The sequence below is a fragment of the Xenopus tropicalis genome, chromosome 6 (genome assembly GCF_000004195.4).
Source record: "Xenopus tropicalis strain Nigerian chromosome 6, UCB_Xtro_10.0, whole genome shotgun sequence".
Taxonomy (NCBI): Eukaryota; Metazoa; Chordata; class Amphibia; order Anura; family Pipidae; genus Xenopus; species Xenopus tropicalis.
In genome coordinates, this window is record NC_030682.2 from 48,417,406 (window position 1) to 48,561,584 (window position 144,179).

The 144,179-nt window shown below is 38.3% G+C and overlaps 2 protein-coding genes across 3 annotated transcripts; one reads left to right on the forward strand and one right to left on the reverse strand.

The window, feature by feature from the left end:
* Window positions 1–45,071: 45,071 nt before the first annotated feature.
* Window positions 45,072–68,066, forward strand: cmc1 (C-x(9)-C motif containing 1). The gene is made up of 4 exons (NM_001114070.1): window positions 45,072–45,164; window positions 53,119–53,211; window positions 66,033–66,123; window positions 67,874–68,066. The coding sequence occupies exons 1-4, from the start codon at window positions 45,146–45,148 to the stop codon at window positions 67,992–67,994; spliced, it is 324 nt and encodes a 107-aa protein (NP_001107542.1). The 5' UTR covers window positions 45,072–45,145; the 3' UTR covers window positions 67,995–68,066.
* Window positions 68,067–70,256: 2,190 nt separating this feature from the next.
* On the reverse strand, window positions 70,257–102,450 carry azi2 (5-azacytidine induced 2). 2 transcript variants are annotated; one of them, XM_004915382.4, is made up of 8 exons: window positions 102,279–102,450; window positions 101,719–101,948; window positions 98,828–98,920; window positions 96,871–96,970; window positions 96,177–96,319; window positions 85,569–85,624; window positions 76,861–76,985; window positions 70,257–73,757 (listed from the first exon to the last, which is right to left on the reverse strand). In XM_004915382.4, exons 1-8 carry the CDS (start codon window positions 102,289–102,291, stop codon window positions 73,420–73,422), a joined length of 1,098 nt encoding a protein of 365 aa, XP_004915439.2. In that variant the 5' UTR covers window positions 102,292–102,450; the 3' UTR covers window positions 70,257–73,419. The 2 variants fall into 2 exon arrangements, with proteins under 2 accessions (XP_004915439.2, XP_002932446.3); XM_002932400.5 differs by having other exon boundaries at window positions 102,113–102,450.
* Between the last annotated feature and the right edge of the window lie 41,729 nt (window positions 102,451–144,179).

Sequence of the window (144,179 nt, forward strand, 5' to 3'; positions counted from 1 at the left end):
TCACCCATGTGAAAAACGAATGTCTCAAAGTGCTTGAAAAGAAGGGCACAAATCACACTGAACATTCTATTGGGAACTATATATTGGGTATATTATTACAAACCGGATTCCAAAAAAGTTGGGACACTAAACAAATTGTGAATAAAAACTGAACGCAATGATGTGGAGGTGCCAACTTCTAATATTTTATTCAGAAAAGAACATAAATCACGGAACAAAAGTTTAAACTGAGAAAATGTACCATTTTAAGGGAAAAATATGTTGATGTGGCATCTCCCCTTCTTCTTACAACACTCAACAGACGTCTGGGGACCGAGGAGACCAGTTTCTCAAGTTTAGGAATAGGAATGCTCTCCCATTCTTGTCTAATACAGGCCTCTAACTGTTCAATCGTCTTGGGCCTTCTTTGTCGCATCTTCCTCTTTATGATGCGCCAAATGTTCTCTGTAGGTGAAAGATCTGGACTGCAGACTGGCCATTTCAGTACCCGGATCCTTCTCCTACGCAGCCATGATGTTGTGATTGATGCAGAATGTGGTCTGGCATTATCTTGTTGAAAAATGCAGGGTCTTCCCTGAAAGAGATGACGTCTGGATGGGAGCATATGTTGTTCTAGAACCTGAATATATTTTTCTGCATTGATGCTGCCTTTCCAGACATGCAAGCTACCCATGCCACACGCACTCATGCAACCCCATACCATCAGAGATGCAGGCTTCTGAACTGAGCGTTGACAACTTGGGTTGTCCTTGTCCTTTTTGGTCCGGATGACATGGCGTCCCAGATTTCCAAAAAGAACTTCGAATCGTGACTCGTCTGACCACAGAACAGTCTTCCATTTTGCCACACTCCATTTTAAATGATCCCTGGCCCAGTGAAAACGCCTGAGCTTGTGGATCTTGCTTAGAAATGGCTTCTTCTTTGCACTGTAGAGTTTCAGCTGGCAACGGCGGATGGCACGGTGGATTGTGTTCACTGACAATGGTTTCTGGAAGTATTCCTGAGCCCATTCTGTGATTTCCTTCACAGTAGCATTCCTGTTTGTGGTGCAGTGTCGTTTAAGGGCCCGGAGATCACGGGAATCCAGGATGGTTTTACGGCCTTGACCCTTACGCACAGAGATTGTTCCAGATTCTCTGAATCTTCGGATGATGTTATGCACAGTTGATGATGATAGATGCAAAATCTTTGCAATTTTTTGCTGGGTAACACCTTTCTGATATTGCTCCACTATCTTTCTGCACAACATTGTGGGAATTGGTGATCCTCTACCCATCTTGGCTTCTGGGAGACACTGCCACTCTGAGAAGCTCTTTTTATACCCAATCATGTTGCCAATTGACCTAATTAGTGTTATTTGGTCTTCCAGCTCTTCGTTATGCTACTTGTCCCAACTTTTTTGGGATTTGTTGACACCATGAAATTCTGAATCAACATATTTTTCCCTTAAAATGGTACATTTTCTCAGTTTAAACTTTTGTTCCGTGATTTATGTTCTATTCTGAATAAAATATTAGAAGTTGGCACCTCCACATCATTGCATTCAGTTTTTATTCACAATTTGTTTAGTGTCCCAAATTTTTTGGAATCCGGTTTGTATATATATACTGTATATATTGGGTAATATATCTCTCTAACAAAAAAACAGTCGCAGTAGGAGAAAAATTTTGCTCTGTAACGAATTTTCTGTTTGCATTTCTTGCGTGAATAGGTTTTTAGAACATTACCCCCATATATCTATAAATACTAAAATGTTAAATCACCTTAATTCCTATTCAATTACTTTCATAGAGGAACACTTTTAGCTGAAGTCTATTCAAAATGGAGAGCTACACAGACAAGATAAAGTAGTCACAAAGGTCTAGAGTTGCTGAAGTTTTCACAGGAACAGGATGTGCTAATTGGGACACATAAAGTAAAGGAAATTCTAAGCTTAAAGTTAGAAATTCAGACATGACTTATTTAATTTAAAGTAAACTAAATCCTAACAAAGTGTGAGGATAGAAATGTTACGGTCTTTCTATAGGGCTTATTTTGCCAGCCCACGGCAGTAGCCCATAATCTGTAACTTGAAAAAAACCTGCCCCTGGAAACCATTAATATTTTGTTTCCAGAGACATTGCAAATGTCCTTTAGTTGTGTTCCAGTTTGATTGTACTGCCCAGTAAAAACCAATTCAAATGTTTGTCATTAATAAGTAAATAAATACATTTTCTGATAGACCGTGTCCTATGATAAAAGGTGGGGACTGTTATATCCTTTACAATTTAGCAGGTTCATAAAGAGGCAATGTCTGCATTTTGTGGATACTGGGGCAATATCCCCCACTTTCAACATGCAGTAGCTATAGTGGAGACTCTATGGTCTAATAGCCTACATTTAATCTGATGGGACTAACTTCTTGATTTTCAAAGGGCAACTGTATTTCTGTAAGCCTTATGCAACAGGTAAATGGCTTCTATCAAACTTATTTGCCAAGTTTCAGTTTCTCATTAACTGAACATCAAATGGAGAGAACTGAAAAAAAACATTTCTAAGAAAACATCTGCATCCCGTAGAATCAGAGATTTTTTTTTGAGTGTATTGAATGACTCATACAATTCAGTTATTCTCAGAATATGACTATAATCTACCTACTAACACTAACACATGGCTACAAAAGTGCAGGTAATAAAATGCATTCATATATCTGCAGTGTAAATAAGTTAAAGATATTTCTTTGTCTGGCCAGAGAAGTGGAACAGATACCTGATAGGATAAAATAACCAAAGAGTTGCACTGAATACCCTCAAAATAATTCAAGGTAGAGCATTAAGTGCAATTTTCTAACATACAGGTATAGGATCTGTTATCCAGAATGCTCATAAACCGGGGTTTTCTGGATAAGGGATCTTTCTGTAATTTGGATTGCAGATTTACTAAAACTCTAAGATCTCTAAGTTTTCCATCTGTGACTTCTATAAATTATTACTGCTTATTTTAAACAAGATAACAAGGTAACAGTGATCTAACTGACAATTAGATGTGCAAGTCAGTTTTACTGTGCCTGTGTCACTGCAGAGATGACTCACATCTAAGTTAAAGGATTGCCTAGTAGTCATACACTATATTTAGTAATATATATATATATCAAAACTTTGCAATACCTGTACTTAAAATATTCTGCACTTGCACCACTGAGAAGCATCTCATAAAATCAATTTCAGAGCTTTCACCATGTCACAATCGCTACTAAAAATAATAGAATCTAGTGTCAGTTCCAAGAATGACTCCTTTCATTTACAGAGTAAACAGCTAAAATTATATTTATAATAATAATAATAATTGTTTTTGTTTGTTTGCTTCACTTTAAAATGTGTCATTTTGGTGGAATACCTTGTAGGCCCAAACTCACCCACTGGGTTATAAAGCACAGCCAGGATAGGTAATGATCAGATCCCAGCTACAGAACAGGTTTGCCTTTATTAAAGTGCAGTGCAGGTATGGGATCTATTATACCCATTATACACAAAGCTACAAAATGAGGGAAGGCCATCTTCCATAGTGTCTATTCTAAGCGAACAGTGCTTTATTCATACCTCCCAACATTTGAAAAACAGGAGGAGGGACAAAAATATCTTTTTAGGCCATGCCCACTTTATGGCCATGCCCATATTGTGGCCCTAAGGATTTCATTATGCACTGTGGCACCTGTATATCATGACAGACTCATGACAGACATTGGCAGCCAGGGCCCCCTAAAACATTGGCAGCCAGGTGTTATGTTTTGCATTGGTGCCAGAGCAGGGACCCCCTAAAACATTGCTGGTCCTCCACCAGTGTCCCCATACTATGGGCCGCTCCCCACTGCAGCATCCTCCCCAACATCCTTCAGCTCCCCCCAGCATCCACCCAACATCCTCCAGCTCCCCCCAGGATCCACCCAACATCCTCCAGCTCCCCCTAGCATCCACCCAACATCCTCCAGCTCCCCCCAGCATCCACCCAACATCCTCCAGCTCCCCCCAGCATCCACCCAACATCCTCCAGCTCCCCCCAGCATCCACCCAACATCCTCCAGCTCCCCCCAGCGTCCTCCCCAACATCCTCCAGCTCCCCCCCAGCATCCTCCAGCTCCCACCCAACATCCTCCAGCTCCCCCCAGCATCCACCCAACATCCTCCAGCTCCCCCCAGCATCCTCCCCAACATCCTTCAGCTGCCCCATACCTTCCTCCAGCTCCTCCCCAACATCCTCCAGCTCCCCCCAGCATCCACCCAACATCCTCCAGCTCCCCCCAGTGTCCTCCCCAACATCCTTCAGCTGCCCCTAGCGTCCTCCTTAACATCCTTCAGCTGCCCCTTACCTTCCTAAAGCTCCTCCCAGCATCCTCCCTAACATCCTTCAGCGCCCCCCAGCATCCTCCCAACATCCTCTAGCTCCCCCAGCATCCTCCCCAACATCTTTCAGCTCCCCCTTACCTTCCTCCAGCTGCCTCCCAGCGTCCTCCAGCTGCCCCATACCTTCCTCCAGTGTCCTCCCTAGCGCCCCCCTGCTTCCTGTGGCTCCCCCTGCTCCTACCATCACCCGCCCGCTTCCTCCGGCTGCGCCCCCGGCTCTTCTTCTCCTCGTGACGTCACACGCACGTCTCTTGGGAGCACAGCAGCTTCTGCACTGTGAATGCCTAAATGTTAGAACTGAACTGAGAGGCGCAGAAGCTGCGGTGCTAACGAGAAACGTGAGTGTGACGTCACGGGAGCAGAGAACTTTAGACAGGGTGGCAAAATCAGGACTGTCCCGCATAAATGCTTTATTTTTTATATTTATTTATTTATTTTTCTCATTGATAATAAAAGAGTGCCCTTTTATTTAAGTGAAACCATTCATAAATCTATATTGGTAGCAAAACAATCATGTTGGGCTTATTTATTGTTTGAATAATTTCCAGCAGACTAAATTAAGAAAATATCTGGAAAACTTCAGGTCCCAATAGATCCTGTAGGTCCAATAAGGTTAAATTCTCTATTGGAAATCCCCTACTGGCGAAGGAATTCCCATTATCTGTTATTTATGACCCTGAGAGGAATGGTTTGCCAATTGGCCCACAGATGTTATGACCAGTCCCTGGCTATAATTAATATAGTGGGAGGGAGCACATGGCATGGGGGTTGTTAATTGTACTTTAACTACTTAAAGTAGGGTTCTTAGTGAGGTGCCACAGGGATCTGTGTTGGGTTCCCTTAAAATGAATTTGTTCATTAATGGCTTTAAGAAAAGCATAAAAGTAATCTATATTTGCAGATGACACAAAAGTCCATTAAGTCCATTCAGGATGGGGCATCCTTGCAGGGTGATCTGGACAAACTGCCAGTCTGGACAGGTATGTAGCAAATGAGATTCAGTGTTGATAAATCTAAAGTTATGCATTTGAGATTTAAAATATACAAAGAAGGTGCGGGCTGTAAGGGTGGCCTAAGCCAGAACTACAGCTTTAATGATTACTAAACAAGTCCAGTTGCTTTAAATTTATTTATACTAGATATACCATGACCTGGATGAATGAAAATCTTCATAGACATATAGCTTTAAGTGCTCGAATACACAAACACACTACAGTCAGTTTCTTCAACAATTAACATGTAAATGCAGAAAAGACAAAAACTACATGCAAATGGTCACAATTGGCTCCAAAGGGCTTCAAGACAGAAATCACCCCCACTCAAAAGCTAGTTAAAAAACATCCTTGTAAGTGTAGCAGTGTAACCTTATCCCCACCAAGGAAGATATAGTTATTCTATCTGAGATTTAAAGGATCATACTGTCCCACCAGAATGCCAGGTTAAATCCCAGTGGGCCATGACCCCCTGCTAGTGTAGTGTAATGCCTGTAGTGCCGCCAGAAATGGGACCACCAGCAGCAGTGGGGGGGTTGAGTTTATGCAAAGGATCTGTCACAGTCTGAAATACAAATTATAATATGCCAAAGCATAACATACATACAAGTGCTGCTGCATTTTCTAGACTACATATGAAAAAGGGAGGTTAAAATGTTTGAGAACTGTTCAATGCATTTTTGTTTGTGTCCCTAAAATAAACATACAGTAATCTCTTTTAATGATTAAAGAGCTCATAGCACCCATCCAGAAAATTTACATTGCATAATTTAACTAGCATGCCTGAGGAGAAGACCCAACTTGTGAAATTCAACCATCTTAGTGATCACGCACTTATCCATGATGGTAACATTTACTTTCACATTTACCAGATGCCCATCCAGAGGGTCCCTCCTACCATGGCACCAAAACAGTTATCTTAGTTTTAATTCTCATTTTTCATTTGCAAATTGAAATCAGACTTTGTTGAACTACACTAAACCCTATTTTTTTGTCAGTTTACTTTGTGCTTTCCAACACCTTCACAGGGGGAAGAATCGTGTTTTATCAAATGTTTTTCCCATGTTGCTATCACATAAATCAGATTTTTTTTTCTATATTTTGCATCATCAGATGCATATTTCTTGCTAGAAGTGCAAGCTGTGAGAACATTACGTTTTCAGCTTAGCTTTCTCTTTGTATGTTTACTGTAAAGTGTTGCCAAAAACTAGTGAGGCTGAAATAACTAGCAATAACTATAAACCATAGTTGGCATTTAATAGTCCAATTATTATACATTTAGAAGCCTAATCTATTGAAAGTAATTTTTTGTCTAAATGCGAGAGAACCAACAGCTAAGTACTTTACATCCAAATATCATAGCAATACCATTTGTGATTATTAGATGGAATAGGAATATCTAATGGAAACAAAGCACAGCTGTTCATATTAGTTGCGTTCTGCATCCTGCATCTGCTTGCATATTGCGAGGGATTTGGCAAAGAGAGCGCTCCCTGCAGGTTGCTTGAAGACCTGACCACCATTGTAACCTCTTATTCGCTGATGAACTTTAATACAATTTTAATTAAAAACCGCAGTGTCAAAGGGTTTAGCTGTTTGAGAAATGAGGACAGATTGTGGCACAGTGGCAATGGTCACATGTAAAACGGAAATGCAACCTGACAACACTGTGCATAGGGCATATAAATAAGGCTGCAGTTCATGCTTCATTCTGTTAATTTAACGGAAAAACTAAACCCAGGACTTCTGCTATCACAATGGCCAATTCCTTAAAAGGCAAGTTTTACTCTTATACAGCATTCTGATTCTAAAAAAAAACCCAAACAAAGCCTTCAATGTAAAATAAATATATATCCTTGACTAGGGTGTTATTAACAACAGAAAGCTTCAAATTACAGGGAGGCCTTCTCCCATAGAGTCCATTTTAGGCAAATGATCCTAATTTTTAAAATTAATTACCATTTGCTCTTTAATAATAAATCAGTACCATGTACTTGATGGTAATTAAGTGGCATGAATTAATATTGGTGGCAAAACAATCCTATTGGGTTTAGGATTGTTTTGCCACCAATATTAATTCATGCCACTTAATTACCATCAAGTACATAGTACTGATTTTTTGGCACCCCCAAGTGACTTTGACTTTCTATTTCCTTTAAGGTATGGTGATCCAAATAATGGAATTATGCTTTATCCAGAAACCCCAGGGCCTAAGGATTCCAGATAATAGAGCCTATATCTGTACAGATGAAACAGTGGCCTAGTTGATGGAAGAGGATAATGAGTATCCTCCCTGCTCTATTTTTTTGTAGCTTAAACTTTATTAAATGTTTTTATACACTGAAAGCATTAGCATGGAGAAAAACTTGGTAATTTCATTTCATTTCATTTCCTGCAGTTGTCTAACATATTTGCACTCCCAATAAAGGAAAACTAAAGCTTAACAAAGCGGTAGGGTAGAAATGCTGCAAATAATGTTTTGGGGTCCTGTACTAGCCGAAGGTGACCACAGCCCAGTGAAGATCTGTGCATCTGAAGAGGCTCCCAGCAGCTCCCCATCCCATTCTCTGCTCATTTACTGCACATGCTCTGTGCGGCTGTCAGATACTGAGCTTAGGGACACAATATACTGAATATGTGGAATATAAAGGTGGCAATAAAAGGCTAAAGACTAATTCGGATACTAATTAGAAAGCAGCTCAGAAACCAGTGCATTCTGCATCAGAATTGATTAAACTGCTCTGTAGCATCAACATATGACATATGAACCTAATTTCTGCTAGAACCGTAATTTTTGATTCACACATTCTACACAAATAATTAAAAAGGTATTCCAGTAACTGGGATTACCAAAGACCCCTCAAAACCGCACAACCTCCCACGAATGCCAAAAGCCACTTTAACCCCCTCCAGAAGGCCCAACTCAAGCCCAACTCATTAAATACCACCTCCAGACTCCATAAAAATATCCCTAACCGGTATATGCCTGTTGTGATGAGAAATAAGAAATAGCTTTATTTACTTTAATGTAAGCTGTACTAACAAACCCAAATCATTCTCCCCAAATGTCAAAATATCAGGGAAACTCAACCTATTCCCTAAATCCAAAACAATTTGAAAAAATAAAGCCAATGCATGCGTCTCAAACCAAACCAATGAACATCCACAGCATCTTTTGACTCAAATTATACACAAATAATAAACTGGAACCTAGAAAAACAAATTGTCAAGCAAGCCAAATACATACCATGGCTCATCAAAATTCAACCAAGTGAGGCCTAATATAAAGTCTAAACCTCTCTGATTCTTACCTGCTAGTGTTTTTGATTAATCTGTTCCCCAAACTCCATCTAGCTGCTTCTGTATGCTGCTTCCTGAATAAATGGGAACCATAATCTGCTGCCTCCAAAACCAATCCCTTAAAGCAGGGTTCCCCAACCTTTCTTACTCGTGAGCCACAGTCAAATGTAAAAAGACTTGGAGAGCAACACAAGCATCATAAAAGTTCATGGAGGTGCCAAATAAGGGCTAAGATTGGCTATTAGGCAGCCTCTATGCACACTATCAGCTTACAAGAGGCTTTATTTGGTAGTAAATCTTGTTTTTATTTAACCAAAACTTGCCACCGAGTCAGGAATTCAAAAATAACTATCTGGTTTTGGGGACCTGAGAGCAACATCCAAGGGGTTGGTCAGCAACATGTTGCCCCATAGCCACTGGTTGGAGATCACTACCTTAAGACACTGGCTACAAATTGAAATTGCATTAAGACCAGCCCATCCCTGTGACAAAACATGGAAGAATAGCCCTAAGGCCTTACACTAGTAAATCATGGAGAAAGGGCATTAGCTACCTTGTTCAGCACACCTGACACATGCACAACATAATAAATTAGCCAACAAGTTATTGATAGCATTAGCCATAGCTATATTATCCATATGAAAGGTAACTGCCTTATTAGCTCAAAGCCCCAGATCTCAACAGCTACCACAATAGGGGTGCAGCAGCCATGCCAGCCTGCTTCTATATCCTGGCATACATTTGTTGCCACTCTTTTTCTGTTCCTTCCTAGTACACCTGCTGCCGAAGATCTTTGATGCTGCTGACATTGTCCTTACTTCACTAACAGCTATAATCGATGGCCAAGCTTAATGGTGACTATACTCCACAACATGTCCAGATTAGCTGTGCCATTTTAGTCAACTTGTTTGTGTGTCCCTCAAATACTGTGCCAGTCATGTGACTCTTGCTCAAGTACTCATGGACGAGGAACTGACATTTGCTAGGAGATCTCCACAAGGTTGCAATAGCTACAATCCGAGAAAAGAAAAAAAAATAAGTGGAATGATAATTAATTACTAAATAACTCTCAATTATAAGGGAGAATCATAAAAAAAGAAAAGCCTCAGTCTTCCAGTAGGACAGCCATGGCCCAAAAATAAGTATAATTCATCTCTTTCTCTCCATTTGCATTGCTTTATTCCCTGATTTATTTCCATCAGGGTTTCGTGGGTAGTGCACTATGCAGCATGCTTTTACAGTAATCGTGGAATTATGTTTCCCCAAAGCAATTTATGTATTTTTGCATAAACCATAGCATTTATATTAAATGCACCCTCCTCAAAGTATTAACTAGGCCTTATGTGCACATCATGGTTGTAATGCAAGAGGAAAGTGCCTGAAGGCTATGTAGCACAAACCATAAATGAAATGATTGAGTCACTAGCAGCCATGTAAAACATCCATTTGAAGATCAGGATTCTAGCTTGCCTCTGGAAAATGCACTTGAACTATGAAACCAAGTTTTAGCATTCTAAAGTATACAGGCATTTCTTTACAGACAGAGATCAGAAGCGCTTGAAGTCTAAATAGATTAAACAAATAAATATAATTTAATATATATATATATATATACAGTATATATGTATATACTAGTAGTATATATTAGTAGTTCTTTTGACCGCAACTTGCAAATAAATATTTTGTAAGAACTGACTGACTTGTTGGGACATGTGTAGTATAAAAATAATACACCTCCTTCTTTAAGATTTGGGGATATTAAATCCTGTTAAATGGTACGTTTAAAAAAACCCCTAAACATCTTTACTTTATACATAGTTTTAAAGCACATACTGTTGCTAAACCATGCTTTACCCAAATGTTATTGCACCACAAATCTGAGAACACCTTAACACATTTACAATAGCTATATAATGTTCAGAGCTATAGTCCAGTTGTATTTTTAAAGCAACACTACTCAGTCAAGAATCATATGCAGTGTCATGCATTTTATAAAAATCCCTAATTGCAAAAGTATTTAAATATATTAGAAGGGAATTCTTTATCAAAAACGACCAGACTTGCAATTTTTACATGGGAAGATGCTAATTCTCTTTTTCTTTCCCCGTTCAGTTAGGATCTTTACAGATGATATTGTTATCTAGATTTTCAACCTTTTTAAGTCCTAACTCATTTCTTCCTACTTGTGGTTCAAAAGAAAATTTTTTATACAAAAAAAAGGAAAGATAGAACATCAGATCAACAATATGAAAATAAAAATGCTCTGTTCTGGTTTCTTTTGGCATTAGACCATAGCCTGGCATCTACATAGCGACAGTCTCACCATAGACTCTTCTGCAGTATTGGCAGAATTCCAAATCAAATTCCTTGGAGTGAATTTGCTTACGAACTTGCTTGAGGTGATGTGGGTTCCATATGTTCTTCCTTGCTAGTTGGGACTACTGTATTTTTAAACAATACATTAACATAAATGTGATGCTAGTGCTTTTTTATACTCATTATCTGGTATGTCCTCATATGCATGCCCAAGGCAAAGGCAAGTTTTCCCCCTGAAGCATTTAAAGCACTCATCATTTCTCTCATTCAGTTTTAAGCAATTTATTTGTAGGATCCCCATAATCTATTACTGTATGTGTGAAAGAAAGCTATGCACAAAAGGTGTGTGCTGAGAGCTGTCACGCATGCTAAATCCATGCCTCGAAACTGCCTGTATGAGCAAGCAGGTCCCCTGAAACATGTGGATGGGCAGAATAAACTTTAGTGCAGATTTCAGATTGCTGCCTTCACATATTATTTTTGCACACAGAAATAAAAAAAAAAAACAAAAAACAGAGAACATGACTTTTTATATACTGTCACTATCAAATTTAACTTGAGCATAAAATAATCAACCCAGTAAAGAGTAGCTAAAACCAAGTTTCCCAGTGTATTAGAAACTTTGGGAATATATACTTCAAAAGTCACTGCACAGTAATGCTACGATATTGTTAATTGTTGACTATTGTTATTGTTGATATTTACCATGGGAATTAAATGCAGTGTTTTTTTTTTTTTTTAGCAAAGTTTATGTAGAAACAGTTTAACACAAGAACATCCTGTTGGCGTCTGGCATTTGTACATTCTGTATGTGGTACTGGAAAGGCCAGTTCCCTATTGTCACTGCTTCTTACTTTACTTGAGGTCCACCTCTGGGTTTTTGTGGAACCAATAAAGTTCTGCTCAGAGACATTCACTACTCTCACAGTAGTACAATATTTTTGGAAGAAGGTGCGCAATGCTACCTGCAACTGCTCTTTCTCCGCACTCAGTCATAGCTTGCCTGATTATATTCTTCCCTGATGATCTCCATCAGTGGCCTGATTCTGGAATCTTCCCTGCAATTTATGTCTTAATTTCTATTATCCTTCTGTCCAGCTTGCATGTAGCACTCTTCTCTAAGTCACCTACCCTTGAAAAATGACTCCCAATCTAAGGATAACTTCTTTTTGAGTGTCTTGAGAAGAATTTATAAATCTTCTCTTATAATCTCTAAGATGTTACCAAGGGTTTTTCCCCCAATCAGCAAATGACCTATACAAAATAAAGGAGAAGGGGAACCCCATTTTATTCTCTAAAGTATCTTTTCACCAAAAGTACTGCAATTAACCTTGCTCATATTTGTTATATAAACCCTAGGGCTTCATGTTTAAACTTCTAAAATTAGTATTGTTCTATGCCTGGTTCTTTAAAACATGACCCGCTTTGATCTATTATCAAAATACAAATTGTAATCAGGCATCATTTAGTTGATATACTATTGTATTTCTGTAGTAGTATTGTTGGTGTTATCTTATTCTCTGCTTTGCTTCATTTTACTCAAAAAATTGTTCACCTGAAAAACCACTGTAGACATCACTCCATTAATTCTTTATGATTTAATTAAATCCATCAACCTACCCCTTTTCCCCCTTAGGCACAATCCTACACAACTCCAAATTCTCAAAGAGCATCAATTGACAAATTATGTACGTAGAGAAATTTTTATTTGAAACTTTTTAAAATTTCATTGAGTTTTTTTTAATCATTTTTGTTGCATAAGGTTCATAAAACTGAAGTACAAAAAAGACCACACATACTTGAAAACAACCTTAACTGGTAGAGGTAGATTTAGGTAGGTTTTTGAAACCACAACTCATTTCCACTTAATCCATTATTGTGTTTATGAAAAGAGACAAATTGAAAAAGCACAAACAAATTAAAATGCAGAATGAAAATGCAAAGAACACAAAAACCTTACATTTTTTCAAGGTTATTTACATTTTTAAACCAACAACCACCCCCGAAAACCTCTAAAACCAGAAATAACACTAATAAAAATTGTTCCAATTTGCCTGGGACAATTCACATTGACTTCTACATGACATCGACAGCATTTAGATTGATGTATTTTTACATTTGCGTTGTTCATTATGTATAATAAATGGCAAAAAGTTTGTGCTTTTTTTACACAAAAATATAAAGTTTTAGCACAAAAAAACCCACAAATTGCAGAAAAAAAATAAATACGAATGTTTGTAAATCAGCCCCTTAAAGTGCAGGGGTACAAAATACCTTCCAAATAAGTGATATTTATATAAAAATTCTGGTTATGCAGTAATGTGAGGAAAATTTAGTCTTTGGTGGACCTGCATGCTCAGCAGTGTAGATTACAAAATGGGCATATATAGTTATTAATTGATAATAGTTAATATTATTAAATGCTATACTGGTGTTATGAAAGTTTATAATTTTTAAAATTACATTTGTCTTTTATTTTTTCCTTGTTGAATTTGCCATTTTTTCCACATTATTTACTGTTACTATATTAAATATGTGTCCATTAAATTTCAAATGATTCAAAGTATTTTTTAGGAATTTATCACTGTGTATACTATAGGTTAAGATTTTTTGTTGAAACCTGCATTTAGGATGGAACACACTGGCCAAATAATTGGAAAGATTTAATTTGCTTAGCTATTTTTGCTAGCAGTTCCTTTTCCTTGGCAAATGTCCATTTCTAAATGTCTTGGCATATCTACAGTCTAGCTCTCTGGCTGCTAAAATATAATGAAGTGAAAGTAAATTGCTACGTTCCTCAAGAGCATTTGTATGAAAAGAACAACCATGTAGTCAGTATATAATAATAAAAAACAGAAATTTTTATGTCTGGGAGTATTAATATACAGGCATGGGATCCATTATCCTGAAACCCGTTATCCAGAAAACTCTGAATTACAGGAAGGCCATCTCCCACTGACACTATTTTAATAAATAAATTAATATTTTTTATAAAGTAATCCCTTTTTCTCAGTAATAATAATACAGTAACTTGTACTTGATCATAACTAAGATGTAATTAATTGCTATTGGAGGCAAAACAATCCTATTGGGTTTAATTAATGTTTAAATGATTTTTAGTAGACGTAAAGATGGCCATACATGGGCAGATTTGGGTCCTTCAGACTAATTCGGCAGCTTTTCTGCCCATGTATGGGGCCCCTGACAGGCATACCCAACTGATTTCTGGATGATTGGATTACTGCAAAACCGACCGCATTAGGTGGGCATATTGGTGGAAAGATCTGCTTGTTATGGCCACCGTTAAGGTATGGAGATCCAGAGTCACAAGCATTCTGGATAACAGTTCCCATACTTTTTTCACAAAGGAACAACAGTAACTTTAGCTACAGTTTCAAGCAACATTGTGTATATGCAGGCAAAACATACGAGCATGGAGCTTAAAGGACAATGAAAGGTTAATATAAATTAAAAGTAAATATAAAGGCATTATTTTCAAGTACTTACTGCATATCTAAATTCCCAGATCCCTGCTTGCTTCTCTGAGATATGGTGCTGGCAGCCTACAGCACTGTGAAGCCTACAGTGACATCACTGAAATCTCTCTCCCCCTCCTTGCCTTCTCCGCTTCTGATTGGCCCACCAGCCAATCAGAAGTGGATCTGACAGAGGGGAGGGGGGGGGGGGAATGAAACACATGTGCAGTATGAAGCAAGGAGGGAAAGGAAGGGAGAATACCTTTTTAGAGATGGCTGCCTGTGAAGTAAGTGTGACTGAGTAAATATTTGATTAGGTGAGCCAAAAGTGTGGCGTTTTTACTAAACAATAGGAGGACTATTGGGCAGTATGCTTTTAACATTTTGACTTGCATTCTCCTTTAAATATTTATATATATATATTACAGGTTTAACTATAAAAAAAATTCACTGGCCCCAAATGTATCGATGATCGTCCAATTTCCTGTTTTATTAAAAAGAATTGCATTGTGAATGTGTTCACTAGTGATGGGCAAAATGTTTCGCCAGGCATGGATTTGCGGCGTATTTCCGCGTTTCGTCATTGGTGGATTTTTTGGGGAAAGGATGAAAATATTCACCACACATCCAAAAATTGTTGCCCACGTCAAAAGAATTTTTTTTTGAAGCATAACATTTTCGCTGTTTCGTGAATCTGTTGAAAAATTAGAGAATTTTACAGCAAAGCGAAACGGGACAGATTCGCTCATCACTAGTGTTCACTTGACAGTTGCTTAGTCTCTGGGCGGTGGCAGCAGTGATAGTCAAGGCGCATACTACTTATGATGCTGTATACGGCTTCCAACTGATGTCAAGTGATATATACAGGTTTTTACAGGAATGTCAGCATTGCTATAAAAAGCCTCCTCACACAATTTTAAAACAATGACAATTAGCCAAATTTGCTAATATTTCCCCGTTTCGCTCATTACTACTCCCAATACCTCCTTGGGGTAAGAACAAACGTTTTGTTTTAACACCAGGGAGAATTCACCTCATGCCTAGGAGTCAAGATGTCTAAAAATATCCTCTGATTGCAGTCTATGGCATTCACCATGTTGAAAAGTTTCATCATATTTCAAAAGCTTCCAGGAGAGTCCAACCTATGTAAGTAACTGGTGAGAGGCAAGGTGTCAGACATAACAATTAGAATAGCGGCAGAGATTTTTTTAAAGTAACAGGGACACATTCCTGTAAATAAAGTACATGAAACATAGTAAAGAAAATGATTACCGGTACTTTAAATGGGAAATGCTTTAATATAAATATTGCAAAAAAATACAATTACCCGTAGCTCAGTTTCTGACTCTTTCATGTTAGAAGTTTAAATATATTTTTCCTCACTACTGGCTAGTACAAAAGTTTGGTGAAGGTTTTAAGGCAAATTTAAAAAAAAAAAACAATAAAAAGAAACACAGACCTGTCTCCCTTTTACATTAATTACAGACCATTGCATTGGAGACAATAAACGAGTACAAAACCGCATGCATTTTATTTCAGAAATGTGCCAGTAGCATTAACTCTAAAAAAGATATTCTGATAATGGCACTGAAGGACTCAATTAACACCTTTTAGGCATTTCATGTCACACACCTTATAATGTTCTTACTTAAATATGGTCACTTTCAGATTCACTAGTCTCAGCCATTCCCGTTACTCTCATTTTAAAGTAACACAGATTATATTACTGTTTAAGATGTCTATCAAAAAGACATCATAAAGAGGACCTGATTTTGTCTTAAAGCACCACTAACTCTCCAAAGTAGGAATCCAAAACTCTGGGGCCAATTTATCAAATTTGAGTTTGCTTTTCTTTCACAAATCGAGAAAAATAAAACAGCAAAAAAAGCATGAATACGAATATACACAAAAGCATTCTTATAAACCATGAATAGTCTGTGTTTATTAATGAAAAAACCTTTGAAAAGTCGCTAAAAAACCTCAGCAAAAAAAGCTGGCAAGGTTCAATAGAAGTCAATGAGAATTGCCTCTAACAACTTGATTTATTTATTTATTTGCCCACTTATTAAAACATTAGTTCTTCAGCCTCTTTAAAAATGAATGGAACAATATGTCTCACCAGAATGTGACTTTTTTTTCTGAGACAAATCGTGCTTGGGAATATTTTGTTGTTTTTTCTTAAATGTGCTAGCATTCAAGAAAAGTTGCACAAGTTTTTGTTGCATTTATTTTTTTAACATCTGCTTTTTCTTTTCTCCAAACTCAAATTTTGATAAATCTGCCCCTTAGTCAATTCTAATAGCAATAGATCAGTCATTTTGTTGGCTAACATATTGAAATTACAGTGCAGTACAATCAAGCTCTATCAATAGTTAGCAAATCTAACTAATCTAAGCAAATCTAAGGCAGTGTATTTATCATGTTGTGTAAAAAGTGGAGTGAAACATTACCAGTGATGTTGCTCCACTTTTTACACACCATGATAAATATACCCTTAAATCTCCACTTCAGTCTCCTCTTTATCCTTCTAAACCACAGTTGTTTGCCACATTTAACTGCCTACTGTGCCCCAAGGGTCAGACTGGGCCTCCTGGCAAAGGAAAAAAAACCTGGTGGGCCCTGGTGGCCTAGACCTGATTCCTGACGACGCTCCCCCAGCTGGCGGTGCCCCGCCCCTGATGTGTTGAAAGTAAGTTTCACTTATGCATGCTCAGGGGAGGAATCAGGCGGGTGGTGGGCACCCTCGCAGGGGGTTAGGGGGATGTGGCAGGGGCTCCTGTGGGGGGTGCCAGGGACATGACCAGAGAACCTTTGGAGGTGCGGGTCCCCTGGGGCGGGAGCCCCAGTGGGCCCTGCACCCCCCAGTCCGACCCTGTTTGCCCCGACCACATTAGGGCAAGATTTTGAGTGAGTGCATATATGTGCCCTGACTATACTTGTTTAGAGCAGCAGAACTTATTCTTTCTCTGCCAATTACAGCTTTGCAAGTGCCTAGATCTCTGGCTCAAGGTGTAAAGTTGAAGATGGTGAGTTCAAAGTTCTAATAGGCAGATAAAGCAAGCACTGCTGCTCTAAGGGGTAAGAAAAAGTAATAACAAAGACTAGTATTATGCACCCTGTGCATGGTCCAAGCCCAGGGCATTGGAGGGGGCAAATTAGATGGAGGCCATTCTGATATCAATCCCTTAAGCTGTAGATAGAATTATAGTTGAATTTTACTGTTAAAATAGAAAAAGAAACTGAGCAGTGTAATACATTTTCATCAAATTCCTTGTCTTTTCTATAACTGACTGAATATATGTCCTGCTGTAAATCTAGTATATGTATGTTTATGAAAGTAAATAATAATATTCACTTATCTTATTTTTAATATTTATGTTTAGATATATTTAAATGGCACAGTGCCCATGGCACTTTATAAATAAATGATTAAAACTGCAATATGTTAATTGTTTTTATAAATGCAAGATGTATGCATTATTGAACAGACTTTTATTGCATCATTGGACATGCAATATTTGTTAAAACAACATAAGCGAAAGTGAAGTTCAGTAATAAATATATAAAAGCAACGTCAATTGAATATGTCAAAATAATGGTAAATGTGGAGGCAGCTTCTGTGCTGAATAGTCAAACAAGCCACTGTACAACATTTCCTCTAAACTGACATTAAGCATATATAGCAGGAATACATATTAGTACATAATTATTTATAGACATAAAAATGTCATGTTATTGCATTCATTACAATTAGAAAGGAATTGATTACATTAACTATGTCTCCGATTACATCAGATTTGTGCACTGCCCTTAAATGGATATCCAATTTATAACCTCCTTGACACAGGCATGAATGTACTGTATATGGACAATAGGAGCTGATAAACACACCAAGAACCAACAAATCCCTTATCTATAGAATAAAGTACTATGTTCTTAAATATGCAGATGAGTGAAGGCAGTCAGCAGAAATGTTATATATAGGAAATGAAGTCCTACATAAATGTAATTTCAATTTGCTTGCATCAAGTTTTATTAGAAATCAAACTGGAAGGCTCTGTAGTGTGCTAAGCAGCCACTGTTATCCAGAATTCTCGGGTCCTGGGGCATTCCGGGTCTTTTCCATTATTTGGATCACCATACTTTAAGGGGCACATTTACTAATCCACGAATCCGAATGGGAAAAATTCGGATTGGAAACTAACATTTTGCGACTTTTTTGTATTTTTTGCGATTTTTTTCGTCGCCGTTACGACTTTTTCGTAGCCGATACGACTTGCGCAAGTTGTCGCAACTTTTTCGTAGCCGTTACGACTTGCTTGTATATTATCGCGACTTTTTCATATTTTTTGCAATTTTTTTCGTCGCCGTTACGACTTTTTCGTAAATTGTCGCGACTTTTTCGTAGCCGATACGACTTGCGCAAATTGTCGCAACTTTTTCGTAGCTGTTACGACTTGCTTGTATATTATCGTGACTTTTTCGTATTGAGCGCTCGTAAACGGCGGGCAAACCTTTCAGACTTTGCATGATTTTGGAAGCCTCCCATAGGACTCAATGGCACTCTGCAGCTCCAACCTGGCCCAAGGAAAGTCACGAAACTGAAGCTTGAATGAATTCGAAACTTTCGTACTCGGCGCAACAGCTACGAAAAAGTCGCGACAATTCGTAAAAGTCGTAATGGCTACGAAAAAGTCGCGACAATTTACAAACAAGTCGTAATGGCTACGAAAAAGTCGTGACAATTTACGAAAAAATCGCAAAATACCGATCATTACGAAAAAAACGCATTCGGACGCTTTCCGGACGTTCGTGGATTAGTAAATGTGCCCCTAAGTCTACTAAAGAATTACATCAAATAAACTAAAAGGGTTGTTTTTCCCCAATAAGGATTAATGATATCTTAGTTGGGATCAAGTACAAAGTACTGTTTTATTATTACAGAAACAAATGAAATATAGTTAACCATTGCTCCACAGCCTTTAATCATTTATATTTTTAGATACAGTTATAGGATCCTTTATCAGGAAACCCGTTACCAATAAAGCTCCAAATTACGGAAAGGCCTTTCCTTTTTCTCTGTAATAATAAAACAGTTCTTGAACTAGATCCTAACTCAGCTACATAAATCCACATTGGCAGTAAAACAATTCTGCTGGTTTTTTTTAATGTTTATTTATTTATTTTTTTAAGAGACTTGGTGATCCAAATTATGGAAAGATCCCTAATCTGGAAAACCCAGCATTATGGTCCTATACCTGTAATTGTTTTTAAAAAAATAATAATTATTTGATTAAAATGGAGTCTATGGGAGATGGCTTTTCCCTAATTCTGAACTTTTTGGTAAGGGGTTTCCGGATGACAGATCACATACAGATCCCAAAAATATATATGGTTAGAAGCTATAGTGCAAAGTTTAGCTGAAACACATTTATTAAAGGTATATTATATGTTTCAAGTTACAGATAATCTATTGTCAGGTATACCCTGTTGTCTGAAACACGTTGGTAATACATAAAGAATTATTGTATCACATGATCATAAATGTTCAAACTCTACTGTGTTGTCAGTAAGAGCAATTTAATTATGTGAAAATTTTTTAATATGGTTTTTTTTCTTAAGTTTTAATTTTTAATTTCTAAATTGTTAATTTCCAAGCCATACTTAATGTGGTTTAAACACTATCCCTTTCTTTCTTTTTTGCCTCTTAACTACCTTTAATTTTCAGTTGCCATTGTGCAGAGTCCTTTTTCTTTTTTGATGTATACAAAACGCATTCATTTGTTAATACCTACGTAGAAAAGGAGAAGCTTGGATTCATGCTGTGCACACAAATGTCGAGAATATCATTAGAGAGCATCCTGAATCTCAGATGTTTTTACAACAGCAAACAAAGGTTGTTGCTTGAGATGGCACTAAAAACCACATTACACGCTCGCTAATTTTAATTTTTGAATGTAACAAAATATTAGTACTTGTATTGCAGCCTATAAATTGATTTTCTATTATAGCATAAGGGTCCCAGAGGTAATGTTAAACACGATCAATAGTATGGAAATCTGTTTTAAAATATAAACAAAATTAATTTTCTAAAGGGTTTCCCATTCTGCCTTTTCCGTTTAAAATGTAAAAATTATTTTGAATGCAATTATTATTTAGAAAATGTAACCGATTCTCTTAAATTCTGGAATTCTATATTCCTGACTTTGACCATCCTTCTTCTTCTGTATATTGGCCAAACTCACAGAATAGTAGAGCAAACTGGGATGTGTGGAAAATGTAACACACCAAGTCATTTAAAATGCAGCACCTGCCCTGTCATTAATACTTAAATAAAAAAATCTACAATATTTTGAATTTAATCTAAAGTAACAATGTGCATGGACCACTGCATTTGCATAAACATTTCCACTGATATTGAAGACATTTAAATTAACATTTCCTCTGAATGCAGACTTATGCATGTACTATTATATAGGAGGGACAGCATGCTGCTACAGTTGGCATGGCCGGTCATGCATAGTGTAATAGGCTTTAACTTTGCTAAGCTTTTCTGCCAGGCCCCCAGCTCCCCTACTGCTCTATTATATTGAACTTGTAAGCTTCATACTCTGCCAGGCTCACCCAGATTATTTCTGCATTAAGGACCCTGCTGAGTGACTAGTGTCATGATAAGTGCTAAGGAGGATCTCACCATCTTGGCATACTGTTCTCATCTTATTAAATTCAGCTTTACAGAAGCAGGGAGCCTACCTCCCATCCCTCCAAGGTTGTGGCTCAGTCCAACTGCTACTGTCAGACAATATGAAAATGGGGGACTCCATAGCTAATGGCAGGTGTTGAATCACAGACAGAACAATATCAGAAATCTGTGCATATTATCTAATGACGTGTATATACAATCTATGTATTGGTAACATGGCTTGGGAATATGCGTTAAACTTTCATTTAGATATCACTGATGTTACATAATTTTGGATAAGAACTACCTCCTCATTGTAGGCCCCAATAATTTATGTGCTACATTAGTAAGAAATATCACTGCTTAAAGCTAAAATGTTTTTTATATGATTAAACAATGTGTATCCACAGCCATTCTTGTTCTCTACCTAACCTCACAACAAGTCAGTTTCCTACTTAAGTGTATTCTTTATCAGCACTACACAATCTCTCAGAGAAAAAGCCAAACACTAGCATTGTAATTAAATGTTGCTGAGCGCAAATGTTAGGGCACTAAATAGAGGCCTTCTTACACTGCCTCTTAGTGGCGTGGGTTGCAGATGCTGCCCAGGATGACAAAGAAGGATGTCATGGTAATGATTGGCTAAATAATAACAACGAATCGTATTACATGAAGATATTCAAATTAATGCAAGCGGCAGATTTCTTTGTCACTCAGCAGTGGGCAGGCTTAGAAGAAACAGCTGGACAGGGGGAATGTAAAAAGCTACAGTGGAGGTTATGTTGTAAATGTACTTTTATTTATATTATTTTTTTCTGACAAGGGTGTTCATAGTTTCCAAAGGTAAATATTCCCTTTAAAGGATAAGTAGCCCCTAAAAAGACTCTATACAGCCCTCAGAATAACATATCTTTCTCCCTGCGCTCAGTCTAATAAAGATTTGGTATTACAAGCAGCTCAACTTTAGCTCTCTCTGCTATCTCCTATTCTAGCATGAAGCTCCACCTCCGTTTCTTTGCTGAGCTCTCCCACTCTCTCTGACTGTGAAGATGGTTCAAGAGGTGCCTACTACACAGTAGGCACAAAAAAGGGTGGAGCTTCACGCTAGACTAGGAAGTTGTTAAGAGAGCTAAAGTTGAGCTGTTTGTGATGCAGGGAGAAATATAAGACTGAGTGCAGGGAGAAAGGTGTGTTATTCTGAGTCATTTTAGAGATAGGGAAAATTCTTTAATATTAGTACCTAGCCTTTCCTAATATAGGTAGGATATGAAGTAGCAAGATCTCCTCTCCACTGTGTGTCTCTCTACACTGCTAAAGATTTAGGTATAAGGTCTACTAAGTGCAACACACTTGAATGTAACAAGATGTACACTCTGGTATAAAAAAGACATCATTAATACTTCTTACCTTTGCAATATTACTCTCAACCTTGGTAATGGATTTCACTGCCCCTTGAACATATTTAGGAGCCAGTTTGACAACGTATTACCGAATGAAGTCTAGCAGTCATAGTTTCTTTTCTAAAAGGAAGGCCTTTGCGAGATGAAATGGTAACCTTATGTTAGAGGGTATTACAGACAAATAGTGGAAAATCTTTTTACTCATATAACTGAAGTACCATTGGCAAAAGCTCTGGTGGTGATTTCTATGGATGAATGATGCAGGGTGGTACAACAGGCTATTTGCATACATTCAGAAATACATCTTGGCTACCTATATAATATTTTACTGCATGCACAATTTGTATATGAATAAATGATGCTCTAGAAAGTGATTTAGTACTGTATTTATAAAACATAATTGTATATGCATAGCCCACCTTACCCTTAAGCTGTTCTTAAAATTTGAATGATGTGCAGATTTCTTGCCTTAGGCTACAATCCAAAAATATATACACATTTACTCACTGCCACCCTCAGTGAACTGGGCAGTGACACAATTTCAGGAATATATACATTGATATAATAACAGCTTTAAATAAAATTACTGTTAGGGCCAGGGTTTATCTGTGATAATGAATTGGATTGATTCCACCCAAGAACTTTTAATTCAAATCAAACACAAAAGACAGCGTGCATAATCAATATCAAATAAACAAAGTTTTTAAAAATGTATACTTTTTCCATTGCCTTCTATGGGATGCAGTAACCCAGACCACTCTTTTCGGCATCTAACACATCAAATCCTCTAAGGCTAGGGACAACATTTGAAAAATATTCTGATCTAACCAGACTGGCCTATTGGTTCCATACTATAACTATATGGGGCTGATTTACTAAGACACGATTTCGAATCCGAATTGGAAAAATTCTGATTGGAAACGAACATTTTGCGACTTTTTCGTATTTTTTGCGGTTTTTTCGGCGTCTTTACGATTTTTGCGTAAAAACGCGAGTTTTTCGGCGTCTTTACGTTTTTTCGCGTAAATAGGGAGACCAGCTTGCAGGTTTGTTAATATGCTAAATGACAAACTTTTCATTTTAGGTATTTCAGGAACTTGCTGGGAACATCCTGTTTGGAGCTGAACCAGTGATCTGCTTGTTACTGTACAGGTTATTATACCACTACTCTATATGTGCAATGGCAATGATACTGGCTACAACCTGCGGGAATTTTTTTTTTTTTTTTAAATGTTGACGTATCTGGCACAATTGTAGCGGATGCACCTTCACACATGGCTACAATTATGGTGGGATTCTGTGAAGAAAAAAACAAAGAAAATTCTGCATTGTGGGTAAAGGGGTTGTTACATTTGGATTAGATTAAACTGTATGATGTAGAAGGAGATAATTTGCAATTGGTTTTCACTTTTTATTATTTAGCTTTTTGTTTAGCAACTCTCCAGTTTGGAATTTCAGCAGCTATCTGCTTGCTGGTGTCCAAATTACCCTAGCAATAAGGCAGTGGTTTGAATGAGAGACTGGAATATGAATAGGAGGGGGCCTGAATAGAAAGATAAGGAATAAAAAGTAACAATATCAATAAACTTGTAACCTCACAGAGTAATAGTTATTTGGCAGCCGTGGGTCAGCGATACCCATTTGAAAGCTGGAAAGAAGCAGAAGAAGAAGGCAAATAATTTAAAAGAATATAAAAAAAAAAGTAATAAGGACCAAATGAAACATTGATAAGAATCGGCCATTTTATAACATACTAAAGGGCAGATTTATCAAAATGTGATTAATATGCTTAATACATAAAACCTCACCCATGTTCTATTCATTCCTATGGGATTTTTAGAAGTGTATTTATCAATGGTTGAAAGTTAAAACTTACTTTTTGATATATACACTTCTAAAAATCACATAGGAATGAATAGAATGTAGGTGAGTTCTTATGTATTAAAGGACAATGAAAGGTTAATATAAATTAAAAGTAAGTCTAAAGGCATTCTTTTTAAGTACTTACTGCATATCTAAATTCCCAGATCCCTGCTTGCTTCTCTGAGATATGGCGCTGGCAGCCTACAGCAGTGTGAAGACTACAGTGACATCACTGAAATCTCTCTCCCCTTCCTGTAGGTGCCAGCGGCAGCCTTCCTATTCTCTGAGCATGTGTGTAACTTGATCCTGTCTGCTGTTCTGAGCTACACATGCCCGCCAGCCAATCAGAAGGGGATCTGGCAGAGGGGAGGGGGGTGGGAATGAAACACATGTGCAGTATGAAGCAAGGAGGGAAAGGAAGAATACCTTTTTAGAGATGGCTGCCTGTTCTAGAAAATGTGAAGTAAGTGTGACTGAGTAAATATGTGATTAGGTGAGCCAAAAGTGTGGCGTTTTCACTAAACAATAGGAGGACTATTGGGCAGTATGCTTTTTAAATTTTGACTTGCATTCTCCTTTAAGCGCTAAACTCACATTTTGATAAATGTGCCCCTAAAAGTTAACGTAAAGGTGACCGTAGTTTTAAAAGCTATAAATCGTTGCTTATATTCTGAATAGAAATTTCTATATTCATATATGGATATATAATTTGGAATTGTACTAGAACAAATAACCTTTAAAAAACAAAGTTTAATCTCTTCTTTTCTCTTTTTTTTTTTTTTTTAAACAAATGCCATTGTAAGGTAGTTTAGAACAGAGAGACTCAACATATTCCCTACTACATAAGCCTCCAATGGAAAGGTCTATAAAAATGCATTATCGTGTCAATTCAGTCCAAAAGGGACACCGCTTGAATGAATAACAAAAAATGACACACCAAGGTCTGAAAATGTTTGGGAATTGAAATCTCCTATATGCTATCCCTGGAGAACCAGATACTGTACAAAGCAAAATGCTAAAACTTTACTGTATTATCAGAGGAAAGAGAATGAGAGACACTTATGCCAAATAAACACTTTTAGGCTAGTCATTCAGGTGTGACACAACATGGAAATAATACACACAGGAGCACCTGTTTTTTTTTTATCTTCCCATATTGTGCTCTAGCTACTTCTTATCTTGGGGCCTAGGACCACATCAAAGTTTTAAGTCTTTTCAACTTTCAACAAACTTTTATCACTGTATAGAATGTCTATAGAGGGCTCTTATCACATTTAATGCCCTGCAATTATTTGTTTCAAAATGATTTGTGTAATTGAATAGCAATAAATGTAATAGTAATTATAAAAATAAATTACATCTTTATCACAATTAAAATGAGGATATTAAAAGGCCCAAAGAAGTCCAATGACCTGTATAAAAGCATTCATACTCATGCTTTAATATGCTCATGGAACTTCTTGGTGAATTATATTATCCTTATATTTTACAATAGGGGGGTACTTTTTTCACTATATAATATTTTCATGTACAACCCGGATTCCAAAAAAGTTGGGACACTAAACAAATTGTGAATAAAAACTGAATGCAATGATGTGGAGGTGCCAACTTCTAATATTTTATTCAGAATAGAACATAAATCACGGAACAAAAGTTTAAACTGAGAAAATGTACCATTTTAAGGGAAAAATATGTTGATTCAGAATTTCATGGTGTCAACAAATCCCAAAAAAGTTGGTCCAATGGACCTTGAGGACATAAAAAAAAATGATTGTGTGGTGTTGCTTTAAAAATCCTTGTTTTTATTGGTTGTGAACTATGGCGGCTATTAATCTATCTATCTATAGCCTCTTTAAAATACAAAAGGTAACAAAAAAGCACATAGCACTATTACGTTGTATATTAGCAACTAATATCTACAGTTAGTATTAATGTTTGCATACATAGTTTATGTATGTGTTGGTATAGATTGATAAGTATAGGTTTTGTTTTCTGGGTTTACTTGGAAGGGTTGAACTTGATGGACTCTGGTCTTTTTTTTAACCTTATGTAACTAAGGCAAAATACAAATACATGATGACAATATTATTTTAAGATATTCCACCCATGTACAATTGGTCTTATAAAATCATTACGCTTTAGAACATTTAGAGGCATAAACATCCATACGGTTTATTACGTAGTAGATGCTGTATGTGCGGAATGTCTAGTTGTAAAATAAAGACAGTGGGACACAGAAGTCCCAGCAGTGCTTGGGAGAGAAGCCAAAGTTTATGCAAGTATCAAAGGGGATGATGAAATAAATGATGTCTGAAGGAGGCCTGCTCGAGCATTATAAGTCTCTCCTCTGTGTGATTCATTTCATTATTAACAATGGCAGCTGTACATAACAGATGCACAGAGCTGTTTCTTTTCCCGGTTGAAGCACACAGTACTTATATGAATGGCTTTGCATCTCTATTTTTTAATAAATTCTAAAAAGCATTATAGCAATAGTAATATATGTTATTTATGATATTCCTAATACACATGTGTATATATATATATATATGCCTATATTTATGCCGTCAGTGCTTTCTACAAACTTGCTATATATATATATATATATATATATATACAGAAACAAAAGGAGCACACACTTAAGGCAATCAAATGCCCTAGGTGCTGGTCAAAAAAATTTAATAAACAAACAGAGTACCGCACACATAGGGACTTTATGAAAAAAACAAAAAAGGTTTATTGAAAAAGATCCGACGTTTCGAGCACCAACTGTGCTCTTCCTCAGGGACAAACTGAAAGTCATATAAACTATCTGGAGAAGGGACTGAACCTGGGCCTTGGATTTATGGCAAATTATATAGATTAAGAACTGCCTGCACCCAGCCAGAAATACCAACATCTGTAGAGACACTGGGCCAGTTAATCACATGGAATTCCATTCACTTCACACTTCAGTAACTTACCCTAATTTATATCAAGTCACTTTGATCCACATTATCCTGTATCTTATCTGTTTGTATCTGTTTGTCGTCCCCCCCCCCCCCCGTTTATATTTCTTTTTTTCTGGGGTTTTTTTATCTATGAGCTGAATGTTGTATATATATCAGAGAGCAGCACAGCTTCATTGTAATGAGCTTGAAAAAGGAACTAAAATGTTCTGAAAGCTTGCTATGGTTATCTTAGTTAGCCAATAAAGGTATCACCTTTTTACCACTTTTGTTATTTTTTATTTCAAAAGGGTTACCCTGTAAACATTTTTGACTGGCTAACGGCACATCACCTTTTCCTGCATCTTGTATGTGTACAAAGAGGTTACACTGCATTCTACCTTGTTATGCACTGTATATGAATTAACAAGTTTCTTGGGATAATAAAATGCTGTCCACAATAGTAGTGAATAAAATAATTTGTAGATACCAGAAACATTTGGAAGTTAACCATTCATAGTCACAGCAACTTTCAGACATTGCATACAGTAAATCTGAAGAATATTGTATATCTTCTTGATAAATACTGGGTGCTGTGTAGCTCATAAGGAGGCTACTAACACCTCAGAGGTGTTGGTAATTTCCCTTGCTAATCACTGACTTTCATCCGCTTGCAGACAAAGCAGATGTCAATGAGATGCCACAAGGCTCTTTAACTGAAGGAAATATGCAGGAATTTTTTAAGGAAAAATTAGTCACTGGCAACCCCCCCAGTCATCTCTTTTGAATAGTTATGTGACCAAAAGATAGATATATAAACGCTCCCCCATAATATGAATCCATGTCTAATCTACGTATCAAGTTTGTTTTCATCCTCGATAAAGATCACTAATAAATTACTAATAAATTGCTGTTTCATTTTTAAAACCTGGTTGTAGTATCAATCTTGTTGCATGCATTGGTTCGTGTGCTAGTCTGAGCATGGGTGTGCATACATTGATACGTGCACATCGTTGTAGTCACGTGCATGTTCTGACGCATGCACACAGCATGTAAATAGATGCCGAGGCCTGCAGTTCACTGCAAACTTGTCCTTTCTGGCCCGACACTGAGCGTTGTTCCTGTTCTTATTACTGTTGTAACGTCGGCCTGTTTCCTGGTTCTCCTTGATTGCTGCCCGTCCAGATCTTTGTCTGTTCTACGGTTTCAACTCCTGCCTCACTACTCTCACTACTCTGCTACTAGATGCTACTGTTATGCAATTAAAATGTTAAGGTACTACAAGGCATACTCGTTTGCACAGAAGGGCACTGATGCTGCATATAACAAACATGTACAACATTATATTTAACTAGAACATTACATTTTAATGGCACATCCACAGACCTCCACCTACAATACCTTAGTTCAGTTGGTTTGCTTTATTTGGGACTTATAGGGCATATAAGTACAAAACATTATTGGATGTTTTATTGGAGCTCACAATCTCTGTTGTCTAATTGTAGATACGGGTAAGTGATAAATACTATCACACCTCACCCCCCAAAAAACACAGCTATAGGCAGCAGGGGTTATTATGTTTTGCAAGGCACTTCAGATGTTATTGCCCTTCCTATCAGTTGATGACTCTGAATCTGAACAACTATTTAGCCCCAACTGTCAGGCAAAGCAAGTCTGCACCTTTAATATATCCCACCAATTTTGAGGTAAATCCTTGTGGACAGTCAATTATCCAGTGAGGCCATGTTATGATTTATCAGTCAACATTTTCTTTTTTGCTTTAATGATTCAGATGCAGTCTGATTAGTAAAATATTGCAGAGTTAATGAAACACTTTCACACTTTCTTTGTTGTAGGTGTAGCAATGTTTCAGCACCTTTAGAGAGGCGTGAAGAGATAGGAATTCTGCATGCAGTCAGATATACAATGCTGTGGCAACTATCTCCACTTACTGAAGTACTCACCTCCCTCTCCCTCTGTCACAGCAAATCAAACCATAAATCTCCTGCAAAATATTGATGGAATGTATGACTGTAAATCATAAGGTATTCTGTCCCGTGGACCATATTATATTACTCCTCAAACTAAGTTAAGAATACAACTATAAGCATTATGATTATATTTGTAAGAATACCACTTTTATTCTTTTGTAATGCTGCTGAATCTTACAAAGGCGTAGACAGATATTTTTAGACATTGGGAAGCTCTACCTCATACTTCATATATGTTGCAGTCTGATTATGGTGCCCTAGGCAAGACGAGATAGATGCTATGCCCAAGGAATGCTATGTCAAGAAAAAAAGGTTTCTTTTCACTAATATGCTGGTGTACAAGCATCCTTATGCCGATGGCATGAAAGGCATTCTCAGTGTTTCTCCTCTTTCTCTACAAATATTCAGTGGGTGCTGCAGAACCAATTAAAGAACAGTCAGGCCAATAATCAAATTTGGCTAAACCCCTGGCCATCACTTGTTAACATAAGTGTTCACAGATCTTGAAATTACTGCAAAAAAGCTACTGTCAAAATACAAGCTTGATTTCTTTCTTAGCTTAAATAAAAAAAATAGACTTTAAACTATGACACACATTATGGATTGAATTGTGACTGCAACTTCTGGGTACTAGCAATGAAGACTGCCTCCTGAAAAGAAATTTCCACCTGAAAACACACCAGTATTTGGGTACCAGTTCCTGATAAAGGGCTGCACACAGAGCTTGCAAATGAGTCAGTAAATGTCACCCTATAACAGGTGGCAATGTCTGGTTATGGGTTACTAAAGGACCTGTAGTAATGTAAAGACTCTGACTCTTTGGCTGCCGACTTACAACTGTCAGGACAGGGCAAACAAAGTAGAGGTAAATAAAAAAACATGGCACATACTACAGCAATCAAACAGTGGAAGCAAAAAATCTGTTGTATTTTTGTTTACTAAGAGTAAAACAAGAGTTTTGTTGTCATGGGTATTTCCCTTCATATGCAGTTCCATTTAAAATCAACAGGTGGCTTTTGAAAGGAAATCAGAAGAAATGTCAAAATGAAAGATTACAGTAGAAAGAAGAATGTTATATAAAACAAAGAAGGCATTCAATTAGTAATATTTATTTGCTCTTTTCTTAATGTCAATAATATTTTCCTGTAGGAATTTTGACTACGATGTGAATGTCCATCATTCTTATCATTGTTACCAACATGTTTCTACCACCTAAGCAGCATTATGTCAGTAATTTCCCAGTGTTAGATAACAAAAAGATGACCGACACCCTTACGAGGAAGGATACTCATGGAAAGATTCTTTTGCATATACAGTATAGTTAAACTTGGAATGCTTAAAGAAGCAGGGTGGTGGAATTTGACCCTGGAGATCTGTGGAGAATCTTTTTACCTTGACTACTTGGCTTACCAGTTTTTTTGTTCTTTTTACACCTACTTCTAATCTGCATCCCTTAAAGGCGGGATAAGGAGTCTCTCCATCTATCAGGCCTTAACATTTGTTAAGCATTTGGACAGACATTTGTACTAAATTCCTATTTCAGAGTCTTAAATCGGTTGGCAAGAAACCAGAGGAAGTTAGTGTAAGGGCTTCTGAAGGCAAGAGTCAGTTCCTCCCTAAGTCTCATTGCCTACCCAGTCATCAAGGACAAGTTAATTTCAGTGGAGAGGACAGAATGACTTCTTTAAACAGTCCAGGTGAAAACTCCGAAATTCTGCCAGCCAAGAAGTCATGAATTGCTATTAGTCGGTGTTTTAATCTGGCTGGTTAAAATGGCCATTAGGCAGCTTTTTTGGCAATGGCGACCAATGGTCGCACAAAAGATCGTTATTGCTACGTATATGGCCGCCTTTTAAGGTAATTTAAACCACAGCAATAAGCTTATGGAGTAACTGCTACCAAAGGATCATTTACTATGGGGTAGATTTAACAAAATGTGAGAGTAGAGCACACCACAGAAAAATTCACCCAATCGCTATTTATTTCTATGAGATTTTTAGAAGTATATTTATCAAATGGTAGACTCTAACTTTTACCCATTAATAAATATACTTCTAAAAATCCCATAGGAATGAATAGAAAGTGGGTGGATTTTTCTGTGGTGTGCTCTACTCTCACATTTTGTTAAATCTGCCCCAATGTGTATATTTATGCAATAATTTTTTTTTTCATTAAACTTGTTTATTGTCATAATAATATCACAATAAAAAGATGTAGTTACAGCATTTCACATTTTTACAGGATATTTGTAGTAGAGTCTTGTATATTAGAATTTTTTTTTATTGTAATTCATTTGAATCATTATGCAGATACCTGTTTTCACTTTGACAATATTTTATATTAATCTGTGTAAAAAAAACAAAATAAATCCACCATGATTCAATGTTCTATGACAATAAAACATAAAACTTCCAAAGGGGTGAATGCTTTTTATAGGTACTATACAAATAACTTTGAAAATTTGCATAGAATTACATATTCTTTATTAGGTTTTATTTTTGGGTTCACATCTACTTTAAAGAACAGAAATACAGGCCAAAAAAGTCAAAGTGTTTAGATCATATCAAGTGCGACAGGAAGAGTTTCTTCCTCTAGTTTGATATCCTGTTTCTCAGGTTTCTATCTAGGTGTCAGATTTAAATATGGAACACAAATATCGCATTGCATCAACCAAAGTAAACCAGAATCTCTGATTAAAGCTTAGAAAAAAATGTGTTTTCATCAAAGTGCAAATCCCAGATTTCTACAGACACAGTTTGAAGCTGTTCTTTTTTCAACACCTTCTGAAGGTACATTAATGTAGGTTAAGGGGACATCCCCATTTATCTTTTAAAAACGCTTTAAATACTGATTAGCTTTATGGTGTTTTCACAGTTCCAATTACACTTTAAAAAAGCAATGATTTTGTTTCTTTCTAAAAAAAACAGGCTGGTTGCTTTTTCCCAAAATGTTTAATATTTGCATTACTGCTCTTCCACATCAAGGACATTCTACTAGCAAAGGGATAATATTGTTATGCAAATGGAAGTAGTGCTATGTTATTCTCTATCACATTAGGTTTGAATTGTATATGTTTATCTTTTTTATCAGCAGATTTAGCAAAATTTAAGTTTCGAGTTTTTTTAAATTCGTAAAAGCTTGACAATTTTGAATGCATGCTTAAAAACACGGAAAAACAACTCAAATGTGTAATCACATGATATCCTTCATTTTCAATAAGTTTTGCTATATTTTGAACGATTGAAAGATAGCTTGAATTTCAGAAGCAAAACTCCTATTGACTGCTTCATGAACTCACCAGAGTTAGATGGTTAGTTCTTAAGTGTTTTCTCTTAATAAATCATAAATACCCCCACCCCCAAAAAAATCAAATCAGATTTTGGCTGCAAAAAAATTTGAATTGGGGTGAAACATTGTAAAAAATTCAAATATTGATAAATCTTCTCCTTAATGTATTTTTACACTACCTCAGTTTAATTACCTTCACAGTTGAATCATATACAAGTATCTGAAGGCAACAGTGCCTTGAAAAATATATAGAGTCCATTGACCAGTTCTCCCATTTTACTAGAAATCCTACACTGAAATTTTGTTCTCTGTGATATTTTTATTCAGAGCACTTAATCTAAATTTAGTGGTCAATATATCCATTTTACTAATAGTTATCCACTCAGTAAAATATTACTAACACTGGTATAATTTAAAGGAATAGTTCAGTGTCAAAATTAAACTGGGTAAAACAGATGTGCAAAATAAAAAATGTTTTTATTATAGTTAGCCAAAAATGCAATCTGTAAAGGCTGGAGTGGGCAGATGTCTAACATAATGGCCAGAACACTACTTCCTCCTTTACAGCTCTGTAAACTGTTAACAGTTAGTGACCTGGGGTGGGATTACTGTTCAATTAGTTTTTTAATCTGACCTGCATGCTCACGAACTAACTTAACAGTTATGTCCCATGTGACCCCACCCCAACATCACTGACTAACTAAGAGGTTAGAGAGCTGAAAACAGGAAGGAGTGTTCTGGCTATTATGTTAGACATCTGCCCACTCCAGCCTTTATAGATTACATTTTTGTCTAACTAACTATATTACAAGTAAATGAAACTGGGTATCTGTTTTACCCAGTTTCATTTTACACTCAACTGTTTCTTTAACAATTCAGTACCTTCTGAATTCTTTCTCCCTACAACTAAATTCACCCCGCCAAGTTTATGCTTTTCCTGTATCAATAAGATTCTGCAAGTTGTTATCCTATAAAACCAGGAAGCAGGTTGGAATATGGTATAATCATCCAGCTCTCTGAATTAGAAATGGGTTGACCTTCAATATTCTGAAGGGAGACCAAATCTGGTGGTATTTCTGAATTTTTTTGAAAACTGAGTTGAAAAATATCTTATCCTACTTCTCTATCTGATTTACAGGTATCTTTAACAGTATGCCCCGTGACCAATCAAATGTGATCCTTTACTTACTCTGCTACTGTTTCTTATGCTGTAAAAGCTCCTAAACTTATCTTTTGACTTTTTTCCCTCAAGTAAATACAGTTCAAGGTCAAAATATTTCCACTCAAAGGGGAAGTTGAGAAGGCAATTTTTTGAGGCAACATCAAGCAAAATATACTATGGTAACTACTATTTTACCACCTAGGAAGCAAAGGCAGTTAACTTTACCAAAATGTTAAATGAGGTTAATGGTGCTTCAGTGAAAAAGTAGCCAAATGTGTATAGGCAGTTGAGACAGGTGATGTTTTGGACATCTTTGAATAATTATTTTTGCTAATGGTTGACCCATTCTTTAAGGGATCTGGCAAAAGAAGCAGCTGCAATTGCAATTGCAGCTGGCGAAACATAGGTCTTCTGGAGAGGTGCTTTCTTTAAGGGCTGACCTATTCTCAGTGAAGTTATTCTTTTGAGAGTCTAGACCATATGGGGTTCTAGCTTTATAGCTGTTTTGGTGCACTTCTTAGCATAAGGAAAACAGGGCATCCAACCTTCTGAAGAAGCATTTTTTTAATATTAGCCCATTATCTTCTGCAGGTAAGTAAAGTTTTTTTCTCACCAACCCCTCCAAATAGTTTTTTATATGTTTTATGTAGCTCTCCAGTATCCTTTGAGACCTACAGCATTCTTAAGGCTAAGGAAGGGTTTCGTTTCTTTCTTGGTCAGAGTAAGATTTAAATCTAAAAGGATCTTCCCCTTCTGATTCCTCTAGCGAGCTACACCCTATACTACCCCAATGTTGTTTCATAGAGACAAATGTTTGCTGCATAGCACTATTCATCGACTGTACAAGATTTTTGCATGGAGGGAGTAGCTGTAGGCCAGTTTTATTAGTACAGAGATAATTCAAGTTACTTCAACCTTTTTATAGATGACTTCAAGATAGTTACAAAGTAATATAGGCAAGTCAATGTTACACAGTAATTTCCCAGTGTTCAAGTATAGCAAGCTGTCTGACAGAGCCAAGTCCTACCCAATCAGAAGCCATGTTTCAATATCTTCCACTGATAAAACTGTCTGCAAGTTTGGGTATATGGCTCTAATTTTTATGCTGTATCTGTGCTATTAAACCAAAAATTCTGGATGCATAGTTGGCTGCAGCGACATGAAGATGTGATTTGCATGTCTTCACCCTATTAAGTATTTGGAAGAAATAAAGAGGACAAAGGATCCTACCTATAGTGTGAATGTTTATTTAGGATGGCTTAGTGAGAAAGTTAACAGTGGCTGTCAAGTTATGCAGTTCCTGCTAGGGTGTTGTAAAGATGTAAGCAAAGTATGGAAATCTATATGGAAATCTATAAACAGTCAGAGAAATCTAGAACAGTCAGTAGATGGATGGTTCCATGGTAAGTTGTTCAAAGATCAAAAAGTAATTACTGAGAGAAAGCAGATATCAGGGAAGCCTTTACTAATTAATACAATGTCATACCAGGAATGAGAAAATATAGCAATGCAATCTTTTCCCAGGATGCCTGGAGGAAGGATATATGCAGAACATAACACCTCCTTTCATTAGCAAATCTCACTAGAGTTAAAAAGGTGCAAAGTCCATTACAATCAAAGTAGAAAAAAAATAAGCATTCCTTCTTATTGTAGGTCCAAAATCTTCTTTTTGAGGCACAAGTTCTATGCATAGATGCATAACTGTAACAACTTAGAACAAAGATAGCTATTAGCAGTATTGACTACAAGCACATTTCTGGTCAAAAATATATTATCTTCAAGAAGGTGGGTAATGAGGTATAAAGCAAAACCACCCCATAGATCGCACATACTAATCTAAATATGTTAACTAGCATGCCCTGCTTATGTGGAAATCTTTCCTTATACATCTATTGTGAGATGTATATACATTGCTTCAAATTTGTCTTTACTTAAGACGTATATTATTCCTGTGTATTCTTTAAGATCATCCATTCTAATTTACAAAAATGTATGTTTATAGTGTAAAAAGGTAAGGCACACATCAATAGGAGGAGACGCTATTTCTATTTAGTCAGCTGCTTTTAAGGGCACATTTAATAAGATGCGTTTTTTTCTGGCCTTGAAACATGATATGGTATAAATTCAAAGTAACCACAATAATTTCTGTAGTTCTAAAATGTCTCTACAGTGCTTTTACTGTTTGTACGAAAATATCACAATTGCGTTCCAAAAGTCACAAAATTTTCGGGCCGAAAAGTTCATTAACACCAAGAAAATCTTTCTGGCTTTGAAGCCTGCCATAGGACTCAATGGCACTCGACAGATCAAACCTGGCAAAAAGATAGTCCCGATAAAAGTTTAACGAATGCATTAATAAATTCCGAAATGTTCGGATTCTTTGCGCAAAATATAATTTTATTTGTGGAAATTTACCGAAAACCACGAAACCATGAATTTTTAACAAACTTTTCGCATACATACCAAAATCTTCAATAATTTAGAAAAAATACTAATTTAGCTGAAATTAGCCCCTTAATGTAATGAGTTCTGACCAATTTTTTAAGATTGTTTAAGTAAATGCTATCATACTTGGCATTGGGAATTCTCTGGTGGTGAGTCTAATCTATGTTTAGATAATGTGCATAAAGGTTTACTCAAAATGAATGTGAACAAGGTACCAAGGCCAAAGGGAATACACTCTCAGATACTGAGAGAGCTAGGTTCAGTTTTACAATGGCCTCTGTTTCTGATATTCTCAGACTTGCTTTCATCTGGTATGGTACCTACAATCCCAGCCTGGAAATTATAGGCCAGTAAATTTTATGATGAAGTTATTAAGAAGCTGGACAGAGGGGTTGCAGTAGATGGGATCTATTTGGATTTTACCAAAGCATTTGATAGTGTCCCACAAACCACTGCTTTCTAAACTAAGGTCTGTTGGTCTTAGTGAAGTCGTTTTCACATGAATAGGAAACTGGCTACAGGATCGGTAATTAATGGTACATTGTCTACTTGGAGTAAGTTTCTTAGTGGGGTCCCTCAGGGTTCTGTACTGGGTCCACTTTTGTTTAACTTACTGATTATAAGCAATATATCAGTGTTTGCAGATGCACAAAACTCTGCAGCCCTGTCAATCCAATCCAGGATGTGCCATCCTTGCAGCATGATCTTGACAAACTAGCACTCTGGGTGGCTAAGTGGCAGATGATATTTAATGTGGATAAATGTAAGGTCATGCACCTGGGATGTAAAAATATGCAAGCCACTTATACCCTTAATGCAGGGGTGGGCAAACTACGGCCCGCGGGCCACATCCGGCCCGCCAAAGCCGCCAAAGTTGTTAGTTAAAAAAATACCTCCAGTGTCAAAAATGGCAGCTGGGCTGCTTCCTCCTACTATCACATGGGTGCCGGCGGTGTCTCTGATTGGTGGGCCCTGTTTGTCAGAGCGCAGCACCACCCAGGAGTGCACCCCCGCCCCTCTCTTTGGCGGCACGTACCTTATCGCGCTGTGAGGCATGCGCAGAAGGGGATAGCGTGTGTTCAGCGTCATTCAAACAGAAAACTGGCACGTTGCAAACCGTTGAAAGTTCTGAAGCTTGTTGCTGGCTGCTGGCACAGGTACAGATTGTGGGCTTGGGTTGGGGGCAATATGATTGCTGGCACAGGTACAGATTGTGGGCTTGGGTTGGGGGCAATATGGCATCTGGTGCTGGCCCGGCCCCTCGTCAAATTTTAAAAGTCAATGTGGCCCCCGAGCCAAAAAGTTTGCCCACCTCTGCCTTAATGGGACTGCACTAGGCAAATCCCTAATGGAGAAGGACCTTGGAGTCCTTGTAGATAATAAACTTGGCTGTAGCAAGCAATGCCAGTCAGCAGCTGCAAGGGCAAACAAGGTTTTGAGCTGTATTAAAAAGGGGCATAGATTCACGGTAGGAGAATGTTATTCTTCCCCTTTACAGAGCACTGATAAGGCCCCATCTAGAATAGGCTGTTTAGTTTTGGTCTCCAGTGCTCAAACGGGACATTATTGAATTAGAGAGGGTCCAAAAAAGGGCAACTAAGCTGGTAAAGGGTATGGAAAGTCTCAGTTATGAAGAAAGATTGGCTTACACTGTAGAAGAGGCGCTTAAGGGGTGATATGATAACTATGCATAAATATATAAGGGGATCATATAATAATCTCTCTAATGCTTTATGTACAAGTAGTTCCTTCCAACTGACAAGAGGCCACCCATTCTGATTAGAAGAAAGGAAATTCTGTTTAAATATTTGGAAAGGATCTTTTACTACGTTTTGTGAAGTTGTGGAATTCTCTCTCTGAATCAGTCGTACTGACTGATACATTAGATAGCTTCAACAAGGGGTTGGATGGCTTTTTAGCAAGTGAGTAAATACAGGGTTATGGGAGACAGCTCCTAGTACAATTTGATCCAGGGACTGGTCCGATTTCCATCTTGGAGCCAGGAAGGAATTTTTCCCCTCTGCGGCAAATTAAAGTGGCAACAGATGTTTTTTTTTACCTTCCTCTGGATCAACTAGCAGTTAGGCAGGTTATACTTGATGGACACATGTCTTTTTTCAACCTAACTTTAACTTACAATGTTTATTGAAAGGGTAAAAAAAAACCTGTAATACCACTACATACATAATCAATAGGACAAACCCAATGCTCAATGAGATTTTACATTCTTTATATGAGTACAGATCAAATATTTAATAAAAAAAATCAAAGGTGCAATGTCAAGTTTACATCTTTAAAAAGTGTCGCTCAAAATCCTTTTAATCAAGTGTCACACCTGTAGGCAGACATAACCCCTCTTCCTTTTTAGATAACCAAAAGGTGTGGGATTTGTGCAACAAGATAATTAATCTCCATTGCTATGTATAGTTTCATAGTTAACACTGTCTTAAAAGTGCAAAAACACATTCACACCTCACAAAACAGATGATTAGCTAATCAAATGACAATATGGATGCTTGACTGGAACTCTTAAAAGACTTTGAATAACAAGAATCACAAGTAGCAATTTTGAAATTAAAAAAATCAACTTTCTTCACATATATCTATACATATCTACAGTGGTGTGAAAAACTATTTGCCCCCTTCCTGATTTCTTATTCTTTTGCATGTTTGTCACACTTAAATGTTTCTGCTCATCAAAAACCGTTAACTAATAGTCAAAGATAACATAATTGAACACAAAATGCAGTTTTTAAATGAAGGTTTACGTTATTAAGGGAGAAAAAAAACTCCAAATCTACATGGCCCTGTGTGAAAAAGTGATTGCCCCCCTTGTTAAAAAATAACTTAACTGTGGTTTATCAATTTCAATTTTCAATTTCAATATCAATTTCTGTAGTCACTCCCAGGCCTGATTACTGCCACACCTGTTTCAATCAAGAAATCACTTAAATAGGAGCTACCTGACACAGAGAAGTAGACCAAAAGCACCTCAAAAGCTAGACATCATGCCAAGATCCAAAGAAATTCAGGAACAAATGAGAACAAAAGTAATTGAGATCTATCAGTCTGGTAAAGGTTATAAAGCCATTTCTAAAGCTTTGGGACTCCAGCGAACCACAGTGAGAGCCATTATCCACAAATGGCAAAAACATGGAACAGTGGTGAACCTTCCCAGGAGTGGCCGGCCGACCAAAATTACCCCAAGAGCGCAGAGACAACTCATCCGAGAGGCCACAAAAGACCCCAGGACAACATCTAGAGAACTGCAGGCCTCACTTGCCTCAATTAAGGTCAGTGTTCACGACTCCACCATAAGAAAGAGACTGGGCAAAAACGGCCTGCATGGCAGATTTCCAAGGCGCAAACCACTTTTAAGCAAAAAGAACATTATGGCTCGTCTCAATTTTGCTAAAAAACATCTCAATGATTGCCAAGACTTTTGGGAAAATATCTTGTGGACCGACGAGACAAAAGTTGAACTTTTTGGAAGGTGCGTGTCCCGTTACATCTGGCGTAAAAGTAACACAGCATTTCAGAAAAAGAACATCATACTAACAGTAAAATATGGTGGTGGTAGTGTGATGGTCTGGGGTTGTTTTGCTGCTTCAGGACCTGGAAGGCTTGCTGTGATAGATGGAACCATGAATTCTACTGTCTACCAAAAAATCCTGAAGGAGAATGTCCGGCCATCTGTTCGTCAACTCAAGCTGAAGCGATCTTGGGTGCTGCAGCAGGACAATGACCCAAAACACACCAGCAAATCCACCTCTGAATGGCTGAAGAAAAACAAAATGAAGACTTTGGAGTGGCCTAGTCAAAGTCCTGACCTGAATCCTATTGAGATGTTGTGGCATGACCTTAAAAAGGCGGTTCATGCTAGAAAACCCTCAAATAAAGCTGAATTACAACAATTCTGCAAAGACGACTGGGCCAAAATTCCTCCAGAGCGCTGTAAAAGACTCGTTGCAAGTTATCGCAAACGCTTGATTGCAGTTATTGCTGCTAAGGGTGGCCCAACCAGTTATTAGGTTCAGGGGGCAATTACTTTTTCACACAGGGCCATGTAGGTTTGGATTTTTTTTCTCCCTAAATAATAAAAACCCTCATTTAAAAACTGCATTTTGTGTTTACTTGTGTTATCTTTGACTAATAGTTAAATGTGTTTGATGAGCAGAAACATTTAAGTGTGACAAACATGCAAAAGAATAAGAAATCAGGAAGGGGGCAAATAGTTTTTCACACCACTGTATATATACGTACATATTAATTTCAACATTCTTTAACACATAATATCAGAAACATTTTATTTTGCTGTGCCATATGGTGCCAGTAAATGTGTGTCGTTGCAGAGATCAAAAGCCAACCCTATAACGTAGACTACTGGGCCGATTCACTAATGTACAAATTCGAATTACGAAATCCAATCATTTCTGATGATAGCAAATGTTACGAAAAACTTTTTTCGTTTGAATATGAAAATTTCGTACTTAAGAGCCGAAATTTTCACATTGAAACGATCGTTTGCGAATGGCGACAAATACGATTTTGTTGCACAAATTGTCGCGCAAAGTACGAAAAAGTTGCGCAAATTACCGAAAATATTGTAGAAAATATGCACATTTCGAAAACTTTAATTTAAACATTAATTTTTTGTATTTGGACTTAATCGTACATTGATAAATGTGCCCCTATGAGTTGCCGCCACTATGCTGGTGTTAAAGAGTTAAACACACAGTTTATTGCAGCCCCCCTAATACACCAGGTTTCTATATGAATGTGTCACTGGACCTGCCTAATGGAAATGCCTCTATGCCTAAAGATGCAGAACAGGCAATATATGATTAGCAGCTGGGATTTTTCTTAAATGCCTTTATAATGAGCATGGATTTGTTAATAAAAAAAAAAAAGGAATTTGGATTTCATATTTAAAAAAGGACTTTTATTTTACAAATTTTATGCCTGGCTGACAGGTCCCCTTTAAAATCCTTACTTGATATTTGCCTTTTTGGATGCCAATGCTTACTTGAGCTACCGCACTAACCAGGTAGTTATTGCGCTTGTCTTGGGGGTTGTGACTATTTGGACTTTGCGGCAGTATGACAGCTGCATGCTCACTGCGACAGCTGGAAAAGAAAGAGCATAAGGAAATGGGTCCCTAAAAGGAACATATATGGGGTCATTCTTGACCTTGGGAGGCACAAGTGATCCAAAGCTGATTTAAAATTACCCCCACATTAATATAAACCCCTATATAAATCTCAGTAAGACACACTCAGTGTGCCCCTGCCCTTACTCCAGCTCTTACCCACATATTCAATTCATCTCTGGCTTCTGGTACCTTTTCCCTCTCTATTCAAACAAGCATGTGTCAAATCCATTCTTAAAAAGGCTACACTGGACCTGTCCTGCCTTTCTAACTACTGTCCCGTCTCTCTCCTACCCCTAGCCTCTAAACTCCTGGAACGTCTTGTCTTTTCTCGTGTCACTAACTGCACCCATAATCTGCTGGACCCTATGCAGTCTGGTTTTCGGCCTGCACACTAAACTGAGACGGCCTTATGTAGAGTGGCAAATGATCTCCAGACTGCCAAGGCCAAAGGATGCTACTCGGTCCTCATTCTCCTAGACCTTTCCTCTGCTTTTAATACTGTTGACCATTCTGTCCTTATGCAAATTCTCTATTCTCTGGGTATCCGGGATCAAGCTGCATCCTGGTTCTCTTCCTATCTCTCTAACCACTCCTTCTCTGTTGCTCTTGCTAACAAATCCTCTACCCCGGTTCCGCTTAGTGTGGGGGTGCCTCAGGGCTCTGTGCTTGGTCCTTTGCTGTTCTCCCTGTACACTCTCTCTTTAGGAGACCTTATTTCTTCTTTTGGTCTTACATATCACTTATATGCAGATGACATTCAGATATATTTAGACACCCCTGCACTAACTACTGATGTTCAAACCCAGATTGGTAACTGCCTCCTGGCTATCTCCTCCTGGATGAACCGACGCCAGCTCAAACTTAACCTAGCTAAAACAGAGCTCATGGTCTTCCAGCCCAAACCTGGCCCTCCTCCTCCTTTCACCATTACTATTGATGGCATGACCATCAACCCTGTAAATTCAGCACGCTGCCTTGGGGTTATCTTTGACCAGTCACTCTCCTTCTCTAACCATATTAATAACACTGCCAAAACCTGCCGTTTTTTCCTCTGCAATATTGCCAAGATACACCCCTTTCTTTCACAAGTAACAGCTAAAACACTAATCCATGCCCTTATCCTTTCCCACTTAGATTACTGCAATCTCCTACTAACCGGCCTCCCAGACTCCCACCTCTCTCCCCTGCAATCAATTTTAAACTCTGCTGCCAGGATCCTCCTGCTCTCTCCAAAGAGGGAACCTGTTCAGCCTCACTTAAGCTCTCTTGCATGGCTGCCTGTTAAGCAAAGGATAGCTTTCAAAATCCTTCTGCTAACATTCAAAGCCCTTCACTCCTGTGCTTCTCACTACATTTCTTCACTGGTCTCCCTGCATGTTCCTGGTAATCTCCTCCGCTCCGCTCCTCCTTAATTATATCAATAATTGTTTTGCAACTCTGGAGTTATAACAGCTGGTTGGAAGGGTCCACATTACCTTAGCAACCAGGGAGTGGTTTGAATAAGAAACTGATATATGAATAGAAGAGGGAATGAATAGAAAAAAGTTATAAAAAGTAACAATAAAACTGTAGCCTCACAGTGACCCCCATTTGAAAGCTGCAAAGAGTTTGAAGAAGGCAAAGAATTTAAAAACTATAAAAAATAATGAAGACCAATTGAAAAGTTGCTTAGAATTTGTCATATATTGTCTATAACAAACTAATGTTAAATCAAAGGTGAACTTTAAATTTAAAGGAGAAGAAAAGTAATTTTGGCATTTTGCTGCCAATAGATTTGCCATATTAGTGCCACCTAGACCACTATATTTATTCTGCAGAAACCATTACCATATCTGAGTAAAGAGCCCTAGAAGCTTTATCTGTTTGTTTAAGATTGCAGCTGCCATTTTAGCTTGGTCTTCATAGCTTCCTGCTTGCAGTCTAGCCGTTATAGCTCAGATTACTATATTCTAGAAGTACAGCCATGTCACAATCATGTAGCATATTTCAAGTAAAAAAATAGCACTTCACCAATTCTTGCTGTGCCATGCTTGCTTTATTGTGCCAATTTAACTGGTTGTACAAGCATTTCACAGCAAGAACTGGTGAAGTGCTATGATTTTCCTTGAAGTATACTTCACCTCTGTCCACTCACCTATAATGTAAAATGCTTCTGAAGGTGTAAAGAACCCCCCAGGGCAGAAAGGTTTTCTGAAGGAATATTGGCCACATAGGGGCTGTAACTGCATCAATCACATTTGAATGCCACATCTAGAATAAGTAAAGACTCTGCAGTGTATGAACATTCAAAGTGCACTGAAACACAATAATACTGAGTAGGTTTCGCAAGCACAACCACGCTCATGCTGATGTTGTCTTACAGCAAAGCAATCTACTCCTGGTTACAAAGCTGGGGGAATACATTTAACAGATAAAAGGCATAGGGAGCGTTATGTATAATGGCATAAATATCTAGACTGAGATTTAAAAGAGACTCTGGCACTTAAAGTGCAGTGGCCCAAAAGCCCCTCAGCAGCCCCTTTGGCATTTACCAGACAAAGGGGCTGATTTACTAATCCACGAATTCGAATCCGAATGGGAAAAATTCAGATTGGAAACGAACATTTTGCGACTTTTTAGTATTTTTTGTGATTTTTTTCGTCGCCGTTACGACTTTATCATAAATTGTCGTGACTTTTTCCTAGCTGTTATGACTTGTGCGAAAAGTCGCGACTTTTTTGTAGCCGTTACGATTTGCTCGTACATTTTTTCGTATTGAGCGCTCGTAACCGGCGGGCAAAACTTTCAGACTTTGCATGATTTTGGAAGCCTCCCATAGGACTCAATGGCACTCTGCAGCTCCAACCAGGCCCAAGGAAAGTCACGATACTGAAGCGTGAATGAATCCGAGACTTTCGTACTCGGCGCGAAGGCTACGAAAAAGTCGCGATAATTCGTGCAAGTCGTAGCGCTACGAAAAAGTTGCAACATTTTGCGAAACAGTCGTAACGGCTACGAAAAAGTCGCGACGATTTACGAAAAAAATCGCAAAATACTGATCATTACGAAAAAACCGCATTCGGACGCCTTCCGACCGTTCGTGGATTAGTAAATCAGCCCCTATACACTGCCAGTAGGAGCCTGGTGGCATCTCGCCCATAGACTTGCCACTAGGACTGTATTTCACCAGCCCGGACGATAAAAAAGACGCTTCATGCCAATTTGATTAACAGGGAACAAAGATAAATATTCCAGTAAAGGTGGCAACTATACCCATATAACACAGTTGGAGATATGGCCATATTGACTCTTTCTGCTTATTAGTTTTTGTGCAGGGGCTCTTTAAAACTGGACACCCGAAATCAACATTTTTTCATTACAGCTTTTTTTTTATCATGAAACTATTCTCAGGAGAAAAACAAACCTTCGAATTTCTATTGTAACATCAATGTTCCTATACTGGCACCAGCAACCTACAACACGTCTATTCCAGCGATAAATATTGTAGAAAGAAGCGCACACACAACTAACTCTTCCTTGTTCTGCCCACCTCTGCTCTAAACCTAACCCAAGCGCCGTTCTATCTACTGCACACTAGGAGGCCACGCCCTAGGGGCGTTCCAAATCGCTTGTCCCCGGAAGTAGTTAGTCACATGGCGAGGCGGGGTATGGTGACCGTGGAAGGTGACAGGCATGCCTTTGGTGCTTCGCTTCCTTGTGTAACTATGTGCTAGCATCATCCAAGCGAGTCTTTATAGCAAGTCATTTTGAGTTTTATTTTACGTTCCTCACCATGGATTCTGCTAAGTCGGGTAAGCACTGTAGAAAAGTGTGTGCTTATGTACTTACAAATATGATTCTTTCGTATTACAATAAAGCCCTGTTTTGTGTTCTTGTGTTTCTGTTTAAACCTGATGTTCCGCAGTGAGTTTGTTACGTTGTTGATTCTCAACACGTATCCTGAATGCGTTCGTTTTGGGACTTGGCAGCCTGTTTGATTTCATTTCCCACATATATTTTGTAGATTTATATATGTTAAAACCAGATTAGGGGATGCATGGGGTGTAATTTGCAAGTATTTGTGTTAAATTGCACAAGCACTGTTACCCAATCAGGGCTTTGCTTTCATTTTCCAACTTGCTGACAGTTCAAAGCTAATTGCATGTGATTGGCAAGTGCTACTTAAAGGAACCGTAACACCAAAAATGAAAGTTTTTTAAATCAATTAAAATATAATGCACTGTTGCCCTGCACTGGTTGTGTTTTTGCTACAGTAACGCTAATATAGTTTATATAAATAAGCTGGTGTGTAGCCATGGGGGCAGCCATTCAAGCTGGAAAAAAGGAGAAAAGGCACAGGTTACATAGCAGATAACAGATAAGTTCTGTAGAATACAATAGTGTTTTATCTGTTATCTGCTATGTGCCTGTGCCTTTTCTCCTTTGAATGGCTGCCTCCATTGCTACAGAGCAACTTTGTTTATATAAGTTTCTTATATAAACAAAGTTGCTGTGCAGGGCAGCAGTACATTATATTCTAATTACTTTCATACACTTTCATTTTTTGGCATTACTGTTCCTTTAATGAGGCCAAGGCATACACTTTGATTACAAAAGTCCCCTTTCTGTATTTAAGTCTGAAATAATGCAAATCCTATTAAATATTTGTAAATGTTCGGTGGATAAGTGATGCCCTTCACAATGCATCATGGTTCCTGTGATTTAGTATATTATAAATATTTATTGCAACCTAGAAGAAGCAAGGTAGATTTAAAGGAGAACTAAAGTCTAGCAAAAGAAGTAGGTTAGAAATATTGTACATTGTGTTTTGGTCTTCTGTATCTGCTCATGGCAACCACAGCCCTTTAGCAGGTAAGAACTGTGAATCTGAAGATGTCCCAGTCTTTTCTGCTGATTCCCTGCACATGCTCTGTGCTGCTGTCACTTACTGAGTTTAAGGACTTACTCACAATATACACACAACACACTATAAGGCTACATAATTACTACAGATTATAACTACATGGCAACTCTGAAACCTGTGCAATTAGCATCAGAATCTAATAATCAGCATTGTAGCATAAAATTATATTACATGCCAACCTCATTTTCTGCTTGATAATTTGCGACAATGATTATACTTAGCTCCTCAGCAGCTACTCAGAGCCCACTAAGCATGTAAGTGTTGCAGACATTTTCCAGGATGGTGACCCCCTGTGTACTGGATCATTGCCGCAAACATGCTGAAAACTTTGGGCTGGTACAATAAGTTCAGTATATAAAATATGGCATTTGTATAGCCATATTCATTATTAGGGTTTAGTTCTCCTTTAAGAAAGGGCTTACATAAAGTTCTCTTATGAGAAATACATTTTCTATTGGGTGTATTATGGATATATGCTTATTTTAAGTAGCAAAATGTAATAATGTGTTAAAATTGTTTGTCTTTCTGTTCTCTTTAAATCAAATAAAGGTCATGCATTCCCCACCACATTTCTCGCTTAAACCAACACGAAAAGATGAGAAAATGATTTTATATTGTGTAAAAATAAGAATGTGCCAGTGCATTATACTCCTCTAAATATAGAAGGGATGGGCTAAAAAAAGTTGTGCTTTGAATTGACTTATTGAAAATGTCTTCCAAAGACCCTACTAGTCCCACCCATCTGTTTCACTTCTTGCTTCCTCCTTTTCTAGACTGTGCAGGGCAGCTTGCGGCACTTGGGACTTAAGCCAAAACAGCAATGAATGTGTAGATATCAAACCCATTCCTTGCTTGAGTAAAAAATACCACATCAGTCTTGAACTGTGGTAAATGGAAGGACACCATGCTTCTGACTCCTCCACGATCATCCAGTAGGGCTGTAGGAAGAGTGTCACACCTGACGCGTTTCGCCATGTAGGCTTCTTCAGGTGTCTTGACACTGTCACACCTTTATGTTTTTTTAAAGGAGAAGGAAAGGCTAATAAAGAGTTAATCTCAAGCTGCAGGCATACCCTCAGTTCTCTCAATAGTGCCCTTAAGTCTCCCTATATTTCTCCCATTCAGATGATCAGAAGCCTCCTAGGAAAAATAATGCTGAGCTCTGTAAAGAAAGCTCTCATAATGCCTCTCTCCTGCACCAAGACCAGGACCAGTGTACATGCGTAGTTTGTAAGACTATGAGGAAGCTTCCTGCTGATTGGCTCAGATCACACATTCCTAAGGGAGGGGCGCAGGAGAGAGGAGAGAGCTGCACTTGGCACTTGCACTGTAGGATAGGATCAGCGACTAGGTGGACCTGATAAGGAACATAAGCCTGTGTTTGCTTGAATAAATGCAAGGCTGAAACTGGCTATCCTCCTCATACTGTGCTTCTGGCAGGGATAGTTAGGACACGACCATCCTTAACTAAAATACAGTCGGGGACCATAGCAGATCTATAGGGAGCTCCATTAAAGGGGCAATTTTTGAAGATAATGATAATTTTTAGCTCAAAGCTAAACTAGCACCATATAGTATTCATTATTTCTTGCAAATGGGGGGGTTGTCAATTATGGTGTATATCTCATATTAACTCATATTCTTTAAAATGTGGTTAATGTATTTTAAGACGTTTAGTCAAAGGAGAAAACCATCAATTTAAGTGAATTCTGTGTTTCATTTGTATGCATAACATGTTGTTTATATGTTTATTTCTAGGTTTGTAACCTTAGTTGCTTCGTTTTTGTTAGTTTCTCTTTATTATGTATTGCTATTTTATTTGTGCTCAGTGCTCTCCACTGTTAATTAAACATAGCAAGTCTCATGAAACTGGCACCCTAGTTTGGAGCCTAAGGCATAGCAATGCTAATTAAGTGATCTATTAACAGCCATGAGTATCTAAAGTGGGTTTTCTTCTTATAAGGCCGAAACACAATTTAGAAACTTCAGTTCTTTCTACTTCAGCACACTTGCCACTTTCCCACACACCAGTTGAAGATGGCAAACGGAATATTCACTTAGTACATTCACTCCTGAATCACTTCCTTGTAGGTAGTATCACTGGTAGAAGGACCCACAGCAGTGCTCTTCTTTGGGATCTTTCTGTCTCTGTCAGCCCCTACATTGGCGGCGGATGTTTAGGTCACTGACCAATCTGCTGTCCTTGGTAGAGCTTGTCGCTGTTCGCTGAATACCTTTTTCTGTACTCACATCTATACTTAAAAATGTCTACGCAAGACCCAGCCTGTATATCTAACTATTGCCCCGTCTCTCTCTTGCTTCTGGCCTCTAAACTCCTGGAATGTCTTGGCTTTTTTTTGCATCACTTACTTTCTGTGAACCCAGAATCTTCTGAACCCTACGCTGTCTGGTTTTTGACCTGCACACTCCACTGAGATGGTCTTATAACTGATGCAAATTGTCTTGAGACTGCTAAGGCCAAAGGACCCTACTCTATTCTAATTCTCCTGCACTTATCCTTTGTTTTTTAAATGGCTGACCACTGCATTTGGGTGCAAATTATCTGTTCACTTAGCATCTGGAATTCCTACCTTTCTAATTGCTCCTTCATTGTTGCTTTCGATAACAAATTTTCTTCCCCAGTTCAGCTTAATTTGGCCCTCTGTTGTTCTGCCTATATGCTCTTTCTGTAGGGGACCTTAATTCTTAATTTGGCCTTAATATCACATATATGCAGATGATTTAGACAACCTAGACAACTTAGACAACCTCTTTTATTAAACTCTGACACTCATACTCAGATCTCTAAAGGTCTCCTTGTCATTTCCTGCTGAATGTACCAATACCACCTCATATTGAACATAGCTAAAACTGATCTCATTGTCTTCCCACCCAAATCTGTCCCTTCACCATCTTTTATCATTACTATTGATGGCATGACTATTAGTCCCATTCATTCAGCATGCTGCCTGGGGGTTATCTTGAAACAGTACCTTTCCTTTTGTAACCATGTTAATGCCACTGCAGTGCTAAAGACTAATGTATGGCCTTATCCAATCCTGTTTAGTCTACTTCAATCTCCTACTTACCGGTTTCCCAGACTCTCACATCTCTCCCCTCTCTCTCCCCTGCAATAAAGCTTAATCTTAGCTACTTATTACCTTGCAGCTCTTTGTATCAGGAATCCATTCCCAGAATTCCTCTGTAGGGAACACTCTCTAAATCTCTTCAAAAAGAAAGTCAGATCCCATTTTTGGAGCACAGCAGCATGTGGCTGGTCCTGGCACTTAAAGGACCAATGCCCAAACCTTTGTACCCTCTCCCTTTTGTGTTTGTGTGTTAAACACCCGCTTAGACAGTAAGTAAGTAAGTTCTAAGGGGCAGAGACCTCCTTCCTACTGTGTCTTTTAGCATAGGGCACATAATCAATGTACAGTTATGCTTATTTATTATTATGCTTGTTATTTGTTATTATGCTTGTCCTCCCTGTGCATACTTTTCTACTCTGTAAAACTGTTTAGTGCTACGTATTCATATAGCAATTTATAAACCTACTTTTAGGTTACTCTGCCTAAGTTACTCTGACACTATCCACCACTGCAGTAAGTGGAGTGCAAAAAGGGCTAAAACCTGGATTTCTCTCCCTTTTATGGACAAAAATCCTACCTAAAACCCCTTGGCAATAAGGATTTCCCTCTTCCAGCACCCCACCCGCTATATACAGACCATATCCGGAGCCAACTATTATAGGGATTTTATTAGTAAGGAAATTACAAAATCCTTAGACTTAAATGGGCATCAGTACATTTTAAAGCCATTGCACCCTGCCTCTAAGTCCAGGAATGTTCAGAGAGACTGAGGTTTGGTGGTTGTGATGAAACCATATAAAACTTGAATTAACTGAGAAATGTATTAACACTGCAAAGTTATGCAAGTTATACAGCATATAGGGTGTTAAACTAAAGAAGATTGCTGCTTCCTTATTACCTTACTTCATAAGATCTATAATAGTAATGAGTAATGCTCATTATTCATTTTTGCAGCTCCCCATCTTGGATCTCTTTAGGGAATCTTTTGGGTGCCATGGCGCTGCGCATGCTTGGTATGCTTTCAGCTGCTGTTGAGAAGCTTAAATTAGGGTAATCAGAAACCACCAAAACATCAACACAGGTGACAACTGGCTAGGTATAGACATTAACTAATATTGTGACAATCTATGTAACCCTATGACCCATATTCACAAATGTAAAGAATTCCCCAATGTGGCTAGGGAATGTATTATTTATATGCATAAGGAAGAAAATGGTTTAGGATGCTGCAATGACAAGATATCTTTACCCTTTAGGACCTTCCTAGTCCTCTTCATCTACCTTGATTCTATATTTGCTATAACTCTCACACTTAGCATGTCTTTGCTGAAATGAAAAGGTAAATGATAAAAAAAATATATATACGTTTTATTTTTGCAAGATTTCTCAACATATGCAGTTTATTGGTGGTATATTGCTTGTGGGTATACTGAAGCAATAACTGGTTCTTGTTTAATTCTTTTATGTTCCTGCTAGAGCTAAATATTCATAGCTATGTTTAGGATTTATCTAATCAACACATTCAACACAAATTAACCTAGCATTAGATTTTGCTAATGTATTTTTTTTTTTTTTAGCTATGTAAGCAATTTATATGCAAGTATAGTTTTGAAGTTAAGAACCCCCGTGTTATAGGGATATGGCTGCAATTGGAGTCTAAAATATACAAATTAATGGATCTAGGTCACTTTGCAACCATATTTTGTGGAAAATCTCATTTGCCTGCAAGACCACTTCAGTGCCAATTCAGGCATTATTGGCACAAAAGTATGATTTTTTAAAAATGCATGCGTTTCTCAGGATTGCTTCCACCTCAGAGGTGCTTGAAACACCAAAGTTGTATCATTTAGACTGATCTTTCCACAGATAGTCAAGGAATCAATTTAGTTTGCCAAGATTATTTAGAATACAGGCCTGGCTCATGGTCTAAAGTAGGACCAAGACACTTATCCATTTACAGCTTACTCAGCCACAGGAGAGCTCATTTCTCTATATCATCTGTCATCAGATGGGGCAGGATGGTGCAAGTTCTAAAAGCCTTTATCTGGCCAGGTTGCTTCCAGGATGAGATAAGGTTGGTTAGGAACAGGTGTAGATAAGAGAATCTCGTACCCGTGCATCTAAGGGCAGTGACAAACAGGGAGACTAGTCGCGCCGCAACAAATCTCCGTTGTCGCAGGCTAATCTCCCCTCAATGCCATCTCACCAGCTAGAATGTAAATCACTGGTGGGATCGCATACCATACCTGATGCACTCTTACCTGCCCATACCTGATGCACTCTTACCTTCCAGTTTGTGCCTGTATGTTACCCAACCACTTAGATTGTAAGCTCTACGGGGCAGGGACCTCCTTCCCACTGTGTCTCATACCACATGGCACTTATATATATATATATATATATACATATATGTATTTATTGTATTTTTTTATTATATCACTCGTCCTCCCTGTGTGTAATTTTGTATTCTGTAAGACTGTACAGCACTGCGTACCCTTGTGGCGCTTTATAAATAAAGTTATACATACATACATACGCGTCGCTGCGATGTCCTGCAGTCGCCCAACTTTGGGTGACTGTGGGACAGTCAGCAACTCGTATGCAATCCCACCAGCGATTTACATTCTAGCCGTTGGGATGGCATTGCGGGGAGATTTGTCGCCCGTTACAGTGGAGATTTGTCGTGGCGCGACTAATCTCCCCATGTGTCACTGCCCTAATGCATGGTATATGACTTGTTCAATTGAGGCAGGGAGGTGTTTATCTCCCTTTTTGTCCTACTTAATGATGAGGTAATTTAAAGCTCTAAGTTACCTAAGGCATAGACTTAATTACCTATTCAAATAACAGTGGCTCTTCTTTGTATAAAAGTGAGCAGAGGCAATTCAAGTAAACTTCTTCCGTTCTTTCCTGGACATACATACCAGTGAAAAATAGGTACAGCAACTGTCACCATTAGTTTAGATGTATATAGATGCTTCAGCAGCTGCCAGTTCTGCCTACATATCATAGCAACCTCTACCATTCTCTTCTAATTAAACATAATCTTATTCTTCTTTATGGCTTAGTTAGGCACTAAGAACTCAGGCATCCATTGATGCTAATCTGTAAAGTCTGCCCCAAGTCTTTACCAAGAGTTTTACTTTTTATTCCTCGTTTTGCTTCCTTACTTGTTTTTAGACTGAGATTTTTGGCCCATTCTAAAGGCCAACCTACCCACATCATTTTTGATGTTTGATGTCTGTAGCAGTGTATGTAGTACAACACTTCAATCACATTTAACTGTCCTTAGTAGAAACAATGCTGGAAATCAGCATAATTTTGACATTCCTTGCTTACTGATGCCCCTTCATACATACAGGACTGCTGAAAAATTCTGGCACTTTATTAATGTATTAGTATTACATGTGTTGTAGTCTTTGATGGATAATCTTGTTTGAGTCATTTCGTATTTGTGTCATATACCATTGTATCATTATTCTTTGCTACCACATTATGAGGATGAAGAGTCTTAAGGCAAAATAATGCCTAACAAATTCAGCTAGTGAAGAAGGTGAAAATTGATTCCTACACAATGAGAGAATAATGAGACTTAAGCTTTAGTTCTTTTCTCGTTTCGTGTTTTTTTTTATTTTTATTTTACATGAATATGAATTTAAAACAGATGCATCTAAAACTTTCCATATGTAAGAAATGCAGATGCTACAACTTTATACTGTCGAATTAAGGAACAAATGCACTATTTTATTGCAGAAGATCAATTTCTGCGGCATGTGGAAAAAGATGTTCTTATTCCAAAGATCATGAGAGAGAAGGCAAGAGTGTTGTGTTCTGATAAAGTAGAAGGTAAGCCATACTTTCAAGAACTGACTTTTATTTTTTAGTTACATGATTTTTTCCTTCTGCATTTTGTCCATCTTAATGTACAGAAAAGGTTTTATAGAAATAAATATAGAAAAAATCAGTAGGTTAAACATTTGTTATGAGAGTTTTTTTTAAACACTATATTTAATACCAGGAACTGGGGTTTATTTCTACAAAATCAAGATGTTTATACATAATGGGCAGTAAATATATATGTGCCATCTTTCCCTAGTGAGTGCTTTTTTAATTCTTTTGTAAACCATTTTATTTTCTCTATTATTTCTTTGTGTGAAGGCCTAATTTTCACTTTTTATAATGGTTTATTGTTCATGTTGATTTTAACTCCAGAGGGAATGTTTAAACATATGACAGATTCTACCCCTCCCCTTTAGTTAACGGACTGGATGTAATTAGAAAACTTTATTTTAAAAGGCTCTTTTGAATAATTAACAGCTTTTTAATTCAACATATTATACATGATATATTTCTGGGTAATGTATTTCTGAATAGTTTGTAAATTGCTTATATGTTAAATTTCTTACATATTTCAAGTAATACTGTCATGGGAAAACATGTTTTTTTCAAAACGCATCAATTAATAGACCTTCTCCAGCAAAATCCTGCATTGAAATCTGTTTTTCAAAAGCACAAACAGATTTTTTTTTATATTCACTTTTGAAATTTCACAGGGTGCCACAACCATGTGACCCTGTGCTCTGATAAACTTCAGTCACACTTTACTGCAGAGATGCAAGTTGGAGTGATGGGAACAATGGGAAGAGAGCAAGATAGCAGCTCCCAGTAGATATCAGAATAGCACTCAGTAGTAAGAAATCCAAGTCCAGCTTGGGACTCCTCCAGTTACATGGGAGTAGGAGAAACAATAGGTTACCTGAAAGTACTTCTAATATGTAGCGCTGGCTCTTTCTGAAAGCTCGGAATCAGGCACAATGCACTGAGATGGCTGCCTACACACCAATATTACTAAAAAAAAAAAAAAATAGATTTGTTGGTTCAAAAATAACATTTTAAATGGTAGAGTGAATTATTTGCTATATAAACAGTGTAATTTAGAAATAAAAAGTATACCATAAAAATCATGACAGTATCCCTTTAAATAGTAAGTTTCACACTAACAATAGTACAAATCCTTATTACAAGTAGTACAATTTATAGGAAATGCCAAAGTGTTTCAAAAAATGTTGTTTTAAACCACCCATTTCCCCCCTACACCTATTCTTCCTAGGGCTTACAATGATATTTAGTAGAAATGATTGTCCACACTATTCCTTCAGGCATGCCTCTGTTGAAACCAGGCCAGTGTCAACCATGGTTTCAATAACATGAATGTGTTCAGTACATCACCCAATGGTGAAGAACCTTTGTGTCCCCTGAAGGAGACAGTGGTTAAAGACCAAAATATTTTTTATGTGTCAAAAAACAAATTTGAATTAAATTGTGTTCTTCTAGGTCTCAACTCCAGAGGGTGAATTTCAGTTACACCTAGTTCTATAAAATGGCCATGATTATAACAGACAGTCTTAAGATATGATGTAACCACATTTGAAAAGTTTTAGATACCTGGGAATATAAAAATGTGGCCATTGTGTCTAATCTGATCAATTTCTAATCATTTTCCAATTGGAATAAAAGTGAGGTTGTACCTTGAAACTTATAACTATCTAAATAAATTATGTATATCATATGATATTTTTACTAACATTGTTTTTTTATTGGCCTTGTATGATAAACCTGAAAACTATAGCAGTATTAGCATTCTGTACCAAGAGAAAATGTGCAAGCCTGCTGGTAAAGGAAGGGCTGGTCACTACAACCCCTGTCTGCCCTAAAGTAAATTTAGGGCATCGGAAAGGGACCCTTGTCAAACCAAGACCATGCCCCAAAACACTTAACATTGTAATATGGGCTTTCTGTCAATGGAGCCTAATATGAGCAAAACTGACTAAATCCAATGGACCATTAGGGGAGACTGTCCAAAGAGCAGTAATGCAAGACAGCACTCAGAAGCAAGGGAGTAAGTCTAAAGAGGTGTAATGAGGAAAACAACAAGAGAAGCCTGTTTTAAGATCTGTCAACGAATTTGAGTTATATATTCATGGATTGTGAAAGGTATTTATAATAATATTCAGTAGCTTGATTGTTTTACCCACCAAGGTCCATCTGTCATCACTCCATTTACTGGAGGGCATTGGCAATCAAAACACTTGTGTGTGTGGGCAAACCCAAGTTATTCTTAAAAAGAGTGCTGTGTTAAAGAACATGATCTTTTCAGTTCAGTTCATAGTCCAATAACTTCCCAAAGCAGCCTTAAATTATTTGCTGTTATCAATGCTTGATATTGGTCACATGACAAATAAGTATTTTCAAAATGAGGGTATTTTTTAGGCGTAACTAGTTTGTTGATTAAACAGAAAACAGTAAGATCTTTGGGACTGAGAGTGCACTCAAGTCAGGTAGGTTAGTTCTTAAGAACTGTAATAAAGCAAAATTAAAGATGAACTAAAGCTTAATAAAAAAGCAGGGAATATATGCTGCACAGTGTTTTAGGCTTCTGTACAAACCCAAGTCAACCACAGCAGTTTCAATCAGTGCCTTCAAATATGCCCCCAGTAGCTTCCCACATTCTTTTCATCTGATTTAATGCACATGCTCTGTGCTGCTGTCACTTACCTGTGCTAAGGGTCGGATTTATGACGGCTTAATGGTTTCAGCTCCAGCAATTGTACTGTACATAAACCCCCCCGAGGGGAAAAAGTTTGTGGAGTTTGTTTTATGATTTCTTAAACCGGCCCTTCCTGTATATAAAGAAGTAACAACACACAGCAGCACACTGGTGATTAGTAATTCAGATTCTCATTAGGTGACAGCTCAAAACCAGTGCAATTTTCATTAGAATTTAAAGGAACAGTAACACCAAAAAATGAAAGTGTATAAATATAATTAATATATTATGTACTATTGCCCTGCACTGGTAAAAGCTGTGTGTTTGCTTCATAAACACTACTACAGTTTATATAAATACCCTGCTGTGTAGCCATGGGGGCAGCCATTTAAACTGAAAAAAAGGAGAAAAGGCACAGGTTACTAAGCAGATAACAGATAAGTAGCATAGATTACCATTGTATTCTACACAGTTTATCTGTTATCTTTTTATGTAACCTGTGTCTTTTCTCCTTTTTTTAATTTAAATGGCTGCCCCCATGGCTACACAACAGCTATTTCTATTAACTACAGTAGTCTTTCTGAAGCAAACACAAAACTTTTACCAGTGCAGGGCAACAGTACATTATATAGCAATAAACAAAAGATCCGGCTACAATTTCATTACTGCTGTACACCTGGTATTTACTACCTCTATTCAAATAAACCTACAAAATTTCATTTGGTGCCTTTTTGCAATTAAAATATAACCTTTAATTTAATCAGTTTAAAAATAGGGAGTAATCACTCCTTCATAAAATCGGATCCACAATTACTAAGAGAAAAAAATCAATGATTCATTAAAAACAATTCTTTATGAGTGCGGAGTTTATATTTATATTATTCTCATTAGAAAATTGCCCCGATGTTCCCAACAGTTCATCTCATATTCAGGCCAATTTACTATTAATTCCAACAATTTTAAATAAATTCATTCCACCACTCAAGGTGCCTATATTTAGTTCTATAGCTGCTCACAGTATAGGGGAAACCACTTCTTTTAAGTCAGAACGCACAGTCAACAGAAAGTCACAGGTTAGGGGTCTATCAGGGGTTAGGAAAGCTAGCAATTAGGCGAGGTATATAGTTACCCGAATTATCTACACAGCCTGGTCCCTATCCCCCAATTCGCTGCCCTACAGCTTTCTCCCTCCCCCAGGCTGTGTACCCAACTCAGATTCGTATTAAACAATTTACAGCACAGTTTTTTACTGCTAAATAATGGCGATGCCTGTTCTGTTCCAAATAAACAAGCATCCACGTGGCATCTCAATCACGCCACCACCAATATAAACTGCACAACATCCAGTCCCCTAATCGGCATTTGCTAGCCGCACTGTAACCACTTTCCTCCCCACTCCCCCAACCTCGCGTATCTGCGCCGTTCCCCCTCGAGCTAAACTAAGGCGCGCTTAGTTTGACGTCACTAAGCTGCGCCCATCCAGACAGAACTACAGGCGCCCATTCCTAAGGTCCGCCCAACGCGTTTCGTCACAAGCATGTGACTTCATCAGGGGCTATATACCTCGCCTAATTGCTAGCTTTCCTAACCCCTGATAGACCCCTAACCTGTGACTTTCTGTTGACTGTGCGTTCTGACTTAAAAGAAGTGGTTTCCCCTATACTGTGAGCAGCTATAGAACTAAATATAGGCACCTTGAGTGGTGGAATGAATTTATTTAAAATTGTTGGAATTAATAGTAAATTGGCCTGAATATGAGATGAACTGTTGGGAACATCGGGGCAATTTTCTAATGAGAATAATATAAATATAAACTCCGCACTCATAAAGAATTGTTTTTAATGAATCATTGATTTTTTTCTCTTAGTAATTGTGGATCCGATTTTATGAAGGAGTGATTACTCCCTATTTTTAAACTGATTAAATTAAAGGTTATATTTTAATTGCAAAAAGGCACCAAATGAAATTTTGTAGGTTTATTTCAACAGTACATTATATTTTAATTATTTTAAAACATTTTTATTTTTTAGTGTTACTGTTCCTTTAATAGTCAGCCCTGTAGTATCAACATCTATGAATGGCAAATCCCTGCTTGATGATTCACAATGATCCCTAAACCTAGCTTCTCAACAGCTGCCCAGAGCACACTGAGCATGTTCAGTGTCACTGACACTTCTAAAACAAATTCAAGATGGTGCGTTAACCATATTGGTTTTTAGGGTTTGGTTCTCCTTTAATGGAAATAAAACATAGCCCCTGGTAAATTTGTCTGCTGCCAAAGGAGTGGATGTGTCCTTTGCACCAGACATGCTAACCATATAACTGCACTTATTTTGGGGTGAGCATTATCATATGGCGATCCAAGTTAAAGGATTACTGTCATGGGAAAACAAGTTTTTTGGTTTTTTTTACCGCATCAGTTAATAGAGCTTCTTCAGCAGAATCCTGCATTGAAATCCGTTTTTTCCAAATTTCATCTGGGGCTAGCCATAGTCTTCTTTTCCAGGATGCCAAAGTCATGTGACCTGTGCTCTGATAAACTTCAGTCACACTTTACTTTTACTGCTGTGCTGCAAGCTGGAGTGAGATCACCCCCCTCCAAGCAGACGATCAGCAGAACAATGGGAAGGGAGCAAGAAGCAGATCCCAGTAGATATCAGAATAGCACTCAATTGTAAGAAATCCAAGTCCAGCTTGGGACTCCTCCAGTAACATGGGAGCAGGAGAAACAATAGGTTACTTGTGTAGCACTGGCTCTTTCTAAAGGCTCAGACTGAGGCACAATGCACTGAGATGGCTGCCTACACAGCAATATTACAGCTAAAAAAAATACATTTGTTGGTTCAAGATTAACATTTTAAACTGTAGAGTGAATTATTTGCTATGTCATTTTTTGAGAAAACAACATTGAATATTTTGCATAAAAATAGCACAAAATTCAAAACTTTTGTATCAACTTATGATTACAAATTATCATGACTCTTAATAAACACATCATTGTTTGAATTGTTTTATTCAAAAAAAAACTCCCAGGAGCTAATGTGATTTTTAAAACCAAAAAAATCTGATTTTTAGTATATCTGCCAAAAAAAAAAAAAAAATGTAAAAATACACCATCTTAAAGCTGTAGAAGTCAATGGGAGCTGTCTTGTAACCAAATTGTAACAATCTGGTTTTAGAGTTTTTTTTTCCATTCATAAATGCACAGAATTTCGTGTTCTTTTCATTATTCTTTTGTAGCATTTTAATTTGTTTGTGCTTTTTATATTCAGATCAAATTTATTAAATGACTAGAGATTCATGTTTTTAGTGGAAATTTGTTTATTTGTGGTTTAAATAAAAGGCACTAAAATTGCACCAGAGCAGTAACCCATAGCAACCAATAAGATGTTTGCATTTAAACATGTGACCAGTGGGTTACTACACCTGGGCAAACATGGTGCTGTTTATTACATAACCCCATAGAACCACTAAAATCAGATTGTTGATAAATGTGCCTCTAAGTAATCTGTGCCATTTTAGCTTTATTTGCTGAATGTTGCATCTAGTAGACTGCGGGAGGCACTGTGCTGGGCTGAAAACTGAATTTTTACGTGCTATTGATGTCAAAGAAGAATTGGCTTCATCTTATCTACAGCTTTTAACGTGGTAAAACCACAAAAATGGCTTATGCATAAAATATATTTGATATTAGTAGGAGCAGCTGGGTTTAGTCCAGCACTTTCACTGCAGTGTGCAAAATATAATTTCAGAGTGAACTTTTATTCCATTTGATTTCCAATGTCATCTCAACCCAGCTTATCAGAAGAATTAAGCTAAAGAGCTAGCATCACCATTACTCTGCTTGTAGGGAGTTTTTTTTAAGGGAATGGAGCAGCTTTTCTAAGGACAAAAAGAAATGAAATCACTTTCAATGAAAGAAACAGGGCTCATTAGAGCCACCAACAGCAGTTATTGACAGCTACACTTCCTATTAACAAGGAGCATTTAACTAAGAGTTTGGCTGTTGGATCCTTGGAGTTGATCTCATTTGCTAGCATTAATTAGTTTCTTTTGAGCATGGACACTTGGTGCTCACAGCTATAGATCTGGAGAACTAATTGGGATGGAGAATTGAACAGAATGTGGTAAAGCATTAACCTTCAACCATAACCAGCTGGGGCTGGGATAAAGACTGCACTGCCCAAATGCTCCTATTCAGGTATAGAGTACCCTAATGAATATCAATTTCAACAAGCTGACATTTGGAACCAGTCATTCATCTACCGAATTACATTTTTATATTCACAGTCTGCATATCACATATACTATTGTGGATATGCTTTCTAAAGAATAGTGAATACGTTGCACTTGTTTCTTTTGGAATTAAGTCCTTCAACAATATATTAATTATGTTTATTCCTAAATGATGGGGGTTAACAGTAGTGTAAAGCTAAGCTATAATTTCCACCCCCCAAATCAATAAATAGACCCTGTGGACACAGAAATGGCCTGTCTGTAATAATCCATCCCTTTGGAAAACTCCCTTCTTCATGGGCATTATGAAATTGAGATTTTACCAAGGCATTTTGGAGTGCAATGGTAAAGGCAATGTCAGAGAACTTGGTATCCATCAAAGATCAGGGGCCATCCATCAGGACAATAACAGAAGCACACATTAAAAAAGCAAACAGGGTTGGTTAAAGACAACAGGGAACAGGGGTTCAGATGTAAATCCTGTTAAACATTAATGGAGAGATCTGAAAACTGGAGTTAGGAGAATGCATCCCTCAAATCTGTGAAGACTGGAGCAGGTAGTTATAGTGGTCCTTCAGTCCTGTGTATAGTGTTCAGCAGGTGCAAGACACTCCGGTAGGAATAAATCAGAGTTGTTACCCAAGTTGCTTCGGGAACAGTGCTTTCATTCTTCACTGTTTAAAAGTAAAGTAAGAAGCTTGCACTCATTTCAGAGAAAAAGAAGACATTTAAAAGTGATTTTTTGAAAGTTTGTATGTACAAATATAGTGTGGAGTACAGCTATACAAAATACAGAAAACCGAATGCCTGCCAAAAGGCACCCTGGGAGTGCATTAATATGTATTAATAAATTATCCTTTATGCAACAAATCCCCCAGAAGTGACAATTAAAGCAATTAACAAGTCTTCAATTACATTCAGGGTTGGACTGGGCCGCCAGGAAAAAACCCAGTGGGCCCCAGCGGCCCAGACCCGATGCCTGTTGCTGCTCCCCTGACGCGTTTCACTTATGCACACTCAGGAGGTGGCCCCTGCTGGGGTTTAGTCAGGTGCGGTGGGGGATGTGGCAGGCGGGGGCACCTTGGGGGGTGCGGGGCCCCTGGATGGTAGCCCCGGTGGCCCCTGCAACCCCCAGTCTGACTTATTACATTTGGAAGTGGGCTCTGTTAACATTCTTGCTGTGAACATCTTATTGCACTGTTAAAAATAGGTTAAATAAACATGCATGAGCCAAGGTTACTAACGCTAAGGGCAAGGGCACACGGTGCATATATCCGCTTCTCTCAGCCCTGTGTTTTTCAGTCAGGCTAAGAGAAGCGAATCCACTTTCCTACACTGCACCATGTGCCTGCACTAAAAACTACAGTAACCACCTGAGTGGCACTCAGGTGGGATCGGAGGTCGTCTTGATCCACTATTTAGTGATGGGCTGTGTGCTCCCTCAGAGATAATATGACCAGAAATAATGCAGCTCTAACTGTAACAGTAAGAAGTATGAAAGCAAAAGCCAGAACTCTGCCCATTTATTGGCTGTTGTGGCCTAGCATGTATGTGCCTTGGCTTGTTTGTGTGCACTGTGAATCCTGTGATCCCAGGAGGCGGCCCTTAATTCTCAAAATAGCAATTTTCTATTTAGGAGTACCCAATAGCAAATACTACTGAAAAAGTATAATTTTATGAAATAGTAAAATACGGCCCTCAGGGTCGGAACTAGGGGTTGGCAGAAAAGGCACCTGCCTAGGGCACGACGATGAAGGGACAGTAATCAGGTACTTCTGTTCCCTACCCCTAGTCTGTGCTCTTTTGTCACTGTGTACTGCCCCCTTGATGTCACCTTGCATGTGCGTGTGTGTGTGCGCACTTGGTGGGTGGCTTCGTGGCCGAGGTGGCTGCCTGGGTTGCCTAGGGCGCCCAGCCTCTAATGGCCCTGCCTGAAAGCAGAAATAAAGAGGGAAACTTTATTTATGGCAGTACAGATGCTTCACGTCTAATTTTATAATAATGAAAACATTCAGTATTTTAAACTTTAAGTTAAATTTAAGCAGTCCTGTTTCTTTAAGAGATCCCTTAAGTTGTGCAGTCTTGCAGTGGCAGTGTATTGCTGCTATCTCCGAAACATCCTGTTTTATTTATTTATTTTGGCCACCAAATTAATGACTTTGTTCCAGCTCCCAATATTTAGATTAATCTCATTCTTGTATATACCCGTGCGCAAATTAGAATAATTCTTTAATCAGCTGTGCTATGCATACTCTAACCGGATAGCGTTTGCAGAACGCACCCTCCTCATGTAGGCAGGCATGTTATTATTTATGAAAGTGATTTAAAAGTAAAATCAGAAATATTGATTTCTACTTGACTGGACAGTTGATTTACTTTGAATATCAGCCTCATCCTAATCAGGTAAGAATTAATTAAGTCAGATATTTTAGATATTCAGTCATGTCAACTGAACCGCGATCAATCTAGGCCTGGTTGGCATCTGTAATACGTCGCAAATACCAAGTAGCTTGTGCGCTTCAGTATGGAGTAATGCAGTGCAATATGTGATATACTCTGACTGCTGATCCTCTTACCTTCGTGGCTCATTAATTGCACCTACTAAAGCTTCTCTGAGCACTTGCACAGACTATGTTTGGGAGTTACAACCTAATCAGCCTTGATCTGACACCAAATTAAAGATATGCTAGCTTTGTCATGAAATTGCTTTTGGAATCTGCTTTTTGCATCCTTTACAGGTTTTGCAGCTAGGTTACAAGCATTTAACTGTCTGTATGCTGAAAAATGGCCTATGGGTTCAGTACAGAGTTGCAGTCTCCGCTGATGATAATGCTGGTGAATGTGTAGATGGTATTTGAACAAGCTGAGCAATAGGCCGGCATGGGAACTTGTCCTTAGAAAGTGAGAGGCCTCTGCTGTGCGCCTACAGCTGTTCAGCCGACTCTACCTCGGATGCTCTTTGTTTAATGCCTGCAAATCATATCACTGCTCAGCATGCAGAATAATAAATAAATAAGAGTAGCCCTCCCTATTCATAGCAAACACTTCCATTTATCTGAAGAGTGTGATCACAATATCTGAAGTGTTGCGATAATATACATGTGAGATGACACCTCAGTAGGGTCAGCTATTAAGAAGAAGAATTGTAAAGAAGTTTTTAGCTGCAACCAGGGCACAGCAGAGAGTTCCACTGCGCGCTCTATATGTTGTGTTTGTTTTTAACAAATCGGTGTGATGTCTCGGTGGCAATGCAGTCACTAGAACTCATATGTCTTCTGCAGTGCATAGAAATGTATCGATAGTCATTCTGGTGCCAAATATTTTATCTATATATGTAAAAGGATTCCGATTGAATGGTTTATTTCTGTAAATATGGAGCCTGTGTCAAAAGTGTTTGAACGTGGTTATTTTATAGAGGGTTCATGGTAGATTACATAGGATCCTCTGGCCATAACAGCATAGTTGGATAGTTTTGACTGGTTTAAAAAGATGGATTTTCATGACTCTCAAAAACGGCTTAATCCAGCCTGCTAGGTTTTGTCATGTATAGTAACAGAAAGCACTTAAAAAGTCCACTATTGAAATGGTGAAAATAAAAAGGAACCAAAAATGTTAGATCCTTTTTGATTGGAGCTCTATTTCACAGTTCTGGTGAGCATAAAGGAAACTCTGGCTTGGTAGTAGACATAAGAGAAAATAGAAAAACTGCAATAGTGCAAATATCATTATTAGCTGAACTTTACTACCTAAGTCAGTGTACTTAGATAAGCCAAAAGACAGTGTGGCATATAGAATGAGTATGGGCAGCTCTACATGTTTGGTGAGGGCCAACCAATGTCCTGTGGTACTTTGGCCAGTCTTACCAAGAGTCATGTTATTCATTAAGAATGATAGCATTTAAAGGAAAAAGAAAGGTAAAGTCACTTGGGGGTGCCAAAATGTTAGGCACCCCCAAGTGACTTTAACCGCCTACCTTTTACCCCGGGCTGGTGCCGCTGTCAGGAGAAAACAGCACCAGCCCGGGGTAGCTGCCGGCGCTTCCTCCTTCCGGCTTCGCTGCGCGCGCATGCGCAGTAGAGTGAAAAGCCGAACTTAAACATTTAAGTCGGCTTTTTCGCTCTACTGTGCATGCCCGGCCACCGGCAGTTTAGGAAGTGGAAAGCGGAAGGAGGAAGCGCTGCGCTCCAGGTGCCCCGGGCTGGTGCTATTTTCTCCTAACAGGGGCACCAGCCCGGGGTACAAGGTAAGCAGTTAAAGTCACTTGGGGGTGCTTAACATTTTGGCACCCCCAAGTGACTTTGCCTTTCCTTCCCCTTTAAATAAGTTTTACCCGCAACCTGCTTTCCAGCATTCATACTTGACAGGGATCACCTGACTGTGACTGGGAGAGTTTAAACATGAAGCTGGTTACTGCTATTGTGTTAATTATAGTAAAAGGTGGGAGTGTAAAGATGGTGTGACAAAATTTGTGACACAATCCTTCCAGCTTCTTTTTTACCACTGGTTCTTTGGGGCCTGGTGATACTTCACTGCCCTGCTCTGTAATGCCTTCATGGTGTTACTACACAGTACAACTAAGAGACTGCAAAAACCGTAATCTAGAAATTTTAGCAACCCAGTGGCAATGGATCTGATTTACTAACATGGCTAAATTGCACCTGAACAATTGTAAATAGCAACCAATCAACAATTCATTTGGATCCATATTATACAAGTTAAGGTGGCCATACACGGTGCAATCTGCTTGCTTGCCGAAGTCACTAAATTAGCAGATTGCTTCCTGATATGCCCACCTAAGGTGGGTGATATTGAGCTAATGTAATCGTTTGGCCCTAGGGTCAATACACAGCAATCTGTAATATATCGATATATATCGGCTATATGAAATACAACATATACTATTTCTTTTCATGTGAGTGTGGTTGGTATGTGTCTGTGTATGTGCCCTTGTCCAGAGAAACCACAGAAACAATGTGGCATGAGAAATGGCAGCTTGAGCCGCTTTTTTCACCCAGAATAGTTTTTCTTCTGCTTTTCTTCTAAGGTGTGAGGCAGCAGCTACTAATAGCTTTAACCACCAGAACAGAAATTTGCTTTTTGTACACCCTCCTTACAGTATTTTTCCTTATAGTTTTAAGGGGAAGTTTACATTCACACTTATTAGGTTAGTAAAAGAGTGCTTTGTGGCCTGTATGATTTATGTTGCGTGACATTTTGCAAGTGCAATGTGACCTGGCAGATTTGCCCATTGCACTTCCATTTTAATTTACTATTAATTTGTTTAGCCTTAGAGTGTTCCCCCCCCTTTGTATAGGTGGCATTACTGTTGGAAAACCAAGAAAATGATAATGGCCCTATATAACATCAAAAAGTTTATACTGGCTGCGCTAGTACACAATAAAGGTAGAGAAGAAAAATAAATACATGTGTTAATACATATACAGGTATGGCATCCATTATCTAAAAACCCGCTACCCAGAAAGCTCTGAATTTCAAAAAGGCCATCTCCCATAGACTCCATTTTAATCATATAATTCACATGTTTTACATAATTAACTTTTTCATCCAGGTATAGCTCCATATAAAATATTAATTTACTGTGACACAAATGTGATTCATTCTTTCCTCTTGTGGATCAGTTGAATGCTACAGTACATGGAATTTATATGGGTAAAAGACTGAACTTGACATGTGTCTGTGCCTTTTTGTACCTGAGCTACAATGCTTTTGCAGCAGTACATAAAGCACAGACTTGCAATGCAGTGACAGGGAAAAAATGTAAGCCAGATGCCATAATGCAGTTATTTACTGCAGGTTGTTGTGTCTGAACTGCAGTATTGAACAATAAATTCAGTACCATGCTGGTTTGTGTATTTTTTTCCAGCTTTTACAAAATGTTGCAAGGAGAGTGGCCTCCTGATGGTGGTGAAATGCCGAAATGAAAACGCAGCGCTGAAGGAGTGCCTGACTCTTCAGTAAGTTGACTTTTCTGTTTTGATATTTATATATAATAGCCTTAAAAACTGTGCAAACATTGTATAAAGTATAATAATAAAATAAAAAATTTTGGTTTCCTTTAGTGCAAATATCATACATGATTTAAACATGATTATTAACTAGGGACAGTCTTGTAATTCAGATTGCCTCTCATGTGCTAGCCCAAATAAAAATCCTTAACCCTGTAACAGGAAAACCCTCTTTCTTTATGGTTAGTAGATAATAGGCCATATATACTAAACAGAAATATCTGTAAGATTCCTTCAGTTATTTCCAATAGGGGTAGTTAATGAAGAATTTGCATACATTAAAAGCAGCCCTGTCAGAAAGGAAACAGACTTAAATGACACCTATCAGGCTAACAGAGGCTGCACTATTCTGCATGCTTGTGTCCCAGAATGGCCGCCCACACCAGGAGCTCCCTCACAGAGCGGGCGGCATAGTGCCGGGGGTGGAGAATAGTCTCCCCCAGTTCAAATGCAAGCTCTATTATCCCACATCTCTGGTGGGGGGAAACAATTTTCCTCAATACGTACCCTGTACAGTGTTGCAGAAATAGTATTGGTATTGATATGGAAGTGGTAACTGAGGAGAATATTTAAGGCTACATGCTCTGCAGTGGGGGGAAATTGCCATCAAACAGAGGGGATCCCAGAAGACTAAAATTGCCTGGAAGCTATTCTCAGTAATAGCCTAAATTTATAATGACTTTCAGCCAATCACAGGAGCAAGTCACACTTTCCTGTCAAATAGTATTCTGGCCTTTCTCTTTGTTATTTAAGATTTTGCATATACACACCAGACAAATATAAAGGGAATATGATGAGATTGTGTAGTGGCCCCTGACATAGAGGCAAGCTGAAGTAAAGAGAGAGAGGCCACTGTTTAGGCACATAAAGCAACTATATATATACATATATACATACATACAACCCTACATATATTCTTTTCCAACTGATAATGCCAATATCACAGTGAAACTTAGGCAAAAAAGGCATAGCTACTAGCACTTAACACAGTGATGTACACACTCCTGGCTGATACTTATACACAGCACCTGGATCACTACTCCGCGTTCTTCACTTGCAACTATCTCTGGTTCCATGAGCAGGGAATTGGCAGCAGAAAGGAGGCAATTCAGTTACAGAACAGGAGAGTAAAGAACTGGAACTTGTAGGAGAGGGAATTCTTCTGTATTATATTTTACATGTGTATATATACATCTTTTATTTGGAAACTGATTATCCAGAAAGCTCCTAATTACCAGCTCCTGTCTATTAAAGCAAATGATTCTTCTCTGTAATAGTAAAACAGAACCTTGTACAGCACAAACTCAGCAAAAAAAATCCTATTGGGTTTAGTTTATGTTTAAAAGATTTTTTTTTAGCAAATATGTGGAGGCATTTTTTCTTTTTTTAAATCTTAACTTTCCAAGATGTATTATGCAACAAAACTGGGACAATTCCGAAACCGAAAACGCTTTATCTAAAACCTGTCGAGATCATGTCACAGTCAATGGCAGAAAGATCCCTTATGCAGAAAACCAGGTCCCAGGCATTTCAGATACAGGTATGGGACCTTTCTGGAGCCGGAACTTTCTGGATAACAGGTTTCTGGATAATGCATCCCAAACCTGTAAAAGATCCCAAACTTGTAATTCAAAATGGATTCCCTATAGATGTACTGCTGCTTCCTTATTGCCATTGTGTTGTATTCTTATTCCCAAAGCTACAAAGATCCGGCTTTATATGAAGAATGCAAGCAGGAATATTTAAAAGAAAGGGAAGAGTTTCAAAAAACAGGAATCTCGTCAAAGAAAAGGCAAGAGAAAGTGCCAAATAGTATATAATCAAACTGTCTTCTCCTGAGTGTTTCCCCATTTCTAGTTTCTTATAATAAATGTTTCTTTTGTAAAAAAAAAGTTCTGTTTATCTGCTGCTTTTATTCTCGGCTTCTATATCCGCATTGAATTATTTTTGTTTCAAATAGGCAGGAACTCATTTAGGCAAATACCATGATGATATCTATATAGAAGTGTTTGCTGTAAGAGTTCTACGTGCCGCAGTATGGGGCAGGGCCGAGACACATACGGCCGAGCACCTTATTGGAATGTGTGGAAACTTCAGTACTTTTCCTGCCCCTTCATTTGATTTCAGTTTGCTAAAGTATTGTGGCTATATATTTTAGCCGTGCTCCCATAGTTGTGTCTGTGGACATGGGAGGGTACAAAGAGAAGACTGCAGCTTTAAGTTGCACACCAGAGTAGAAGACTGCTTTGTGTAAGTGCAGATATACAGTAAGGGACATACAGTATTAAGGCATAGGAATGGTAGCTTATCTGAAAGTGTGTGCAAAGATGGAGTTGATATCTATATATGACAACTGTTTCACAGAGCACTATGGGAAATGTAGTGTTTGGGGAAATGGATGGAGTAGGTTTACCCCTTCCCCTATTACACCGATTTATAGCGAGTGTGTAACACAGTAAGTAGGCTTGATAAAGGGTGGTTGTCTAGCCTTTGGCAGAAATAAAATTCACCTTTTTCACCATTTCAGAGTGCTGTACCGTATTTTACTTTGTGAATCATCGATTGCCCCTGGCAGTGGGGACGAGCCTGAACTCACAATACCTATGTATCACTGCTTAAAGGTGTTGTTCACCTTTAAATTAACTTTTAGTATGACATACACAGATATTCTGACAATTTGCAGTAGGTTTTTCTTTTAGCTATTTAGCTTTTTGTACCACAGCTCTTTGTTTGGAATTTCAGCAGCTATGTGATTGCTAAGGCCTTGTTTACCTTAGTACTCGGGAAGTGGTTTGAATTAAAGACTGGAACACGAATAGCAAAAAAAAAAGTAACAATAACAATAAAATTGTAGCCTCACAGAACAAATGTTTTTTTGGCTGCTGGGGTCAGTTTCCTCCCATTTGAAAGCTGGACAGATGCAGAAGAAATAGGCTAATAATTAAAAATTTATAAAAATTAAATAATGAAGATAAAGGACATTCTATAACATACTAAAAGTTAAATTTAAAGTGAACCACCCTTGTAATAATTAATTCAACATTGTAAAAAGAAATATTTCATGACCTGCATGACTAAATGATCCCCCAGATCTGGAAATAGAGTATCCATATGTGAACCAATCTGCTTAATTTCACGTTATATTGTTTTACACATGTGAAGGTAACCGGTTTGTGTCACATGTCCATGCTGTAGCATTATACTCATGTAGTATCAGCTCTGGTAAAGTTTAATTTAAAGCTTGCAAAACATACAGCATGAGGCGTTATGGAGCAAAGGTTGATATTAGTTTAGCAAACAAGACCCTGAGACTAATCCAGTTGCTAGTGCCGGGGTTAGAAATGAGCTGTCCCCAAGCTAGAAATATATTATATATTGTTTAAATAGTTCATTGACATGGAAAGGCTTTTCCTTAGCCTTACTGTTTCATGTTTACTAAATCTGTCAAGGTGCCTTATGGACAGACATTTTTACATTAATACACGACCATTAGACAGATTGGTGGCTTAGTGGGAAGCACTTCTATGCCTTGCAGCGCTGGGGTCCCGAGTTCAATCCCAGCCAGGATACTATCTGCAAGGAGTTGGTATGGTCTCCCCATGTCTGTGTGGGCTTCCTCTGGGTTATGTGGTTTCCTCCCACACTCTAAAAACATACAGGCAGGTTAATTGACTACTGACTGAATTGACCATGGTGTGTGAATGTTGTTAGGGACTCAGATTGTAAGCTTCTCTGGAGCATGGACTGATGTGAATGATAGAATGTTATAATATAAGGGGTAATAGCTCCATAATAAAATACAGGTATATTTCTAAACAAACAGCTGCTGCTGGATATAGAGTATGTATGATTATATTGAAGTCTATGTGACTTCTAATGCTATGACTGTATCATTAGATGTAGGATCTCATTCCACAGAATTGTGTCCAAATATAAAAGAACTGTGAATATTTTTTTTAATGTTCTCTATGTTATAGAAGGTGTGTGTAAATATTTAGTAGCAGTGACAATAATGCAATGAAGATCTGGACGTAATTTGGTTACACCGACCTGCTTGATATCTTACAAAAGAATTACAATAATTTTTTCAATAAACATTTTATTGTAGAGGTTTACAGTGTTAATGCAAATAAACGTATTTACAAACCAGCATATATTATATTCTGTATCTTCTATCATAGTCACGGACATCATTACACAGATAGCTAATAAACCACATCTCCTTGTACACTTCAACAGACAAATAAAAGTGAACACTATTTATATGAGCAATCAGGCCTTTCTCATTGCTTTTGAAGAGCGTGACCAGCTGACTAATTATATAAAAAAAAAACCCAGCAAGCTACATTAGTGATCAGAGAGAATGAGTGCGGCCACCAGAGAAATCCTTGCTTCTGCTGTGTTATTACACAGGTAGTTGATTTTATCAGCTAAAGCCTAGTGAGTAGGATTTGTTTTATGCATATTGGCTTGTGTTCTATTATTGTGCTGTAGGCTGTACTCCCTTGGGACTCAGCTCTATTCATTGGTCACAATGCGTTTCAGCGTGTCATACCATTTGCATTACTTACAGACCGTAGGCTCAAACATGATCAGTGTCTACAAGAATCCAGCGGAACAGTACTATGATGTTTGTGAATACTGGTTGCCAAAAAGAATTTCTCTGGTTTTTTTAAACCTGCTTTCAAGCTTCCGGATATCCAAGCAGGAACATTGTCAAAATGTGCAACTGCTTAGCCAGCATGAGAATATTCTGGAACTAGTGCCGGCTCTATCGCTTAGAAGGTTCTATCATTAGAATGATAGTTCCACTTTAAGGTACCGTGCCCTATAAAAACGAGAGGTCAGCAGGTTGTGCAAATATACATACTATGGTAGGCGCAAACTGCCTGAATCTGATGGAAGTTGCATAGCCCCACACTTCAGGCCAACCAATGAAATAATGCTAAGCTAATATACAAATAATATAAAACCTCCAGTGTGCTAAGTGCCTTTGAATTCCAAGTATTTAATGAACAGATCTCAAGGGAAATGTAGCCTTAGGTTGGCCGATGGCTTCCTTTCTAAAAGTGGTGACTGTAGGCATTGGCTAAACATATTTTTCTGTTTTGACACAATAATACTGATCTTAGGGCATCACATGTAAATTTGTCAGAACAGCCTACAGAAGGAAGACTAGCAACAATTAGGGCATACAGTCTGGTCAGCTATAGCAACCATTTCTACAACAAACATAACAAGTAAAGAAGAATACCAAGCACATCTGGTGTTTCATTATATGTAGCACAACTGGACTGGCAATCTGAATTCTGGCAAATGGCAGAGGGGCTACTGTAAGTCACTATTTAGGGGGCTGTTTGTGCCTTGTGTACTGGAAATGCCAGTGCCTATTTTGAATCTCAGTCCTAGCCTGACACATACTATCTGCAGCTTTTGAGGCTGACACGAGCTTTAAACTGCATTACTCTTATAGATATGACAAGATCATCAAGGCAGTAAATAAAAAGAGTGCCCTACTCGGGTCTATCACAATTTTGTCAAATTATATTTTGATATGGCATATAGGGAAAAAAGTAAAACTAGGCCACTGAAAGCAACTGACTATATTTTTTGTGCTTATTCTCAATCAATATTTTCATCTGAATTCTGAATCACTATTACATTTTGTAAAGTAACATACAATTGCAATAAAAATATAAAGTTAGTATATTTTCTATAAGCTATTTGCACCAGCAATGGAATGGTTAAAAAAAAAAAGAGAAGGCATGATCTTTAGTAAAGGTACTTTTTACATGTGGAGAGCAGAGGCCAATACAATACAAGTTGGGGATCTAGGGAGTGCAAAGGTTCCTTAGCAATCATACAATAATCATGGCTGCTTTTTAGTATTCAGCCAACCCTCATACCTACTGTTTAATAATATCCCATGATGTCAGTATAAATCCTAGCATTAAATATACCACTTATTATGTTATACATATATATTAAATATAAATGTTTCTCAGTTTTGTAGGATACTGTGCAAATTCAAACGCTGCTTACTCAACAATTCCAGCTTACTGATTGGATCACTCCCCCCCACCTCATGCTCTTCTTTGTTGCCCAATGATTCCTTAGGGCTCATGTTCCTTTCTGTGGAGCGTTCTTCTGCAGGGAAGGAACACATCATTCCTAATGCGCCTGTACTTACACAGGCGCAGGTAAGCGCCAAACACAGAGGAGTGCACCGCAGGGAAATGCAGAAAGGAATACTCATGAGTACAAGCCCTAAGGGGGCATATAAAACCTACTTTCTATTCAACTATGGTGTTATGAAATTTGACTACCTAAAACACTATTTCAGGGAAAAGCATTAAGAGTTATAGCTATCAAATTTGGATAGGACCAGCCAATGTGGACAGCTTTAAAATGCCAGGACTGATAAGTCAGCTATCACTTATGCATTTAATATTTGTGGAACTTTACTTGCCCTTTCATTTGAAAGATCTTGCAAAACTACCATCTGATATAGTTCTTTCCTTTGGAAACCTATGTTGTGCCATCACTTACAATGAGTTGAGACAAGTCCTGTATAAATCATAATAAAACGAAGCCACATGACAACTATATACAGAGAAGTTTCAGCCCAAAAACAGCAACAGAAACAATACCTGATTCTAGAGAAAGCAGCAATGGATTCACTAAGCTAGAATCATGGTCACTCAGGCAGCACCATGGCACCAAGAGTGACCTGTGACAATTGCTAGCAGACTTCACCCTTATAGAATCTACATTGGTTTTCCAGTACAGTTTTTTTAATGAAACTGAGCATTATCAACCTTGTGGGATGGTGTAAAAGCCATTCCAAACACAAGAATATAAACATTGCTATCAATGGCCGGTGGTGATTGTGCACTGAAACCAATTCTTATAGTCACTGCAAGATCAGATTACAAAAGAACAGACCCAACCAATCAGAATCATATTTAGCCAAAATACCAGATTGGTCACCTTCACATTTTCTATATTCTTACATCATATATAAATCACAAAAAGATGATTAAATGATTGCTAATATGAGAGGTAAAAGGGATAGATGACAATAAATCATTCATTATTCGTATCTTCACTGAAGAACAGTTGCCATACTACCCTTTTCTTTCGATAAGTTGTCCTGGAGAGGAGTCAAATCTGTAATCAGCAACATGATGCTTAAAACAGTGGAACCAATGAAATCAGGACGTTCTATGGCAATTACCATTTTTCTTAACTATTGAAGTTATCATAAGCATTATAATAATGGGCTACGTAAGTTTTTGAAGAATCATTTTTGGGCTCCCAGAAGATTGTTTCATTAGGTTTTGGAGGGCTTGGCATCACCCAGGAACTTTCTCCAAAAGATGTCTTCTGGTAGGAATCACTATCTTCACTGTCTGTTCCACCTACTGGAATTGGTCTCTCGTGTGTCCAGTGCGAGAAACCAGGCTTTATGTGTCCTTGTGGTTTGGGTGCTGGAACATTACTACTACTTCTAAGTATAGGTATTTTTGGTACATCACAAGCAGCAAGTAACTCATCTTCTTGTTCAGAACCGGTATGATAAGCTGCAAAAACATGTACAGGTCATTAACAAGAATAAAAGGTGCCCCACAATAAAAGCCAGTACACTAGAAGTATAATAGAAGTATGCCATTTCATCAGTGAGACTGGCACCCAGTGCTAATAGAATTAACTATCTTGGGTGACAAAACTTGGGGACAGACACATTATTTATTTTCAGACAACGGCCTGTGAATACGATAAACAAGTGTAATATCACCAGCAAACCCTCAAGTTCACATTCTAGGTACTCACCATGCAAAATATTTAAAAAGAATGCAATTGAGTGCAATGGGGAGAACGTTCCAACAGTTCATGTTTGTTTTTTTCCCTTCCCAAAGTTAGTTACCACAGTCAGTTCCATCCCAGTAATAATATTTAATATTGCTTGCAGTATAGGGAGGAGAATGGCAGCTGTTTTAGTCCTTGCTTGTACCTACAAAATGCCTTGTGAATAAGGTTGGTCTCTGCATTTTTCATAAATGCAACTTGAAGCAATAATGAATAATCTATGGTGGGTGCAGCTTTCACTCTGGGCTAAAAATGATCATTATCTTTAAAAATGGCCCCTTTATTGGAGCTCCCTTTAGATCTGCTATGGTCCCTGTCTGTGTTTTAAATGAGCGGTGGGAGTGTTGTAATGGTCCCTGCCAGAAGCACAGTAGGAGGGGAGTAGCCAATCACAAAAGCAAAGATAGGCATTGGTTCCCTATCAGGTGCACCTAGTTGCTGATCCTATCTTACAGTGCTGAGTGCGAATGACTGCCCTGTACAGCCTGGGAAAGCAGGCAGTGAAACAGATGGGAGGGACTTTGAGACATTTTCAATATATCAGCCCAAAACACAACTTTTCTCAGTACATTGCTTCTACATTTAGAGAAGTAGAACTTATTGGCACATTGTTTTTTCAAAATTCGAGTTTGACATTATTTCATGATTCGAGAAAAAACAGGGTGAAAAACCGAAAAACGCAAATAAACTTGAGAATATTCTTAATAAAGAAGATGCAAAAGATTGCCAGGAAAATTCTGTCCCTTTTTTTCGTAAATAAGCTAGCATTTGAGAATAAACGTCATACCAGTTATTTTTCGCACACCCGCATTTTTATTTTATGAACTCAAATTTTGGTAAATCTGCCCCAACATGTGTCGGGCCTTGATATACTATAAATGCTAGGCATTATTCTGAATCCCAGTCTGGACCTGGGTTCTAATTGATAAATCATATTTACCTTTTGGTTGGACAATACTGATGTGATGGGATCATTATTCCCATTCCATCTGTTAGTATTGTGCATGCTAGGATGTGAAACCTCTGACATCACAAGATAAGATTCTGAGTAACTAGTGGATTTACACTTTTGTTCCTCTGTGAAAAAGCTGCCCTTGTGACTAAGGCTACAACCCTATGGCTGCTACTGTAATACATTTCCCAACATGCATGAAGCCAGATGATTGCCAAGGAATCCTGATACCTAAAGTTCAGCCACAGCTGGAAGCCTGTGTGTTTATCTCACTCTCCTGTATTCATGAACCTACACCTTGGTGAAAACAGTTGCTCACATTTACACTTGAAACCATTAGATTTGTACTGCTATAAAAATACAAGATTCTGCTTATACAGGTATGGGGTGCCTTATCTGGAAACCAGTTATCCAGAAAGCTCAGAATTTTCAATAGACACCATTTCAAACAAACAATTACAACAACAAACAATTTCCTTTTTCTCTTTAATAATAAAACAGTACCTATGGGATAGTAACTAAGCTGTATGAATCCATATTAGAGGTAAAACATTTCTATTGCATTTATTTAATGCTTTGAATGATTTTAGCAGACTTAAAGAAAAAGCAACAACAAATATTTGATTACCTTATTCACTACAAAACATCTTTAATAATAGGCCTACCCTTTTCCCCCCTTGCCTTTTTAAATGATTTTAATTTTAGTCATAAGCTGCTCAATTGCAGCATGGCAAAAAGGCAACAGGTGCTTTTGTAGTGAATTGACCCGGAAGTTGTCTTCGCATTGGAGGACCTTCGGCACATAAGTTTTTTTATCAGCACCTGCCGTTTAAATTTATGGTCACAAAATTACCCCCCCAAACTGTTCAAAGGAATAGAAACATTAATTTAAACTAGAGGCGCTGGTAAAAAGCTTACATGCCGAAGGTCCTCCGATGCGGAGACAATTTCTGGGTCAGTTCACACAGGAATTCAAGCACCCGTCGCCTTTTGCCGTGCTGCTATGGAGCAGTTTATGACTAAAATTCTAAATGAAGCATTTAAAAAAGACAAGGGGGGAAAGGGTAGGTCTATTATTAGAGATGTTTTGTAGTGAATAAGGTAATCAAATATTTATGTGTTACTGTTCCTTTAAGGTATGGAGATGCAAATTACACAAAGATCTGTTATCTGTAAAACCTCAGATCCCAAGCATTCTGGATAACAGGTTCCATGCATGTAATGATGTTGTTGAGTTTACCATAATGAACCTTATTTATTTTTTTAAAGGTAACATTACTCTGTATTTTAAAAGAAAGCCCTGGAATATAAGGGACATAGAACAGTCAGGAAACAGAGGCAAGCATTTAGCAATATCCTCTGCTCTCTGTGGCAGATCTGCCCCAAATCTTAACGGATGTTAAGCAATCTAACAGCAAATGGAGCATTTAAAGGAAAACAAAAAAAAAAGCACATTTTAAAAGTGAAACAAATATATGGATAATCATATTAATAAGCCCAAATATTTAGTACTCGGGCATAAAATATCTGCATTGTTTATATGAGAGGTGGCTATGGAGAAAGGTCAGACAAACTGTTAACACCTCTGCCTTGTACACTTAGGCTGGCTGAGAAAAAAAAGCCACAAGGGGAAGAGAATAGAGCACTGCAGAAAAACACATCAGCAACACCTTTATGTGTGAAGTTGACCAGTATGAGACAGAAGCCAAACCAGAAAATGGGTAGGCTGGGGCTGTAATGTACTCAGACAGATCAGTCTCAAACAGCGAGATTCTGATGAGATATGATAGCTAGTTGCTTTTTAAATGGCAATACTGGGATCAGAGGTTTGTAGTCATCTCATTACTACCGACACTGTGACTTGCCTTTCTGGGATGCAGTTACGGCGGCTTTCAGCTTTCTTAGCACCTTGCCTTGTACTTCAGTCATCAGATGTAAATTAGACATTTCTTTCTTCAGCTCCCAAAACGCTTGCCGCATGCTGCTCTCGCTGACAAAAACACAACACAGGCAGATTTTTATATTCCAAGCCCACAGGCATCCTGTTTGCGGTCACATTTCTGCATTACGGTGAGAGCAGAGCAAAATGCGCCCATATATTTGGGTTTAGAAAGATGCTTCTTTTTCACAGGTCAGATTAAATACATTAATAAAACCCCCATTGGCATAAATACAGTATATAGGCTTTATTAGACTTATGAGTGTATCTATCTCCAACTCAAACATATTTTATAAACTAAAAGTTGCATAAGGTGCCAATATGTCATTACTTTCAATTAAAATGAAAGGGATTACTAACTGAAGTTCAGGGTGGTTGGCACAAAATGTCTGTACTTCCTGACCAACCTGATCATATAGAAAATAGCTACTAGGGCAAAAGATTAAGGTCAATGTTTTTTCCCCTGCTTTTGGGTAATAATTATACTTGTGTCATACTCCTAAATATTCCCAGTTATCATCATGCTAAGAGGGCTCAGCAATTACCACTACTGCACTACCACTATGCACCCATAACACACACTTAAAAAATATAAAATGAAGGCCAACTGCAGATTGTCTCAGAATATCACAGTCTACATCATAATAAAAGTTAAGTTAAAGGTGAACTACACCTTAAACATTTTCCCAATAAACACATTTATAAAAGCAGATCAGTGTGTCCTTTCATAAGAGCTGAGTCAAACTGCCTTGACCAGTAAACAGAGTTCTTAAAAACAGCATTGGGTTTTAGGGACACTTTCCAGATAATATGGAAATAAAGATTTTTCCATGTTACTATAAATCAATAGCAGGGTGAATGATGATTTGTAAATGTGAACTGATCATTCTATCATAACTGCGCATAAAAATAAGGGCTCCGAATGTAACCTTTAACACAGTTTTGAAAGTAAAAGCAATGTACTCCCCTGCAAACACAAGCTTTGCTTTGATCTTACAGTACTGCCTATATATGTGTGTGTTTTGGCTATTCCAGGGGCCTGAGCTATCTAGAATATACAGTGGAGGAAATAATTATTTGACCCCTCACTGATTTTGTAAGTTTGTCCAATGACAAAGAAATGAAAAGTCTCAGAACAGTATCATTTCAATGGTAGGTTTATTTTAACAGTGGCAGATAGCACATCAAAAGGAAAATCGAAAAAATAACTTCATTTCTTTGTCATTGGACAAACTTACAAAATCAGTGAGGGGTCAAATAATTATTTCCTCCACTGTAGTGGTATATACACACAGTGTGTATGTGTGTGTTCATAAAACAAACACTAGATAGATAGATAGATAGATAAGCACTTTTAACATATCCTGCATTTGGGACCCTCCCAAAAGACAGTCTTACTGGGGAAGGTACTATCTAAATTAAATTCTAGCATCATTTTGACAACAATTGCAACATCTGACTGTCAGGGTAATGCCATTCCCATTCTTCTTTAGTGTTTGTTCCACTGAGTATTAAGTCTTTTTTTTTAGGGGGGGAGGCATTGAGTATGACTGGAATGGAGCACTAATAAGGCCTTGATCACCACTTCTGCACATAGCTTAAAGAAGTGTGATACCATTTCCTGTTGTTCAAGCAACGTCCCTGTGCCGTGCCTGAACACATACCTATAGTAGAACTATTATACTTTTTATATGAAAATATTACAATTCTGTAATTGGGGAATTTCTTTATAGGTATGAATCTGTCAAACTAAAGAAGTAAGTGATGAGAGTCTGCACATGCAGTTTAAATGTTAAGATTAACATAACTGCTTGATTACAGGAAAATAATTGTTTTCTTGTTATCACTTCTAAGCCCCTTAAATTAAATATAATACAGTTCATTAAACACATACAGTGCATTATGTGATATATGCAGTGGGTACACAGGTATGTCAGGGTCTCAGCAGAGGACAAAAATGAAAAATGTCATTGTGAGTTGAGAAAAACATTGGACTCTTGTTTAAAAAGACTAGGAGAGTTGAATACAGAAGCCTAGGCACGTGACCAAAAATCACAGGGATGCAAAAAATTTGGTTAAAATTTCCACTACTGCACTAATGCAATTTTAGCCTCTTTTTGGTAAAAAGGATATTTAGTAACTCTTCCTGTTCCTGTAGGTGTTTTAACGAGGAGCAGGTTGAACAATAAAATAAAATGTGATTGGCAGCTGCCAAGGATTACTGCCCAGCAGTATTAACTGATTAATTGAGCCCTAGTGTATTTAGTAAATAAGGCAAAATAGTACAGGAAAAATAAGGCTAATGCCACACGAGGTGTAGGGCGGATATTTTCGGCAAGCGTAAAAGCGCTTGCTGAAAATTCCAACCTACCCCTCCTACATATGCCTGTACCCGAATGAATGAGATACATTTGGGGTGCAGGCACATGTAGCCGATATATGCATGAAAACACAAGATAATGCAAAGTCTTGCGTTTTTATGCGTATATCGGCTACATGTGCCTGCACCCAACCGTATCTTATTCATTTGGGTGCAGGCACATGTAGGAGGCGTAGGGCGGAATTTTCAGCAATCGCTTTTACGCTTGCCAAAAATATTCGCCCTATGCCTCGTGTGGCATTAGCCTAAGTCACTGCTGGTAAATCTGCCCCATAATGTTTTCTTTTTTTTTTTTTAAACAAAAAAGCTTCATTTGTAGAAAACATATTTTTATTAAAAAATCCTTTTTTTTTTTTTTTTTCATGTTTTCAGAAATATGTATTATCTAGGCTCCATTGCAAGCACTATGCTGGAAAGGTAAAGAAAAAAGAAAAAAAACATGGCAGAATTGATATCAAATGCAATGAAATTAAAACACATGACTTGTGCTATAAAGAATATATTTATTTATTAAAAATATAAGTTCAAGAGAGAAAGAAACAGTAAAATGTATTATATATATATAATGATATACAGGTATGGGATCCCTTATCCAGAAAGTTCTGAATTATGGAAAGCCCATCTCCCATAGACTCCATTATAATAAAATTCGAATTTTTAAAAAATGATTTCCTCTTTCTCTGTTATAATAAAAAAGTACTTTGTACATGATCCCAACTAAGATATAATTAATCCTTATTGGAGGCAAAACAATCCTATTGGGTTTATTCAATATTTAAATGATTTTTAGCAGACTTATTATGGAGTTATGGAGATATATATTATATATATTATATATATTATATATATATATATATATATATATATATATATATATATATATATATATATATAAAATGCTGATGCACACCAGGAAAATTTAATCAAAAAAAGATACTTATTTTACTTAGATCTAAATAAAATAAGTATCTTTTTTTGATTACATTTTCCTGGTGTGCATCAGCATTTTTTACATATTTACATTGTTTATCTGATTTGCACCCAGGTTGTAATCTATATATATATCTATATATCTTATAGAGCGACCTCATGTAAAAAATGTGACTGAGACAGTGACATCTCTGGCAAATCTTAATGAAAAAGTATATTGCTTGCTTGGTAGTTTGTACACTGGGCATGAAGCATCTCTAGCATTGTTGTGCTACAGGATAAGCACTTGTTTACTACATGAAATGTTTCGTCACAAGGCCAGTTTCATTGCAACAATATATGTCTGTGCAATTCAGCTATGCCATGTATTCAGCAGCACCAATAGATGGGTGTAGCTGGGCTCCATACCATACAGATTTCCTAACAACAATGCAAGATCACTGGGCTTTGCTAAAAGGTGAAAAAGACTGCACACTACTGAATGGCCTATCATCAAACAAGCATCACAAAATCTGAACTGGTCAAAGATATGCATAGAGCAGTGACAAACAATGCACTTAAACAACCTAGCAGTTCTACACCATACCTGGTTTATACACAATGATGTGATTACTGTAACTTGTTTTTATTCCTGATATTGTAGGATATTGTAGGAAAGACAAAATATTTTAAACAAGATTGTTTTTATTATTATTATTACATTCTCTGTGTTATGTATTTTTTTCTGAATATAAAATATAGATATTTTACTGGTACAGGGATTAGATCCATTATCCAGAAAGCTCCAAATTATGGGAAAGCCATCTCCAACAGACTCCTTTTGAATCATATCATTCTACTTTTTAAAAATGATTTCCTGATTTCTCTGTAATAAAACAGTAAATTGTTCTCATCCCAACTAATATATAAGTAATCCTTACTGGAGGCAAAACAATCCTATTGGGGTTATTTAATGTTTAAATTATTTTTTTGTTGACTTAAGGTATAGAGATACAGATTACAGATAGAACCTTTATCAGGAAAACCCCAGGCTCCAAGCATTCTGAATAACAGGTCCCATACCTGTTAATTATAAAGGGAAAGAAAATTAGTATTGCGGTTGCTGTACTACTGCTGTACTACTGCCTAGTCAGAAGCCTATGGAATTACGCCCCCCACTAAATCTAAATGTGACTATTAGGTTCATTCAATGCAGGCTGCTTCTTCTAAGGCTGGGACTAAGCACCTGGTTGTGCCTCATCCAGTTTTCTGCATGAATGTAGTACCCCAAGACAAAGCACTGCATGTGCTTTACCCCAGAAGAAGTAGGGGACAATGGTTTTGCCTGAAAATGCTAAAATAAGGTTACATGGGCTTTACTATGGCTTTATATAAGATAGCAACACAAATTTAGGTTTTTATACTTTATTTTTTTTTTAAATGACTTTTACATCCAGTGTACTAACAACCCACTATCCAAGTCATATCATGTCCGCTGTAAGTACTTTGTCTCCCCCTAGTGGCTCGTAATATACTAATATGAATATGCTATATGGAATAAAACAAAGGGACACTGCATTAAAGGACATGTCAACCCCAAAAATACACTTTTGAGAAAAAAAGAGAACTTAATTCTAAGCAACTTTGCAATACGCATTCATTACATAGTTGTAATGGTTTTATATTATATAACTGCTATTAAAAGCAGTGTCTGTCCTTTCCATTCTCTGCCCTGGTGGCTCTGGCGTTTGAAACAATTTAACACAAGGCAGCAGACTGACAGACTTGACTCGCTGGAGGAGCTTGGCACTTGCAACATTGTTTAAAAAGTAACAACCAGGAGTTCAGCAAGTGCTGCTTTCTATAGCAATTACATTTACAAATAACTTTTTAGGCACTAATACTTTTTCATAAATTGATATCGGAACGTTGCTTAGAATTATGTTTTCTTTTATTATGCAAAAAATTAATAAAATACATTTAATTCATCTGGAAACTAGGAAATCATAGCAAATGACTTATTCTGCTCTGACATATGCCTGTTACAATGTGAGAACGCTCAGCTAACTAGTGAAAGCGAAACAGAAAAAGAAGCAAACCACTGTCTGCGGGCTGCACCCACCAGAGGGGGAGTGAATAGTAGCACGTCCCTTGTGTGCTGAAATTCTGCGGCCCACTCTAGCATACAGCAGGTGAGGTGCATGCAGGCCAGAGCCTGTCACGCTAAAAAAAGGTACATGGGGGAAGGGAAGTCTAAAGTCTTATGTCATTGTTTGCTTGGATATAATACATTTCTCTCTAAGACAGACTTGTTACAAACAATCAATAAATAACCTTCTACACTAAATATTTCTGGTATTTAAATCAAATATTGTTGACAATAGAAAACTTTCCAACCTACATAAAAACATATACAAATATTTAAAATGTTTAGCTATTGAAAGCAGTATCAGACCCGTCTGTTCTCAGCTTAGCTTCTTCTGACTGTTGAAACAATGTAGCAAAAATTCAGCTCTCCTCCAGTCAAGGTTTCAATTGTGACAATGTCTTGCACGCTTTTTTTACAGGTCTGTTAATCACAGAAAATGCAAGGTAGTGTCATGGACAGGTCTAGTTGTGCATACCCATGCCTAAACCAGGTCTATTGAACCACAACCCAACCTGGACGTACTAGGCTCCTTCCCTGCCCTGGCTGTCCATCCCTACCTGCAAATTGTTTATTTCTAAACCGACTTGAGATTCACAAAACCGTACGTGTTGTCACTCTGGTCGGAATTGCGGGGGAGAAAACAGAGGTTGGCGGCAGGTTGAGAGCCTACATTTGAGCCCAAGCAAGGTACTCGTGGACTGCCCACACAGTCAGGGAATTGGAGACTTTCTGCCTGAAACTGACCGATTTGCTAGTATTCTGTGAGTACCCAACCCAATGCAGGACTCTATTGCAAGGCACTGTGAGAAGTGCAGTTTTAGCTTGAGGAGAGCTTGTTATTTCAAGAGTCAGGCAGTACAGTAAAAAGAAAGGGACAGACATACTGCTTTCAACAGCAATGACATATACAAATAATATTGCATCCACTAAAAATGTTTATTGCTTGGAATTACATTTTTTTTTTATTACTTCAGTTGTTTACCCTCTAACAGTGAAACCATCTGTGCAGTTCTGGGTTACCTAGTGGCAAAATATAATGCGTAAGCACATGCTCTTATTTCTGACTGAATCTAATCATATAGCAGTGCCAATACCTTTTTCTGTTTATAAAATTCTAGTTTAGACGAGTGGTCTGTGCAGTGTGGAAGAATGCAAGACAACGACAAGTAACTCACTGCATATTATATTTCAAAGCATTAGTGTCCTGAATCACAATGTATTTATGTATGTATAACTTTATTTATAAAGCACTACATGACTAAGCAGTGCTGTATAATAATTCTAATGTGGGGGCAGAGTTGTGTTACAGTAATGTGGGGTTACATGTGTGAATAAAACAAGTAACACCAGACAATCTTTCCTCTCATATTACTTAAGAGAAATGCTGCAAATGAATATATTTGCAGTACATAAGAGGAAATCGTTTTATCACCCTTTCTTGCACCTCTCTTTGTTCCCCTTTCGGCTTACAGCTACAGAACCAAAATGCAGGGCCTGCCACTCACAAACCAAATTCTTGGCACTCACAATGCCCTATGCATGGAAATATAGTGAAGATGGAAATTAACTACTTTATACAAGTAGTAATTATAATCTATACACAACCTTGCCATAACTCGGTATGACATACAAAAAGGGCTGAATATTAATAAATAGTCATCTAAAAAACATGTACTAGTTTTTACCACTAACATTTTAATAGGGACTGACCTAAAACAAATAGGGTGTAAAACTCAACCTTTCATAAATCTCTCCCTGCTTAACTACAAATGTTGCTTTTCCTGCACATTCATAAAGAGGCAGATTCATCAAACTTCTAAAAATCCCATAGGAATGAATAGAAAGTGGGTGAGTTTTTCTGTGGTGCGCTCTAATCTCACATTTTCATAAATCTGTCCCCAAAGGTAAAAAAAAAAAATTGTATTTTTTTAAAAGTAAAATATTTTGCCCAGCTCGATAAAGCATTTTTCTTTTAACTATTGCTCCACTGCTTGAAATATTTATTGCAAGGCTAAAATAGCAAAAACCATTGTAACCTATATATAAAAAAAATTCAAATTGGGAGAAAAAAGGGTTTCCATAATTTTACACATGGCAAAAAAAGATAAAGAAAAGGGGGAAAAGTGAAAAGGGTTGGCAAATGATATTTGATCATATTGTTAAACTATAACAGCACAATTCAAATTTCCTGGTAGCTAGAGCTGGGCGGTATGACCAAAAATTTATATCACGGTATTTTTCAAAATTATATTGGTGTCACGGTATTTGTCGGTATTTTTTTTTTCCATGCATGATTAGGTGTTAACCCCATTTCCTAATAAATTAGAGAATAATTACTGCAGTATTGAAAATCAGAGTCAGGCAAGCAAAGGATCGGCAACAGAAAGTCGTAAGGTAAATCAGGCAGGCTTAGTTTCCCAGGCAAGGCCGCAGACAACATAGCACAGGAGGAGGCGTTTGATAGCTTTAAATACACCCCACGCATGCGCAGAACCGGCGCCGTCAGTGCGTCGCGGACGTGCACGCTTTGACATGTACGTGCGCTTTGACGCACGTGCACCTGGACGCGCGTGCGCAACGTCCCGCGGACAACGGGACACGCGCGCACGCAAGGAGGCGCGCGAGACCGGCCCGCACGGGCGAGTACCCTGACACCCCGGTATTGCGGTATCTGAAAAATGAATATAGTTTTAAAAAAAGAACACAGGTATTCGGTATTAAACAGTATATATTGCCCAGCCCTACTGGTAGCTGCTGTCGAACAATAAGGCTTCTCTTCAATTCTAGCCTAAATTCTACTGTGGGTGGGTCCTAGCACTAGGAAGTGAATATTATGCCACCCTGTATGACCAGCAGAGCTAGTGGGAGTAGCATGGGAGATGCCTAATGTGACCCTACCCTGTACAAAAAACAAACGGTTCAGATTCAGCCAAATCTGAGCTTTTTTTCCAGCAGGATTGGACAAATCCATGTGCCTGGCCCTTTAAGTCTGAACCCTTTAAAATCATGCCACGTGAACAAGGAAATATTTATTTTTTTTGCCACATGCATGTGCAAATTTGGATTTTGTTGGGGAGTTGGCTGAATTCTTTATTATAGATTTGGGATTCGCCCAAATTGCAAAATAGTGAATTTGGTGCATCCCCACTTACATGAAAATATTAAAAATAGTTCTCAGAAACAGACTGATACTTACCTCTCGGGTATAAGGTTCAGACATTCGTCCAAACTATTCATGTCCACTGCTGAATCCTGTTAATAAAAGCAATAATAAATCATTTTACTCATATAAACCATATGAAGTTGCCTTTTAGAAGGGGTCAATTGTCATTGATATCACAAGCTGCATTTGTTAATCTTCCAGCAGAATAAATAAAAACTAAGAGTACCTCACTCCACACCTTTTTTTTTTATTTTCACCAATATCCTTGGTGTGACTCCCTCCTACAGTGAGGCATACTGTACAATAAACTAAGCCGTACCGAGTTTCTTTAATTGCAAACAATGGTGTAAGCACACCCAATGATTAACGCTGACCCCCTACTTTAGCTAGAGGACTGTCACTGAGCACAGCACAACTGCCCTAAACAGAAAAGGGTTTAAATATCCTATATATAAGAATCAAACTGTGATTATTATTTACTCAAGTCTTTCAGTGTGACCTGCAATTTAAACAATACTCTGTGTTACTCGCACCCTGGCAATTTGGCTATTTACAGTCACTTGTGTGCACCCAAATTCAAGGTTGATCCAAAGAGGAGACAGACAGATACAAATAGGCACACACACATTATATACAGGTATAGGAAAGGTTAGCTGGAAACCTGTTATCCAGAAAGTTCCAAATTATGGGAAGGCCATCTCCCATAGCCTTCATTTTAATCATATAATTCACATTTTTATAAATGATTTCCTTTATCTATGTACTAATAAGACAGTACCTTGTACTTGATGGTAACTAACCTCCATGAATCTATATTGGTAGAAAAACAATGTTGTGTTTATTTAATGTGTAAATTATTTTTTACTGGACTAAATGTATGGAGATCCAGTTACAGAAAGACCCCTTGTCCAGGTCCCAAGCATTCTGGATAAAAGGTCCTATACCTGTATATAAATGTAGATAAACATCTCATACACATAATTATATTTGCTAAATTGGACCAGTTCAGTTACCCATAGCAACTAAAAATTGGAAAATAAAAGCAAAGGTTGCTATTGTTAAAAGCAGTCCAATTTAGCCTCTTTTTCTTTGTAAATTAGCAACACAAGGTTCAGTCTGTGAGAAGTTTAGAATCATTTAAAGAAGAACTAAAAAACAAATATGGGTAGAAATGACATATTTTATTTATGGAAATTACTACACCAACCTAAAGGTTCAGCATCTCTAGAACAGTAATGAATCAGGCTTTTAAACCTATGCACTGGGGGTCAGTAGCTTGGATTTTGTTAGGAGTGTCAGTGACACTCACATGCTCCGTGTGCTCTGGGCAGCTAGGGATCATTGCTAAGCAAAATATGAGGTTCATGTGCCATAGATTCTAAAGGTTGGGGATTCCTGCCATAGAACTAGGGATGCACCGAATTCCGGATTCAGTTCGGGATTCGGGCCGAATACAGCAATTTTTTGTAAGTATTCGGTTTCGGCTGAATCCTTGCTCTGTGCCGAACCAAATCCGGAGCACGTGACCGCTTAACATGGCTGCTGCTTCAGGTGAGTGTGGGGAGTGGAGCTAGAGGATGCTGGGGGGGGGGGGGGGAGCTGGAGGATGCTGGGGGGAAGATGCTGAGGGAGGGAGCTGGAGGATGCTGGGGAGGGGGAGTTGAAGGATGCTGGGGAGGGAGCTGGAGGAAGCAGTGGGGCAGCAGGAAGCAGCGGGGAGTGGGCCCTAGTATGAAGACACTAGGGGAGGACCAGCAATGTTTTAGGGGGCCCTGGGCTGGCGCCAATGCAAAATGTAACCCCTGGCTACCAATGTCTGTGTGTCCTTTGTACTGATGGCAGGAGTCACTGGGGGAGGGGCCATTGGTGGGCAGGGCGTGGGAGATGGGGGGCCCAGAAAATGTTGTTGTGAGGGGGCCCCGTGATTTCTGATGGTGGTCCTGGCCATGGGAAGAACGCCTGTAGTTGTCGCTGCTGCTTCTGCCTTTATGTATGAATTGTTACACTTACTGGGAATTAATTGGCATTAGCGATGGTGAACATGATACTTATTTTTATCAATTTTTTAAAAAGCTAATTAAATGGCAATAATGGCAAAAAAGTAGCAGGTGGGATGTGGTTATTCAATGCCTGCCCAAATGATAGCTGGAATGACATTAGCATATATTTATCATTGTGTTTGTTTTTGTAATATATATTTATTTCTACTTAGTCCTGTCAGCGTTGTTCCTGTGCTGTTAATTACCAATAGTGCTGTGCTGATTGTTATCAAGTTTGGCTGTTTACTGTTAAAAAGGAAATAAATGCTTTCTATGAAGATCAAAATATTGAAGATTCTGTTCAATGGTGGAAAAGAAATAGAATTATCTTCCCAAATTTAGCAAAAACTGCCCAGATCTATCTCTGCTCTCCATCTACATCAGTTCAAAGTGAACAGCTTTTTAGTACAGCTGGGGGTGTTTATTCTCAAAGTCGCTCTAGACTGTCTCCTCAAAATGCTGAATGGCTTATTTTCTTGAAAGCAAATGTCAAGTTTATGACACAGACTACTACTATGTGACTGTGCAAAATGAGTGTAAGTTCAAGTTAGTTATCATTAGTTCAAGTTGCCAACTTGCCACTACCAGGAGGAATTCCACATATTCAAGCTACGCAAAAATGCAATGCAATTAACCCTTTTGTCAGTTTTACTGCTTTCAATGTTCTGTGTGCCACTGCTCTCTGAAAGAATGCACAACGCTGTGTCCTTAGTGGTATTGCTTATTTGCTTTTTTGTGTTGTTAGTTCAATACAGAATCATTGCTGTTGTTACTGAGTATTGTTTGTGGTACTGCAACTGCTGGGTTTCCCTCACTGAATAAATAAATGATGATGATGTTGATGTGCACATAAAAAATGGCAAAACTTTTACTGTAGGGATATATTCATTATGCTGTGTAAAAAGTAGAGTGAAGCGTTACCGGTGATGTTGCCCTGGGCATCCAATCAGCAACTAGATTTCAACAGTTAGAAAACCAAAACAAAGGTTCTCATTGGCTGCTTATGAGCAACATCACCAGTAATGTTTTACTCCACTTTTTAGACAGCATGATAAATATACCCGTAATAGTGTCTGTGGCTACTACTAGTATAGTATTACTAGTATTTCATTATGCGTGATGCCATTTTAGAACAGTCTTCAACTCAGTATGGCATGTACAGTCTGTGTGAATTCTGGACTTTTTCAATTCAATTCAATATGTCTTCTACAACTCATCAATCAATAAAAAGGCAGCAGTAACACATCAAACATCTCTCTTATTTTTTAAAGTATAGCATAATAAAAAATTTAAAATCAATTTCAGTTACAGTTAGACACATACATTCTTATTCTTTTGCCAACTAAAAATTGTTTACCATATATTACAATAAATAAACAAGCTGTAAGCAAAGGCTTGCTATTTGTAATACCACAGCCCTGCTCTACATATGTTTCCAGTGTTTTGTGTAGCTTTAGTAAACGTTTTACTATCTACTCAATAGGATTCAATAGGATTCGGCAGAATCCTTCAGGGAGGATTCAGGGGTTCGGCTGGACCCAAAAAAGTGGATTTGGTGCATCCCTACATAGAACCTGGTGCTATAAGGCCTATTATTAAATCTTGATGCAAACTGTACTGGTTTCTAAACTGCTGTGTAATGAAAATATGAATGAATTACTAATCAGTTTTGTATTGCAGCATTTAGAATCTATATATACAGTATATTGTGAGTTGGCCCCTAAGCTCAGTAAGTGACAGCAGCACAGAGTATGTGCAGTGAACCAGCAGAAAAGGAGATGGGGGGCTACTGAGGGCACATCCAGATTCAGAGATCTTTGAGACTAAAGGGCTGTGGTCGCCTTGGTCTGGTACAAAAGCCCAAAACATAATGTACAACATTACAAGCCTACTTCTTTATTATGGGGAACTCACCCAAACACAACTTAAGCTTTTTGAAAAGAAAAAATAATTTTAAGCAACTATTTTTGCAGCACAAGTTCAGGTCAGGGAGCGGACCTGTGCCGGCGGAGCAGGCCCACCGGGTTTTTTCCGGTGTCCTGCTGGCCCAGTCTGACCCTTGCTACTTGGCTTTTAGACTCAAAAATAAATAAATAAATAAAAAGTAACAGTAGTTGAATGTCCTCAGCCTGCACCCTCCAAATCCCACAATTCCCTGCACACGTGATATCAATAAGGAAAGGAACATTGTATGTGTATGTATTGTATTGTGGGTTATGTAGTTCATGCATTCAGCCTGTAAGCTGAAATTGTTACAATTTATAACAAAGTTTTAGTCTCTCCTCCCTTGACAGGATTTCAAATGATGCAAAAAGAGAACTGTTTTGTAGCTGGATTTCAGCAGATTAAACTGGCATTTATTCATACTTTTTGTAGGAACAGATTACAGTGACAAGAACATTAGGTATTTGGGGCTCTATAACAAATTTTGGTTCAGAAGCTGGAGTACCCCTTTAAGCTTTAGTTCTCCTTTAAGAGCTTACAGTAGATGAAACCAGTGAGGTTACAATGCACACAACAGGCTGTGGGTTTTATATTTTTCCAGAAATACAATTTTGTGCTTTTACATTTGAAGATGCAAACAAACGTTTGTACTTTAACTTCTTTCCACCAAATGAAGGTTATTGTGACTCCTTATTAGCACCCTACACCCACTTGTGAAGTTCTCGCTTTCATCTTTGAAGACAGTTTGCTAACTTGATACAGAATTACAGCTGAGCTTGACTGATAGGGCAACGGTGAATCAGAATGCAAAAAGTGAGCTATAAACTCATCTTCAGCTTATACACGTGTAAGAATATTATTATACGGTAAGTGCTATTAAACTGAATTAAATACAGAAAGTTAATAAGTAGGGCATAGTTTTGCTTTATTTTTAGAAATCTTCACAAACACATAATTATATAAATCTGGTTACTAAAAGGAGAAAACCTCACCCAAAGCTTCTAATGAAACACTGACCTCCAGTGGCCAGTTTCTGACTCAGAAACATCAGAACATCATTTTCTGACATGGGAGTGCTCTTGGTTTAATTATCAAAATGAGCTGTAGAAAACAAACAGATCTGGGCCAGACTAGGGATGATTTTAATGTAGTTGGCCACATACATTCCCTGGTTTTATATCAATGGGCTTTTTTTTTTTTTATCAGAGAGAAAAGTGCCCCATATGACATCAGCAGGGGGTTGCACATTATCAACAGACAACAGGAATCATAAGCCTACACTGCGATAAAACATAATATTTCCAAACCAATTCCATAATGCTAAATATCACTTGTTTATGCTTTTAGTTGCAACAGATAAATGTACTTAGCAAAATCAGGATTTCTGACCACACAGTTAATAATGTCCAACAGGATCAAGATAAGATTATAGATTCTGTATTGTTATTCATCATCTAATTCTTGAATCTGGTGCCACCAAGTGGTACAAGAAGAATATGTAGCTGGAGGTAGTCACAAAAGTGCAATTAAATTAGAATAAAAAGTAGTATGAGCAAGTATGAAATGAAAACATAAAAATAGGTACACAGATAGTAGCTTGTTTTATTTAGATCAACGCTGGTACACAGCCATGCAGCAATTTTACTTAAAATGCTGAAGTGAATACTTAAAGCAACGAGTTAGTGTTTTACATTGACATAAAGCTGTAGCGCTTACAAGAATATGCAAATACTAATTATGTGTTGCTGGACACTGGGGGGGGGGGGAGGCGGTGTCTGTGTATGTGCGTGTGTGTAGAAAGAATGTGATCAGGGCAAAAGCGCTATTTACACTACCAGGACAGAGGGCCAACCAGTAAGCTTTTTATCTGGTATAAACTTTGGCAGAAGCATGCTGCAGAGATGGCAGACTCTTTATTTTAATGAACTGGATCATCATGGTTATTTTAATTTCTTTGTTTTTTTTTTATTGTAGTGTCCCCATTTTCTCATTTATCTGCTGCCATGGCTGTTGGCCCAGGGATCATGTCTACTTTAGCAAGTGCAGACCATTTCTTCACTGCCTGCCTTATGATATTGTGTTGTTAAGTTCACATTCTTGAAGGTTATTCTATTACAAATTTATTGGGGTAGTTGGAGATCATCAATTAGATTTTAGGTGGGCCCACTGGTACCTTAAAAGGCCCTGAATGTGATAAGGGACTATGAGGGGTTATGTAATTCAAGGTTCAAAGTTTCCTATAAATCTAGTCACCTATGGCAGGGCTGTCTAACCTAAGGCCTGCGGAATGGATGTGGCCCTGCAAAGGTTTTTTATGGCCCCCAGTCTGTTCTAAGGATTTACAGACTTCAATGTATGACATTATTATTGCCCCCCAAACACAACCAATCAGAAGGTAGTATTTAATGGTCTGCTTGGATGCTATAGTTCTTAGCACCTTGGCAAACTGTACCCTTTATTACATTGCCCCATTTGATTCTAAACTCCATTGTGGGCAAGGTCTAACTGATGAATGATGAACAGTATCTTTATAGTGCAGAGTAAAATGTGTCATTACTATATAAAAAAAAAAAAAAAAAAAACACAAAAAAAAATAAAGAAGGTGTTTAAATACATGCTGGCTAGTTATACCCTTCAGTGTTCTCCCCATAAAATGTCCCCTATCAACTGGGATGAAAAAGCATGGGTAATAATGAGAGGGACCCGAGAACCCCTGTGGCCACTTGGGTGGGCAGGTGAAACGGTAAATCAGTGGCAGCAATGCCAGTTCACAGCCAAAATGCCCTTTCATACTGGGTATTACATAGCACAGTTTATCCTCTGCTACATAAAAAGATGATTCTAAATCACAGATGAATAACTATGTTAATCACAGGAATGGACAGGCTGGTTAAGTTAGAGTTGCATACCCTGACTCTTATGGGGAATAAAACTTTGAATAATAATACAATATAACACAAACTCTAAGAGGCTCATTTATTAAAGTACGATCGCTTCCGAATTAAAAAACAAAAAACATATTTTTTTGCGCAACAAAATCGTATTTGTCGCTCCGAGTACCAAAGTTTCAGATTCATTCAAGCTTCAGTATGGTGACTTTCCTTGGGCCAGGTTGGAGCTGCAGAGTGCCGTTGAGTCCTATGGGAGGCTTACAAAAACATGCACTGAAGGTTTAAAGTCAGAAAGGTTTTCCCGCCGTTTACGATCTTTCGGATAAGAACATTTTGTGACTTTCAGATCGCCAATACGATATTATTGGCATTTTTTTTGTAAGCATTTTCGTGATATTTGCGATCATCAGAAATTATCGTATCCAATCCAAATTTTACCCGTTTTGGGATTCAAAGTGGGTTGGCCTCAGGGCGCACAGATCAGAAATCCGGCGCTAGGCATAGTAATTCATTTAAAGGAGAAGGAAAGGTAAAACTAAGTAAGCTTTATCAGAAAGGTCTATGTAAATACAGCCGTAAGCACTTACAGTAATGCTGCACTGACTCCTCTATCAAAAGAAACACAGGATTTCTTGTCATTTTTTGTAAACATGATGTTCCAGGGTCTGACTTCCTCTCAGAAACAGCCTTAATTCCCGTGGCCAGAGTCTGCACAGTTCTCTTCTCTCTCCCCTCTCCTGTTCCCGCTCCACCAAGAATGCTTAGGAATGTGTGATCTCAGCTATAACGCTAGACAGCAGTCAGGAAGCTACTTAAAATGGCAGCTGCTATCTTAAGAAAATGGAGAAAGCTTCTAAAGCTGTTTACTCAGGTATGGTAATGGTTTCTGCAGAATAAATATATTGTTCTAGGTGGCACTAATGTGGCCAATATATTGGTAGTAGTTTGTTGGAAAAATTTTATGCATACCTCACTGAATTATGCTTTCTTTTGTCCTCTTTCAGGTTTGTATTTCTAGAACATAACTGTTTTTTTCCTCATATATAGATAGGAAAATTTGGGTTTGGATGTGGCTCAGACATATATTTTAATCTGGAAGATGAATAAATAGGTTTCCAGAACTGCCCAGCAGCTACAAACAACAGCTAGTACACATAAGGCTGTTTAATATTTTAAGGTGTATGATATACTCCATATCTGTGAGACCTAACTTACCCTGTATTTATACCAGTACTAATAAGTCTCTACAGATATTTAGTAATGGATTTAAAGCATGTGCAATTCAAGCCCTCAGATTACGACACAAAATAAAAACCACCATCTATTTTTTGATCCTGTAGTTAACAATGTTTGGGCTTTTCCAATAATTATTAGCAATGGCTATAACACACTTATGGATTAATTACATCATGGTGTGAGCATAGACGTGTACATTTCATCCTCCTGGGCCTACCTGCCTGGCTAATACAGAAAGTCCATTAGAGGGGCCCACAATGACCACAATTTATTCTTAAATTACATGAAATATGTCCTGAGCCCTACATACAAAGACAGGACAAAAGAAACTGCCTTTATGGAGAAGCAGTCCTATACTGGGACAAATAACAAAAGATTCTTCATTTGATCTGTGACCTTTGTTATGAAATTTTAAAGATTAGCCAAATTCTTCCAAATAAAAGATAATTTCTAGTTCAATACTAAATTGCCACGTGGGAGAATATGAATTCACATTATGTTGCAAACAACTCATTTTACATTGTTATCCTTAAAGGAGAAGGAAAGGCAAAGTCACTTGGGGGTGCCAAAATGTTAGGTGCAGTAGAGTGAAAAGCCGAACTTTAACAGAAAAGTCGGCTTTTCACTCTACTGCGCATGCGCTGACCACTGGCATTTTCCGGAAAAGGAAGCCAGAAGGAGGAAGCGCTCGCTGCAGGTACCCTGGGCTGCCCGGGGTACAAGGTAAGCGATTAAAGTCACTTGGGGGTGCCTAACATTTTGGCAACCCCAAGTGACTTTGCCTTTCGTTCTCCTTTAAAGCTAGGCATTTAAAATAAGGGGATACATTCCATTTTCTTCCTTTTACCACTTTTAGATACTTGACATGTTAATGGGATCCTGATTAACTGCTATTTTTATTTTAATGACTGTCTTTACACCTCTTGAGAACACTCTAAGTTTTCTTGCTCTGAATTTTAATAACTACTCATTCACAGCTATAGCAAAAATAATTTCTCTACTTTTTACATAATATCTTTTTAGCTAAAAGCCTGGACAAGAGAAAATTCAAAATCTGCTTTCTAGCCAGTGCTCCACTACACTTCAAGCAATTAATCTATTATAAAGTATTCATTTAACTGCCTGGTCTCGAGCAGCCATTTCCTTTGCAAATTGCTACACTGGCAAGGTGTTAAATTGTAAATTTCCAGCCAAAGAGTGTAATTTACTGATAATTATTTTTTTTCCTTTTATCTCCGTATGGCTATACTGAGCTGCCTACAAGCTGGGGGGGGATTCCCTAGCATCTCAGTTCTTTCTCAAGAATAGTGGGATTCAACAGGACAGCCCCTTTATTCTATTCTAGAGGCCCCTTCATAGGCCACAAACTGTAACACTGTGGCAATTGAGATATATGCATCGATACATGGCTAAGATAGAAAAATCGCCTTTCTTTACTAATCTCTTTCTTATTAATGCCGAGACCAATCCACAGCCTTTTCCTTTTTTCTTCTCAATTTTCTCCTCCCTAACCCTTTTCTCTCTTTTAGCCATCCCTATCTCTTTCCTCATTCCCACACATCTGTTTGTTACTTGCCCAAAAACCCCTTAAACAAAGTTATTAAAAACAAAATAAACTGTTCTCTTGCATATTTTAAGTGTAAGTATTACTCTGTAGATTTTTGGGGTAGGGGTGTTGCAAATAAAACCTCCATGTATGTGGCTACTTAGAACCTCTGATGGATATGGGCACAAAATGCTCTGTGGATGGTCCTAAGGCAGTGATCCCAACCAGAGGCTCGTGAGAAACATGTTGCTCACCAACCCCTTGTATGTTGTTCCCAGTGTCCCCAAGAAGGTGCTTATTTTTGAATTCCTTGCTTGGTGGCAAGTTTTAGTTGCATAGAAACAAGATGTAATAACAAACAAGATCTTCTGTAAGCGGATAGTGTGCATAGAGGTTATCAAATAGCCAATCATAGCCCTTCTTTGGCACCTCCATGAACTTTTATGATCCTTGTGTTGCTCCCCAAGTCTTTTTACATTTGTCTGTAGCTGATGAGTAAGAAAGGTTGGGGATGACTGTCCTAAGGGGTGCCCCCTTAGTGTTCTAACATTCGTGCATGTACACATTGTAAATTTGCTCTTGTGCTTCTTGTGCTTCTGCTTTATGCATCTACCTGTATATAACTTTCAGCAAAGTCAGCAGCTTGCGTGATAAATATGTGACCTCTTTCTATTTGAAAGAATTTTTCATTAAAGCAAGAGGGTATCCTTTTGAAAACACCAGCTAGGCTTATGCTTAACAAAGTCCATATTAAACCACAATTGGTTTCAAGTAAGAATTTGCTAAAGCAAAACTGCAATTACAATTCAAGTCCACACAACCTTCAGTGGATCCACTGAGCATTTCCAGAGCAATAAGTATAATGTATGATTAAAGATAATGTAAAATGAATTCTCTGTAAAGAGCATCGGCCTAAAGCCAACTACAAAATGATTTTTTCTAGATATTTTGCTTTTGGCCTATATTCCTCTGCATGCACAATTACCTTTTTTCTTTGAAGTTCTGCTCTAAGGAGTCGGCATTCTTCCCGACTCAACTGAAGCTCCTGCTCTAGTGACCGCATTTTTAAGTCATTGTTCATTTTCTCAATCTCCCAGTCACTTGGATTTTTGTTTAAGGATTTCATGACTATAAAAAAAATATTTTATTAAATGCTTTCCTTTTCATTAACATTTAGTACTTAGCAGAGTACATGGAACATCAATTCAATATCTGTAAAAATATCAATGTTAAAGCCCCTGAACTTTATTGTGATTTCTATCAATCTGCATGTTAAATTAAGGGATCCAAAAACTCACAAAAACTTAATTTTTATACACAGTGAAAGATCATGTAATTCTATGCAACTTTCTATAATATCCTACATTAAAACATTTGCCATCCTCTTCTGCCTTTTTCCAGCCTTCAAATTGGGGTCACTGACCCCAGCAGATAAAAACTATTTCTCTGCGAGGCTACAATTGTATTGTTACTTTTTACATTTTTTTGTAGCAATACCAAGAACGAGTAACCTGCAGGGAAGATAAAAACACACCATACATTTACTTTAGGCTGAAAAACCTGTACTGTTCAACTCCAAGCTGAAGGTAAAAAAAAAAACAGCTCTACAAAACTTTTTATATCTAGGTCATGGTTTGCCATTTTTGAAGACAAGCAACGGAGAAATCCGATAGATTTACCTTGGTGAGTTTCCAGTTCAGTTCGTATTTGAAGTAGCTCCAGTTCTTTTGACTGCAGCTGTTCATTCAGAGTTTTTGTACATTCAAGTCTCTCCTTTTCCTGTACATAAACAAGTAAAAAATGGCAATATTAAAAATCTTTAAAACATTTAAAAATCATGGAAATGTTTAACATTCATTAAAATCTTTTTAAACATTAGACACCAAAAAAATTACATTATATATTAATGTAGAATATAATTTACAAACACTTATGGCAACCAGAGGTTGAAGGAATGCCTTTTTAATGAAGAAACCTGCAGCTCTAAATTACTACTTGCCCTTCCTAGTGATGTTGTGAAGGCCTTTAAGAGGGGCCTGGATGAGTTCTTGAACAAACATAATATCCAAGTCTATTGTGGTACTTATATTTACAATTAGTAAGTTAGTATTGATGTTAGTATATAGGGTTTATGTATGTGAGTGTATAGATAGGTCAGTATAGGTTAGTGTGTGCTGGGTTTACTTGAACTTGATAGACTCTTGATGGTCTTTTTTTCAACCCTATGTAACTATGTACTTACTATTTTTACTATATAGCATTCTTTCTTCTTTCTCTCTTCAGTCATATCCAAAATAAAATAAACTCATTAGCATAGATGATATAAGTATTACATCTACAGTGTTAAGCTATGCACAGTGTTAAATGACTGAATGACATGCAAGCTAGAGTGTTTTTTCAGCAGGTGACCTTGTGCCACTGGCACTTTATGGGGCACCACCAGTTCAAAGCAAGGCTGTATACAGAGTGGGGATCAAAGCTTTGCACTTAATTCTAGGAGCACGTCCTAAAGTTGTACCCCATAAGTTTCAAACTTCACAGCTAGGAACACAAAAAGAGCGTGACTGTAGCTTAACATGTATCATAGCAACTGCCATGTATTCAGGCCTGCTCTGAATTCCTTTGTTTGATTCTTAAACCTTTGAATGTCAGCAGTTTTTCTAGCAACAGGTGTGCCTAGGAATACGTTTTTATCTTTACTAGAATGAAATGTGGAAATGTAAAATCTTTGTTGCTGGCACTCTATAATTTTTTTTTTTTTGCCAGCACCTTAGATTAAGTATAAATTAATTCCATAAAGGCTATAAAACACTAAGGGGTATATTTATCATGCTGTATAAAAAGTGGAATGAAGCATTACCGGTGATATTGTTCATAGCTGCCAATCAGATGCTTTGCTTTGGTTTTATAACTTTTGAAATCTAATTGCTGATTGGTTGCCCTGGGCAATATCACCGGTAGTGCTTTACTCCACTTTTTACACAGCATGATTAATACAGTATACCCCTTAGAGATGATAGAAAAGTAAGGAGGATAGTGAACAAAGGGAGGAAAACAATTACTGACACTAATATTATGAAGAGTGGTGTTTTTTTAATGTAAATTAAAAGTTACCTATAGGTCATGTTTGCTGGTAGGTTTGCTTTTCTAAGTAATGGTTACTTGAATGGTTAGTTTTGTCAACCTGACTGTCCCGCCTCAACCTGTCAGTTATAGATTCTAATGCTAATTGACTCCTGCTGTATAATCATGGCAGCCCCCTCATAGAGGAACATGGGGGATCAGATAGGTAATGTAAAAGCATTGGGCAAATACTTTTAAGGCAAATTTATGAATGGCATGCAAAGTCAATGTTATGATAGATGTAAAAAAAAAAAAAAAAGGTTTAATTTCTGGTGTCAGTATTTTTTAAATCAACATTCTGATGTTAACATGATATTCCCCTGACTATACCTCAACCATAACTTTACTGAGTTCTTCATTAATAAATCAAGAACATTATTAGTGCTTCTCATATTCCTTAAACCTAATAGAATTTTAAATCCTGAAACACATGCATTATCAGGCACAAAAAAAAAAGTTCAGGAATATAAAAAAGGGTGCAATGGGCTTCTTTCAAGGTCACTGGTTACTTACCATAATATTCAATCTGTTTAGCAAACTGTCACGTTCAATATACATTTCTTGAAGACTTTTCTCCACCATGCTTGTTTCATTGTTTCCACTTAGCTAGAAATTTAAAAAAAAAAATCCAGGCTTTGTGTTATGACTAATTTTTTTATCACTGTAATAAAGTCATAAATTCAGACTTTGCCCTTAAATATATATTACTGTACCAACAAAACTGAAGTGCTATGCAAATACAAGGTCCTTAAAATGTAACCCCTCTTGTTAAGGAAATTCTAGAATTTTAGAATCTAGGGCATCAGTACAATGGTATTTTTAAGCATAATACTAAGAAAGGTACACAAAGCAATATCAGTTTTGTTCTGATAACACTGATATTGCTTTATTAACTGAACTATATTATATGTACACATATACCCTCTGCCCTACAGTGTAGTATTTTAGAGGAAATACATTCAGTTAGAACTCTTTCTCATCATTAATTTAACTCATTGTAATGTGTATATTATAAGAAATAATGCAACTCCTACTCTATATTATTAAGATATTAGAAGTCACCATGAAGTTCCACAGACTTTGTACCAATGAGTTGTAATGTTACCTTGTATGCTGACTGAACATCTTGGTGACTTGTAATGTCCTTTTATTTTACACTAGTGGTGCTTTAATCTCTTATATACACTATAGCTAAAACTGGTGGGGTCCATTTGATGGCAGTTAACACAGTAGTGTAGGACAGGGTCTTGTTAAAGTGAAATACACTATCCTTATGACATAAGCACAATACAGATAAATTTATGCCTATAGTAATATAAAAGTGGCCTATTGTAAAAAATGCACCTAGAACTAAAGTTATACAAGGTTCGCTTTTGAATAACTATATAGATGTAGAAGAAAATTCTTAAAAACCTCTGTAATAGTGTGGAAAAAGTAGCACTTAAAATGCCGCTATCAACCTGTCAACATTTTCCATACTGATCCAAGGGAAATAACTGCTTAAAGCTAACATAGTGATGACAGGAAAAACTTTTGCTCAGAACACTCAATTGAGCTTTTTTGAGCAGAGATCTACCTGTCAATACCCTGTCTGCCTTGGGCAGCAAATAGATTACTATGGAAAGTGGCAGCAGGCAGAATGCTGTTTTAGCCTGACTGCAGTGGTTTTCAAAATATTGCATTAAGCATGAAGGCCTGCATATAATGATTTAAAAATGCTTAATAATTAGCAAGATATCTTAAACTGAATATGTCGCTTATCTGGAGCTTGGACGTTCATTATCTTGTATAACAAATGAACCGGAGGTTTAAAATAAGGACCTGTTTTCCTGCAAGACCATTCTTTAATAAAGGTGAAAAGATTTTGGAGGTATGGAGAACATGCATCAGGTATGGAGAACATGCTAACCTGTAGCTTCAATTCCCAGCTCTTCTGGCAACCAGACAATGCTGGATTTATAGTTAGCGTGCGTTATAAGCATAACGCTTGAAGTCTGCTGGTCAAACCACTGCCTGGTTGCTATGGTAAGTGAGACCATTGAAATCACACAGGAGGAGAAAATATTACATTAAAATACAAACAAAGACTTGGTTCTGAAACACTGCACACCACCATGGCAGGGTATGTCATGTTATGCATATTTTGTGCAAACAATACAACCAGCTGGGTCTCTCTTTTCACTTAAAACAGGCATTTCTTGTTTCCAGTTCAAACTAGACCTCTGAACCCTGATAGACAGGATGATATAACAGATGGACATACACACATACACAGTATGACATTTATAGAACTGAACTGTTTGAAAATGTGTGGATTAATTTTACATTATAACACATGGCTGATATCCCAACTGTGGCTGCTGCTGTATTTCCACAACAGCTGAATAAATTTATACTGGCTTCACCACCCCTATACATTTCTGAATGTAAAGGGGTGTTCCTTAATCCCTCCAATCCTTTCATAATTGTCTCTCTCTGATGTCAGAGAGGGAGATGATAAGTTCATAACACAAGCATTTGCATTTTTCCTGTGTCTGTGTGCAAGACTGCAACATTCACACTCAGCAAACACAGCAATAAAGCTTTAATGGTAACTCTATTTTAAGGGTGCAAGTGTTGGTAAAGGATAACTAAAGGTATAATCCTTGGTCGATGCCAAAATGTTAGGCACCCCCAGTTATTATAATCACTTACCTGATACCCCAGGCCAGTGCTTCCTTAAGAAGAAAAGTGCACTGGCTGTGGTATCTCTGTAGAAGCTAATTTGCCATGATCTCCTTCCTCTTCTGTATTTCCTTCTCCGGGAAGGTGCATACGCAGTAGAGTGAAAAAGCCATCTATTTGTATCTAAGTTTGACTTTCACTGAGCATGCGCCTGCCCAGACAGAAGAAGGTGACAAGGAGCTTCTACAGAAATACAAATAGAAACTAAAACACTAGCACTCAGGAGCTGCAAACGGGACTAGCCCTCAGCAGCTGCAAACGGGACTAGCTCCTGAGTGCCAGTGTTTTAGTTTCTATTTGGAATTTTGGGAGGGTGCCGATCCCTCCAACATTGTGCACCGAGGGCTAAAGTATCTTGGAGAGCAAAGGGTGTACGAGAGGTCTTCTGTTCTTCTACAGAAATACACCAGGCCAGAGTACCAGGTAAGTAACTATTATTGGGGGGTGGTTCCTAACATTTCTGGGGATAATACCTTTAGTTCTGTTTTAAAACTGTACTAAAATCAATAGAATTTATAACCACAACTATGCAAGATTATCTCAGACTTATTTTCACCATAAAGTTTATATAACAGGCTAGGGAATAGATTGTTAGCACAGTCTGCAAATATACTTGCACTGCGCTTAATAGCATTTATTAAGGCAAGAGTTGAAATTCCAGTTTATTGTACAGAGCATACCTTTTCTTCCAGTTGCCTTAACCTTCTCTTTAGGCTATAATTTTCTTTTTCAGTCTCCTTCAGGCGTTTCTTGATGTCTTCATAGGCGGTGACAAGTGCAAAATGTGAGGCAACAGAAGCCTCTCCAGAAGAAGCAGAGAAGGGAGTGCGCTGATCTCTCCTCTGCATGCAGTCGGCTTTCTCATGGGTCAGGATGCAGATATCATCATCCAGGGCTGAATCCATGTCAGCTGAAACACAACACAGCATCAGCTCACACTGCCTTTATTACAGAGGGAACAGCGCATCTAGTTCTTGGCACAACCCGCAAATATTAAAAAGCCAGGTATGACTAAGTCTCATAGACAGACAGCATCTTTTAAGGTTTAAATTAAAGAAAAAAACAACCACCTACATGTATTACAATAAGAATTTGGTATTAATTCCATATTGATACGCTTCCATTTCCCAGCCACAGCCGCACCTCAAGCTCAACCTGCTCGCAGGAGTTCGCTGTTGTCTGTAAATCCCACGCTAGTGGGTATCGCCACAGACTAGTTACCCCCACAAACAGTTTGTACCATACTGCCACATAAGTCCTCAACCAGGTCGGGTATCTGCTTTTCCTACAGTCTCAGAGGTCCGCAGCCACCCGGAAGGTACCATAGGGCAAGGCGCAGAAACAAAAAGTAAAAGTTTTGAGGACCTTTTCGATCCGCCCCTGGAGTGACGCCACTTCCGGGTGTCAAATGACGTCACCTCCGTGTTGCGGCATTTTGCGCGTATTAGGTTAAACACCACTTCCGGGATGAGGCGCTGGGGGCGGGATTGCGTTTGGAATCTATTGCTGGCTGTTTCTGGCTGGATCGGGAGCAAAATATTGACACTTATCGGATTTAATAAAACTAAGTAGTGGATAAAAGCCCCCTTTTCCTGCAGACTGGGTTAAGCATTTTGATATATTAAAGGTCAAGGGAAGGCTTTCGCTAGGGGTGTTAAGACGTTAGACCCTCGAAGTGACTTACAAAGCTAGGTTTGGCTAGTTTAGTATCAATAGGTGTTAGAGGAAGTTCTGCGGGAATGCGTTTGAATATCACTGCAAAATGGTGGCACCACCTACGAAACTCATTTTTGGGCTTTTTGTAACAATTTGTAAATTGTTTTTATTTTTAGTTTATACTACCGACAGGGCTGCCATCAGAAAGCACGGGGGACCCCCACAACAAACCCCCCCCATCCTCTTCAGCTCCCTCCCAGTGTCCTCCCCAACATTTTCCAGCTCCTTCCCAACATCCTCCAGCTCCCCCTAGCATCCTCCCCAAAATCCTTCAGCGTCCTCCCCAACATCCTCCAGCTCCCCACTAGCATCCTCCAGCTCCCTCCCAGTGTCCTCCCCAGCGTCCCCCCTAGCATCCTCCAGCCCCCCCTACATCCTCCAGCATCTTCCAGCTCCTCCTCAGCGACTTCCTGCGGCTCCCCTGCTGCCCCCAGACTCCTCCAGCATCTGCCTGCTTCCTCCGGATGCATCCTCTTGCTATGTCCCCCGCCTCCCAGCTGCATGCACTCTTCTCTAAGGTTGCGGCCCGTGCATACTGACATCACACGTACGCATGGGGTGCAACCAATCAAATTACCCTCCAACCACAAATGACAGGGCCCGTAATTCTTTAAAGGGGGCCCGAGCTTAAAGGCTATCACGGCCGGCCCCCCTTGATGGTGGCCCTGACTACTGAGCCAGTGCAGGTTACTGTTATTTATATAGAACTGACACATTTCCACAGTGCTTTGCAGAGATTATACATCATTCCTTGCTTGAGGAGCTTACAATCTAAGGTCCCTACCACATATACACTCAATTTAGCGAATTGCCAATTAACCTGCCTGTATGTCTGTGGGAGGAAACCTATACAGACACAGGGAGAACATACAAACTCCTTGCAGATAGCAGGATTGAGCCCAGTGCTGCAAGGCAGATGTGCTACCCACTGACCTGCCACTAGGGATTCTTTGTAAAAGTAATTGAAATTGTGGTGTGGCTAAATCTTCCACCCCTTAGCTATCTTGTTTTTTCTGCATCTGTGTTAAAAAAAAAAAAACCCTCACATTTTTGCTGACCATCTTTTCAAAATGGGGTATGGACATTTTGCAGTAAGAGTCGCTGTGACATAACAAACTGTATAAGTTGGATGAAACCATGAGATATTTCTGTTTATGCTGAAATGTACCCCCTGCCCCCTCCTACCTGTTATAGCAAATGCATTGTGTAGGTTAATCTCATCTAGGTGTGTATTGTGTGTAGCCAGCCAGCTCTGTCTGGCCCTCCCCATGTAATTGCCCCTATTGTGAGGGCACACAGAGCCAGACCCCATAGTGACACAATACACATAGTTACCCCTTGTGAGAGCAATGCTCTGTCTGGTGGATACAATGGACTGAACTGGGCATGCTCACTAGGTGGCTTCCCATAGGCCCAGTGGGATTAGCTATGATTGGCCCCTCTGGAAGCTGCCTTTGGGTTGGCAGAAGGAGCCAAATCCTGTTTTGGTTTTACGACAGGGGCTGTTCCCTTTCTGGCTACAAAGGTGGCTGCCAAGAGTTCCAAGGAGCCTTTTGTCTGGGGTGTAACCTTAGCTACGGCAGGACCCCCTCCCCTGTGTTCCCCTGGAATCTACCTTAGCTGCGGCAAGAAGATTCCCCCCAACTGTGTGTATTTCCCTATTCCCTAAGGAACAAGAGTGCAGGCTGGCTACCACCTACTGGCTTATGGAGACCTGCTGATGGCTACTTGCCATTTCTCCAATAAACGCCTCATCCTGTGATACCAACTGTTTGCTCTTTGGGTCCTGCCCTATGTCTGGGAACTCACGGCCCTGAGGTTGTGACAGTCGCCAACACAAAAGGTTTTCCCCTAAGGATATGTTGTATGGCAATTTTGTAATGATGGGTTTGGAAAAGCTGCTGTGGCAATTCTCCATTTATGGCCGACATCTTTGTACTGACTGAAGACTCTTCAGGTCTCTCCGCCAATGAACCCGCTTGCGCATGCGCAGTTGGAGGTAGCAGGAAATCAGCTTCAACTGCACAAGCAGGGTCCATGTCGACAGTAAGACCCAAAGAGTCTTCAGTTGGTTAGAAGATGTCGGCCAGGTACGCTGCTGCGGTACTCTGCATTTTTAGCTAGGGGTTAACGATAGGGAGTGTTCAAACTTAGGAACTATGTGATAAGGTGGGGGGAGGGTCTAGGCTGTAATAGTTACGGGGGCTTTTAGTGCCCAGGGGAATAGTTCTTGTGTGGGAAATGTCTTAAAGGAGACATTTCATATCACCTTCATATTCAGTTATATGATTCATCTTTCTTCAATCTATGTAATCTTGCAGAAAAAAAACGATTTGAATGCATTTTACCTGCTAAAATCGTTTTTATATCAGAGCTGCAGAGAGATCTTCACTCCTCTGAAGCTAAACTGAAATGAGAGATGGGAGTGTCTCTTCATTCTCCCACAGGAAATGGTCACAGCACTGACTGACAGGCTGAACTCTGCTGTAGCAGAGAAACCCCTCCCACCTTCCTGCCTGTGTATCTGTTACCAGTCTGCACCTGGCTGTCCTGTGCTGCTGCCTGATCTTTACAAGTTGCAGGAGAAAATACCAAAAAAACCCAGCTTAGGTGTCAAAGTACAAGTTGCAGGGAGTTGTTGCAGTTGAGAATGCATAAAAAAGCCAGTTTAGGTGTCAAAGTACAAGTTGCAAGGAGTTGCAAGCAAAAAAAATACAAAAACATTACAATACATTTTTTATCATTAGGTACAGTACAGTTTATAGAATAAACAGATTTGATTTGACTCCTTTAATATAAATAACGTTTTTTTATGTGGTAAATTATTATTTTTTTTTAATAAAGAGATTCTAGATTACAAAACTACCTTACTTTGCAGGATCACAGCAAACTGAGCTGCTAGTCAGGAGGGCTGGGCGGGGCCGGGAGCAGCACAACTGAGAGGACTCCAGCGTGACTGACGTGGGCGGGGAAATGATGTCACCAAAGTCCCCGCCCACGTCTCACGCCCACTCCTCTCTCAGTGGCTGCAGCGTCTCTATGGGAAAGAAGCTGGGGCCGGCGGCCCTAGCTTAAGACAAGCACTTTCTTCTGGCCGGAAGCCCTGTGAATGGGAGGGGCTTCAGCGTTTCTGCAGGGATTAAACAGCCTTCTTGAACAGTAGGTAGAAAATAAACTTTGTTTTATTCAATTTTAGAGTGTTAGCTGCATTTTAAGATAAAGTTAAAAATGATTGTATATGTCTCCTTTAAAATCTAAGAACAATGAATTTAATTCAGTTATTGGCATCCAGCAACACTTTCTAACATATGACCAAAAAAAGTTAAACGACAAATTTCTGCTTGCCAGCACTGTCTCGGTTACCTAGTTATCTTACATACACTAGGGGGGCTGATTTAGCAAAGTCCTAATTTCAGACTGTGAAAAGTACGTTTAAGAAAGAAAATATTCAAAAATTTTGGATTGCATCATGGTTGTATGAAAATATTGTGGTACGATCCGAAAGTTCAGAAATTTTCGTATCGGAACGATCGTAAAAGGTGCATGTTTAGTACTTCAGTGCATGTTTTTGGAAGCCTCCCATTGGAATCAATGGCACTCTGCAGCTCCAACCTGGCAAAAGGAAAGTCATGATACCGACGCTAGAATGAATCCGAAACTTTAGTACTCGTTGCGACAAATACTATTTTGTCGCACAAATTGTCGCAAAGTACGAAAAAGTCGCAGAAATTAAAGGAGAAGGAAAGGTAAAAACTCACTAAGCTTTATCAGAAAGGTCTACGTAAATACAGCCATAAGCACTCACAGAAACGCGGCACTGACTTCTCTGTGAAAAGATTTCTTGTGGCTGTAATTCCTGTGCCAGAGACATGCAGCTTTCTCTTTCTCCCCTCTCCTGCTCCCCCCTCCCTCAAGAATGCTACAAACTCACTCCCCCCCCCTTAGGAATGTGGATCTGAGCCAATCAGCAGGAAGCTGACTCATAGGGGTCGATTCATTAAAACACGAGTTCAAATCCCGAATGGGAAAAAATCGGATTGGATACGATAATTTCTGAAGATCGCAAATATCACAAAAATGCTAACGAAAAAATCGTATTAGTCACGATATCAAAGTCACAAAATTTCCGTACTGAACGATTGTAAGCAGAGGCAGAACGTTTCCGAATTTTTCACGAAAAAGTCGCACATGTGTACGGAAGTTGTGCGGGTGTACAAAAAAGTCTTGCGGGCACGAAAAAATCTGCGAAAATGCGCTCGGAGCGTTCGTGTCTTAATAAATCTCCCCCATAGTCTAACTGACTGAGCATGTTCACTTGGTCTGGGTGTCTGTGCAGGAGTGAAGCATTATGGGAACTTTCTTTACACAGCTCAGCGTTTTTTCTTCCTGTTTGGCTTCAGATCTTCTAAACAGGTGAAATATGGGGAGACTTAAGGGCACTATTGAGACAACTGAAGGTATGCCTGCAGCTTGAGATTAACCCTTTATTAGCCTTTCCTTCTCCTTTAATGAAAATTTTGGAGAAAATATGCACAGTTCTAAGAAGAAAAATACGTTTTTTTTCCATTCTGACTAATTCGTACTTTGATAAATGCGCCCCTAGATAATTGTGTCATTTTGTCTTTATATTACACTGTAATGAAACTTTAGGAGGGAGGACATATGTCTTTTGTTCTGTGTATAAAGCTTCCAGCTCTTAGTTTTTACCTTTCCTTCTACTTTAAGAATACAATCTTGATGTTGCTGTACTACAACTACCAGAAAGCTAAAGCCACTCGTGCTAAATCTTTTCTTGATGTTCTTCCATTTCAATGTCAAATTCAGATTATCTAAATCTGTTTTTGATTAATGATGTCATTGATATTCCTAGAGACAAATACTACCTCACTCATTTATCAAGGCAGTAATATTTTTGATTCAAAAGTGTTGTTTTAGTTACTGTGCTCACCATTTGAGATAAAAAGTGTAAATTAAATCTATCCAGTGTCTAAAATATGATGTTATGATGTATCCTACAAACTATCATTGTACTCATTGCATAATATAAGCAGTAATCTCTGCGCCTTCCTCTTAAATTATTCATGTGCCTTTTATTACATTCCAAATGTCAGATGGACTCTTTTATGGCTTTCCACCTTTCCCTTGTATAGCTCAGAAGTCATTTCCTATTACTAAACCTATTTGTGTGCAGTTTTCTCATTTATTTTTTAGCTACGCACAAATAAGTCAGCTACAATATAAATAAAGGATAATAATTACAAAGGACTGTTCTTTTCAGTGGGCTAAACCATTCCCCTAAAATCAATGAGATGATTTTTTTTGGTGAGGAAATGGAGAATTATGCATAGAGCATCCAGCTGCCATTTGTGTGGATTTTTTTGTTTTGTCTAAATTTCAAGTATTTTATGTCCACCACAAAGTAGACCTGGTGGCATTCTTCTGTTGATTTAGGAAATCTTCTGTAGCGATATTGCTGCTGCTGCCAGACTCAAGTCACAGAGATTCCAGAGCACCAATGCCACATGCAGCGCAATTTTAAAGAAGGAGCGACCATTACAGTCCCAATATATTTTCCTAAAAAGCATATTTATTTACTAAATGTAAAATTGCAGAGATCATTACAGCATCCATATTGAGAAAACAACAATGCCACAAAAACACTTTCAGTACCTCCTGGGAACTTAATCAGGGGTAACATGCTTTCCCTTACATGCCCATATAAATATGTGATATAATAAAAACGTAATATAAGTCAATCTCCTGTACCTTAAATTGACACCACAACTTTAATCCTGTATTATATAATACTTATTATTTAAACACAATGGTGACTTAATCAATAGATTAACACGTGTATACATATAAGAGCAAATAACGAATTAAAGACAAAGGACGTTGTCATTTGTATCCCATATTGTACAATATTTTTTTAAAGTTTTGTATACAGGAGAAGACTGTTTGTACTATTATATACCATATTAAGTATGTACATTTCAGCAAAAGCAAGACACTTCCCAATTATAAGTTAAATTCTCTGGCATTCTGATCCTCAACATATTAATCCAAAAACCCTCTCTTTGGTCCAATAATCTATTAAAGGACGAGGAAAGGCAAAGTCACTTGGGGGTGCCAAAATGTTAGGCACCCCCAAGTGACTTAAATCGCTTACCTTGTACCCCGGGCTGGTGCCCCTGTTCGGAGAGAACAGCACCAGCCCGGGGTATCTGCAGCGCTTCCTGCTTCGCCCAGGCCTCTGAGTTTTTAGCAGAGTGTCTTTGAAAAGGCCTGACTTGCCCTGTTAGTTATTTACAGAATCAGTGCATGAATAATAAATGATAATGCACATCCCAGATCAACAAATATAAAATAAAACAAATGCCAATATTGTCATCACTCTCAGAACAGTTTGTTCTGTTAACCCATTTCCTGCTCGTGTTGTGGAAATTTCAAATACTGAAAGTCATTTGAGGTAAAAAGGTAAGGTTTATTTGACACGTACGTGGGTTCTGATCAAAGTCAAGAGTTAGAACTACAGAACAAAGACAGCACTTGGTTTTTATAGATTTTGTGACATGGTAGCATACGACATATGACTTTGGGCGTTACTAGTTTACCAGTGTACGCGCATAGAGGTATCTGTTTACAGCACAGAAAACAAGGAACTGTTTATAGTCAAACAGGTGTCTCTGTCTTCAAGGCCACGGTAGTAGTAACCAAGGCTAGCTTGACAACAGAATCCATCCATGTTAGGGGGGCCTGTGGGTGAATCTGCTCACGCAGAATTGATTCCTTATCAAAGGCTTATAGGTCTAACTACTCAACATCTTTAAGAGTTTCTGAGTCTTTACAAATATAGCATTCAATTTGCTTTTTATTATGTTTTTTTTTAGTTTTGCAGTGCTGTGATCCTGATGCAGCTGGGTTGCTAAAGAGTGTTTAGTGCATAAATCATTTGGGCCAATTGATCAGTGGTCAAGTATTTTCCAGTAAAAATTGTGTTTTCCCTTCCTAGTGAATATATGTTACTTTTTATAAAGTCAACTATGAAAAAGGTCTAAAATGTTATGTGAATTTCTGATTAATCTGTTCATATGGCTCATTTACTAAGTGCAGGGCAGGACGCAAAGTGCAAAAAAGGAGAGAATATTGGCATGTTTTTTGACAGTCATGCCTTCACATAGATGCAGGTGTATGTGTTAAAAAATATAGGGGCTGCATTTGCCCCATAATTAGAGTGCTGCCAGAGCATTGTGCCTACCCTCACTGTGCTCTTGTGAATATTTAACCTGGCTTGACGTGCATAGTGCAGGTATACCCCTGCTGCACGCGAGAATGAGCACAAAAAAGGACTTTAAGTCTATTTGTGTTCACTTGCAAGGGACATAAGTAAATTACCTCTCAAATCATTTAACTTTTTTTAAGAGTTTATCTCCCCTTTACTTTCTGACATACTGTTTATGACTTTGTCACACTTCATGTTTATCCAAGTGTTTTTGCAAATATTATAATCATATACTAAAAAATTTGTAATTGTCCTGAGACTGAACTACATAAGTTTCAGTCAAGCTATGAATTTAGAGAATACCCTTATCGCACATGGTTGTCTGTATCCCATTGCAAGTTTAATGCTATACAAAACATCTATTTTGGAATTGCAGATTTCTGAGCAGTATTTAACAGTGTTACAGTCAACATTAAAAGATACAATTCATTACTGCTAGGCAAAAGTAACAGTCATTGTATAATTTACCCTCAAGGATATCCTATATCAGGGATATTTAAAAACATAGTGATGTAGCGTGAAAATCTATTGTTGTACTGTGAGCTCAATGCCAAACAAGCACTTATTTGTATATAAATAATTATTGTAGTTACACAAGCTAGAACTTTATACTTTGTTGCCACCTTCTGGAGCTAAACTGAATTCATCATAATATAAATTAATAAAAGGTGCATTGTTTATGTAAATATCTATGCAAAAAGTAATTTATGTAAATTTCTTCAAAAAACACATTACTCTAAGAGAACTAAAACAAAGGCATTATCAATAAAGGGATACATACCACCCAGCGCAATTTTAAAAGTGTCCATTAGCAGAATTCACAGCTTAATAATGGCATACGTTAAAGACTGCTTTATGATGATCCCCTACATGAACTGAAAAGGGACATTGATTTGTATATTGATGTACAAAGTGGTCTAAATGTGTGAGAAACATCTTACTAAAACTTGTTGCAGATTGACCCCAAATTGAGTATGTGGGTATACAGTTCACCTCTAATGGTCTGTAAAAGAGCAAACAGCCTGAACTTTTCCAGGAAAAAAACCTTACATGTAACAAGACACTTTAAAGCTGAAAAGCATCAAGTTAGCCAGCTAAGTTACCGTAAATACTCGAGTATAAGCCGATCCGAATATAAGCCGAGGTACCTAATTTTACCTAAGAAAACTGGGAAAATGTATTGACTCGAGTATAAGCCTAGGGTGGGAAATGCAGCAGCTACTGCTAAGTTTTTTTTTTTAACTGTCTATACTGTCTAATAACCTCTATTTGTGAGAGTGCATCAGGGTAGACTTACAGTTTGTGCAAGTTCACAGGGGCCTTATGCAGCTATAGAGAAGCCATCAATCGCATTTGTGCAGTGTGCACTCACATCTTATGTTGTGTGTGCTCCCAGCACAATTAGAATTTAGTAGCCCTTTTCTTTAAATGATTGCCTATCTCCATGTATCTGTAATGGACATGTCAAGGTGTTTCTGTATAATTGTTGGATATATCAGTGCACAGTGCTCTGCCGTTAGAACAGGAATAATTAGTATTTTTTTCACCAGTTAATACAATTAGGATGAATTATGGATCCTGCTGGTGACACCTAATAATCTAGCAAGTTTCTTTTTACAAAGTGGGGATAAGAAAGGGAGAAAATGTAAACATATTATAGGATTAATGACAGGGCCAGAGGATCTCATACTAAAGTTACTGCACTTACTTGCTTTCTACCTGCAACAGCTTGCGATAAACACTGTTTGACAAAGTGCAGTAAGAGTGTGCGCTCCAGCACTCCGTCACCGTGTGCTCATATGTAAGCACACTGGCAAGGGAGTGCACATATGTAAGCGTGCCGTTCCATTCCTTCGTGCGGTGATCACTCGCACCCACAATCCCCCCCACCCCTGGATGTATGTTCGTGTGCTCCAACACTCCCCCCGCCGTCGCCGTGTGCTCATATGTAGGCACGCTGGCAAGGAGCGCACATATGTAAGTGTCCGCACGCGTGCGCCCCCCCCCCCGGCGAGGTGCGCTCTTACATATGTGCGGTCCCTTGCCAGCGCGCCTACATATAAGCACACAGCGACGGGGGGGGAGTGCTGGAGCACACGAACATACATCTGGTGGGGGGGATTGTGGGTGCGAGCGATCACCGCGCAAAGGAACGGCACGGGGGGTACGAGCGATCACCGCATGAAGGTACATCCACGGAGGGGCGAGGTATGTCGGGGGGGGGGTGCAATGAATGAACGGCAACCTCCAATCCTACCAGAAATCAAGGTGCCCAGATCCATTCCAGCCTGAAAAACAATTACCGTATATACTCGAGTATAAGTCGAGGGAGACTTTTTCAGCACATTTTTGGTGCTGAAAAACTCGGCTTATACTCAAGTATATACGGTATATGGATATTGAGACGATTGCTGTCACTAGAAGAGGAGGCAATAGAGAACTAATGCAGAAACAGAGGGAATTAAAATGGGTTTGCAAATGGGATGCACCGAATCCAATATATTTGGATTCGGCCGAACCCCGAATCCAATATATTTGGATTCGGCCGAACCCTGAATCCTTTTCCATGTTCCACTGTCCTGGAGATGTTATGTGTTGGATACTCATTTTTAATTTATGGTAGTGTATTTCTCTTGATGTGAATTTTGTTACTATGCACTCTAATATCTTATTTAAACCCCCTTGTGCACATTATACCATGCAGGTAATGACTGATTATTTTAAAGAATTTTTATCACCTCCAATTACAAAATGGAAAGGATGCATGAATTAGAGACACACTGAGTAAAATGCTAAAATCTTTTATTAAGTACAGATTGGTTGATATCCTTGTGATCCTGCACAAGCCTCAGACACTATAGACTGTAAGCTCTATAGAGCCGTGTCTTCCTGAAGGTAATTTCTGAACCCACTACAAATTCCATTTCTAATGCAGTTCAAGTATTATATTATCCAGCGCAGATATGGGTGCTGCTATTTTAGTAACATTTTGGAGAGTAAATACTGGTTGCGGGGAAACTTTGAGAAGCTCAAAGCTGCATTGCCCATTTAGAGTTTAACCATAGAAGCCTTAACAAAAGGCTTGAAAGTGCTGCACTGGTTAATGGCAATGTGTTTTCATGTACATATTATATACTATTATTCAAAATAGTTCTTTTGCAAAATAGAAATAATACAAACACATAGAAATAAAACTCAGCATTAGCCAAAAGAGCTCACTTGTAACCAAAGTGTCAACCTGACTGTGCCTTCTGAACCTGTCAGTTACAGCTTCTAATGCTAACGGCCTACTGCTGCACAAATATGGCAGCCCCCTCAAAGAGGGACATGGGGGATCAGATAGGTCATGTAAAATTATTGGGAAAATACTTTTATAGCAAAATTAGAAATAGCATGCACTGTTATGATAGATGTAAAAAAGGGTTTCATTTCTGGTGTCAGTATGTCTTTAATGGTCCAGTAGCATTTTTACCCCAAGCAGTTTGGATGAAAATCAACTCTATAAACTCTATGGCATCATTGGCAGTGGGACTGGCCCTTTCTTTTGTTGGGAAAAAGGTGTGTTGTTGCAAGCACAGGGATTCAATGGTGCAGTGGTTAGGTGAGTTCAAAAATGTTGTCCTTGTCCTTTCAAATCCCTGTTTTGATTCCAGCCTCTTCCAAGAATGAAAGTTTCATTCCAGCTTATTTTGCAATCTGCCTTTTTTGGGATCTGCAATCTGCCTCCAAATTTGCCATTCCAAAAATGATAAGATAAAGAATTTATTGTGGCCTTAGGGGACACTTTCAGACTAACAAACTCCCTTTCCACAGATCTGGGCTTCAACAGTGTAGTAGTTAGAGGGTCGGGCGTCTTTATAAGAGACGTTTGAGAGTGATAGCCTTGCGATAGCCTTGTTTCTTCATAGGACCATCTGCCACCAAATTTACCTATCCAAAGGTAGAGTTTTAATGATGTAATAGTTATGGGGCAACATAGGTTTTGAGTTCAATTACAGCTTCTTCCAGTATCTGTCATTTTGACATGGTTTGCTTACAGTGGACTTGGTATTTTATAAAGGGCAATCTGCCACAAAATGTGCTTGGTGCTTGTGCATGTTTTTTTCAAAACACATCCGTTAATAGAGCTTCTCCAGCTGAATCCTTTGTTGAAATCAGTTTTTCAAAAACGCTAACAGATAATATTATATTTAATTTTGAAATTTTACATGGGGTTACCCATATTCTTCATTTCCCAGGATGCCACAACCATGTGGCCTGTGCTCAGTTACACTTTACTGCTGAGTGGTAATTGTTTTTCAGCGGTAATTGTTTTTCAGGCTGGAATGGATCTGGGCACCTTGATTTCTGGTAGGATTGGAGGTTGCCGTTCATTCATTGCACCCCCCCCCATGCTCGCACCCCCCCCCGGACATACCTCGCCCCTCCGTGGATGTACCTTCATCCGGTGATCGCTCGTACCCCCCGTGCTGTTCCTTCGTGCGGTGATCGCACCCACAATCCCCCCCCCCGGATGTATGTTCGTGCGCTCCAGCACTCCCCCCCCACCGTCGCTGTGTGCTTATATGTAGGCGCGCTGGCAAGGGACCGCACATATGTAAGAGCGCACCTCGCCGGGGGGGCGTGCGGACACTTACATATGTGCGCTCCTTGCCAGCGTGCCTACATTTGAGCATACTGCGACGGCGGGGGGAGTGTTGGAGCGCACGAACATACATCCAGGGGTGGGGGGGATTGTGGGTGCGAGTGATCACCGCGCGAAGGAATGGAACGGCACGGGGGTACGAGCGATCACTGCATGAAGGTACATCCGGGGGGGGGCGCACACGTGCGGACACTTACATATGTGCGCTCCCTTGCCAGCGTGCTTACATATGAGCACACGGTGACGGAGTGCTGGAGCGCACACTCTTACTGCACTTTGTCAAACAGTGTTTATTGCAAGCTGTTGCAGGTAGGAAGCAAGTAAGTGCAGTAACTTTAGTATGAGATCCTCTGGCCCTGGCATCAATCCTATAATATGTTTACATTTTCTCCCTTTCTTATCCCCACTTTGTAAAAAGAAACTTGCTAGATTATTAGGTGTCACCAGCAGGATCCATAATTCATCCTAATTGTATTAACTGGTGAAAAAAATACTAATTATTCCTGTTCTAACGGCAGAGCACAGATTAATTTCTTTCCTCAAGAGATATCCCTACATGAAGAGAACTTATTCATACTGTGCACTGATATATCCAGCAATTATACAGAAACTCTTTGACATGTCCATTACAGATACATGGAGATAGGCAATCATTTAAAAAAAAGGGCTACTAAATTATAATTGTGCTGGGAGCACACACAACAGGGGTTCATAAGATGTGAGTGCACACTGCACAAATGCGATTGATGGCTTCTCCATGGCTGCATAAGGCCCCTGTGAACTTGCACAAACTGTAAGTCTACCCTGATGCACTCTCACAAATAGAAGTTATTAGACAGTATAGACAGTTAAAAAAAAAAATTAGCAGTAGCTGCTGCATTTCCCACCCTAGGCTTATACTCGAGTCAATAAGTTTTTCCAGTTTTCTTAAGTAAAATTAGGTACCTCGGCTTATATTCAGATCGGCTTATACTCGAGTATATACGGTACATTTGTTGGTTCAAGAATAACATTTTAAATGGTAGAGTGAATTATCTGCACAGTTTAATTCATAAATAAAAAGTACACCATAAAAATTATGATAGAATATCCCTCTGCACTCATTCCAATTAGAAGAAAGGAGGTTCTGTCTAAATGTTTAGAAAGGTTTTTTTTGTTTTATGTTGAAAGCTGTGAAGTTGTGGAATTATACATTAGATAACTTCAGGAAAGGTTTGGATGGCTTTTTAAACAGTGAGGGAATACAGGGTTATGGAAGATAGTTCATAGTACAAGTTGATCCAGGGACCAGTTTGATTGCCATCTTGGAGTCTGAGGCAAATTAGATGCCTCAGATGAGGGTTATTGCCTTCTTCTGCATCAACTAGCAGTTACGCAGGTTATATATAGGCATAAAAGGTTGAACTTGATGGACGTATGCCTTTTTTTCAACCTAACGTACCATGTTACTTGCAGTGCTCACAACATTTTTACAATTTGGGGACCAACACGTTGAGAACTGTGTACTTACCAACACTTTTGTGAATTCCCCCTAAGAGATGGTTGGAGGAGGCCACTGGTGGGTGAAATAAAATGTGGCTTGTAGAGGTGCCAGACGTAGGTGTGGCTTAGTGGAGAAGCAAAAGAAGATGCTATGGGGGTAAATTGGTTGAACACTGATGTCCTGTATGCTTAGGAAGGCACAGCTCTTGGCGCTCCATGCTTGGTTTTAACCTCTTAATTGTTTTTAAAAAACAAACGTTGGAGGTAAACCCATATTTGCGAACCTTAACATTTGTCTTTATAATATAGATCAGTGATCCCCAACCAGTGGCTCGTAAGCAACACATTGCATCCCCTTTGATGTTGCTCCCAGTGGCCTCAAAGTAGGTGCCCATTTTAAAATTTCTGGCAAGTTTTGGAAGCAAAGAGACACTGTTTTACTGCAAGTAGAGCCTCCAATAGGCTAGCGGCCCACATGGGGCAACCAATCACAGTCCTTATTTGGCATCCCAAAGAATTTTTTTCATACTTGTGTTGCATCTGAGTGCGGCTCAGGGGTAAAAAAAGATTTCTCCCTTAGTAGGGACAATATATATATATATATATATATATATACACACACACACATACACACACACACATACACACACACACAAAGGATGGCACACCGCTACATATCATACCTCGGGTGCACGGTAAAGGGTTCAAATACTGTAGAAATGACCAGCAACACCGAGGGGCTGATTTACTAACCCACGAATCCGACCCGAATTGGAAAAGTTCCGACTTGAAAACGAACATTTTGCGATTTTTTCGTATGTTTTGCGATTTTTTCGGATTCTTTACGAATTTTTCGTTACCAATACGATTTTTGCGTAAAAACGCGAGTTTTTCGTATCCATTACGAAAGTTGCGTAAAAAGTTGCGCTTTTTTCGTAGCGTTAAAACTTACGCGAAAAGTTGCGCATTTTTCGTAGCGTTAAAACTTAAAAGGTGCAAAGTTTCGCGTAAGTTTTAACGCTACGAAAAATGCGCAACTTTTCGCGTAAGTTTTAACGCTACGAAAAAAGCGCAACTTTTTACGCAACTTTCGTAATGGATACGAAAAACTTGCGTTTTTACGCAAAAATCGTATTGGTAACGAAAAATTCGTAAAGAATCCGAAAAAATCGCAAAACATACGAAAAAATCGCAAAACATACGAAAAAATCGCAAAACATACGAAAAAATCGCAAAATACCGATCATTACGAAAAAAACGCAATCGGACTCATTTCGACCCGTTCGTGGGTAAGTAAATCAGCCCCCGAGTGTTGTTTTAAAACAGCATAAATAGCCGACGTTATGTTTCAGTCAACATTGGAACCTTTCTCAAGGCAACTTATATGCTTATACCACATACCCTCAAATATCCAAAATCATCAAATCAATAGGAAGTGACCTCAAGGTGAAGTGCTAAAAATGGCAGAAGCCAGAAAGCAAGTGAAAGTGCTGAAAAGTGCTGTAAAGTGTCCAGTGCTAGAAAAAAATCATAATTTTAGAGTGATAAAAATTACCAATCATACAACCACAGGTTATAATACGTGTAAAATACATAGTTTAAATATACATTACCGTGAAAAATTGTTATAGATATACAGTGTCATAATTACACACAATAAAAATAGCATTTACAAAGCTATGCAGAAAGTGCTGGTGCAAATCACATTTTCAAAAATCCCATAAAAACAAAGTTATTTATTTCACTACGCAGACTTAACTTTACTACCTGATTAGTCCAGAAACTTAACTTTACTACCCTGGCTATTGGGTGCCCCCAATCATGTATAATTCAACTATCTAGTTCATCAAGGTTACTTATACCTGCCAGGTGCTAAATCACTTAAAAAGCAAAATGAGTTAATACGACAATTATACAACATAAAAATAGAGACACGTCAATACATGCACCACATCAAATAGAAGATTTAAGCATTCATTCGACAAATCAATTCACTAAAAACAGCTCAGAGATAGCGAGCTATTTAGACCTTTAGGGACCACACAACCCAGTTCATATGTCCAGAAAGTTTCTTTTTGCAGTAGAATCCGGTCTATATCTCCACCTCTCGGCAGATCTGAAACACAATCAATGGGCATACATTTAAAGGAGGAGGCGGGGTGTTTTGCTTGAAACCGGTTGTTTAGAAATATCCTGCTTGCCAACCTTCTTCATATCCTTCCTAGGATTAGGGTCCAAAGCTGCCCTAATAGTTGTGCGGTGCATGCATATATATATGTAGGGACCCATAGGGTTAAGCTCCCTATGGTGTTATCCCTTATCTTTATCTAATCTGTGCTGTTATAGGGCAGAGCCCTCTGTACTCCTATTTCAGTTATTAGGCTGCCCTCTATAGGTTTAGCCCAGGTTGACCACTCCCCTTGTGCAGACTATATAGTGTCTGGCACAAGGAAGTGTCTGCCTCTTTGGCTGCTGTTCTCTCAGGCTGCATGTCATCGGGCCTGAGACACCCGGTCTCAGTAAAGAGAACTGCCAGTTGGGGACAGGGCCCCGTGAATGAGAACTAGCCAGCACAGACAGGTTTACTTATAGCACCCTCTAGAAGTGGTGAGAGTAGTCAGATTATTTAGCAAGGGCAGTTAATAGCCCCAACCAGGAGTTGTAAAAGGGTTTAGTCCACCCCGGCTCTGTAGTCGTTCTTTAGGGACCGGTTTTATTAGACGCCAGGTACCAGTGTTAGGAGCTCTCCCCTGGACCACAGTCGGCCGGAACACTCCCTTCTGAAAGGTCTATATCTCAGGTGTCAACTAATCCTCTGTGCATCCTCCAAGTGGGTTATTCTGTGCCTAAGTGTCACCTTTGTATTATCCACGGTGACCACACATTCTATACTGCTGTGTCTGTGAGTATAACCCTGCTGCACTATTCAGTTGTGCCTTTGTCTAATAAACTTGTACCATAGTTATTAAGCAAGAATCCTCTGGCGTCCATCTTTTACCACCTGCACACCACACCTCAGCTAGTTGTAGTTCAACTATACCCTCGCTCCATCTAATTCTCCCATATAGCGGAGGCTCACCCCTTTGCATTAAGTGTCGCAAATGTAACCCATGCTCTCTATTTACTACTAGCCTGGGTTTATTCCTAATTGGGTCAGAAAAGCGTTACATTTTTGGCGCCCAACGTGGGGCCCGAAGGGGTAAATTCAATTTGAAATTTTCGGAGCCATTACCTGAGGGGCTGAGTAAAAGTGTGTGTGTTGCTTTAAAACTTGCTGACAGGCACTGCCGGACGCGTTAGGCAAAGGCGCCTGCAGTCCTGATCGAAATCTCAGATAACTAATTGGCCGTGGGTTCGGGCTTGAGGATTCCCCCCCGTGTAATCCCATTGGTCGGCGGAGTTGTCAATTACCGCCCCTAAATTTTGGCGCTCTTTTCTACGAAATCCCGTGAGAGGCGGGTTGTTTGTGAGATTTGGCGGCCATTTTCCGTGACACTGACGTCACGGCGGCCATCTTGTGCCTCTCACTTGCATAGGAAAGAGACGCGTGAGAGAGAGCTCCTGATGGTAAAGTTTGGATAAGCGGCTGCTTCCATTCTACACCAACCATTTAACTTCCCTCTATTGTGCACTTGCCTTATTGCTGCTCCATCGGTATATAGAGGAAGGTCCGTGCCCTACCAGAAACGCGGCTGCGTCTGGACTTAAGGCCGGATAATATTGCCAACATAACTGTACCTCCCTTCTGTGCGGCTGCCAGGAGAATCGGTCGGCAAATAAAAGTTCCCCCGGGAGAACCAGGACAGGCATACCAGTTAAACATTGACCCCCGGGTGCGTCTTCAAGAGGCTATTGCCGTTTGGGAGGCGATCCAGCAGGGACTTGGTCATTTTTGCAGCGGTTGTCAGACCGCATATTCAGTGAACTGCAACTTTGTGCCTTTAAAGATGGCTGGCCACGCCAGTTCCCGCTCACTGACCCCAGACACCCTGGGTAGTGATACCACTTATATGCCACCCCAGTCTCAACGCTATGTGTGGCTGGGCACTTTTGGGGAACGCACCACAGAGGATGGTAACGTAGTAGTGGAGCCTTACTGTGAATGTTGTGGGCAGGTTATAGTCCAAGCATGGAAGGAACTGGAAGTTCGCTGCCCATTCTGTAAGTCGCGCTGTTGGGCAAAGCCCCTACAGAGAGCGCAGGGACCATTTGTTCAAGGTGGCGCGGAGGGACTTGACATACCCAGGCCTATTACTCCTGCTCCCACTGATATTCTGACTATTAAAACTGCAAGTGTTCCTATTAAGGTTACACAGGACATTGATACCAAGTCTGATAGCTCAGAGGAGGAAAGACTGGATTCCGTTTCAGTAACTGCCTCCCAAGCCATATATCCTCAGGAGCATGTGATCCCTGTTAAAAGTCAAACTCCTCCAGATCAAGTAGGTGTATCAAAAGCAGAGGAAAACCTGCGATTACTGCTACTAGGTGTGGGCAGGGGTAGATCAAAGTCCAACACCCCTGAAAAGGAGAGCGTGGCGTCTTCTCATTCCTCAGGGAGTGCCGTTTTTTTAAGTGGTATGTCACAAAGACGGGGCCACCGACCTGACTGGGCCCACATGACCTTTGGGCCGCTGCCTAGACTTTCTTTACCAGAAGGGCAGAAGGGACCAGAATCCCCAAAGGAGTCTGAGTTATTATCAAATGACCCACCAGGTTGGCCAGTTGTACCACCGCCACCCCATGCCGTGAACAAAAACACCTCTTGTTGGGTTGCCCCAGGGAGGGCAGACTCAGAGAAATTTCGCTCTGTATCTAGAGTGCAGAGACTGATCAACGAAAAAGTATTTCAGCAGTGGGGATTCTACATGCCATACGCCCCAGAGTGGGTATACGATGAGGTGGAAGCCCATGTTGATGAATGGCTGTATGGGGAACTCATCCGTCGGGAGGGCCTGATTCCTGGGGGCCTCCTACACCAAAATGAAAAGCGGAGAACCCAAGATGCCGAGTATTTATCAAATATTGCCAGAGAGTGGTGGTTCGGACGAACCATACTGAAACACGGAGTTCATTTAAGTGGGAAGTTTCAAGATGACCGAAATTTCGCCTTGCTGTCAAATCTTCCTTCAGGAGGGAAGACGGACAAACCACATCCTGCCTATTATGTGTCCTACCGAGTGACCAAGGAGAAGTACGACAGGAACCTCCATTAGGTAGGAAAACCCCATGCCGGTCTGGATCTTCATCCCAGATGGGATTTTCCCCCGGGTGGGAGGTGGGTTATTTAGTTCCTTAAAGTTAAAGGATAAAACACCCACCGTTGTGGGCACCTCTAAAAAGACTGCCGGTTTGCCGCCATGGAGTGTGATCCCATTCTGCAGTTATGTCCACAGTGATGGACTTGTTTTCATGTTCCTAAGTTGAAGCTCTCAAGGAGAGACTGTAAAGTTGTAAAAAGTTGGGTGAACAAACAAAGACTGCTGCGCCCCATTCCACTTCAACTTCTATTTTTTATCTACCTCATCTAAGAGTAGGAACCCATTGCCTAATCCACACCACGAAGTGCATGTCGAGACATCCATGAACACTGGGTTAGGGTGGAAGGCCTGGACTTAATAAAGTTGATGGGTGGGAGTGTGCCACAGTTTAAATTGTGCCCAATAACAATTTCTTTACAGCCAAGCAAAGTGCCTGGGGACCCCTGAATGAAGGCAGGATCGTCCTCATGTGTAAGTGTATCTGTTATGCCCCTGTTGCAGGTTACAGGTGGTCTATCAAGGATACCTAAGTGTGTGCCTGAGCACCCCTGTTTAGTGGTCAGGAAGGTGACTCAAGATTTGCTCTAAGTATTGTGCCTGTCATACCTCTGTTGCAGAGTCAGATGGTATGGCATGGATCTATAAGTAAGTGCCTGAGTGATCCATAGTGACACTCATGTATTGTAAATGGTTTACAGAAACGTAACTAGTAACGAAACAGTTAAAATTTTCTGTGCCTTAAAATTTTCATTTTTACAGCTATCCAATGTACCAGATACTCCTCAGGAGAGGGTATCAGAAACGGATGTAAGGGTACTGTGTTTTTGCACTAAATCAATGCACTACAGTTATTGCTTGAAATGTGTACTTATTTTTCTATTTACCATTGCCGGGTCGGAATGGATTTTTCCCCCGGGTGAATGTAGGGACCCATAGGGTTAAGCTCCCTATGGTGTTATCCCTTATCTTTATCTAATCTGTGCTGTTATAGGGCAGAGCCCTCTGTACTCCTATTTCAGTTATTAGGCTGCCCTCTATAGGTTTAGCCCAGGTTGACCACTCCCCTTGTGCAGACTATATAGTGTCTGGCACAAGGAAGTGTCTGCCTCTTTGGCTGCTGTTCTCTCAGGCTGCATGTCATCGGGCCTGAGACACCCGGTCTCAGTAAAGAGAACTGCCAGTTGTAAGTCGGGGACAGGGCCCCGTGAATGAGAACTAGCCAGCACAGACAGGTTTACTTATAGCACCCTCTAGAAGTGGTGAGAGTAGTCAGATTATTTAGCAAGGGCAGTTAATAGCCCCAACCAGGAGTTGTAAAAGGGTTTAGTCCACCCCGGCTCTGTAGTCGTTCTTTAGGGACCGGTTTTATTAGACGCCAGGTACCAGTGTTAGGAGCTCTCCCCTGGACCACAGTCGGCCGGAACACTCCCTTCTGAAAGGTCTATATCTCAGGTGTCAACTAATCCTCTGTGCATCCTCCAAGTGGGTTATTCTGTGCCTAAGTGTCACCTTTGTATTATCCACGGTGACCACACATTCTATACTGCTGTGTCTGTGAGTATAACCCTGCTGCACTATTCAGTTGTGCCTTTGTCTAATAAACTTGTACCATAGTTATTAAGCAAGAATCCTCTGGCGTCCATCTTTTACCACCATAATAACAGAGAATAACAAAATAACAGTAGATTTTGTATATACTGATTATACCTTAGAGCAAGCAGGTCTATATTATCCTTTCTGTGTATATTTATCATCTTTTTCCCATCAGTCTTTTTCTCTATCTACAATATGACTGTATATGCAATGTTCTGCTGTGTCTCTATGTGAATATTAAAAGGGGTGTTATGCATGAGTGAGAGGGTTTCAAACGAGTGGGTAGTTTAGAACCTAGGGGTGTGCATGTATAAATAAGTGTTTGTCTGACTCTAATAACTGGGGACCATCTAACTGCATTAACCTACTGCCTCAAATAAAGATAAAAAATATACTGTATATGTATAGACAACAACAACAGATCCTCTGTACTCTCCATTATCAATTTATATATAGGACATTAAGACATATCATGTTATTATTTCTAACATTAAACCATTTTGATTATGCTCTTTGCCAGAAGATGGCGCTTTCACCTAAGAATATCAGTAAAGCACTTTTAGAAAGATAACACCAATTTTTTGCAAAAAAGTGGGAAATAAATTCGCAAAAAAAACATTTCTTCAGCTCTGAACTGCTAAGTTTTTTATTTTACCTATTTTAAACTATTATGCTGTGCTAATTGCTAAAACAATTATTTTGTTGCCTGAGAGAGAGGCACTTTATTTATATTTGATAAATCAGACTTTTTTACACCTACATTTTTGCTTATGTCCCTATTGGGGTCATTTACAACTGTGCAAGCAAATTCAGATGCTCTAAAACAAATACAGTGGTTGGACTTCATTAAATTCTAAACATGCTAGATAATGCATCCAATTTACCTCTTCCAATGAATGATATATGGTATATTCATGCATACACACTGTCCTTTTAAGGACGCTAAGTTTCACAATTCCCTGCTTAGTCTGAGCTAACACTGAGCTTTTTTTTCTGATCTATTGCTGCCAACATTTGCCTTTTCTTGTCTCAACTGAACCTAGCCCCTGCCTGCTGTCTAGGTACATCATTTTGCACTGTTCCTTGTGTAGAAGAGGTTGTTCGTAAGTGGCTCCTAAATCCTGCTGACTGACAGTGAGAACATTTTCCTGTCCTAGTGCAGTTTCACCACTTGAATCTTCTTTACTTATGTCATTGTTAGCCACCAGAAAAAATGTCTTCTCATTGTATAGCATCTGGCACTGGCTACAATTTTGAGTAGACCTACTGGTTAGAATTTCTTTTTCTAGTTTTTGTCATAGAGAAGACAGCATATGTCTTTTCAACTTGTCCCTTTCCAAGGTGCTGCATAGGTTGCAGGGTTCTGGAAGGCCTTGATTGGGGTAAATTTTTGAACTTTCATTTTACTCATACAAAACATAGTCAACACACAATAAAACTAACCTTAAATAATGCCAAGGGGCTATTATTTATGAGCTCCACAAGTGTTTTTAATAGGAAGCTGACAAGGCAGCCATCTTTGAAACTAAAGGCATGAAGTCTAATGTTTTCTTTTAAAAATATACTTGAATTCTGAATGATAGTTCAACTATGTACCATTTTGTATATGATTTTGTGTGTAGGTGTTCTTTTATATGTCCTAAAAACTGTTTTCTTAAAAACACATTTTTTTAATTAAAAATTGTAAAAATATGTTTTCTTATCTGCTCTTATGTCTGAAGGCAACTGTAATCTGTTTAAAATGTTAACCCCCACCAATTTAACATTAGGTGTATTTTTATTTTAATTTAGTACAGGTATAGGGTCCATTCTCCAGAAACTTGGTATACAGAAAGTTCTAAATTATGTATAGGTAATTTTCCATAGACTCCATTTTAATCAAATATTTTTAAAAATATTTTAAAAAATTATTTGCTTTTTCTTTGTAAAATTAAAACAGTGCCTTGTACCTGATCCCAACTATCATTCCCAACTATAATAAATCCTTATTAAAGGAAAAACAATCCTACTGAGTTTATTTAATGTTTAAGTGATTTTTAGTAGACATAAAGTACAAAGATCCAAATTACGGATCCCTTACCTGGAAAATCCCAGGTCCCAAGCCTTCTGGATAATTGGTCCCATACCTGTAATACATATAAATGTACTCATGAAAGAGTTGTAGAATTTTCCATACTGTGCATGCAGAGATGCATGAAGAGATGATGTAGATCAGCAGCACCATACTTTTGTCTTAACTAAGTTCTTGTGCTGTGTCCCTGTTTTTATCTCTGGTTGTAATAACACATATGGCCCATATCTAGCGCTTAACTGCTTAGCTGTGTATATGGTACATCTTATTAGTTTTAAATCAAACCTTCTTGGCAAATCGCAAAGTCTATGATTTTTGCATAGTCTTCACCATCCAGTTCTATATTTTCTGCTTTTATTTCCCAGCAATAAAACAGAAAAACATGATAAAATGTTGTTTCATTAAAAACAAAAATATGTTAATATCTGGTTCATAGCTAGCCTTAGCTAGGAGTTAAAGAACGTGGCACAATTCTAGGGCTCTATGCCTGTCTAATATTTATTAATGCTGTGGCCAATGTGAATGTAAATATAATTAAAATAATTTTTAATGAATCAGATGAAGAATGTGTAGAATGGCCAGCCCAGGGATGACTTTGACGTAGTTGGACAGCTTTAATTTATTGTAACATATGGGCAAATAATCCCTGTTTTGGTTAAAGGGGAGGGCATTTTTTAGCCGTATACATGGCAGAATATAAAAAAATGCTGCTTTAGAAATTGCATACTTCTTCTTGCAAACCAAGATTCAACCAACAAACACATTTGCTCCAAGCCTCTATTAGAAATCCCTTATTGAAATCATGTATTAATCATACAAGGCACTTTGCAAAAATTCTTGCTCACCACTTAATATCTTTGGTCCGGGTGCCTTGCTTTGGACCCTTTGCTCAGGGAGATGCTTTCTTACACTTTCTTACACTTTAAAACTTGTGCAATTATGGCCACTCATCACATCACTCTAATGCCTGGGGCAGCCAGCACCCTGAACCCATAGCTACAGGAGATCAGATGGACCAGGAGAACTGCAACAGCAGTCGGACACACACTCCAGGACTCAGTAGAAGCTGTTAAAATGGAAACTTTATTTTCACATTAATCCTTGTGATGCAGTTTGTGTCTTATGACACGTAATCATTGGCATCATCTTCATCGTGCCCATGATTACATATTGCAACATACAAAATGTGTCATGAGGATTCATGTGAAAATAAAGCTTCAATTTTAAACGCTTCTACTGGGTCCTGGTGTGTGTGTCCGTTTGCTGTTCTGCTGGTCCGTATGCAAACCAAGACCTCACAATAAAATCTAATGTATGTCTAATGCTAAAAATAAATTATGAGAAAAAAATATAAAACTAAAATGAGACAGCATTTGAATGTTGATTATGAGGAATGGAAGCATTTGAATTCATTCCCTGCTTACTAATGGCACTCAGTATCAAATCCTGAATGTTAATGCGGCACACAAGGTTATTTCTGTCACTGTTAAAATGTTATATGGAATAGTCACACCATAGTTATTTTATTTTATGCGTTAGATTAGTTCTGAAAGAAATCTAAGGAACTTACTGCAAAATCCAGTGTTCTTCTTTTCTACTTGTTGCCATATTTAAGGTTAAAGTTGGGAGCGTTTTTTTTTTTTTTTTTTAAATGCCTTATTATGCTATGAGGTCTTCAGTATTTGGCGATAGATCATGCATTCATTTCTGCAGTTTAATTCTGGGGGATGCAAATCATTTCTGGATCAATTGCAAATCATTATGGCACAATTGTTTATTCAGTTATATCTTAAGTATGCAGTTTATTTCCTAATGCTTTTGCATTCCCTATATGATTTCCCAAGTTCCTTATGAGGGGGCTGCCATATTTGTGCAGCAGTAGGCTGTTAGCATTAGAAGCTATAACTGACTGGTTGAGAAGGGACAGTCAGGTTACAAAAGCTAACCCATCAGCGTTAAATGATCAACACGACCTATAGATAACTTTTAATGTACATTAATATTTTAGTATGACCAGTAACGAGGAAGAGTAGCTGGAACCATAATTTATAGTGGAGAATTTTGAATTTCAAAGTGCACCATTGGCTTACAGAGTACAGTATTTTCACAACCAATTTGGAGACTTAACTACCTTATCTGTAAGCATTACATTTTGCACTGAGTTACTTCCCACCAATGCTCATTTATCAAAACTGGGCAAATTTGCACCTGTTTAGAAAATATAGAGACTGCACACCATCTACACAACAGGCCGTTAAACTAAACATTTAAGATTATGATAACCAGAGGGATGTTTTTGTTTTTATGTATACATTAAAGGGGAGCTTAAGGGTGTTTCTCACTACTTCACAGTAGTAAAAGCTTTTTTAAAATATATAAAGAATGGGATTTATTTAAGCACGACCAAAGTTATAATTAAGGCAGGTACCTTTGAAACCCAGCAGGTGTTTTCTGGAATTAAGTATTTGACAGTATGTACAAGATTAGCACCTGCCTCAATGACAATCATAGTACCATTGTGACTGGATCACACTTTCACCCATCTGTGAGTTTCAGCCAACACCTAACTGAATAAGTTCAGTGGAACCATTGTGATTGGATGTCTGTGACTGTACTACCCTCAAGGGTTTAAATGCTGGCAAATTCCCTACTACTCAATTGAACTGAAAACTTATAAAGTACAGTTGCTTTAGACTTAATTCTACTAAATACTGTATATCACGACGTGGATGAATAAGAATATTCATAGACATACTTAATTATGTAATTTATATGACAGACTGAAACTTATGTATTATAATAAATATTATATGTTGTAAAATGTGAGGATATTAAAAGTCACAGTGGAGTTCCATGACCATATACAGAACTCCATATTCCAGTAACTCATATGACAACTAAGCACTAATAATAACTGAGGACATCACTAAGCATTGTTTATAAAGATAACATCTATAGAATATTTATGGCTCTTGTGTATTATAAGGCTATGAACTAAGACATGTTTAACACATTCATGTTTCTTTATAAACCAAAATGGTTTTTGCATGTCTGATTTTAGTAGTATAATCCTACTTGTGCACACAGTGCTGTACATTTTATTTACTATTGCAATGTATTAAAATACATCGGCCACACATACATTATAGTCAAAATTGCATTTGAATTTGAAATCAAATTGTTGATTAAACTTACAATGTCATAAATACATGTTAAAGGATTAATACATTAAAAATTATGACAGGCTATAAAATGTAAGCAGTTCATTCTTAAATAAATAGTAAGGCAACAAGCTCTTGCCTAGAAATGATTATTCAAGGTAAAGCAATCATGAAGTTATCCCACATTATTTGGCACAGGATACATCTATTAAAATGGTGTCATTTATTAATGTGAGAGTTATTCAGAGAGTGACACTTGGTTAATTACAAAGTACATTATATTAATATGGTAATTAGTAAACAAATTTCATTAGCAAACTTTTACTTTCATTCGGTTTTTAAAAGTCCTTCATCTACATCTTAAACACCGGAATGCATACTTGGACATGTACAGGTTACAAGCAAACGGTTTTTTGGCTCAAACCTTTACCCTGTTTTTCTAACATTGTCAATAAATTACAGTTTGGCCACATACAGTGGTGTGAAAAACTATTTGCCCCCTTCCTGATTTCTTATTCTTTTGCATGTTTGTCACACAAAATGTTTCTGATCATCAAACACATTTAACTATTAGTCAAAGATAACACAAGTAAACACAAAATGCAGTTTTTAAATGAGGGTTTTTATTATTTAGGGAGAAAAAAAATCCAAACCTACATGGCCCTGTGGGAAAAAGTAATTGCCCCCTGAACCTAATAACTGATTGGGCCACCCTTAGCAGCAATAACTGCAATCAAGCGTTTGCGATAACTTGCAATGAGTCTTTTACAGCGCTCTGGAGGAATTTTGGCCCACTCATCTTTGCAGAATTGTTGTAATTCAGCTTTATTTGAGGGTTTTCTAGCATGAACCGCCTTTTTAAGGTCATGCCACAACATCTCAATAGGATTCAGGTCAGGACTTTGACTAGGCCACTCCAAAGTCTTCATTTTGTTTTTCTTCAGCCATTCAGAGGTGGATTTGCTGGTGTGTTTTGGGTCATTGTCCTGCTGCAGCACCCAAGATCGCTTCAGCTTGAGTTGACGAACAGATGGCCAGACATTCTCCTTCAGGATTTTTTGGTAGACAGTAGAATTCATGGTTCCATCTATCACAGCAAGCCTTCCAGGTCCTGAAGCAGCAAAACAACCCCAGACCATCACACTACCACCACCATATTTTACTGTTGGTATGATGTTCTTTTTCTGAAATGCTGTGTTACTTTTACGCCAGATGTAACGGGACACGCACCTTCCAAAAAGTTCAACTTTTGTCTCGTCGGTCCACAAGGTATTTTCCCAAAAGTCTTGGCAATCATTGAGATGTTTTTGCTTAAAAGTGGTTTGCGCCTTGGAAATCTGCCATGCAGGCCGTTTTTGCCCAGTCTCTTTCTTATGGTGGAGTCGTGAACACTGACCTTAATTGAGGCAAGTGAGGCCTGCAGTTCTTTAGATGTTGTCCTGGGGTCTTTTGTGGCCTCTCAGATGAGTTGTCTCTGCGCTCTTGGGGTAATTTTGGTCGGCCGGCCACTCCTGGGAAGGTTCACCACCGTTCCATGTTTTTGCCATTTGTGGATAATGGCTCTCACTGTGGTTTGCTGGAGTCCCAAAGCTTTAGAAAGGGCTTTATAACCTTTACCAGACTGATAGATCTCAATTACTTTTGTTCTCATTTGTTCTGAATTTCTTTGGATCTTGGCATGATGTCTAGCTTTTGAGGTGCTTTTGGTCTACTTCTCTGTGTCAGGTAGCTCCTATTTAAGTGATTTCTTGATTGAAACAGGTGTGGCAATAATCAGGCCTGGGGGTGACTACAGAAATTGATATTGAAATTGAAAATTGAAATTGATAAACCACAGTTAAGTTATTTTTTAACAAGGGGGGCAATCACTTTTTCACACAGGGCCATGTAGATTTGGAGTTTTTTTTTCTCCCTTAATAACGTGAACCTTCATTTAAAAACTGCATTTTGTGTTCAATTATGTTATCTTTGACTAATAGTTAACGGTTTTTGATGAGCAAAAACATTTAAGTGTGGCAAACATGCAAAAGAATAAGAAATCAGGAAGGGGGCAAATAGTTTTTCACACCACTGTATTTAATGGAGAGAAACAACAATGGTTCCCCAGGATGTTATGCCTCTGGCACAGTATTCTGCCCTTGTGTGTGATACACATTAATTAGGATATACTTGTATAAGATCTGTTATTCCATCTCCCATAGAGTTCATTATAAGCAAATCATTACACTTTTTAAAAATGATTTCCTTTTTCTCTGTAATAAAACAGCACCATGTACTTGATTCTAAAATATAATTAAAATATATAACCCAAAATAATCCTATTGGGTTTATTTATTGTTTAAATCATTTTATAGTAGACTTAAAGTATGGAGATCCAAATTGCTGAAAGATCCCTTATTCTAAACAAAACTCCAGATCCTGAGCATTCTGGATAACAGGTCCCATATCTGTTTCAAGTATGAGCACATTGTTTTTGGGGGAGGTTATGCCCCCTTTCTTGGGTTCTCACCTAAGAACAGGCGTCATTCCCTAAAACAGTGGGCTTATTTATACTTTATGTGCCCTAAAAAAAATTTGTATCAAGCGCATAAGCAGAATACTGTTCAATCTCCTTGGACTTTATGAGATTTTAATGATATCAATCCATTATTCAAGTTTCAAGTTTATTGTCATATACAAATAACAATGAAGCATCATTACTGTAATGAAATTTTTTTTGACCCGTGTTCCTCCCAACTTTACATAGACAAAAAAAAATAAAAATACAAATATTAAATATAATAAAAATGTGCAATAAAGGTACAAGTATTTACAATAAAAAAAAAAATTACTAAGGGATGACAGTAGTACTTTCTATATAATGTTTTAACAGTAACACATTTATCAGTAATTTAACTTATACTTTATTTTGCTGCAAATGTACTTAAAAGTATCATTGTGCTCATAATGTAAATTCCACATATTGGATTTGCCTTTCAATTTAAGCTCTGCTTCTTATAACACGAAGCAAGACTCCAGCACTCAATGGGTTAACAGATGTCTGCGAAGAACATGTGGCTATTAAGCCCCAGTTCACAAAACAAAATATCTCTAATTTGCCTAGAATTGTAGGTTACTGGACACTTGCAGTGTGCAAATATATTACTTTTCATGCAGGAAGATGCTGCAAGATGTTCCCATAAATTCCCTTCATATCTAATCTGATAAGAAAAAAGCAACCATAACCATTTTAGTGAGAGGAAATGTGAGAGGAAATGTAACAGAATCCAAAAATAAATCAAATGCCCTTTCAAAATAATCCTGTTACTATCAGCTATTATCTATTTTACTGCAGCTGTGTATCAGGCTGAGATTCTCCTCTTTGTTCAACAGCGGGGAGATAAAAAAGAAGAGTAGCTAATTACTGCATTTGCAGATAGGATATAGAAAACAAAAATGAAAGAGAGTAATGACAGGGATTTAGAGGGGATATTGCAGCACTGTTCACTGAGGCCTATAAAATCTATACCAAATATTGTTTTTTTTCCAGACACTGAAGCACTGCTCACCTTTTAGCTATGAAACTAGATTTTGTTGGCAGCTCTAAATGTGACAAATAAGCACTGAAAACTTTTTGCAAAGTAATAGCCAAAAAATGAGGCAAACATTTTTCAACTTGTGTAAACAATTATTTCCTGTGCACATATTTAATATATGGTTTAGTGCCTCATCCAACAGCAAAAGTAAAGATTGCACTTATTATAGTTTGCATCAGTGTGCAGTGTATGTAATAAAACATCTAAAAAAAAAACTTGTTATATTTGAATTAAATAAAAACAACCTTTGCATTGGTTTAAAAAAAATACTTATTCCACGGGGACTTTTTCTGAGTCTATAGGCTTTTTTCTCAACAACTTTTTTCTGTGCAGATTGGAGTCTATCTAATAAAAGATACTAAGTTTGTCCAGGAGCAGTTACCCATAGCAACCAAACAGCAGGAAGCATTTACTGGTTACCTGTTTGTTCCTGGCCAAACTTAGAGCCTTTTATTTAATATAGAGGAATGGGGAATTTTTTATTTGGTGAAACTTGGTGCAGAAATTTTTCAGGAAAAATATTTGCCAATGGCAAAATGCATCATTTCACTATGAATCCATACCCAGCAAAAAAAGAAGAATAAATCACCAAATTGTTTCAACAAGTCTGGAAAAGCCATTCAGCAGCCAACAGATTGAACAAGCAATCATTTATTTACTCTTATATCAGGCACTCAAGATCATACCAAAGATCATTTAGTACCACTTAAATTTCTACACTGAAAGAACATTTCTACAAATACAAGCTAGGTTCAAGGAGGGCAGAGGAACAAGATAATTATTGCTGATGAACTTCTGATAATCCCTATTTTTCGGTATTCTGCTGCTTCTAATGCTGAATTCCTTTAGTGGAGGATGAAAAATTATCTGGGTTGTTTGTTATGTGTTTTATTACTTTGTGACAATAATTTGGGTAAAGATTTTCCTATTTGCAGGACTGTAAAGCCAACCACAGTCCAGGTCTAATTGTCCATCTTCTCTGTTCAACCTCAGTAATGCTTTTGTGGCTAAATGGGAACAAATCTTGTTCCAACATGCAATAGAAGCCTTCCCAGAAGAGTAGTGGCTATAAAAAATGCGACCCATCCTCATATTTATTCATAATAATTAGACCGATATAAAAAGAATAGACATTATGGAATGCATATACCATGGAAAAATGCTATAGACATAGATAAGGTCCCACGGGAAAGTAAAAGTCAGGGTTCTGTTATTTCTATAGAACCTCGCCAAGTTTTTTTCTGGCAAATTTTTGTGGGGTTTTTTCTATTCAATAAATTCTGCCAATCCAGGGTTCAGAAAATACTTGTGCAAGTATTAGCGTTCACATTTTTCACTTATTTTGTATCTTAATATAAATGTGATAGTTATATAAAGTTATAATGCTTTGTGTATGAAAACAATTAACTGTATATGCTTAGCTATGTGTATTTACTTAGCAACTTGGTATTAATTTGCTTCAAAAATGTTGCTTTTGCCTAAATTTGCCTTTAAAAACCCCTTAGCACAAAAAGAAGGGTTATGGCCACTCTTAAATGCCAATATTGGTCAGGGCCCTAGATTGCTGTATATTAGAACAGGGTACAGCAATTACATTATATTTATTATGTTTTATAAAAATATATCTTCTGGCACATTTATACTTATTCAGCCCAAGAGTACAGGAAAGAAGCTTTTTTTCCATGGGACCAGTACATATTCTCTTTTTAGCTCCCGGATAGCACCCAGGTTTGCCCCCTAAATGGGGACCTGTTTATTAACATAAATGCAAAATTGAAAAAGTGTCATTGCCAGTAGAAAACAATCAAAAATATGTTTGAATTAGTATAGTACAAGTTAAAAATTAAAGCAAAGATCTGGTTGGTTACTTTGGATACTTGCAGTTCAATTTTACACGAATGTTAATAAATGAGCCCCCTGTGTTTCTTGTGATGGGGGAAAACCTTAGGTAATGAGGAGATAACCTGGAGATAAAAGTGAATGTTGAAGTATTTGTTGAAAAACATCTGAAATTTGTTCTACAGGTGATTAAAATAAAGAGTCAGCCTTTTCTTGCTTCTTCTTGCTGGTGTCTCCAACAAAAGATTTGGGAGCTCAAGTTGCTGACATTTAACATTTATCCGAGTCTATGGAAACATTGCACAATTCACAAAAGATTTTTCAGGCTCAATAAAATTCAAGCAACAAAAGTTAATTACTCACTGGTGAACAAAAATGACATATGTTCCAAATTTCTGCTTCAAACTTTGATAAACTTGCCTTCAAGTGTCCCAGCTCAATGGTGTGGCTTGGTCAGTTCATTTTATAGTACTGTCATCTATGGATAACTCATAAAGATTTAAACAGTCATTTTAAACAGATCATTTTATAAAATTAAAATGAATTGCTTATAATGGAGTCTATGGGAGATGGCCCTACCACAATTCGGAACTTTATCAGAACTGGATAACGGGTTTCCGGATAAGGGATCCCATACCTGTATTGCATGTAGCAATGGATTATGTTCGGTTCTCCAGTTTAAGCATAAAGATATTAGTATAGCTAGGGGCAAAGTTACTGCCCATAGTAGTACCTTGTGTTTGTATTCAGTACCACATCAGAATTAAAATTTTGCTAAAATAGACAACAAATCAATAAGTAACTATATCATAGGATTCAATGTTGATTGTTGTAACAAAACCTCCTTTATACTCTGTATGCCTTGTTTATGGATTATTGATGTGTACAACAACTGCATGCCTATAATAAATAGTATTCAGTTTTCATCAATCAAAATTAATTGCCATAACCTGTATGTGAATCATCTATGCCCTGTAGGAATGTGTGCATGAACTGGATATAACACTGATACTCTGTGATGTTCATTTGTTAAAAAAAAAATCCTTATTTCTTTTGTTAATCAAGCCAAACTTAAATGTAAATTCAATATAATCATCCACATTTTTCCTAATGTGCCAAGTGGGGTTCAATAGCACATAATAATCCTTATGTTTATCAGTCACATTATCAGGTTTATATATGATTGCAATTCCGCTACCCTTATAAGCCTTCTTTTAATAATCCAGCCGTTATTTTGTGAAGATCAATTAGAACAGAATGACCATTGGCCTTATTCTCATTACATTTTGTATGTATCCATTTAAATATGGTTAATGCCTCATTAGTTATATCAGGTATATATGTATTTGTCACCCTTATCGTATCAACAAATTGACTGACAAGAAAGCGTAGTTGTAAATCTACCCACACATACGATACGGCATCTGTACTGTAATATACAGCTAGTTTTTGTTAACTAAGTGACCAATTTGTTGCATTACAGGCTGTTTGAAAAATCTAATGTTAAGTTAAAATTAATATCTGACAATTCTGCCAAACATAAATTAATAAACATGTTTTTAAATATTGCTTTTTGAAAGTTCTGTGGATATGTATTTATGTAGATCTACCTCTATGTGAACTGTATCCTGTAATTATACATTTAGATGCTCCTGCTGGCTATAGAGATGAAGTAGAAAGTCTAAACATAAAGGGGAACATGTATACAGATGTAAGGGCAGTGGGTAAAGTGCAAATTCAAGTGCAGTTGCCTTGTTTTTTCCCAGATTTCTCAGTGTCATTGTGGTTGCAAGGGGTGATGCAGTTGGCAGAATTGCACTGCGCTTGCACAATTATGCGGAAGTCCAGCTGTCTTCAACGTGCAAGTGACATCTGCGTCCGATTTATCAGATGCAAGTGTGTTGCAGCCATTGAGCTGGCCGTGAAGGGAACCCTGGAACTACTGCCTGGCCAGGAGGTGGCGGTAGCTTCAGGGTTCCTCTGAAGGCAGGAAGGACTGAGCAGTCCCGAGTGCAACTATAATGAATTGCAAGAAGCACATTTTTAAACTAATACCTTAAGTAAAAGTAGTTTTAAACGTAACTTCACTTTCAGCTTTAATTTGAGGTCTTCCATCTTACGATTTACGAATTCTTTTTTTTGGCTGCTGTTCTAGTCTGTAAAAACTATTGATATTAGCGCTTGGTAAATGAAGCACACAGGATTATTAATTACACTTCGACACAGCTGTATTCATTGGTACAGAGTAATTGTGTTTTATAGTTGGAATTTAGTTCATCGAAATGCTGTTACAATACTCTGTAAATAAAATGTGTTTTCTTTTTGGCAGTCTCGCCATTTAAACAGTTCTTAGGAACATATTTATGTAGAAATTAGTTTTTGAGTTTAAAACTTTTTGTTTAAGCAGGATACATCAGTCTTATGGCTATATATATAATTACTCTCCCCATAGGTGAAAAGGGGTGACTGAACGAAAAACAGACATTCATGTAAAGGTGGCCATTCAATTCTAGATCCGCTAGTTTGGCAAGGTTGCCAGATGAGTGGATCTGGGTGCCATTTGTCCACCCATATTTAGGGCCAAATCAGACCAGAATGGTCTGTAAGCACCAAGACCACCTTAAAGCTTTTCTAGCTCTACCCTGCCTATAATTGATACAATAAATCTAACCGATATATTCAAAAATTTGTATAGCTATGTGTAAGATAAAATTCTATAGTGTTACAGAATATTTCAACAATTTCTAAATGTGTTTTCATAATAAAACTGGATTAGGTGTTTCTGTCAGGGTTCCTTATGTTAAGTAAACCACATGCTATCTCCATTACTGACATTGTAAGTAACACCATTGACACAAAAAGATATTTACAAAGTATACTCAAAATTTCCATGTGTTTTACCAAAGCAATGCTAATTTGCAACCACACTGGTGGATTGTGCATGACTTGCAGCTATTTAACAGGTGTAATGACAAAGGCATTCTGGGAAAATGCTGTTGGAATTTTGTTTTGCATGCTTTGGTTAATAAGCCCTACTGTCTCTACTGTTAAGTTATGATTGTTAAATTGTAAAACATAATCTGTATCTGTCAGCTTTGGAGAAATATGGACTGTGTGTGTTGATTACAACTCAGTGTGTTAGAGTGGTGGCACCTAGTGGATTTAAGGATCACTTGCTGGAAGAGCATCGCAATGCTTAAATGAGATTTTAACACTATTTTGATATCAAATTATCTAATTTACATGTAGCCAAATGATGCTGTTCTTAAAGAGCACTCGCTTCTTAAAAGAAGAAGGAAAGGCTAATAAAGAGTTAATCTCAAGCTGCAGGCATGCCTTCAGTTATCTCAATAGTGCCCTTAAGTCTCCCCATATTTCTCCTGTTCAGAAGATCTGAAGCCAAACAGTAAGGAAAAATGCTGAGTTGGGTAGAGAAGATTCCCATAATGCATCGCTCATCCCCAGACTCGGGGACTTAGAACTGTAGGTGGCGCATGTGCACAAGCAGGAGGCTCCCCCTAGCGTCTGCAGTGGCAGCATGAGACACAGGCAACGGGGAACACGAGCAGTGCTGGTAGGGGGGAGAGGCAACGGGGGACACGAGCGGTGCTGGTAGGGGGGAGAGGCAAGGGGGATGCAGCTCCAGACAGTTGCTGAGGAGAGAGAGGCACAGTGAACGTAGAAGCCGGCGGCGGCCATGTTAAAGATGGTGGCACAGTTCAGTGAAACAAGTATGTAGAATGTAGCAGTAATCTCTGTAAATCTTTCATTAGGCAAGCTAGAAATATAGCGTTTTTACTCAGCAATAGTAGTACTATTTAATAGTGTGGTTAATAGATTTTGACTTTCCTTCTCCTTTAAAGAGAAAGCTCATTCCCTGTGCCCTATAATCAAGTGTGATTATCTTAGAGAAGCATGGAAAGCTGCTGTCAGCTCCAGGCATTTTGCATTTTTGCTTTTTATTTTGTTTTCCTAAAAATATTGCCGAAATGTTCCTAATGTTACTAATGTAAGGACAAGTGCTTTCTACACTTCTGGGCAGCACCGGGCCTGAATTGGTAGCAATTCTGCCTTATGGCACTGAGGTTCTGGATTCAATTCCAGCTTGGGTGTGTCCGACAGCTCACAACGTTAGGTGCAGCCCTTTTATTTTGGTGGGAAGGGGGCAAGGGTGTAGGTGGCTATTTGTGCAGGTTTTTATTCTGTGTGTCTTGTCTCCCTGTTGTAAATGAGCCTTTCAAACTTTTTCTAGTAATTTCCTGGTTTAACATGAATAAATACACATTTTTAATTTGTATTTTCTTAATTATCATCCTTTCATAAAACATACAACTTGGCATCCTCATTGCATATGAATTTACCTAGGTGTGGCCATCTTTCCTTTTATTACAGTAACCATTAGCTAAGGGGTTAACTAAAGAGTGTTATTTGTAGAGCTGAGCTTCTTGTCTTTTAATTTCAGTATTTTCTTGGCTCGCCCACTGAATGTAAAAGCCCAAACTGCTAGTAGGAGGGCAAAATGCCACCCAAACAGATGGACAAGAATGTTATCAGCCTGAGCAATATAGACGAACAGTGCCTCTGAGCATTCGGATCTGAAACTGCTCAGACAGATGCTTGCGCTAGTGTTTCCCTTCTGGTTTGAAGGATATGTCACTTATAATATTAGTATGGATGTTCAAGGCAAATAATTACAAACATGAATAAAACAAGTTTTAGCTGTCATAAATGTGTTAAACTTTGTTAGCTTGGAGGCATAGCTTCTTAGTTATACACAATTATTAGTGTAAACATATAATTTAATGTTACATTTGATTAAACTGTGTGAGTTTAAATATCCTGTTTATTATGTGTGAATTATTGTAGATCACTATGGGGATTAAGTATCTCAGCAAAATATTAGATAATCTAATCTTATTAAAGGGGTTGTTTACCTTCAAGTTAACTTTTAGTATGTTAGTGAATGGCCACCTTTTTTTTTTTATTTTATTTTTTTAGATTTTTAATTATTTCCCTTTTGCCATTGACCCCACAGCCTATAAACTATTTCTCTGTGAGAATATAATTTATTTTATTGCTATTTTTTAATACTTATATTTCTATTCAGGCCCTCCCCTATTCATATGCAAGTCTCTCATTTAAATAAGTCTGGTTGCTAGGTTAATTTGGACTCTACCCCCCAGATAGCTGCTGAAATTCCCAACTAACTAAACAAAGCTAAATCATTCAAAAACCACAAATAATGGTTAATAATGAAGACCGATTGCAAATGTTGAAATATTACTTTCTGCATTCTGCATTTTTCTAAAAGTTAATTGAAAGGTGAACAAACCCTTCAAAGATGAAGGTGTACATAGTAACTTTTGCCATTTATTTTTATGCAGATTTGCATGTAGTTGTTTCTAAACCTGAAATTTAGAAATTATGAAAACTAGTTTTTTAAGGTCAGACATGGAATGATATTTTTTCACTTTTTCCAAAACCTCTCATTTTAATCTTCAAGTCTGGTGTCCAGACCACTACTTGGTTGCTAGAGTAAGTAATGCAACAATTCTAGTCTTAAAGTGGACTGCTGAAATGTGTGTCCTGTGTTCTTTGTGATTGTAAACAAAGCATCAGTAAAAACCAGGAGATAATCAGTATGCACAGCATTAATGGCAAGTGTATAAAGGCATGAAGTACATACATCCTATCTGATGATGCAGGAGCATCTCAGGTCAGCAAATAACATACCTGGCATAAGATGCCTTACGGCAAAGTCAGGCTTGCCACAGGGAGCCTGTGTTCTATATTATTGTTTTATGAGTACAAAATAAAAATGACAAATAAGTAAGAAATGTCATTTGTTTAACCCATTTGTGACCAGGACTGCAAGGACATTTATGACCTTGACCTACTGTAGGTCTGCATTCACTGCTATCTCATGTACTTATTTTCAAATTTTGTGGTTTATGCAGCCACATTATAGAGCCTAACAATACCCCCATATCTCCTCTTTTGGCATTAATTCAAGGTGTTGATTCATCTGTCACCCAACATAAGACCCTTGATAATTGTACATCTTTGTTAAATGTATAAAGGCAGGTGAGACCAACTTCCCCCTCTGCCTTTTTCTTAAAAATAAATAGGATACTCTTGGAGATTTATTTTCCCAGATAAACTGCTTGAAAAAACCATTCCTTTTATTAAAAAAAAACCTCTTTGGTACTGTTATTGGTATTGCTTGAAATATGTATAATATCCTGGGGATGATCATCATTTTTATTATATTAACTCTACCAAACTAAGATGTGCTAATGTGTTTACATTTATTGAGCTCTTGCTCTACTATACCAAATAAAGGAATGTATTTCCGAGTACTGTATATACACATTTATCTGATATAGTAATTTGAGCACCCAGATATTTAATAGCTGTATTATTCAATTTTAGAAGAAGATTATTTTTTATCAATTCTGCCTCTTCCTGGGTCAAATTTATATTCAATATTTCAGATTAATTATAATTGATTTAAAAATTGAAAAGCATCTAAATCTATCAAACAATGCCATGATATTGGAGATTGTTGTCCTTGGTTGGGTTGGAAATACAATAAATAATCAGGAAAGGCTGCTCCTTATGATGGTCCTTTTCAATTTCAATTCCTTTTATATCTTCTTTACTCCTGCACATATACAGTATATGCATATATATTGATATATTTTATTTTTTTAGAAAAGGGCTAAAAGGTAATTTTTCAAGATCACCTTTATTTAAACGGGTTGTTCACCTTTGAAATAAACTTAAGTATGACATAGGGGATGATTTACTAACCCACGAATCCGAAAAATTCTGACTGGAAAACGAACATTTTACGACTTTTTCGTATTTTTTGCGTTTTTTTAGTCGCCGTTACGACTTTTCATAAATTGTCGCGACTTTTTCGTAACCATTACGCTTCACTCGTATCTTGTCGCGACTTTTCAGTATTCATCGCTCGTAAGCGGCGGGGCGAAACTTTCAGACTTAGCATGATTTTGGAAGCCTCCCATAGGACTCAATGGCACTCTGCAGCTCCAACCTGCCCAAGAAAAGTCTCCATACTGAAGCTTGAATGAATCCGAAACTTTCGTACTCGGTGCGAAAGCTGCGAAAAAGTTGCGACTTTTCACGCAAGTTGTAGTGCTACGAAAAAGTCGCAACATTTTGCGAGCAAGTCGTAATGGCTACGAAAAAGTCGCGACAATTTCCGTAAAAAAACGCAAAATACCGATCATTACGAAAAAAACGCATTTGGACACTTTTCAGACGTTCGTGGATTAGTAAATGTGCCCCATAGACAGTGAAATTCGCAGACAATTGGCAATTGGTTTTAATTTTTTATTTGTGATTTTTCATTTATTTAGCTTTTTGTTCAGCAGCTCTCCAGTTTGGAATTTCAGCAGCTATTTGGTTGCTAGGGCCCCTTAGCAACTAGGGAGTGATATGAATGAGACTGATATATTTTTAAAAGAAGGACTGAATGGAAAGATTAGTAATAAAAAGTAACAATAAAACTGTAGCCTCACAAAGCAGTAATTTTTGGCTGCCGCGGTCAGTGACCCCCAAATGAAAGAGTTAGAAGAAGAAGGTGAATTATTACAAAAAATTATAAATGAAGATCAATTGAAAAGTTGCTTAGAACTGGCTATTCTGTAACATACTAAACATTAACTTAAAGGTGAATTACCCCTTTATATAGGAAGTATCAATTCAACAGTAAAAATATAACAAAGAACATAGACAATTGCTCCTTACAAAGTACAGATGCAACAAGTCAAAAGAGAACGCTCATATCTGCTGTGCCTTTGAGTACATTACACTGCTGTCGGGACCTTTGAACACCAGACTGTCCAACAGAAAACTTGACACAAACCACACCATTTGTATTGCATGTATCCCCTCCATTTGCCAGCACCATCACATTTACCTAACTCAAATACATACAAGTATGGGATGCCTTATCTGGAAACCCATTATCTGGAAATCTCCAAATTACTGCAAAGCCATCTCCCACAGACTCCATGTTAATCATCATTCACATATTAAAAAATGATTTCCTTTTTTGCTGTAATAATAAAACAGTACCCTTTCCTAATTAATCCTTATTGGAGTTTAAATGATTTTACCAGACTTAAGGTATTGAGATCCAATTTATGAACATTTTCTAATATCCTACTGTATGAATGTATATGTTTCAGCATTTATCTGCTCAATGCATGCTTCATAAAGTGATTTGCTAATATTTATACTGTAAGGTTGCCAGTAAAATAAAGGATTTGAAAATATGGAGTATGTAAACTGCATATCTACACAGAAAGTAGTGCAGTCTGCAAAATCCATCTAAATTAATTGTTAACTAGCCATGATGGATGTGGATTTTATGTCAGTTTGATTTTAAAGGCAAAATCTAGTACAGGTATGGGATCACTTATCCGGAAACCCATTATCCAGAAAGCTCTGAATTACGGAAAGCCCGTCTCCAATAGACTCCATTTTAATCAAATAATTCTGAATTTTAAAACTAATTTTCTTTTTCTCTGTAATAATAAAACAGTACCTTGTAACTGATCCCAACTAAGATATAAATAACCCTTATTGGATGTAAAACATTCCTATTGGGTTTAATTAATTTTTTATTGATTTTTTAGTAAATTAAGGTATGGAGATCCAAATTTTTTAGTAAATTAAGGCATGGAGATCCAAATTATGGAAAGGCCCCTTATCTGGAATTTCCTTGGTCCCAAGCATTCTGGATAACGGGTCCCATACCTGTATAATCTACGGTAGTACTGTCCAACTTCTGTGGTGCCGAGGGCTGGAATTTTCTGACTTACTTGATGAAGGGCCAATAATGGAAGCCTTTTTTAAACCATACCCATGTTATAATGCAGTAGTTTTAAGACAACAACCACATTAATGGTGGTATCTCACAAAAATATACCAAAAATTTGTCAACTATATCTAAATGCTAAGAAACTCTCAGAACAGACCCCTGCCAGATTCACCTCCCACATGCAGCATAGGGCAGGAAGAGAATGGCACACAGGTAGGCAGGGTATGGCACACACAGGCAGGATAGGGCTGGAAAAGTATGGCACATACAGGCAGGATAGAGCAGGCAGAGTATGGCACATTCAGGCAGGATAGAGCAGGCAGTGTATGGCACATACAGACAGCACAGGGCAGGCATAGTATGGCACATTCAAGCAGCATAGGGCAGGCAGAGTATGGCACACACAGGCAGCATAGGGCAGGCAGAGTATTGCACACACAGGCAGCATAGGGCAGGGCAGGCAGAGTAGGGAAGGCCAAAGGGAAACCTATCATGTCTATGCAAGCACCTGATCCTCCCCACTCTAACATGAACAGTTTGTACTGCGGTACATACAGTGATACAATGCCAGCACTGCTCCTACAGTCTGTATGAGGTGTGAACATGTACAAAATATGGGAGTTTACAGTCTGAAGGGTGTGAACAATGCAGAGGTTTACAGCCTGAATCTGAGGTGGGAATAAAGGGTGGGGCAGTTAATCTCAGTACTGATACCATTTATAGCTTACACAAAGGTAAGCAGTCACAGCAGCCAGACAGGTGGGGGGCACACAGAGGGGGGCCGCAGGCTGGCAGTTGGACAGCACTGCTCTACAGTATGGATACATGCTAGCAATTCCCAATATAGAAAAAAAACATTGAAGGGGTATGTTGAAATGTATGCAGACTCACTTCTGGATTATATAATGTTTGTCGTAAACAGATTTTTAATGGAGATCATTTGGATTTACCCATACATCAGTGGGTTTGCTACACAGTGGAAACTCTAAGATCTTTAAATAAGTATCAGTTGTCAAGGAAATAACCATTAATTTATTTAACCACATATAGGGGGAGATTTATTAAGACACGAACGCTCGGAGTGTTCATTCGAACGCTCTGAGAGTGTTTTCGGACGTTTTTTTTCACGTTTGCGCGACTTTTTCGTACACCCGCGCAACTTTTTTGTACGTTTGTGTGACTTTTTCATACGCTTGCGCGAAAAATTCGGAAAGGTTCTGTCGCTGTTTACAATTGTTTGGTACAAAAATTTCGTGACTTACGGATCGCCAATACGATATTATCGTGACTAATACGATTTTTTTGTAAGCATTTTCGTGATATTTGCGATCTTCAGAAATTATCGTATCCAATCCGAATTTTTCCCATTCAGGATTCAAACTCTTGTTTTAATGAATCAGCCCCATAGTATTGCAATTGCAGTTTTCCCTCTAACAAATGTATCTACATGCATCTTACATACCTTCCCAATTATTGGACAATCTTCAATTTTTCATTCAAATTTTCCAGCTTTCCCCTGCAGTGGAAAGCAGGGGAACGCAGGGCAAAATGCTTATCTGTACGAGCCCTAAACCTTCAGCATCTCCATAATAGTAATAATCCAGGCCTTCAAAGTTGTCCCCATCCCCATCTTGGATTTTGTTAGGAGCGTCAGTGACACTG

Coding starts and splice junctions, on each gene's coding strand:
- cmc1 (NM_001114070.1), top strand. Junction 53,212..66,032: donor GTGTTCTGATAAAGTAGAAG/GTAAGCCATACT, acceptor ATTTTTTTCCAG/CTTTTACAAAATGTTGCAAG. Junction 66,124..67,873: donor AAGGAGTGCCTGACTCTTCA/GTAAGTTGACTT, acceptor TTATTCCCAAAG/CTACAAAGATCCGGCTTTAT.
- azi2 (XM_002932400.5), bottom strand. CDS start 102,146: ATGGAATTAATACCAAATTCTTATTGTAATACAT. Junction 96,320..96,870: donor TGAACTGGAAACTCACCAAG/GTAAATCTATCG, acceptor TTTTTTTTATAG/TCATGAAATCCTTAAACAAA. Junction 73,758..76,860: donor CGTAACTGCATCCCAGAAAG/GCAAGTCACAGT, acceptor ATGTTTTTGCAG/CTTATCATACCGGTTCTGAA.